The 144,179-nt window shown below is 42.0% G+C and overlaps 1 protein-coding gene and 1 long non-coding RNA gene across 2 annotated transcripts; both read left to right on the forward strand.

Annotated features, from left to right (window-relative positions):
• Positions 1-2,216: 2,216 nt before the first annotated feature.
• On the forward strand, positions 2,217-106,902 carry LOC149444318 (uncharacterized). Its single transcript, XM_089654673.1, is given in 18 exon segments — positions 2,217-2,403; positions 8,187-8,294; positions 27,028-27,161; positions 34,036-34,079; positions 35,949-36,077; positions 48,763-48,815; positions 48,910-49,007; positions 50,391-50,484; positions 55,691-55,719; positions 60,616-60,683; positions 61,368-61,420; positions 65,798-65,870; positions 74,735-74,769; positions 79,353-79,403; positions 82,192-83,032; positions 101,117-101,272; positions 102,449-102,571; positions 103,512-106,902. Coding segments are annotated over 18 exon segments (2,991 nt in total). The 5' UTR covers positions 2,217-2,295; the 3' UTR covers positions 104,306-106,902.
• LOC149444319 (uncharacterized) lies at positions 86,416-90,127 on the forward strand. The gene is made up of 3 exons (XR_016306532.1): positions 86,416-86,504; positions 89,941-89,990; positions 90,082-90,127. It is a non-coding gene; the product is annotated as an uncharacterized LOC149444319 (long non-coding RNA).
• Positions 106,903-144,179: the final 37,277 nt, after the last annotated feature.

The following is a 144,179-nucleotide window of genomic DNA, read 5'->3' on the forward strand; positions in this document are numbered from 1 at the left end:
GCATGACTCCAAAGCACTAAGCGTGGCTCCTCTCTGATCTCTCTTCTTTCTGCTATCTGCATGAATCACTTCTGACAGTTTTGCCCAACACAACAGCACACAGCAGGTGACTTATAGACTTAGCTCTGTGTATTTTTCTATGGGCCAGTTAAACTGGGTATACATGCATTGAAATTGGGCCAGTTAAGCAGGAATTGGTCGAATTTCAGTCCTTGTGTAGCTCTCTCTGTTCAGCGGAAGACTGGCTGGTGGGATATGGTCCTGCTGGAAAACCAGGATACAATCAGCACATGCAGCTAATGGCTACAGTGCTGATATGTGTATTCTTATGGGGAGAGTCTCCACTGTCAGAATACAATAGCACATCGAGGGAGATTCCTGCATCAATATTGTAAAGGATTTGTTTCATGTCTTTTTATCACCTGAGGCCAGTCACTTCACTGGGTATAGCACCACCTGCCTGGAGTTTGCATGTTCTCCCTGTGCCTGTGTGGGTTTCCTCCAGGTTCTCCGGTTTCCTCCCACACTCCAAAAAGGCATACTGGTAGATTAACTGGATCCTGTCTAACTTGGTCCTAGTATGTGTATGTATTAAATAAGTTAGGGACCTTCGATTGTACACCCCATGAGGGTTAGGGACTGATGTGCATGTACAATATATATGTAAAGCGCTGTGTAAATTGATGGCGCTATATAAGTACCTGAAATAAATAAATAAATATGTAGGGGTATACAACCACCTTGATGGGTGGCCCTGTCAGCCCCCTCCTGCCCAATATCATTCAAATGAAACATCAAAGCCAGGTGGAGAATTGTTGGCCGAACAGCAGCTGCATCCAGTCAAATAAATACAGCCACTATTTGGCTCAGCCCAGCAAAGGGGATTCGTTAGATTTATTAATCACTGTACAGCCAGCTTATTGCTAGAATGGGCTATTGGAGGCAGCATGTGGTCTGTTTTATATGCAGAGCTACTTTTCATCTGTACATACCACCAAACGGGAGTTTCATGACTCCTGGAGCTGCAGATATGCAGTATTGACGTAGTTGCCTGCAGGTGTAACCATAGCTCATAGTGGTACTCATAGACATCCATCATACTCAGAAATGTCAGATGCTGAACATTCCAGCAGAAGGTGTATCTCTGAAAAAGCGCGAAGATTTGATTTACTGGCAGTTGGAAGGTAAGCGTTGTTATTTTTTAAATCTTTTTCACTTGGCGCTGTCTGTTCTAACCTTGCTGACCCCGACAATGGTGGAAAAGTGCCATTGTGGTAAATGCAGTCCTAACTGGAAAAGCCATTTTGGCTGGAGTTTTACATTAAGGTCTCTTGCAAACAGGCGTCTGAGCCAGAGCAACATACATTTCAGTGTTTTTTCCTTGCCTGGAAGGCCCAGGTGCTGTGTACAGCCGCCCATAGACATGAATGGCTGTGCGTGGCTCTACTGTGGTTAACGTGAGTATAATGTATGGGAGTATGCAAAAATGTGAACATTTTCTATTTATTGTCTATGCCCATATGCTATACTTGTGGGAGTGCTGGTGTACACCCAAGTACAGCTGCACATAGCTATTCTTGACTGTGGATTCTGCAAGGATTCAACCTATGTCTGTAGCCCCGTCCTCGTTATTTTCACCCTCAGGCCTGGGAGAAATAAAGCTCCGACACCGACGTGTGCAAGCTAAATCTCTGAAAGTTTAATGCATGACAAGAACGTTTATACAGAACTCAGTAGGCATTGCTTAATCTCAGGATGACCAATGAAACATTCCATTCTTATCAATATAGTTACGTGAAGAACAAAGACTGCGCATAGTTGAGGGATACCATATAAGATGGTTCTGTTTACAGAAATGAAACTAGTCTAAGGAAACGAGAGAGGAGTTACAAAATCGAAATTAACTGTTCACATGTCTAGAAATGAAGGCATTATACAAAATGGATGCCAGTTAATAAGACATATTTCCTTACAGATGCTGGGCTGTATGCAGCATTTGGGCTTTCCAGGCGTGGGAAATCTGCTAAAATCCACATTGCATGGGCTCAGGAGACCTAAAGTAAATCCTAAATGAATGACATTTAGTTTGCGAACATATGGCATATCATAATGAATTGTCATGTTTTTTATGTTTTTATAAAATACTTTTTGTGGTTTTCACCGTTTTTTCATCCTTTGTTGCATTGCAGTGCTGCTGATCTCCTGCCTGTCCTACAGCCAGTGTTGCGTTCAGTTAGGTAATAGACACTGAAAGTGTCTGAAGGAGTTTTTTTTCCTTCCTAGCTCTGAGGCTCAATGGCTGACGTACCAGAAGAGGTCTGTGCCTTCTGTAAGGAGGGTGAAGAAGCTGGGAGCCTGCGGAATACTTCTAATAAAAACATCCTAGCCCATATCAATTGTCTGGTTGGTAAATCTTTCCCGTGTCAGTTTATATTGTATGTGATTGATCCTTCTGTGATTCTGTGTTCGTAGCTGATAACAGGCTCTGCCTTCCAAGTACAGTACTAGATTCTGAAGATCTGTCCCTGGAAGGAATTGTCTCTGATTTTCAGTACTGCTGGCTGTACCGATACCCTTCCTTTGTGTGTTAGATTCAGCACTGATTGTATTTTGGATTACTGCTATACACTTTATCATTTTTTTTCTGAGCCCAAAGCTGGCTATACACTATACTTGCCAACCATCCTGAATTTGCTGGGACAGTTATGATTTTTAGCTATTTGTCCCTCACTCCACTCTTCACCCCCCTTTTCCATCCTCTTCACTGCCCTGTCCCTCTATTCACCCATCTTCTCTCTCTTCACTGCCATGTCCCCCACTTCATCCCCCTTTCTCCCTCTTCACCCTCTGTACCACTTATGCTACAATCAAGCCTTTAATATTGTTTAATAAAGCTATTTTTTATATTTGTATGATAGGTTGTTGGTATGGTACCTCAAATGTCCCAGTAGTTTTTCTGATTAGGGTTTTGTATTTTTTTGGGTGGTTAAACTCCATGCTGCTGACAGTAGGAGTCGGAGCAAGCGGGGAGTTACACACACAACATGCAGCTCACCTCTCTCCTGTCACAGCACTGCAGGCTGTTTACACAGTAGAGGGCAGGTAGATGAGCCAAGGTGGAAGGATCAGCTGCCCGGCTACATACAGTACCTCTACCAACGATTACTGCAAATGTGAAGATGAGAACTTTTTAATTCAGAAGAATGGTACATGGGGCAGAGCCACATCAGACTAGTGAAGGATCCTGACAATATTTTCGGGACCCACCCAGCTGCCTGATGGATGACTGGCTCCACCATTCAGCACACAGTTGAAAGAACACCCCTCTCCTGCTTGGCATCCCAGTAAGCTTCGGAGAACCAGAGCAGAGAGTGGTGACTGACAGTCACCGCTGTCCACACAGAGTAGACCAAGAATTGAGCAATCAGTGGTCAAGTTATTGCTCAGTTCTTAGGCTTAGGGCAGCTGCATCTCAACACTGATGCTACAACATAGAAGCAAGTATGGAGGGTTTTTTTTTCATATCCCTTATTTCTCTAAAATGTGCTATAAAACTTATGAGTGTAGAGGTGTGAACAGTATAAATCAGTTTAAAGCCTAACTAAAGCCCAAACTTTTTTAACTTCATGGTTAAGCCTAGGTTCACACTTCTTCTGCGGTGCTGCATATCGCATGTGATTCGCACAGGAACTGCACCACATTCCTGTGCAAATCACATGCGAATTCTGTGTGGTGCGATTTGAGCCATATATTGTGTTCTGAAGACAGTCAGGAATGGCAGGCTGCAGAAATCAAAGTGCTCTGGCATATGTGCCACTTGCAAAGGCCTATCCTGAAAAGTGTGCTTGAACTTGAATGACAATAAATGTTTGCAACAAAAGTAATGTTAGGTAGGTCAGGTACCCTCTCACCCAGTCCTCGTGCATACCTACCAACAGTCCCTGATTGGGTGGGACTTTCTCGCATTTTCACCTTTGTTCCGTGGTCCTGGTGTACAGGGGCTTTGTCCCGTATTATGCTATCTATCCTTTATATGCTAATTTCCAGCCGGGCAGGACTTGCAGCAGTGTGAACATCTGGCACAGCCAGGGATTGGAGGGCAAGCCAATGAGAGAGAGTGTGCAGCTGTCAACTCCAACCTGGATATCGGGGATGGGCGGGGCCGATATGCTTTTCAGGGGCTCCACCCCCTTTGTCAAGCAAGCACTGCATAGACAAACAGCCAGCACCTATACATTGCTGGCCAGGGATGACGGTGACAAGGGGCAGGACCAATTGGAATTGCTGCATGTGCACCTGCAGCAATGTATAATAAACCTGAATTATACACCACTGTGGGTGCACATGCAGTCGTTCCAATTGGTCCTTCACCTTGCCACCTATTTCCCGGTTGGCACTGTATAAATGCCGGCTTTGTCCCTATGAACGGGTTGTTTTTAAAAGGGAGTGGAGTCCCTGAAACGCATATCAGCCGTGCCCATCCCCAACATCACAGGTTGATGTCACTTGACAGCTGCACTCTCTCTCAATGCAGCTGTACCTCCGCCGGCTTGTTTGCTAATCCCTGGCTGTGCTAGATGTTCACACTGCTGCAGGTCCTGCTCGGCTGCACTCATTTGTCATCCATCTGACGCCGGCATTCTTGCCTCGGCTCCTGTATGCTGTTATTTAATATTTTAGAACATAGCTGTATGTTTAATTGAAGTCTTTGCAGTTTAACTAAATTCTGAACCTTACACTGTATGTAAGACATCCCTGAATCCTGCACTCTGTATGAAATGCACTCCTGAACCTTCCACTCTGTATGAAACACATCCCTGAATCCTGCACTCTGTACGTAACACATCCCTGAATCCTGCACTCTGTACGTAACGCATCCCTGAATCCTGCACTCTGTACGTAACACATCCCTGAATCCTGCACTCTGTACGTAACACATCCCTGAATCCTACACTCTGTACGTAACGCATCCCTGAATCCTGCACTCTGTACGTAACACATCCCTGAATCCTACACTCTGTACGTAACGCATCCCTGAACCCTGCACTCTGTACGTAGCGCATCCCTGAATCCTGCACTCTGTACATAACACATCCCTGAATCCTGCACTCCGTACATAACACATCCCTGAATCCTGCACTCTGTACGTAACGCATTCCTGAATCCTGCACTCTGTACGTAACACATCCCTGAATCCTGCACTCTGTATGTAACACATCCCTGAATCCTGCACTCTGTACGTAACACATCCCTGAATCCTACACTCTGTACATAACACATCCCTGAATCCTGCACTCTGTACATAACACATCCCTGAATCCTGCACTCTGTACGTAACACATCCCTGAATCCTGCACTCTGTACGTAACACATCCCTGAATCCTACACTCTGTACGTAACGCATCCCTGAATCCTGCACTCTGTACGTAACACATCCCTGAATCCTACACTCTGTACGTAACGCATCCCTGAACCCTGCACTCTGTACGTAGCGCATCCCTGAATCCTGCACTCCGTACATAACACATCCCTGAATCCTGCACTCTGTACGTAACGCATTCCTGAATCCTGCACTCTGTACGTAACACATCCCTGAATCCTGCACTCTGTATGTAACACATCCCTGAATCCTGCACTCTGTACGTAACACATCCCTGAATCCTACACTCTGTACATAACACATCCCTGAATCCTGCACTCTGTACATAACACATCCCTGAATCCTGCACTCTGTACGTAACACATCCCTGAATCCTGCACTCTGTACGTAACACATCCCTGAATCCTACACTCTGTACGTAACGCATCCCTGAATCCTGCACTCTGTACGTAACACATCCCTGAATCCTACACTCTGTACGTAACGCATCCCTGAATCCTGCACTCTGTACGTAACACATCCCTGAATCCTGCACTCTGTATGTAACACATCCCTGAATCCTGCACTCTGTACGTAACACATCCCTGAATCCTACACTCTGTACATAACACATCCCTGAATCCTGCACTCTGTACGTAACGCATTCCTGAATCCTGCACTCTGTACGTAACACATCCCTGAATCCTGCACTCTGTATGTAACACATCCCTGAATCCTGCACTCTGTACGTAACACATCCCTGAATCCTACACTCTGTACATAACACATCCCTGAATCCTGCACTCTGTACATAACACATCCCTGAATCCTGCACTCTGTACTCTGTACGTAACGCATCCCTGAATCCTGCACTCTGTATGTAACACATCCCTGAATCCTGCACTCTGTACGTAACACATCCCTGAATCCTACACTCTGTACGTAACGCATCCCTGAATCCTGCTCTCCGTACATAACACATCCCTGAATCCTGCACTCTATACGTAACACATCCCTGAATCCTACACTCTGTACGTAACGCATCCCTGAAACCTGCACTCTGTACGTAACACATCCCTGAATCCTGAACTCCGTACATAACACATCCCTGAATCCTGCACTCTGTATGTAACGCATCCCTGAATCCTGCACTCTGTACGTAACGCATCCCTGAATCCTGCACTCTGTACGTAACGCATCCCTGAATCCTGCACTCCGTACGTAGCGCATCCCTGAATCCTGCACTCCGTACATAACACATCCCTGAATCCTGCACTCTGTATGTAACGCATTCCTGAATCCTGCACTCTGTATGTAACGCATTCCTGAATCCTGCACTCTGTACGTAGCGCATCCCTGAATCCTGCACTCTGTACGTAATGCATCCCTGAATCCTGCACTCTGTACGTAACACATCCCTGAATCCTGCACTCTGTACGTAACACATCCCTGAATCCTACACTCTGTACGTAACGCATCCCTGAACCCTGCACTCTGTACGTAACACATCCCTGAATCCTGCACTCCGTACATAACACATCCCTGAATCCTGCACTCTATACGTAACACATCCCTGAATCCTACACTCTGTACGTAACGCATCCCTGAACCCTGCACTCTGTACGTAACACATCCCTGAATCCTGCACTCCGTACATAACACATCCCTGAATCCTGCACTCTGTATGTAACGCATTCCTGAATCCTGCACTCTGTACGTAGCGCATCCCTGAATCCTGCACTCTGTACGTAATGCATCCCTGAATCCTGCACTCTGTACGTAACACATTCCTGAATCCTACACTCTGTACGTAGCGCATCCCTGAACTCTGTACTCTGTACGTAACGCATTCCTGAATCCTTCCACACTTTGTGTAATGTACTCTTCCACAGTTTGTGCAAAACTGTTTGTAATGGAAGCTTTTTAAATGATTGTTCTGGGGTTTGTGTCAGTGAGACTCTTGCTTGTGGCACAGCAATCAAAGAATATTTTATAGGTACAAGAAAGCCCAGGTTTTGTTTAACCACGCCTCTTGAGTCCTTCCCACTGTTAAGCATTTGCCACACCCATTTTTGCCACAGCGTGCTATGCACGCCGCAGGTCACTTCCTTCCTCAAGTCTCTCATTCTGAAGGTCAAAGTTGGAAGGTATGCTTGTCTAATGTAGGGTGAAGCAATGAGTATCCAGCTGGGGCACCCCCTTGTTCTTTGCAGATTTAGCTGTGATGATGACGACTTATGCAATCCTGCTGCAAACAGATCGTCACCAGTCTGCCCCTCACAGTATAACTAGCTTCTCGGTGTCAGTTGTGGCTTCTCGGCCTAACCTTGTTCGGTCCAGGCCCACGCGGGTCCACACAGCTCTTGCACACACCTCCTTACACCAGCCAAGTCTTTCTACACCCCTCCCCCACTGGGTCCAGGGGCTTTTGCTTTTATTTGTTTCTGCCCCATGATGATGGCTCATGGGCTATGTCATCTAATTACAGTTTAACTGTAAAGAATGTTCTGCTTTCAGTATACCATTCCCAATAGTCTGCACTCCTGGATTGGGACCATGATGAGCTGAAATGCTAACTGCTGCCATCTAGTGGTGAAATATAAATCTGCATTACAGTAACAATGCATGGTGTTACATCTAAAAGTTGTGGAACTAAAACCTTGAGAAGGGAGGGAGTGAGCATTCAATGAAAAGTTCATTCTGTCTAAAATGAACATTGTATGGTATGGATGCTTTTGTTCTTAAATGAAGAATACAGTGAAATTTTTTGTCAATTGATTGGTTTTACTTTATTTATTTACTATTCAATTTATTTTATTTATTTCAGCTTTTCTCACCAAGAGTGATTACAGAACCCCAGCAAGACTCACAAAATAGTACAGTTGAATTTAATCTTCTTTCTGTGAAAAAGGAGATAAAAAGAGGAAGAAAACTGGTAGGTGATATATAAACCTATATATCGTATATACTGTATGTAGTTTAGAGGGATTACCTAGCAGTTGCTATTGCCCATTTTCAAAGACAAGTGGGGCAGCATTGTGGCTTAGTAGTTAACCCTTCTGCCTTGCATCAGTAGACTCTTTGGTTTAAATCCCAGCCATTCTGCTACCTGCATGGAGTTTGCATGTTCTCCCTGTGCTTTAGTGAGTTTCCACACTTCAACGTCATACTGGTAGGTTAATCCTGTAAGCTCATTGATAGCAAGGACTGATGTGGATTTCCAATACATGTAATATGGTGCATAATGTGTTGAAACTATATAAATACCTGTAAAGACAAAATACCTTTAATGCAGACATTGTTCACACAACTCCCCTACTGCCTCAGCAGCAATATTTCCTATAGCAGTCATTCATTTATTGCTTATAAATATAGCTTTTTAGCTGTACAGCCTTCTTACGTTTGCTGTAGCCTGCAAGCTTAGACCGCATGCGTGGGGATAGAGATGAGAATCAGATGTACAATATAATAGCAGTACCTGTCTGCATTTTGTAACAGGCACCTGCAGCCTGATACCCCAGCATGACCTAGTCCATGAGGTTGAAAATATTACATTACTGCTTCTGAAAGGAATTTCTTCCTTTCTAATTTGAGAAGGCTTCCATTGCTATCTACTTCTGAAAATGCTAGCTGCTTGCTAATCTAGTGGGTTGTGACTCTAGCTGCGGCTGTGAAATTATTGAAGGTAGGCAGCTAGTATTCATAGGGCTCTTTCACACAGACGTTGAAAATTGGCAGTTGGGTCACATTTTAATCAGTTCCTGACCAGGGGCAGACTGACAACTTATGGGGGCCCCGGGCAATAGGGAATCATGGGGCCCCTGTGTCCTTGACCACACTCAAAAAAGCCTATAAAAAGGTACCAGGGGCATTTCATGGGGCCCCCTACTGACCCTGGGCCCTCGGGCAGTGCCCAAGTGCTCGAATGGTCAGTCCGCCCCTGTTCCTGACCACCTATCAACATCACTGAAAACTGTTAAAATAGGGAGTGGATGGAGGTGCACAGTGCAGCATTAGCATTCCCGGGCGTTGATGCTTTACCACTGCCTTCATTTAATTCTATTGAAACACACCACAAATGCACTGTGAATGCACTGTAATTGTCTATGTGGCATTTAAGGTGTGGTGCCAAAGTGTCAAAAGTGATCATTTCCATTTTAGCTTTGTTTTATCATGGAATTCAGCTTTAATATGACTGAATGTAGCAAAGTGTTAATTTTGATGTCAAATTTCAATTTAGCTTTAGTCATAGTCTTTTGAATAAAATGCCATTTTAGTCATATAAATTGTTTTAGTTGTATTATAGTCGACTAAAATCTCCAGTACATTTTAGTCCACTAAAATCTTACATTTTAGTTGATTATTATTTAATGGATTTAGTAAAATTGTAATGCGTTATTTAAGCATTTCTCTAAAATTTCCAAACTCATTATATACTCCTGGAGTAAAAATCTAATAACATGGTATTATTTATGGTATTAAGGTTTGAACATGCATTACAGACACAGATTTAGGCTGCAAGTTGGGATGGGGAAGTAAATGGGAGTGAGGGAGTGCACAGGGCAGAGAATTAGTCGGTCTGGAGAGGCTGTTATTTTACACACTGCTACCTTGCTGGGAGGGGAAACACTCACCATGTCACATCCAGACAGGCACAAATCCAACAGAGGAGTTCCTCTTTTGTGGTTTGCAGGGCATTGTTCCAAAGCACTCAGGCAACAAACAGACAGAGGGAGCCTGCGTCTTTCAGCCAGTACTGCTTACCAATAGAGTCAGGGGGCTGGGGCTTTAACAGACAGGCAGAGCTCCAAGGAAAGCATAAGTTCAGGTAGGTAAATGACCCTCCCTCAAATTTTTGTTCCGTTTTTGTTTGTTGACGTGAATTGGAATTGATTTTTCTCATAGTTTTCGTAAATTGATGAAAATTTGAATTGAATTTCATTCGGTTTTCATCACCGAAAACATACACCTGACAAAAATTTTGATGAAAATATTTTCGTCAATGAAATTAACACTAATGTTACATAAGCAAAGCAGAAAATACAGGTTTTTTTTAATACTTTGGGACAGAATTTGTAATCCGCCTTGATGATTGTGGACTGTTAAGAGGAGTCACAAGACTTTGTTGTCCTAGTTGGCTACAGTACACTACAATTCTGTGCATAGAGCATGCCAGGGCTTAGAGTATGTAGAATAAAAACATTTTTATTGTAAAAATCAAGTACCCCAAAAAGTTATGAGAACAATGGGGGAGAAATAATAAAAAGTATCTGAGACAAACATTGTCTCATTGTTGTCTTAACTGGAGCACATCCAATCAGCTTTCAAATGTATTTTATAAGTGTGGAAAAAATTCCCTGGGAGCCATGACTCATGGGATTGCTGTGTATTTAAAGAGTCCCCTCTCTGCCTCCAGACCCCATGCAGAACTGATAGGGTCGGGTCCTGGTACAGGAGAGCCAACACTACCTCCTATCAGTGACCCTGCTTACCAGTGGTGGCTGCATTTTTTTTTTTTTTGCACATACAGAAAAATTCCTGTTGATCCATCTAGAGATCTAGCATCCTTGTAATATCCTGTTTAGAGATGAGCGAATCGAAGTAGGCGAAGTGGAATTCGAGTCGAATATTGGAAAATTTTCGATTCGCGCCGAATCCGAAAAATAGCCTACTTCGGACGCGCGAATCTAAATTTTTCCTAAAATGGCGGCGGACATGTGCGGCGACGGAGCGGGGATGTCTGGGAAGGCGCGCAGACAAGGCGCGCTGACCCATAATGCATTCCTTAATGACATGTGATCGCATTAGCCAATCAGCAGCCAGCCAGCCAGCACTGTGTAATGGTCGAGCTATAAATAGCGGCCATTTTAGAATTCTTCATTTGCCTCCAGTCATTCAAGAGAGGCAGACCGCTCTGTATTAGGGACAGAGTTAGGGCCACAGAAACGTTACTTGGGGACAGAGAAACGTTACTTAGGGACAGAGAAACATTACTCAGGGACACAGAATTGTTAATGAGGGCCACAGAATCGTTACTTAGGGCCAAAGAAATGCTAGTTAGGGCCACAGAATTGTTACTCAGGGACAGACAGAATTGTTACTGAGTGCCAGAGAATTGTTACTTAGGGCCACAGAAACGTTAGTTAGGGCCACAGAATTGTTACTCAGGGACAGACACAGAATTGTTACTGAGGGCCACAGAACTGTTACTTAGGGCCACAGAAACGTTATTAGGGCCACAGAATTGTTACTCAGGGATAGACAGAATTGTTACTGAGTGCCAGAGAACTGTTAATTAGGGCCACAGAAACGTTATTAGGGCCACAGAATTGTTACTCAGGGACATACAGAATTGTTACTGAGTGCCAGAGAATTGTTACTTAGGGCCACAGAAACGTTAGTTAGGGCCACAGAATTGTTACTCAGGGACAGACACAGAATTGTTACTGAGGGACACAGAACTGTTACTTAGGGCCACAGAAACGTTATTAGGGCCACAGAATTGTTACTCAGGGACAGACAGAATTGTTACTGAGTGCCAGAGAATTGTTACTTAGGGCCACAGAAACGTTAGTTAGGGCCACAGAATTGTTACTCAGGGTCAGACACAGAACTGTTACTTAGGGCCACAGAACTGTTACTTAGGGCCACAGAAACGTTACTTAGGGCCACAGAATTGTTACTCAGGGACAGACACAGAATTGTTACTGAGGGCCACAGAACTGTTACTTAGGGCCACAGAAACGTTAGTTAGGGCCACAGAATTGTTACTCAGGGTCAGACACAGAACTGTTACTTAGGGCCACAGAACTGTTACTTAGGGCCACAGAAACGTTACTTAGGGCCACAGAATTGTTACTCAGGGACAGACACAGAATTGTTACTGAGGGCCACAGAACTGTTACTTAGGGCCACAGAAACGTTATTAGGGCCACAGAATTGTTACTCAGGGACAGACAGAATTGTTACTGAGTGCCAGAGAATTGTTACTTAGGGCCACAGAAACGTTAGTTAGGGCCACAGAATTGTTACTCAGGGACAGACACAGAATTGTTACTGAGGGCCACAGAACTGTTACTTAGGGCCACAGAAACGTTATTAGGGCCACAGAATTGTTACTCAGGGACAGACAGAATTGTTACTGAGTGCCAGAGAATTGTTACTTAGGGCCACAGAAACGTTAGTTAGGGCCACAGAATTGTTACTCAGGGACAGACACAGAATTGTTACTGAGGGCCACAGAACTGTTAGGGCCACAGAAACGTTATTAGGGCCACAGAATTGTTACTCAGGGACAGACAGAATTGTTACTGAGTGCCAGAGAATTGTTACTTAGGGCCACAGAAACGTTAGTTAGGGCCACAGAATTGTTACTCAGGGACAGACACAGAATTGTTACTGAGGGCCACAGAACTGTTACTTAGGGCCACAGAAACGTTAGTTAGGGCCACAGAATTGTTACTCAGGGACAGACACAGAATTGTTACTGAGGGCCACAGAACTGTTACTTAGGGCCACAGAAACGTTACTTAGGGCCACAGAATTGTTACTCAGGGACAGACACAGAATTGTTACTGAGGGCCACATAATTGTTACTTAGGGCCACAGAAACGTTACTCAGGGACACAGAATTGTTACTGAGGGCCACAGAACTGTTACTTAGGGCCACAGAAACGTTAGTTAGGGCCACAGAATTGTTACTCAGGGACAGACAGAATTGTTACTGAGTGCCAGAGAATTGTTACTTAGGGCCACAGAAACGTTAGTTACGGCCACAGAATTGTTACTCAGGGACAGACACAGAATTTTTACTGAGGGCCACAGAACTGTTACTTAGGGCCACAGAAACGTTAGTTAGGGCCACAGAATTGTTACTCAGGGACAGACAGAATTGTTACTGAGTGCCAGAGAATTGTTACTTAGGGCCACAGAAACGTTAGTTAGGGCCACAGAATTGTTACTCAGGGACAGACACAGAATTGTTACTGAGGGCCACAGAACTGTTACTTAGGGCCACAGAAACGTTACTTAGGGCCACAGAATTGTTACTCAGGGACAGACACAGAATTGTTACTGAGGGCCACATAATTGTTACTTAGGGCCACAGAAACGTTACTCAGGGACACAGAATTGTTACTGAGGGCCACAGAACTGTTACTTAGGGCCACAGAAACGTTAGTTAGGGCCACAGAATTGTTACTCAGGGACAGACAGAATTGTTACTGAGTGCCAGAGAATTGTTACTTAGGGCCACAGAAACGTTAGTTACGGCCACAGAATTGTTACTCAGGGACAGACACAGAATTTTTACTGAGGGCCACAGAACTGTTACTTAGGGCCACAGAAACGTTAGTTAGGGCCACAGAATTGTTACTCAGGGACAGACACAGAATTGTTACTGAGGGCCACAGAATTGTTACTTAGGGCCACAGAAACGTTACTCAGGGACACAGAATTGTTACTGAGGGCCACAGAACCGTTACTTAGGGCCACAGAATTGTTACTCAGGGACAGACACAGAATTGTTACTCAGGGACACAGAATTGTTACTGAGGGCCACAGAACCGTTACTTAGGGCCACAGAAATGTTACTCAGGGACACAGAATTGTTACTGAGGGCCACAGAACCGTTACTTAGGGCCACAGAATTGTTACTCAGGGACAGACACAGAATTCTTACTCAGGGACACAGAATTGTTACTGAGGGCCACAGAACCGTTACTTAGGGCCACAGAAACGTTACTCAGGGACACAGAATTGTTACTGAGGGCCACATAACCGTTACTTAGGGCCACATAATTGTTACTCAGGGACAGACACAGAATTGTTACTGAGGGACACAGAATTGTTACTGAGGGCCACAACCGTTACTTAGGGCCACAGAATTGTTACTCAGGGACACAGAATTGTTACTGAGGGCCACAGAACCGTTACTTAGGGCCACAGAACCGTTACTTAGGGCCACAGAATTGTTACTCAGGGACACAGAATTGTTACTGAGGGCCACAGAACTGTTACTTGGACAGACACAGAATTGTTACTGAGGGACACAGAATTGTTACTGAGGGCCACAGAACCGTTACTTAGGGCCACAGAATTGTTACTCAGGGACACAGAATTGTTACTGAGGGCCACAGAACCGTTACTTAGGGCCACAGAATTGTTACTCAGGGACAGACACAGAATTGTTACTGAGGGACACAGAATTGTTACTGAGGACCACAGAACCGTTACTTAGGGCCACATAAACGTTAATCAGGGACACAGAATTGTTACTGAGGGCCACAGAACCGTTACTTAGGGCCACAGAATTGTTACTCACGGACAGACACAGAATTGTTTCTTGAGGGACACAGAATTGTTACTGAGGGCCACAGAACCGTTACTTAGGGCCACAGAAACATTAATCAGGGACACAGAATTGTTACTGAGGGCCACAGAACCGTTACTTAGGGCCACAGAATTGTTACTCAGGGACACAGAATTGTTACTGAGGGCCACAGAACCGTTACTTAGGGCCACAGAATTGTTACTCAGGGACACAGAACTGTTACTGAGGGCCACAGAACTGTTACTTAGGGCCACAGAATTGTTACTCGGACAGACACAGAATTGTTACTCAGGGACACAGAATTGTTACTGAGGGCCACAGAACCGTTACTTAGTGCCACAGAAACGTTAATCAGGGACACAGAATTGTTACTGAGGGCCACAGAACCGTTACTTAGGGCCACAGAATTGTTACTCACGGACAGACACAGAATTGTTTCTTGAGGGACACAGAATTGTTACTGAGGGCCACAGAACCGTTACTTAGGGCCACAGAAACATTAATCAGGGACACAGAATTGTTACTGAGGGCCACAGAACCGTTACTTAGGGCCACAGAATTGTTACTCAGGGACACAGAATTGTTACTGAGGGCCACAGAACCGTTACTTAGGGCCACAGAATTGTTACTCAGGGACACAGAATTGTTACTGAGGGCCACAGAACTGTTACTTAGGGCCACAGAATTGTTACTCGGACAGACACAGAATTGTTACTCAGGGACACAGAATTGTTACTGAGGGCCACAGAACCGTTACTTAGTGCCACAGAAACGTTAATCAGGGACACAGAATTGTTACTGAGGGCCACAGAACCGTTACTTAGGGCCACATAAACGTTAATCAGGGACACAGAATTGTTACTGAGGGCCACAGAACCGTTACTTAGGGCCACAGAATTGTTACTCAGGGACAGACACAGAATTGTTACTGAGGGACACAGAATTGTTACTGAGGGCCACAGAACCGTTACTTAGGGCCACAGAAACGTTAATCAGGGACACAGAATTGTTACTGAGGGCCACAGAACCGTTACTTAGGGCCACAGAATTGTTACTCACGGACAGACACAGAATTGTTTCTTGAGGGACACAGAATTGTTACTGAGGGCCACAGAACCGTTACTTAGGGCCACAGAAACGTCAATCAGGGACACAGAATTGTTACTGAGGGCCACAGAACCGTTACTTAGGGCCACAGAATTGTTACTCAGGGACACAGAATTGTTACTGAGGGCCACAGAACTGTTACTTAGGGCCACAGAATTGTTACTCGGACAGACACAGAATTGTTACTCAGGGACACAGAATTGTTACTGAGGGCCACAGAACCGTTACTTAGTGCCACAGAAACGTTAATCAGGGACACAGAATTGTTACTGAGGGCCACAGAACCGTTACTTATGGCCACATAAACGTTAATCAGGGACACAGAATTGTTACTGAGGGCCACAGAACCGTTACTTAGGGCCACAGAATTGTTACTCGGACAGACACAGAATTGTTACTCAGGGACACAGAATTGTTACTGAGGGCCACAGAACCGTTACTTAGTGCCACAGAAACGTTAATCAGGGACACAGAATTGTTACTGAGGGCCACAGAACCGTTACTTAGGGCCACATAAACGTTAATCAGGGACACAGAATTGTTACTGAGGGCCACAGAACCGTTACTTAGGGCCACAGAATTGTTACTCAGGGACACAGAATTGTTACTGAGGGCCACAGAACTGTTACTTAGGGCCACAGAATTGTTACTCGGACAGACACAGAATTGTTACTCAGGGACACAGAATTGTTACTGAGGGACACAGAATTGTTACTGAGGGCCACAGAACCGTTACTTAGTGCCACAGAAACGTTAATCAGGGACACAGAATTGTTACTGAGGGCCACAGAACCGTTACTTAGGGCCACATAAACGTTAATCAGGGACACAGAATTGTTACTGAGGGCCACAGAACTGTTACTTAGGGCCACATAAACGTTAATCAGGGACACAGAATTGTTACTGAGGGCCACAGAACCGTTACTTAGGGCCACAGAATTGTTACTCACGGACAGACACAGAATTGTTTCTTGAGGGACACAGAATTTTTACTGAGGGCCACAGAACCGTTACTTAGGGCCACAGAAACGTTAATCAGGGACACAGAATTGTTACTGAGGGCCACAGAACCGTTACTTAGGGCCACGTAAACGTTAATCAGGGACAGACACAGAATTGTTACTGAGGGACACAGAATTGTTACTGAGGGCCACAGAACCGTTACTTAGGGCCACATAAACGTTAATCAGGGGGACACAGAATTGTTACTGAGGGCCACAGAAACGTTACTTAGGGCCACATAATTGTTACTCAGGGACAGACACAGAATTGTTACTGAGGGACACAGAATTGTTACTGAGGGACACAGAACCGTTACTTAGGGCCACAGAATTGTTACTCAGGGACAGACACAGAATTGTTACTCAGGGACACAGAATTGTTACTCAGGGACACAGAATCGTTGAATTAAAGAGTATGTCAGACAACATGCAGAGGAGTGGCAGAGGAGGCAATGTTTTAGGAGCGAGCAGACGTGGCAGCAGAGGAAGGGGTCGAGGCAGCACTATTCGCAGCCAGAGGCCAGTGCTCCTGGTGTCATCCAGCGGTCGTGTCTCCACCGACAACCCTGCCGTCATCGATTGGTTGGCTCGGTCGTCTTCCTCTTCCCAGGTCACCTCTGACACCTACAGCCAACGGTCGGTGGGTACGTCAGACACAACCGTTAGTTGGCATGGCCCGGGACCAAGCCCACTGAAATCACGTGTCCTCTACCTGCCCCTGTCCTTTGGTGTTCCCTCACCAAGCGAAGTATCGCATGCTGTGGGCTCAGCCCCACTGTACAGTGAGGAAGAGCTAACAGAGGGCGGTCAGGAACGGGGGGAGACATCCGCCTTTTCAGCAGCCAGGCGAAGAAGTAGTGGCGAGGAGAGTGGCTCGGTAGCCGGTCTAGAGACAGGTCTGTCTCCTGACCCAGACGCAGCCGAGGGGGCTAGTAGTGAGGCGGAGACCCTACTTGATGATGAGGAGGTTGATCGCACTTGGCAGCCTCGTCGTCATCAGGCAATTTCTTCCGCATCATCAGGAGAAGAGGGTGGCAGCTTGGCAGCGAGCGAAACAGTCGGTGGGTTGCCCAGGAGACAGCAGCAGGGTCGCAGCAGTGTCAGTGGAGCCAAACGGCCACGGAGTAGAGCACCAGCTCCACTGCAGCCTACCACCACGGCCAGTAGTGGTGCCGGTGTGCACGGAGGAAGCAGCAGTCAGCCAGTGAGGAGTATCGGGGGCAAAGTTTCCTACTCGGCGGTGTGGCAATTTTTCGTCAAGCCGCCCGAGGAAGTAAACGTAGCCGTATGTCGACTATGTGGCCAGAAAGTCAAGCGTGGCCAGGGGGCCCATGTTGGGACTACAGCGTTGCGGCAGCATATGCAGCGTCGCCATTTGGTGGCCTGGGAAAACCGTGATAAAGATACGGCGGTTCTGCCCGCCCCAGCCCCCGCTCCATCACACGCTCCGTTACTTGCTCCGTCACCCGACGTCAATCGCCCTCCATCAGCCAGTCAAGGCTCCAACACCTCTGCTGAGGGGAGTTGTCGCTCGTTGGCATCTTCCGCTCGTTCAGATGCTCCTTCTCCTGCTACTCCTCTTCACGGATTCCGTCAGCAGTCTTTCTTGGAATCCGTTTCCAAGAGACAACAGTTTGCGAGCACGCACCCGACGGTGCAAAAGCTGAACGTCCTCCTGTCCAAGTTGCTGGTGCTGCAGTCCCTCCCTTTCCAAGTGGTGGACTCAGCACCTTTCCGAGAAATGATGGCTTGTGCCGCGCTGCGGTGGAGAGTGCCAAGCCGTCATTTCTTCGCCAAAAAGGCAGTGCCAGCCCTGCATTCACATGTAGAAGAGATGGTGGGCCAGTCTTTGAGCATGTCGGTCTCTGCCAAAGTGCACGGCAGCGCCGACGTGTGGAGCTGTAACTACGGTCAGGGACAGTACATGTCATTTACGGCCCACTGGGTGAACGTGGTGCCGTCACAGCCGCACCAGCAACTTGGACAGGTCACGCCGCTTTTGCCTCCACGTTTGCACGTCCTTGGTCCACAAAAGATGTCCGCCTCTACCACCTCTTCTTCCGCCGTGTCCTCAGCCGCCACCCCCGTGCCAAGTCCCATTACCCGACCGGCATATCACATGTGCAGGGCGCAACGGTGTCACGCTGTTCTGCACCTGGTATGCCTTGGCGAACGTAGTCACACAGGGGAGGAACTTCTCAGTGTAATGAACAGAGAAATCGACAGATGGCTGTCTCCGCGCAAACTGAAAATCGGAACCATGTTGACCGACAACGGAAAGAACATGGTGTCTGCTCTGCGTCAAGGAAGGTTGTGCCATGCGCCATGCATGGCTCACGTGTTCAATCTGGTTGTCAAGCGGTTCCTAAAATCCACCATCCCACTGCAAGACATCCTTAAAATGTCACGTAAACTTTGCATGCATTTCAGCCATTCCTACACCGCAAAGCACACCCTCATTGAGCTGCAGCGGCAGAACGGAATTCCACATCATCGCCTGATCTGCGACGTTGCAACAAGGTGGAATTCAACCCTACACATGTTAGACCGCCTTTACGAGCAGCGAAAGGCCATCACCGATTTCCTGATGTTACAAGTGGATAAAGGTACTCCCCTGTGTAACTTCGATGTCAGCCATTGGCAGCTCATGCGTGACACCTGCCGCTTGCTCAGGCCCTTTGAGGAGGCCACGCTATTCGTGAGTCGGCAGGACTATGGGATGAACGACGTCATTCCTCTGTTGCACGTCCTTGAACAAATGCTGTTAACAATGGCTGGTCAGGGTGCGGTAGACGTGGCGCACAGATCTCAACGCCACATGACCCCTGTGGGGGCAGGACAGGAAGAAGAGGAGGAGGTAGAGGAGGACATTTGTGCTCAGGAATTATTGAGTGAAATGGGTGGTTTTTCCACTCAGCGGACAGGAGTGGAGGAGCAGGAGCATCTGGTAGAGGAGGAGGAGGAGGAGACAGAGGACCCAGACGCACCGTGGCAGTATGCTGTGGAGATGGAGGCAGGGAGTCCCTCGCATTCCTTGGCACAAATGGCCCATAGCATGCTCGGTTGCTTGCGTAGCGACAGCCGAATAATAACCATCAGACAAAGGGATGACTTTTGGCTGTCCACCTTGTTGGACCCTCGCTACCGTTCCAAAATGGTGGCCTTTTTCACACCTGCTGAGAGGGAGGCCAAAATAACGTACTATAAAAACCACCTATGTAGTCAGTTGGTCTCTGCCTTTGTGCGCCAACGTCCATCCTCAGACACTGTGGGCCCTGTGCGCTCGCGTTCCGCTGCCATGGCAGCAGGGGAGGGGTGGGGTGGTAGGAGCAGTGGCAGCTCCACCAGCAGCGGCTGCCTCAGTCTGCAGTCGATGATGAGTAGCTTTCTTCACCAGCGCAGTGAGGAAACTACTAACCAGCCGCAGCAGCAGCAGCAGCAGCATCAGGTGGACCTGGAGCAGGACCTCAAACAACAGGCTTGGGCCTACTTGGACAGCACCCTGCCAACCGAGGTAGACAATCCCCTTGACTACTGGGCAACGAAACTTGACCTTTGGCCCCAACTAGCTGAATTTGCCCTTGAAAGGCTGTCATGCCCGGCCAGTAGCGTGGCATCGGAGCGCGTGTTTAGTGCGGCAGGAGGTATTGTAACTCCGCGGAGGACATGACTGTCCACCCAAAGTGTGGAGAGACTCACGTTTGTGAAAATGAATCAGGCGTGGATTAGTCTGGATTTCAAACCACCAGTTCCTGACACAACTGACTAAATCCGCCATGAATCATGCCTCAAACATGTGCCACTTTCAGGTCTCCTCACACACTGCTGGTGTGTTCCATTTTTTGTCATAGGGTGCTGGCAGATTACGGGCCTCCCATAGCTGCTGCCAGGCCCCTAATCTGCCATGGGCCCCTATACCGCCTCCTCATGCTGCTGCCAAGTCCAGAGTCTCTCATGGGTCCCTGTACGGCCTCCCATTGCTGCTGTCTCCATCGCCACACTCTGCCATGTGCCACTTTCAGGTCTCCTCACACTGCTGGTGTGTTGAATTTTTTGACATAGGGTGCTGGCAGATTACGGGCCTCATATAGCTGCTGCCAGGCCCCTAATCTGCCATAGGCCCCTATATACCACCTCCTCATGCTGCTGCCAGGTCCAGAGTCTCTCATGGGTCCCTGTACGGCCTCCCATTGCTGCTGTCTCCATCGCCACACTCTGCCATGTGCCACTTTCAGGTCTCCTCACACACTGCTGGTGTGTTGAATTTTTTGACATAGGGTGCTGACAGATTACGGGCCTCCTATAGCTGCTGCCAGGCCCCTAATCTGCCATAGGCCCCTATATACCGCCTCCTCATGCTGCTGCCAGGTCCAGAGTCTCTCATGGGTCCCTGTACGGCCTCCCATTGCTGCTGTCTCCATCGCCACACTCTGCCATGTGCCACTTTCAGGTCTCCTCACACACTGCTGGTGTGTTGAATTTTTTGACATAGGGTGCTGGCAGATTACGGGCCTCCCATAGCTGCTGCCAGGCCCCTAATCTGCCATGGGCCCCTATATACCGCCTCCTCATGCTGCTGCCAAGTCCAGAGTCTCTCATGGGTCCCTGTACGGCCTCCCATTGCTGCTGTCTCCATCGCCACACTCTGCCATGTGCCACTTTCAGGTCTCCTCACACACTGCTGGTGTGTTGAATTTTTTGACATAGGGTGCTGGCAGATTACGGGCCTCCCATAGCTGCTGCCAGGCCCCTAATCTGCCATGGGCCCCTATACCGCCTCCTCATGCTGCTGCCAGGTCCACAGTCTCTCATGCCATGTGCCACTTTCAGGTCTCCTCACACTGCTGGTGTGTTGAATTTTTTGACATAGGGTGCTGGCAGATTACGGGCCTCCCATAGCTGCTGCCAGGCCCCTAATCTGCCATGGGCCCCTATATACCGCCTCCTCATGCTGCTGCCAAGTCCAGAGTCTCTCATGGGTCCCTGTACGGCCTCCCATTGCTGCTGTCTCCATCGCCACACTCTGCCATGTGCCACTTTCAGGTCTCCTCACACACTGCTGGTGTGTTGAATTTTTTGACATAGGGTGCTGGCAGATTACGGGCCTCCCATAGCTGCTGCCAGGCCCCTAATCTGCCATGGGCCCCTATATACCGCCTCCTCATGCTGCTGCCAGGTCCAGAGTCTCTCATGGGTCCCTGTACGGCCTCCCATTGCTGCTGTCTCCATCGCCACACTCTGCCATGTGCCACTTTCAGGTCTCCTCACACTGCTGGTGTGTTGAATTTTTTGACATAGGGTGCTGGCAGATTACGGGCCTCCCATAGCTGCTGCCAGGCCCCTAATCTGCCATGGGCCCCTATATACCGCCTCCTCATGCTGCTGCCAAGTCCAGAGTCTCTCATGGGTCCCTGTACGGCCTCCCATTGCTGCTGTCTCCATCGCCACACTCTGCCATGTGCCACTTTCAGGTCTCCTCACACACTGCTGGTGTGTTGAATTTTTTGACATAGGGTGCTGGCAGATTACGGGCCTCCTATAGCTGCTGCCAGGCCCCTAATCTGCCATAGGCCCCTATATACCGCCTCCTCATGCTGCTGCCAGGTCCAGAGTCTCTCATGGGTCCCTGTACGGCCTCCCATTGCTGCTGTCTCCATCGCCACACTCTGCCATGTGCCACTTTCAGGTCTCCTCACACACTGCTGGTGTGTTGAATTTTTTGACATAGGGTGCTGGCAGATTACGGGCCTCCTATAGCTGCTGCCAGGCCCCTAATCTGCCATAGGCCCCTATATACCGCCTCCTCATGCTGCTGCCAGGTCCACAGTCTCTCATGGGTCCCTGTACGGCCTCCCATTGCTGCTGTCTCCATCGCCACACTCTGCCATGTGCCACTTTCAGGTCTCCTCGCACACTGCTGGTGTGTTGAATTTTTTGACATAGGGTGCTGGCAGATTACGGGCCTCCTATAGCTGCTGCCAGGCCCCTAATCTGCCATAGGCCCCTATATACCGCCTCCTCATGCTGCTGCCAGGTCCACAGTCTCTCATGGGTCCCTGTACGGCCTCCCATTGCTGCTGTCTCCATCGCCACACTCTGCCATGTGCCACTTTCAGGTCTCCTCACACACTGCTGGTGTGTTGAATTTTTTGACATAGGGTGCTGGCAGATTACGGGCCTCCTATAGCTGCTGCCAGGCCCCTAATCTGCCATGGGCCCCTATACCGCCTCCTCATGCTGCTGCCAGGTCCAGGCGAACGTAGTCACACAGGGGAGGAACTTCTCAGTGTAATGAACAGAGAAATCGACAGATGGCTGTCTCCGCGCAAACTGAAAATCGGAACCATGTTGACCGACAACGGAAAGAACATGGTGTCTGCTCTGCGTCAAGTAAGGTTGTGCCATGCGCCATGCATGGCTCACGTGTTCAATCTGGTTGTCAAGCAGTTCATAAAATCCACCATCCCACTGCAAGACATCCTTAAAATGTCACGTAAACTTTGCATGCATTTCAGCCATTCCTACACCGCAAAGTACACCCTCCTTGAGCTGCAGCGGCAGAACGGAATTGCACAGCATCGCCTGATCTGCGACGTTGCAACAAGGTGGAATTCAACCCTACACATGTTAGACCGCCTTTACGAACAGCGAAAGGCCATCACCGATTTCCTGATGTTACAAGCGGATAAAGGTACTCCCCTGTGTAACTTCGATGTCAGCCATTGGCAGCTCATGCGTGACACCTGCCGCTTGCTCAGGCCCTTTGAGGAGGCCACGCTATTCGTGAGTCGGCAGGACTATGGGATGAACGACGTCATTCCTCTGTTGCACGTCCTGGAACAAATGCTGTTAACAATGGCTGGTCAGGGTGCGGTAGACGTGGCGCACAGATCTCAACGCCACATGACCCCTGTGGGGGCAGGACAGGAAGAAGAGGAGGAGGTAGAGGAGGACATTTGTGCTCAGGAATTATTGAGTGAAATGGGTGGTTTTTCCACTCAGCGGACAGGAATGGAGGAGCAGGAGCATCTGGTAGAGGAGGAGGAGGAGGAGACAGAGGACCCAGACGCACCGTGGCAGTATGCTGTGGAGATGGAGGCAGGGAGTCCCTCGCATTCCTTGGCACAAATGGCCCATAGCATGCTCGGTTGCTTGCGTAGCGACAGTCGAATAATAACCATCAGACAGAGTGATGACTTTTGGCTGTCCACCTTGTTGGACCCTCGCTACCGTTCCAAAGTGGTGGCCTTTTTCACACCTGCTGAGAGGGAGGCCAAAATAACGTACTATAAAAACCACCTATGTAGTCAGTTGGTCTCTGCCTTTGTGCGCCAACGTCCATCCTCAGACACTGTGGGCCCTGTGCGCTCGCGTTCCGCTGCCATGGCAGCAGGGGAGGGGTGGGGTGGTAGGAGCAGTGGCAGCTCCACCAGCAGCGGCTGCCTCAGTCTGCAGTCGATGATGAGTAGCTTTCTTCACCAGCGCAGTGAGGAAACTACTAACCAGCCGCAGCAGCAGCAGCAGCAGCAGCATCAGGTGGACCTGGAGCAGGACCTCAAACAACAGGCTTGGGCCTACTTGGACAGCACCCTGCCAACCGAGGTAGACAATCCCCTTGACTACTGGGCAACGAAACTTGACCTTTGGCCCCAACTAGCTGAATTTGCCCTTGAAAGGCTGTCATGCCCGGCCAGTAGCGTGGCATCGGAGCGCGTGTTTAGTCCGGCAGGAGGTATTGCAACTCCGCGGAGGACACGACTGTCCACCCAAAGTGTGGAGAGACTCACGGTTGTGAAAATGAATCAGGCGTGGATTAGTCTGGATTTCAAACCACTAGTTCCTGACACAACTGACTAAATCCGCCATGAATCATGCCCCAAACATGTGCCACTTTCAGGTCTCCTCACACTGCTGGTGTGTTCCATTTTTTTGTCATAGGGTGCTGGCAGATTACGGGCCTCCCATAGCTGCTGCCAGGCCCCTAATCTGCCATGGGCCCCTATATACCGCCTCCTCATGCTGCTGCCAAGTCCAGAGTCTCTCATGGGTCCCTGTACGGCCTCCCATTGCTGCTGTCTCCATCGCCACACTCTGCCATGTGCCACTTTCAGGTCTCCTCACACTGCTGGTGTGTTCAATTTTTTGACATAGGGTGCTGGCAGATTACGGGCCTCCCATAGCTGCTGCCAGGCCCCTAATCTGCCATGGGCCCCTATACCGCCTCCTCATGCTGCTGGCAAGTCCAGAGTCTTTCATGGGTCCCTGTACGGCCTCCCATTGCTGCTGTCTCCATCGCCACACTCTGCCATGTGCCACTTTCAGGTCTCCTCACACTGCTGGTGTGTTGAATTTTTTGACATAGGGTGCTGGCAGATTACGGGCCTCCCATAGCTGCTGCCAGGCCCCTAATCTGCCATGGGCCCCTATACCGCCTCCTCATGCTGCTGCCAGGTCCAGAGTCTCTCATGGGTCCCTGTACGGCCTCCCATTGCTGCTGTCTCCATCGCCACACTCTGCCATGTGCCACTTTCAGGTCTCCTCACACACTGCTGGTGTGTTCCATTTTTTGTCATAGGGTGCTGGCAGATTACGGGCCTCCCATTGCTGCTGCCAGGCCTGTAATCTGCCATGGGCCCCGGTACCGCCTGGTCACGCTGCTGCTGGGTCCACAGTGTGACATGGGTCCCTGTACCGCCTCCCATTGCTCCCACTCTGCCATGTGCCACTTTCAGGTCTCCTCACACTCCTGCTGGTTTCCATTTTGTCATAGGTTGCTGTATGGCCTCCCATTGCTGCTGCCTCCACCGCCACACTGTGGCTCCAAACACTGGTTTTGGCCCCGTGACTGGCCAAATGAGTGAAGTGTGCGGTGATTCTAAGATCGACGGCACTCATCTGCATGTCATACTGACTGACAGTATTATTTCTCTTCCCCAGCAGACTCCAAGGGCATTTAAATTAAAGGTACAGTGTTCTGCACTAATATTAAGTCTCTCTGAAGCCTAGAAACACCCTTTTTTAAGTTAAATTCACAGCGAATATATTCGACTCGAATCGAATATTTTCCACGAATTCGCCGAATCAGTCGAATCGAATTTTTGAATACTTCGCTCATCTCTAATCCTGTTCAATAAACTGAAACCACAAACAAATGTTATCTGACTTCCAAGCTATCTTATGTGAACACCTCCCAGCTAGGACAAAAAGATGTCTGAGGTCCAAATCAGGAATATAGCCTAGGGTGGCCATGCTGCTTATCCGTGGATACAGTGCAGTGGATGAGCGTTGTAGTACAGGAAGTATGTTATTGGCAGGATAACCGCAGGAAAATAAACAAAACAACAAATCCTGAAAAATTCAGCCACTGCATCTAGACGCAATATATCATTTTTTTTTTTTGGGGGGGGGGGTTAAAGCTGTTCTTTACCCTAGAAACAAGAAAATTAAAACAAATACTGTAGCTGCTGACTTTTAATAAAAGGACAGTTACCTGTCCAAAGATCCAGTGCCATCCTCACCAGAGCCGCTTCATTACTGGTCTTCGGGTTCCCGGAGCTGGCATGTTAACTGTGGGCAGCTGGCTGTGAGTGCTGGCGACCTGTGACATGTTCCGAGAGGGGGGAGGAGAACTGCAGATGGATCCGCTGCAGCGGTCCGAGCGGAAGTAGGAGCAGGTTTCTGTCAAAACCAGGCACCCCCTCCCTGCCTCCCAAAGAAAAACTGACCTTAAGTGGTGTAGGTGGGGGGAGGGCAGAAGACGGAAAAGCGGAGCTTCCACTTTTGGGTGAAGTTCTGCTTTAAATACACTTTATCATAGATGATTATACCCATACTAATGTTAATTACCAGGAGATGTCTGAACCATTCTATTGTGCCCCCCAAAAATTAATTAACTTTGGGATCCCATACCCACCACCTTTCAGATTTTGACTTTCTCCACTGGAGCAAACAGTTTTTAAACTGTTACCCATTGGTTAGCAGCATCTGAAGCACTTTTTTCCTGATGTGCAAGTGAATGTGTCAGAACTGTTCCTTTGATCATTTTCGGATACTCAGTCTACCTCTTCTAATATAAAATATGAAAAGAAAATTGAAGTGATACTTCTTTAAATTTATGTCCTAATATTAATTTGGTGTGTTTTGCATATTTCTGAGTAACAATATATATATATATATATATATATATATATATAAATATATATATATATATATGTGTGTTCCATTTGCAGAAGTGTTCTTACTGTAACAAAATGGGAGCTACTGTTGGCTGTAATGTCAAAATGTGCTGGAGAACATACCATTACCTCTGTGTGACAAAAGCCAAAGGTATAAGGATAAGAGATGTGGATGAAGAACAATATATGTAAGTTCCATTTATATTGAAATAATATTATTTAAAAAAAATTTAAACTGTCTGATGTGGGTGTCTTTTGTTAAGAATGATCAAGGTTATCAAAGGGCAAAACCCCGCCACTGGGAAATCTGTCAGCTATTTAAAAATGTTAAAAAGGTCATGTACCACAAGGTGTCTGCTATTACCTTTGATCCGCACTGGTCTGATTTAGTTTCACTTTGTTACTTGGGATATAATTTTCCTGACTTCTGAGCTAACCCGCATCCCTAAGGCAGAACTGAACTCAAACAGTGAAGATTTCCTATGTTATAAGAAAACTAGAAATGTCAGTTGTGCCCTGAACTATACACCTTTTGTCTGTAATTCTTCCTGAAAATAACAGTGTACTGGTTTAGGGGGTGCCTAGGCACTCATGTGCCTACAGCCTGATAGCCATATAGCTACAGTGTGAGACCTTAGACACTGTTGCCTCTGACTGCCAATCTCAGGAGATTTATAGTGAAATTTGATGATGTCACTACTGTACTGCTTGCTGCTGTTCTTGCTGGAGGCTCTGACATGAGGAAGCAAAAGCTGCACCTCTGCCAATATTGCTGCCTCCACACAGACACCGTTCACAAAAAAGAATAAGTTACTAATGGTGCACAATCAGCTGCAGGAAGAACAGAGACAATGCTGGAGACTAATCCAATTCCCTTTGCCTGCCTTATTGTGGGCACAGCTTCCCTAGTTCAGTTCCACCTTGATTGACCTTAAGTGTTTGAAAATGATGGTAGTTGGTTACAGGTTCACGAATACATCAAAGAAGTCAGGCTTCTGACAACTATGAAACTAAATCAAAGGCACTCTAAGGAAGATATTCTTGGATCACACTATTCTGACATTGGGACTGCTTTATATTGGAATTGAGGCACTTCCACAGGATTAGGTGAGAAGACAGAAAAATAGAATTATGTGTTTGAGCTAGAATAGTGTTAGGCTTTATATAGGGGTGAGGTCAAAATACAAAATCTGATTTTCATGGGTTACCCGAGTACAAAACACACCTAGGTATTCCTTTGATTGCTAGCAGCAACATACTGAAATACAGGCCCCCCCCAGAGAATTCAATTGTGGATGTTCAGTTCTTGTAAACCAACCTTTGTGTGTCACCTATACCTAAATGTCATATATTGCAACTTCTCAGTGTAATCTTGACCGTCTGTGTCACAGGAGATGAAGGGATTGTTGATACATTATGGAATGTGACTACTTTTGTATAACTTGAAAATGCTTTACATTGGGTGCCCCATGAAAACCTTTTGGCTAGTTTTACTTTTGTGAGATGCCAGGAAATATGAAGAGAAAAGTGCATTCCTTGCAGTGGTGTTGTTAATTTTTAATGGCACCCAGGTGCACTTTGCTAATGCGAGTGCTAAATCATGTGCCAAAATGCATGGTAACAAATTTACAAGCAATGTTTGTGCAGCGCAATAAAAAAGGTGTTTACACTACTTTGGTACAACTTTTGTGCATAGGGCAGACCATTAAAATGAACAGGATCACACTTGCATAGGTGTGATTGGAGCCTTAGAGATTCTCCACTTCTATATATGGACCTGATCTTAGAAAAAGTCTGCTTTTTCCGGTTGAAAATCTGTCACATACTGATAGACGTTGACACTTCACACGGTACTTTGCTTCTATTACTTAGTCTGATGAACTATAAATGAATATAAATTGAATGGTCAGGTGACCAGGAACCATAGGCACCCAATCCTAAAAAATTATTCACAGAAAATAGCATGTATTAGGGATTTTTAACAGTGCCAACACATAATACCAACAACAATATAGTTTTCACAATGACTTCAGTGCAATTAACAAACTCCCAGCTCTAACATGTTCTTGCTGCCGACACTATATGTGTTCCCACATATGTAAACAGTAAATACTCTATAAATAATTGCACAGGCACTTTATTATGAAGATTGCACATATGGGATAAATTGCATTTTTTATGTTGCGCAGCACTTTATAGAGTATTTACATAATGCCAACAAGCAGGGCGGACTGACAACTCATGGGGCCCCCGGACAATAGGGGATCATGGGGGCCCCTGTGTCCTTGCCCACACTCAAACCACACCCAAAAAAGCCTATGAAAGATACCAGGGGCATCTCATGGGGCCCCCTACTGACCTCGGGCCCTCGGGCAGTGCCCGAGTTCCCGATTGGTCAGTCCGCCCCTGCCGACAAGTAAAGTAAAAAATAAAAATTTTATTGTGTAACAGGATAAAAACACACAACAAATTTGGTATTGTTAAAAACATAATTTGAATGCGATTGAAATCAATGCGACTTTATGCATTATTGCAGCTGCTTCTGCTCAACATGTTTCACCATAATTTAGAATCTTCAGGAGTCGTATGAGCTCTGCACATGATGTCACTATCAAATAAAATATATATCAATGAGTACAATCTAAGACATACCAACAAAATGCCAGACAATACCAAAAAAAACCCATAAAATAATTTTTCAAGAGGTTCCCACCAGAGAGACTTAAAGCGGAGCTCCATCCAAAAGGACAAGTTCCGCTTTAAGCCTTTGTCCTCTGCTCCCTATTAAGGATTGGCATCTTTGGGGAGCGGGTACTCGAATTTGACAGGTGCCTGCTCCCACTTCCACTGCAATCGCTTAGGCTATGGGAAACAGAAGTTGTCCTCCCCCCTCCCTCCCCGTAGTCTTCTGGGGCACGTGACTGGTCATTCACAAAGCGCAGCGCTTCTCTTGCATGCACATTGGGCACCCTGCTGTGAAGCCTCAAGCTGTCACAGCCGGGTGCCCACACTGAACATGCTGGCACCAGAGAGAGAAGACAGCCGGTGAAACCAGCGGTGGTGAGGACACCACTGGACCGAGGGACATGTGAGTAGCTGTATTTTAAAAGTCAGCTGCTACAGTTTTTGTAGCTGCTGACTTTTATTTTTATTTTTTTTTTCAGGTGGAACTCCGCTGTAAGAGACTTCAAAGAGCTTAGGAAACGTCTATGGAAAACATAGGGTTTGCCATAGAAGTTCTCTAAGCTCTTTAAAGTCTCTTAAGTCTCTCTGATGGGAACCTCTTGAATCTTTTAGTATGGCACCCCACAAGGAACTCATTGATGTTACTATTTATTATTGTTTATGGTGTTTAATTATGTTTCTAAAATTCTTCTGTGTTTTTTTTTTTTTTTTTGGGGGGGGGGGATTTTTTTGCATTTTGATGGTACGCATTTGTTATATTATATTCATTGATTTATTTATTTATTTATTTATTTTTTTACACCAGCGTTTAGTGACACTTTAATTTTTACCATTCCTCAAAACTAGTATGGCACATGATATTATGTGTAAATCTTCTTTTTTTTTGTAAAGGGCTGCATTTTTTTGACAATAGGGAGACTTAAAAATGTGGGAAGGGGTGGGACAAAGATTAAAAACAAATTACAAATGCTTTCAGCTGCCACTATTTCTGGATCTATTGATCACACCAACCCCTACTTTTGCATTTTTAGGCATATAGAGTTTGAATGCCCAAATTTTGCTTGAATTTGTTCCAGACAGTAAGATGCAGTAGTGTTCCCTCACCCTTAGTTGGCCAAGTTTTCTCTGAATATTGTCAGGCATGGGGTGTATTTTTGTATATATACAGGTGAAACTCAAAAAATTAGAATATCGTGCAAAAGTTCATTTATTTCAGTAATGCAACTTAAAAGGTCAAACTAATATATGAGATAGACTCATTACATGCAAAGCAAGATAGTTCAAGCCGTGATTTGTCATAATTGTGATGATTATGGCTTACAGCTCATGAAAACCCCAAATCCACAATCTCAGAAAATTAGAATATTGTGAAAAGGTGCAATATTCTAGGCTCAAAGTGTCCCACTCTAATAGCTAATTAAGACATAACACCTGCAAAGGGTTCCTGAGCCTTTAAATGGTCTCTCAGTCTGGTTCAGTAGGAATCACAATCAAGGGAAAGACCGCTGACCTGACAGTTGTGCAGAAAACCATCATTGACACCCTCCATAAGGAGGGAAAGCCTCAAAAGGTAATGGCAAAAGAAGTTGGATGTTCCCAAAGTGCTGTATCAAAGCACATTAATAGAAAGTTATGTGGAAGGGAAAAGTGTGGAAGAAAAAGGTGCACAAGCAGCAGGGATAACTGCAGCCTGGACAGGATTGTCAGGAAAAGGCCATTCAAAAGTGTTGGGGACTTTCACAAGGAGTGGACTGAGGCTGGAGTCAGTGCATCAAGAGCCACCACACACAGACGGATCCTGGGCTTCAAATGTCGTATTCCTCTTGTCAAGACACTCCTGAACAACAAACAACATCAGAAGCGTCTTACCTGGGCTAAAGAAAAACAGACCTGGTCTGTTGCTCAGTGGTTCAGAGTTCTCTTTTCTGATGAGAGCAACTTTTGCATCTCATTTGGAAACCAAGGACCCAGAGTATGGAGGAAGAATGGAGAGGCACACACTGCAAGATGCTTGTAGTCCAGTGTGAAGTTTCCACAGTCTGTGTTGATTTGGGGAGCCATGTCATCTGCTGGTGTTGGTCCACTGTGCGTCATTAAGTCCAGGGTCAATGCAGCCGTCTCCCAGGAGATTTTGGAGCACTTCATGCTTCCTTCTGCATACGAGCTTTATGGGGATGCTGACTTCATTTTCCAGCAGGACCTGGCACCTGCCCACACTGCCAAAAGCACCAAAACCTGGTTCAACGACCGTGGGATTACTGTGCTTGATTGGCCAGCAAACTCACCTGACCTGAACCCCATAGAGAATCTATGGGGCATTGCCAAGAGAAAGATGAGAGACATGAGACCGAACAATGCAGAAGAGCTGAAGGCCACTATTGAAGCATCCTGGTCTTCCATAACACCTCAGCAGTGCCACAGGCTGATAGCTTCCATGCCATGCCGCATTGAGGCAGTAATTGCTGCAAAAGGGGCCCAAACCAAGTACTGAGTACATATGCATGCTTATACTTTTCAGAGGTCCGATATTGTTCTATGTACAATCCTTGTTTTATTGATTGCATGTAATATTCTAATTTTATGAGATTGTGGATTTGGGGTTTTCATGAGCTGTAAGCCATAATCATCACAATTATGACAAATCACGGCTTGAACTATATTGCTTTGCATGTAATGAGTCTATCTCATATATTAGTTTCACCTTTTAAGTTGCATTACTGAAATAAATGAACGTTTGCATGATATTCTAATTTTTCGAGTTTCACCTGTATCTTAGTTGTTGTCAAACATGTCATACTTACTTGCTCAATGGTTTTGCACAGAGCAGCCCCGATCCTCCTCTTCTTGGGTCCCCCGCTGGCACTCCTGGCCCTTCCCTTCTGCTGAGCACCCCCTAAGCAAGCAGCTTGCTATGGGGGCACGCAAGCAGGCTCATTCTCGGGGCTACTGCAAACAGAAGGTTTTTACCTTCATGCATAGAATGCATGAAGGTAAAAAACCTGGAGCCTTTACAACCACTTTATTACAACCCTCTCCTGGTGAGATCATGGGAAATACTGAGTTGTCCAGATCTCACAGGAACACTCTCCAAAATTGCATTTGACGGGCTTCTCAGCATTCTGCTGGATTTCGATATTTATTAACTTCTTTCCCTATAAGTTTTTTTTTAATTTTTTGCAGAATTTTGCCATGCCTGTTAGCTTCTTTTTTTTGCCATTCATGTCTCATTGGAGATATTTCCCTTCACTACTATCCCATAGCCAAACCAGGAAATCATTGACAATCCCCTCCAAATTGAGGGAATCTCTGATTGTCACCAAGGTCAGCAGAACTAGAAATCCCCACTGGAAGATTTCTCCTCCTTTACCATAGCTCCCAAATTCCCTAATCTGGCTGCCCCCTATTTAGAACAAAGCCCCTCTGTCCCTCTTTCCTTCTCATTTATCCCTAAATATGTCTGATGTACAGTATAAATGCATTATTTATCTCTCATAGTGGGTTTTACAGTGTTAAACATTTCATCCAATTTCTAAATTGTTGCAAAAGTAAGTATAAAGAAATAGTAGTGGTAAAAAAAGCAATTGTGGGTTTAACTCCTTCAGCTCTTTGGGTGTTCGTAGTAGAAGCTATAAGCTTGTGTTATTTATATTCAGTAGGCTCCTGGATGTAAAGTATAAGTGACCTGGGCTGCTGTATAGTTGCCTAATTAATTTTATATTGTGACCACCCATGGAGATTTTTGGGTACCATAGTGTGTGTGTTTGCTCTAAAATTCATTTTATTATACTGTATTTTTTTCATAGAGTATGCATAACGAGTGTGCAAATATCATGCAACAAAAAAAATTGCACTTACTATCTTTTTATTATACATATCCTCTGCTTTCAGAAAATATATAATGATCTGGGTGTTTTAAGTAATTTTATGACCAAATACAGATTTTTACATTTGTGCAAAAAATTGCCCAAGTGGTTATCAATAATTTTTTTGTGTATTAATTCTCCATTTAATAGGGGTGTGGCAGAGGTGTGTTCTTTTTGTTATTAGGTGTCCTTCTTTCTGGGGACAACCAAGAATTTGGAATTTATTTCACTCTTGGTGTAAACATATCAAAAAGAGAGGGTGAAAAACACCTGACCGTTGTTCTAACCCCTCTCCACTCTATCCAAAACAAATAAAAAAGTTTTTCCTTTAGTTATTCTTTAATAAAGAGACCTTGCTTTAAGTGCATTAACTTTTCAAAAGCTTCACATGGATGGATATTGTCCAAGCTCTTAATGTATTCTCATATTTGTTCTGCTCCATGTTTACATTATACTAAAGTGACATTTATATAAATAATTTGTTATTCAAATGCTTTTTTTTTTCTCTTTACAGTGCCTACTGTTTTGAACATTCAGAAAAAGATCAAGATGCAAGTAGTAAGTGATATTAAAGGCTAATGTTTTATTCTTTTTTTTAAAAAAAACAAACATGGCATACTTTCCTGCTCTCTGCAGTGGTTTTGCACAGAGCAGCCCTGATCCCTCTCTTCTCGGGTCCCCCACCGGCACTCCTGGCCCCTCCCTCCTGTTTGATACCCCCACAGAAAGCAAGTTGCTATGGGGGCACCCGCTGCTCCGTGTGTCCATTCCATGCCCCCTCTCTCTTCTTATTGGCTCACTGGCTGTGATTGACAGCAGCAGGAGCCAATGTGAGTCAGTGAGGAGAGGGAGTCCCGGGATTGCCAAGACTCCAGTGCACATCGCTGGATCGAGAGGGGGCTTAGGTGAGTATTGGGGGGGGGGGGGTGAGTTGGTGAGGAGGCTGCTGCACAGATGATTTTTACCTTCATGCATTGAAAGCATGAAGGTAAAAAAACTTTGAGCCTTTACAATTACTTTACGTTTCTGCTTCAGAAAGCATACATGGGGTATCAGTGCACCTGTAAATGTCTGTGATCTGAGCTGTCATTGGAGAGCTCAAATCATGGGCACAATGTACAGAGCCAATCAGAGTGACTCTATACTTTGTGATGACTGTGAACCACAGTCATCACAAGTGTGAATACTGCCACTGTTTACAGACTCAAAATAAAGGAAGGGGAGAGATACATGATTGTAAACAGAGCAAGAAGGAAGTTTGCTTGTCAAGAAGAGGACCACACTGAATATCAGTGCAGTTGGTTTTCAGATGCCAGCATATATTCCAGCTACAGCTACTTTTGTGCGCTGGCAATAGTTTTTAATGGTTTCTTTGCCATGCCTGCAGCCTGCTCACTGGACAATGCTCATCTCGTTCCTCTTGTCAGCATGTCTGCTGCCAGCACATATCCATGCAAAGGTGCTATTATCTTCCAGGCTTTCAAATAGCTGGCTTCTCTTTTAGGTTGAAGAAACTGCTGTACATGTGCAGTGCACCATGGAGGTTACCGGTTCACCAGATATAAGTACAAAAGGGTAGTTATAGTATGAGAAGGCAAGGGGGAGCAATTAAGAGGGATAATTGTAAAAATATTCTTATCCTTTAGGGTTATCTGAAAAGCTGACATGTGAACCTGATTGGCAAAGGAGCCTTAGTGCCTGGTCATACTGGTGCGATTTCATGTGCGATTTGCAAATTGAAATCACACCTGAAATTACATCTAATGAATGTGAATGTCAGTGTCTTAACGTGTGCGATTTGCTGCAACGCGATTTCTAAAGTAGTTCTTGCATTACTTTTTCTGCAGTTTTGTTGCGATTTCACATACATAGAATGTAATGGAAATCACACTGCAAACTGCAAGAAATCGCATGATTTTAAATCGCACAGGTTTGACCGCTGTCTTAAACTCCAGACTTTCAACCTAACACAGTGCAGCACTCTACAGGCAAAGGTGTCCTGGGTATAGTTATAGCAACAACACCTACAAAAAGATATATACCTGTACACACAAATATATATTTTTTTTCTATTTTATCTAAGAATAATATGATGTTAAAAAGTTAAATGTGATCTAATGGGATCCATACTTTCTGAAAGTTATATGCATTTCAGGAATAAGGATGTGTTTATAAATTGTACACTTTATTAGCAATGATCCTGCAAGATATAGGAAAACAATGATCACCTATTTATTAATATTATTGATCAGTGTCTGGCTAGGTAATCACAGTCTAGAGACTCTGGTTCTCAATGTGCTGGGTGTAAAGATTTAATAGAACTCTGATTTCATGTAAATTTATTAAAACTATTGCAATTCATTTTTCATTATGGCAGACTGTGCATTCTGAACAACAAAACTGTATATTGTGTATTTTTACTTTCAGACTGTCAGTTGGATAATGGCACTAAGACATCCAGAACATCCATAACATCACCCAGTTTAAACAAATCACATAACAACAAAACACCGGTAAAGAAAATGAAAAGTTGGTTACATTTTGTCACCTCATTGTGCTCAGAGAAACTATTTTAAACAATAAGGCCTCATTTACAAGGGCGGCAAGGGGGCAGTAGAAGCCGACAATTGAGCTGTAGTTTTACCAACCACCCACCAAAAAGATATCAGACAGCCAAAGGTTGTCTTATACATGCGACGGCCATTATGCCTGTTTTGTGGCAAATCTAAGTCTAAATTTAAGTTTGACAGGTGACTCTGTGGGATAGATTTACAAAAACTGGTACACTCAGAGTCTGGTACAGCTATGCATGGCAGCCAATCAGCTTCTAACTCCAGCTTGTTCAATTAAGCTTTGGCAATAAAACCTGAAAGCTGATTGGTTTCTATGAAGAAGAGATCCAGATTTTGCACTCTCCAGCTTTAGTAAATAAACCCCTGTCTGTCAAAAAGCAAATGGGATTGTACTGCAACCACAAGCCAAATGTTGGCTGAAGATTGTGTAACAGTATTTTAATACAAAATCAGCAGCTGAACAAAAAAAAAACTGGCAGTAGAATCGCCTCCTGAATGTCTAGAAGCCGCTGCTCTACCAACCTCTAAAAAGTGATTGTCCACTGATCATATTTCAGAGGGGCAGCAGAGATACAGTATATTGTGTTTAATCATATAGGAGACTGTAGACTGATTGTAGGAAATGGTAACAAACTGTGGGCATGCTAAAAATGTGGATGGAGGCTGTAACCTCAAGCAGTCTCATGCAACATTTCCCCAGTCACACTACCCCCTTTCTTCAGCAATGATGCAGGAAAGAGTCAAAAAAGCTGGGGAAATGTTACATGAGACTTCTGGGGATCATAGCCATTATAGCCCTTTTACTTGTAAATGCTTCCTTGTGCTCCCTACAACCATAATACAATTTACTGTTCACACAGCAGATCAGTTATAAAAAAAATAAAAGTGAATGAGCTGCATTCCTACATATAGTGGGACCATGGAGAATGAACGTAGCCACCCTCTAACAGGAAGTCAGATCACAGCAATAATAAAAAGTACTTTTTGTGTTGAGAATACATGCTGCAACAGAATTCTTTTTTAAACCAGAGTTTACTGTCACTTGGAATGAATGTGGTTATATTCAGATTAGGCTGGATAGGTTTGTGTCCAAGGTTCCCAGATTTTTTTTAATACATTTTATTTGGCTCTTTACATCCTGGATATACATTCTACTCCACTCTGGTTTTTCCAGGGTTTGCTTGGCTGCTTAAAAGAGGAAGATTGCCAATTTCTGTTGGATAAAGGAACACTTTTATACATTTTAAAAAGTTAAAAAAGTTGAAATAAAATTAACTAAAATCATGTTTTGTTTAAAGCCTTTTGTTCAGGAAAGTACTAAGTTAATTGTAGACTTTCGTGTGCTACAAAGTGTTATTGATGGTTACCAAGTTGCCTTTCTTCAAGAAATGTTGTGAAAGCTTGGTAGAACATCTTCTCATGTGAATTATGTGCCTTCAGACTCATTTTCTGTGCATGATCAGGCTTCGACTTACTGCTGCTTTATGCAAGTCACAGAGTAATAATGTATGCACTGGCAACCACTGGCCTACAGGAGGTGCTGCAGTCTGGTCCCCATTAGACAGGCATACCTGAGTGTATCGGGGGGCTTATCCTGTCAATGTCCTTTCTAGCTTCCTGTCAGATTGAGTTACAGTGATATAGTGGACTTTGCATAAAAAATTAATGGTTTATCCTATGTTATAAAAAATGTTATAAGGAATGTAAATATATTTTAAGCATTATTTAAAAAAATTTTTCCAAGGCAAAACGAAAAAATGAAATTGAACACAGTTCTGCAAGGTAAGCGTTTAATGTACGTGTCTGGGTGGGAAGGGTACAGGGGAGAGAACACCAATAGCAGCCAAGATCCAAAAAAATTGACATAAGGTAAGCCCTGTCCATTGCACAGCAAACCAAGACCCTTTCATACTGCAGCAATCAAGATGAATTCTTTTTCTGTGGAGCTTTCCTAAATGTAATTTGTAGAGGGTTTGTGCTGAGAAAACAATACTCTACATTTCCTGTTTGTCAGCTAACTGCGCACTGGAGCTCGCTGCTAGCTGTCAGACTATGTTGTGTCTGACAACTCTCTTCTGTACTTAAAGTCAGTAACCAATCAATGTGGTTCTTTGTCATGTGCTCACTATGACAGTTGTGATATGGTGATCACATGCAGGGGCCACAACATCAGAAGATAGTGAAGAATGTGCCAGTTCTGTTAGAAATTCCTCTCTATGTTGACTAACAACTAACACTGACTGAGGGACAATGGAGGAAACAGGGAGGGTCTAGCTAGGAATAAACTAACTAGCAGTAAACAGGAGGGGGGGGGGCAGAGGGAGAAACCAACCCAAATAAGTAGACAAGTTGTAATGACCCTAAACTGCCATTAGATGTCAGCATACCTCAAAACAAAAGCAAGCTGACAAGGCTGAATATAGCAACAAAAAATACATAAAGCTGGCAAAGAACAGTGCCTTTTGTTTAGAGCCCCATTTACACTGTTTGGTTGCAGTAATATGCATGTTTGTGCCTCACACATTACATGTGTCAGTGATGTTCCATTAGTAGCCTTAAAGCAGTATCTAAGCGCCACAAACTGAAAATGCTATTTAATTGATTTTTAATCATTTTTATTTTGTTGAGAAATTCACCCCTTGGCATTTTTTAGCTGCGGTCATCTTGATTAAGGGCAGATGATTCATGTAGTATTTATTTCCTGGAATCCATCTTCTCTTAGCTCAAGCATGCAAGCAAAGTGTGCGCTTAGCTGTGAAAGTATCTCCTCCAGATTAAAAAAAATATGCTCATAAAGACTCCTTGTCACATCTATGGTAGTGAGCTCTGGAAAAACCACAGCTTAGGGTACCCCAGGGCATGGAATCTAAGCCCCAGCCTGCTTGTTCACCAGGGCCCTTGATGGTGGGGATGGACTTGCAGCAGGCTAGGATCAGGTCGCGGCCCCTGAGTGCACCCAGCTGAGGTAGAGGAGACCGCTAGCGGGAGCAGGGTGCAATGGGAGAAGGCACAGGGAATCCAATGGGCAAGCCAAGGTCAGGACAGGCAGAAAACTAGGAATGAAGCCGGGGTCGGTACACAGATAGGATACACAGCGGAAACACACAGGAGCGCCAACAACACGAAGTTGCTCAGGCAATGTGGCCCAGTCTGAGCACATCTTAAATAGACAGGCAGACAAGGAGGCGGGACAGGAAATGATGGAAGGGAAGGACATAAAACCCAGGGAATAGCAGACGACGCCCACAGGTGAGCACAGACAAACACACGTGAAGAAATCAAGAGCAGCAAGGAGGTAAGAGTAAACACACAAGAGGCTGCAAGCTAACTTGTGACACTCCTGGGATGTATGACAACATTTTGGCCTTGGCCAGAAACCAGGAATCAAATGATGAAAAAAAAAGCCCAAAAGTTTAAAACAGGTAAATATATTTATTAATGCTAGCAACATAAGGATTAAAAATAGTTAATAGTACAAGCGCCAGGACACCAAGGTGTGAATTGTCCCAAATGGTGTAATTGTAAGATACGATTACAGTATTAAAAATGGATGTATGTGTGTGTTTTTTTTATAGACTGTTCACCACTCTTATTATAGACTGTTCACCACTCTTGGGATTGTATTGCAACTACTTCATTTTAGTGTGTATGTATATACAGGTGAAACTCGAAAAAATTAGAATACCGTGCAAAAGTTCATTTATTTCAGTAATGCAACTTAAAAGGTGAAACTAATATATGAGATAGACTCATTACATGCCAAGCAAGATAGTTCAAGCCGTGATTTGTAATAATTGTGATGATTATGGCTTACAGCTCATGAAAACCCCAAATCCACAATCTCAGAAAATTAGAATATTACATGCAATCAATAAAACAAGGATTGTACATAGAACAATATCGGACCTCTGAAAAGTATAAGCAGGCATATGTACTCAGTACTTGGTTTGGGCCCCTTTTGCAGCAATTACTGCCTCAATGCGGCGTGGCATGGAAGCTATCAGCCTGTGGCACTGCTGAGGTGTTATGGAAGACCAGGATGCTTCAATAGCGGCCTTCAGCTCTTCTGCATTGTTCAGTCTCATGTCTCTCATCTTTCTCTTGGCAATGCCCCATAGATTCTCTATGGGGCTCAGGTCAGGTGAGTTTGCTGGCCAATCAAGCACAGTAATCCCACGGTCATTGAACCAGGTTTTGGTGCTTTTGGCAGTGTGGGCAGGTGCCTAGTCCTGCTGGAAAATGAAGTCAGCATCCCCATAAAGCTTGTCTGCGGAAGGAAGCATGAAGTGCTCCAAAATCTCCTGGTAGACGGCTGCATTGACCTTGGACTTAATGAAGCACAGTGGACCAATACCAGCAGATGACATGGCTCCCCAAATCAACACACTGTGGAAACTTCACACTGGACTTCAAGCATCTTGCAGTGTGTGCCTCTCCATTCTTCCTCCATATTCTGGGTCCTTGGTTTACAAATGAGATGCAAAAGTTGCTCTCATCAAAAAAGAGGACTTTGGACCACTGAGCAACAGACCAGGTCTGTTTTTCTTTAGCCCAGGTAAGACGCTTCTGATGTTGTTTGTTGTTCAGGAGCGGCTTGACAAGAGGAATACGACATTTGAAGCCCATGTCCAGGATCCGTCTGTGTGTAGTGGTTCTTGATGCACTGACTCCAGCCTCAGTCCACTCCTTGTGAAAGTCCCCAACACTTTTGAATGGCTTTTACTGACAATCCTCTCCAGGCTGCGGTCATCCCTGCTGCTTGTGCACTTTTTTCTTCCACACTTTTCCCTGCCACATAACTTTCTATTAATGTGCTTTGATACAGCACTTTGGGAACGTCCAACTTCTTTTTCAATTACCTTTTGATGCTTTCCTTCCTTATGGAGGGTGTCAGCGATGGTTTTCTGCACAACTGTCAGGTCAGCAGTCTTTCCCATGATTGTGATTCCTACTGAACCAAACTGAGAGACCATTTAAAGGCTCAGGAACCCTTTGCAGGTGTTATGGCTTAATTAGCTATTAGAGTGGGACACTTTGAGCCGAGAATATTGCACCTTTTCACAATATTCTAATTTTCTGAGATTGTGGATTTGGGGTTTTCATGAGCTGTAAGCCATAATCATCACAATTATGACAAATCACGGCTTGAACTGTCTTGCTTTGCATGTAATGAGTCTATCTCATATATTAGTTTGACCTTTTAAGTTGCATTACTGAAATAAATTAACTTTTTCACGATATTCTAATTTTTCGAGTTTCACCTGTATATCTCATTTGTCAGCCGATAGTAAAAAACAAAGAGGGATATTTATTTGTATTGCAGTATTGGCAGTAAATTTGGTCTATGCATGTAGGCTTCAGTGATCTTTTTCACCCCCCCCCATATCTCCTTTTTATATTATAGAGATGAGGAGAGGAGTGTTTGCTGTAGTCCAGCAGGACAGACAGGGAGCAAGGCTGAACAAGCTAATTGGGATTTAAGTTCAGCAGAGGCAACCTTGTAAACTCGTTACAGGAAGTTAGAATTTTATTGGATTATACTGTACTTGGAGCCAAAACACACACACACACACACACACACTGATTTTTGAGGATTATTAGCTCAGTGGTAATAGCAATTTTAGTGAGTTCCTGCCAGCTTGAGCTTCATTTCAGGGCTTGTCGGCTCAATCTTATTAAGAATTCTTACACGAAAGTAAAAGTTCAACAGAAAACTTGCCCATGCAGGGGTTGTTTCCACCATCAAAACGAGTAACAAATAATGCCAAGCCATCTGGCTCCCCCTCCAGCAGTGCTGCTGCTATTTACACTGGTCCTTCAGACCAACTAACCCAGCTCTCTTGCCTCTCTGGCCTCTTCTGGCACATTCAGCCTGTAGTTACAGCAACCAGTTCCTGGCTACTCAATAGGGGATATCCTGGCACCCCGGGCTTTCTCACTCCTCCAAGACCTCCAGATTCTTTCAGTCTCCTTGGCTTCCCTAGTTGTCCTGGCTTTCCAGGTCTCCTGGATATGCTTAGCCATTTTGACCCTCTCAGTCCTGTGGGTAAGGAATCTCTTCTCCAGTATAGTGTCATTTCTTGAATGGAGCACATCTCATTAACTGGAGCCCTCACCTGTCTCTTTGAGAGGTGTACGCCTTATTCATGGATGGAGCACACACCTGTCTCCTTAAGGAAGACCTGCACTATGGCCAGGCATTGCTTATAACGAGTGTGCACACCTGCCCCCTCATACAGCCTGCAAGTCTGCAATAAGACCTGGACACAGAATTGAAGGCTTCGTCCCACCCAAGACTCTTTGAAGTCTTCAGACTCTGAACCCTGATCCAGGATTACAAAGCCCAGAGAAAAATTAAAACTCAGTCTACTCCACTAGGAAACAACACTCCGAAGCCCCTCAAGTTGTATCCTTGAGAACCCTGTCTATCTCCTGCCTATACTCACATAGCGGCAGGGCCTATTACTGTGTGTGTATATATATATATATATATATATATATATATATATATACAGTGCCTTGAAAAAGTATTCATACCCCAGAAACAAGAGATAAGGGCCTTAATTTGGACATGGGATTCCTCAATCATTATCCGACATTTTTATGACTATTAGCTGTAGCTTGACTCCCTCTGTGTGAGTGTAGTATCCCCCCCCCCTCCCCCCTCACTTTGACTGCATCTTATCTCTAGCCTCCTTTTTTTTTTTTTTTTTCTTTCATCTCTTCTAACATTCTGCTAACTTTGTGAGTAGTACTGCTTAGACCTTGAAGAAGGAGACATTCCCCGAAAACTTGTCCTCAAAATTGTATGTTAGTGCAAATAAAAAAAGTATCACGGACAGTACTCAATTGTTTCTGTCGTACCCCTAGAAATTTCCCACATTTTGTCATGTTACAATCAAAAATGTAAATGTATTTTATTGGGATTTTATGTGATAGATCAACACAAAGTGGCACATAATTGTGAAGTGGAAGGAAAATGATAAATGGTTTTCGAAATTATTTACAAATGAATATCTGAAAAGTGTGGTGTGCATTTGTATTCAGCCCTCCTGAGTAAATACTCTGTAGAACCACCTTTCGCTGCAAATACAGTTGCAGGTCTTTTTGAGTATGTCTCTACCAGCTCTAGAAAGTGACATTTGTGCCCATTCTTCCTTGAAAAATAGCTCAAGCTCTGTCAGATTGGATGAAGAGCGTCTGTGAACATCAATTTTAAAGTCCTGCCACAGATTCTCAATTGGATTTAGGTCTATACTTTGACTGGTCCATTCTAACACATGAATATGCTTTGATTTAAACCATTCCATTGTAGCTCTGGCTGTATGTTTAGGGTTGTTGTCCTGCTGGAAGGTGAACCTCCACCCCAGTCTCAAGTCTTTTGCAGACTCAGATTTTCTTCTAAGATTTTCCTGTATTTGGCTCCACCCATATTCCCATCAACTCTGGCCAGCTTCCCTGTCCCTTCTGAAGAAAAGCATCCCCACAACATGATGCTGTCACCACGTTTCATGGTGGGAATGGTGCGTTCAGGGTGATGTGCAGTTTCAGTTTTCCGCCCACATAGCATTTTGCTTTTAGGCCAGGACGTTCAATTTTGATCTCATCTGACCAGAGCACCTTCTTCCACATGTGTGCTCTGTCCCCCATATGGCTTCTTGCAAACTGCAAAAAGGACTTATGGCTTTCTTTCAAGAATGGCATTCTTCTTGCCACTCTTCCATAAGGCCAGATTCGTGGAGTGCATGACTAATAGTTGTCCTGTGGACAGATTCTCCCACCTGAGCTGTGGATCTCTGCAGCTCCTCCAGAGTTTCCCTGGGCCTCTTGGCTGCTTCTCTGATTAATTCTCTCCTTTCCTGGCCTGTCAGTTTAGCTGGACGAACATGTTTTGGTAGATTTGCAGTTGTGCCATGGATTGAACAGTACTCTGTGAGATGTTCAACGCTTGGGATTTTGTTTTATAACCTAACCCTGTTTTTAAACATCTCCACAACTTTATCCCTGACCTGTCTGGTTTGTTCCTTGGCCTTCATGATGCTGTTTGTTCACTAATGTTCTCTAACCTCTGAGGGCTTCACAGAACAGCTGTATTTATACTGAGATTAAATTACACAAAGGTGTGCTCTATTTACTAATTAGGTGACTTCTGAAGGCAATTGGTAACACTAGATTTTAGTTAGGGGTATCAGCGTAAAAGGGACTGAATACAAATGCATACCACACTTTTCAGATATTTATTTGTAAAAAATTTTGAAAACCATTTTGCATTTTTTTTCCACTTCATAACTATGTGCCACTTTTGTGTTGGTCTATCATATAAAATCCCAATAAAACACATTTACGTTTTTGGTTGTAATATGGCAAAATGTGGAAAATTTTCAAGGGGTATGAATAAGAATACTTTTTAACGGCAATATATTTTTTATAATTTTTTAATAATGTTCATGTTCTTTATTACAGAAAGAAATTGAGATTAGTAGGAAAACCTAATCCAGGTGAGGCATTAGATTAAAACTTTTCCCAGACAATTAAAAATTGTTATTGCAATAATCATTATGAAGCTTACAATAAAGGTATCATTAATCTTCTGATGGATTTGTGCTCAGCTACTCAAAGCAATGTACTCATAAAGGGAAAATAAAGTTAATTTGCAGCTATACTGCATTCCATTCAGTTAAAAGAGAAGTATGGGAATCTTTTAAAATAATACTTACCTAAGTGGATGCAGCATCGATCCAATGCTGCATTTGTCCCCTGCTGGCTCTAAGGCTGAGAACTGAGCGATCAGACACTGCTGATCACTCAGTTCTCCCCATTGCTTTGAGCAAAGAAACACCACTGTCTGCTCTGCCCCCCACCACACGATGTCGGCTGAAAATGGGTCACAGAAGTGCAGAATGAACTGCAATCTTGTGATCTACAGAACTACAGCCAAACAAGCTTTGACTCTCATTCACCTTTAAAGACACACAGAGAGCAGCCACATACCACCTCTGTTGGGTTTTAATTTGTGTAACTTCCAGAAGAGATGGGAAATCTCTCTAATGGAGACATAGCCTACTCTAAAACACTTTTTCAGTGAAATCGGAAAATATTAGCACCTCTATCAGGTTATTATTTCTGTGTCTTTCTGCCCCAGTGATAACCACTTATTTCTTGTCCTGCTGTTAAGAAACAGGAAGTGATGTAACAGCAATGAAAATTGACTCAAGTATTTATTCTTTCCAAATCCATCCACAATGAAAAAAAATTTTGGCTTGAGTTTGGCCTTTAAAGCCAAATTTCCACCCTGTATAAATATATAACTCCATGTCAACTTCACAAATTTTAAACCACTTGAAATCCTGAAGGATTTTTTTGCTATTCAGCATAATTTAACTGGCAATTGCTCAGTCATGCAATACTGTACCCAATTAAAATGTATATCTTTCAACACAAATAGAACTTTATTTTGGTGGTATTTGATCACCACTGTTTTTTTTTATATAAATGGAAAAAGATTGAAAATTTTGAAAAAAACAATATTTTCTACTTTCTGTTATAAAACATATCCAATAAAAAACAAATCTAAAAATAAAATTTCTTCATAAATTTAGGCCAAAGTGTATCCTGCTACGTCTTTGGTAAAAAAAAAAAAGTGTATACTTATTGGCTTGTGTGAAAGTTCTACTGTCTGCAAACTAAGGTGTGTGTGTGTGTATATACAGTGGGGCAAAAAAGTATTTAGTCAGCCACCAATTGTGCAAGTTCTCCCACTTAAAAAGATGAGAGAGGCCTGTAATTGGCATCATAGGTAGACCTCAACTATGAGAGACAAAATGAGAAAAAAAATCCAGACAATCACATTGGCTGATTTGGAAAGAATTTATTTGCAAATTATGGTGGAAAATAAGTATTTGGTCACCTACAAACAAGCAAGATTTCTGGCTCTCACAGACCTGTACCTTCTTCTTTAAGAGGCTCCTCTGTCCTGCACTCATTACCTGTATCAATGGCACCTGTTTGAACTTGTTATCAATATAAAAGACACCTGTCCACAACCTCAAACAGTCACACTCCAAACTCCACTATGGTGAAGACTAAAGAGCTGTCGAAGGACACCAGAAACAAAATTGTAGACCTGCACCAGGCTGGGAAGACTGAATCTGCAATAGGCAAGCAGGTTGGTGTGAACAAATCAACTGTGGGACCAATAATTAGAAAATGGAAGACATACAAGACCACTGATAATCTCCCTCGATCTGGGGCTCCACGCAAGATCTCACCCCGTGGGGTCAAAATGATCACAAGAACGGTGAGAAAAAATCCCAGGACCACATGGGGGGACCTAGTGAATGACCTGCAGAGAGCTGGGACCAACGTAACAAAGGTTACCATCAGTAACACACTACGCCGCCAGGGACTCAGATCCTGCAGTGCCAGACGTGTCCCCCTGCTTAAGCCAGTATATGTCCGGGCCCGTCTGAAGTTTGCTAGAGAGCATTGGGAAGGTCCAGAAGAGTATTGGGAGAATGTCATATGATCAGATGAAACCAAAATAGAACTGTTTGGTAGAAACAACTTGTCGGGTTTGGAGGAGAGAGAATGCTGAGTTGCATCCAAAGAACACCATACCTACTGTGAAGCATGGGGGTGGCAACATCATGCTTTGGGGCTGTTTCTCCGCAAAGGGACCAGGACGACTGATCCATGTACAGTACAGAATGAATGGGGCCATGTATCGTGAGATTTTGAGTGCAAACCTCCTTCCATCAGCAAGGGCATTGAAGATGAAACGTGGCTGGGTCTTCCAACATGACAATGATCCCAAACATACCGCCCGGGCAACGAAGGAGTGGCTACGTAAGAAGCATTTCAAGGTCCTGGAGTGGCCTAGCCAGTCTCCAGATCTCAACCCCATAGAAAACCTTTGGAAGGAGTTGAAAGTCCGTGTTGCCCAGCGATAGCACCAAAACATCTCTGCTCTAGAGGAGATCTGCATGGAGGAATGGGCCAACATACCAGCATCAGTGTGTGCCAACCTTGTGAAGACTTACAGTAAACGTTTGACCTCTGTCATTGCCAACAAAGGATATATAACAAAGTATTGAGATGAACTTTTCATATTGACCAAATACTTATTTTCCACCATAATTTGCAAATAAATTCTTTCCAAATCAGCCAATGTGATTGTCTGGATTTTTTTTCTCATTTTGTCTCTCATAGTTGAGGTCTACCTATGATGCCAATTACAGGCCTCTCTCATCTTTTTAAGTGGGAGAACTTGCACAATTGGTGGCTGACTAAATACTTTTTTGCCCCACTGTGTATATATATATATATATATATATATACACAGTATATATATACATACACACACAGTGGCAGACAATCCGGTGCAACCAGACGCAGGCTGGGAGGGACACTAACTGACACTAATGTCACTAGTGACACTAATACAGTGATCATAGGTAATATTGTAAACTGTATTAATGACACTAGCTGGGAAGGGGTTTACAAAGGGCAATGAAGGGGATAACTGTGTGCCTGACAAGTGTAATGTGTGCTGCTTTTAATTAGAGAAGAAGAAACAGTCAGTTCCCTATTCTGTGTACACAGAGTTCTGTGCGTTTGAAAACACAGAATTTTGTGCTGTGATTGGACACAGCTGATAAGCAGGTTGCAGCTGAAATAATGGGCTGAAACCTGCTGACAAACTTGTGCTGTGTCCAATAAAAGCATATGCCAGCAGAGGGCGCACGTATGTGTGCCCAAAAACCCAGATGCAGACGTCACGTACATGTACATTGCCGTGCCTGCAGCTGCTTGCAATAATTAGCTGTGAGCAGGCGGCAAGAGGTTAAATATTTTTGCAAACTTGAGAGAAGATTCCTACATACTTTTGTTCTGTAATTACTGCTTCAACAGCTGACATTTTCAAAAAAAGCTGAGGTCTTATTCACAAGTGTGGGTGAGGGGGCAGTAAAAACAGGTGGATGAGCTGCCCCCTTTAATGCCCCCTTCCAGACTGCCAAAGTGTACCTTAACACGAGCAGCTAGTACACATCCCTACTGCCAGTTGTGGTGTGGTGAAATTTATACAACCTGTCGGTTTCAGCAGGTAACAATGCCACCAAGTGCAATCCGTTCAAATGAATGGGACCTCTTTGCAACTGAGTGTAATGCAGATGGTTATGTTGTGGTGCAACGGGGTGTCACTGGTTAAAACGGGCTTTCAGCAGGCAACACATCACCTCCTATCATTTCATGTTGCATCCCTGGGCAAACTGACAGGAGATTGAGCCCTTTCCTTCTATATCAAAAACAAGAAAATGTTATGCCTATATATTGATTCATTACAAGGTGATGGCAAATCAGAGTTGTGTAAAACTCCAGAAATAAAACAGGCTAAAATTTGGAAATGTAGTGTTTTTTTATTTACAAAAAATGGAGAAAAGAGTATAGAAATATAACTTGACTTGCCTATATTGTTGTGAATAACAGATGAGGCGGAAGGCCTGATTGGTCATCAAGGACTTCAGCACCAGTAGTGTCGCCAACTGCTTTATAAATAGATCTGTTAATTCACTAGAACACTTTACTATACTGTGGTTTCCCCCTCACTCCAGACTCTTTAAGAATACTTAAAGCAGAACTCCAGTTAAAATGTTTATTTTCCCATGCAGTGGGGCTGTGCCCGCAGTGTTGGTTTAACTGCTTGTTTGTCCAGGGGCTCAAGGTAAAGCTACAGTTACACTGTTTTCTGATCTTCCGGAAAGCCGCGCTCCCCTGCGTCCTGTGGTGGACTGATCCTGCCGTCCTCGCGTCCGCAGCTGGTCTGTGCGCGTGATGACGTCAGGAACAACCTGTTCACTACTGCTAGCATGTGGGGGCAGAGCGGCAGGGACCAGTCTTGCACTCCACAGATTAGGTAAGTAAATCTCCACTTTCCGAACCCCTAGACATAAACGAGCATTTAACCCATTGTGACGGGAGTGACTTTTGGGGGTGGGGGGACCTCTGTATCATCTCCCCAAATCATTATGTTTAACCCACCCTGTGCCTGTTTAAGGGGTACAGGGTGTGTATGTGAATGCTTGAGTCTTGTGTATAGCCACATGGCTGTCTATTGTCTGTTTGCCATGTGCTACCCCCCATTGTGCTGTGTCTTCCTGTCCAGCCAACTATTATGGGATGTACTGTTTGTGTATTGGTGTGGGGGTTGGTCAATGTCCTTTACCATGTGTTTCATCCCATTGTTCTGTGTCTTGGTGGGATGGGGAGGGGTGATGATGTGTTTCCCCGCCCTCTGTATATATCCTGTGTTTTGTGTTAAAATAAAAAGAGTTGTTGGCTTTCTGTTTTAAGAGCTGGGTGCGGTCTTTTTCCTGAGGGATTTTAAGGGTGTGGTCCGTGGATGGTGTTCGGACAGGGGAAGCTGCGGTTCAACGGAATATACCCAAGTGCGGTCGGGTACCGGTTCCGTTACACCCATGCAGTATGGACACAGCCCCACTGCATGGGAAATTAACATTTTTGCCTGAAGCTTTTCTTTAAATTCAGTTATTCTGAAAATGTATTTTTTTATATTTGTTTTGTTATAATGATATGCTCAAAAGCTGTATCAAATAGATAACCATACATCTCTCAAGTAAAGTGAGTGCATAGTCATACATCATCCATTGCTGTATTTATTGACAAGAGTAATTTATTAATACCTTATTTAGTATCTTATGTAAGTCTAGAAGCCCATTTATTATATTTTTTGAAAGAACAAGGCTAGCTGTTAAATTTCATGTCATAATTCAAGAAGAGCATAATGCTTTTTAATACAATACCATTGTAAATGATTTACAGATCCAGAATTATCTGGATGGATCACCCACAAACAACCTTAACAGTCATCAAGGTTACAGTGAAGATCAAGGGGGCTCTGCTTACAACTTTCATTCATCAAGGCTGTGCACTGCATACTAGCACATTATAACAGACTTACCTGCAAACGGAGCCCTCCAGCACAGCTCTGTAATTGATCTCCTGGTGCTTCCATCTTCCCTGGTAGGCCTTTCAGGTTTCAGATCTCTTGCCGGTCTTCGCCACAGCACACAGAGTGGGCCATAAATTTGATCTGAGCTGCGCATGAGTGGCTCAGATCACATTACCCACTGACATGCAAGGGGGTAATTTATGACAGAAGAGACCACTAGGGTCTCTTCTGTTATAAAAACCAATCCTGTCAGTGGATTTTAAATACCAAGACTTTACTAACACTTTAAGGGTGTTGTGATTTACCATTTTCTCCTGCGTTCACAAGATGCAATAAAATATTTAATTTCATTATAGAATGTGAAGAAAGTGTAACCAAAGTTGATACGTCTGTTATCACAACACCACCTAGAGTATTTCAAGTAAGTAAATTACCAATACTGATTTGATAGAGGTATTTCATGAAGCCTATAGGACCAATTCACACCTCTATTTTTAATGCAAATCATTAGACAGCTTAATCAGTTCTTGGCTGGCTATCTGGTAAGTGTGCTGGGTAATGCATTTAGTTTTGTTTCCAGTTCACATTTTTGCATTACAGTAATGCAGCTCAGTGTGTTGCAGTGTTCACTTTGAATAGTGGGCAATGCGCCCATACAGCAGCATACCACAACATGCATACTATGCCTTACATTGCAGTGTACTGCATTAAAATAAGTATTAGGTATGATTGTGGGGCCATTGGTGTGCATTTTTAATCCTTCAATAATGACCTGGGTAATTCAAACTAAGCATACAGGGAACATAAATTGCCTTCAGTGTCAAAACAACCAGTAAATCTAAGAAATAGGCTAGTACCATTACATAGAAATCTTAGCCTGTTTTGTAAAAAGTCATGACTTTTTCATCCTCAGCCCAGCTTCTTCAGGACACCAGTCTTTGGCCATCTTGATTGGCTGGTTTTAGATGATGTCACTTCTGCACATGTGCAGTCTTCATTCCATCCCATAACACAAGCACTGTGTAAACTAAAGGACTGTGCATGTATAGCTCATTGTACATTCTACAGAAGACTGTGAGCAAACAGGTAGGGTTTTTTCATTTATTGCAATAAAGAGCCTGCCTGCTCAGTTTTTTTTTTTTTTAAGACTTTAGTTCTGCTTTAACTATTCAGCAAAGGGTTAAGCACAACAGGCAGCTTGTGCCTGCTTTGTTCAGCTGGCTCCTGGCTGTAAAGTGAAAGTTATCTGCAGCTGTATAGCCACCAATCACTTTTATAGTGCAGGCAGCAGGGTCTCCCAGGCTTTCCTGCTTTTAGCCCAAGACCACATCAGTGGGCTTCAGTATGGCAGGTGAGAGCAGACCAAAGAACATCTGGTGTTCAATCTCTTCTGGCCAGAATGAAATCAGAAGCAACAATAATTTTGTCAATTCCAGTTTCTGAGTTGTCATTCTCTGGCTGATATAATCGGGAAAGCATTTAAGGAGCAGAAATCTACACTGGAGGGCAGGGGAGACAATGGGGTCTTTTAAAGCCCCATTATCTCCTGAAAGAGTACCTGTCACCTGCTATCACATTGGGGTTTGTTATCCCCTTGTGCCAATGATTCAGAACAATTTAATAATCCCAATGGGAAAGTATTATAATACAGTTATATTCAATGGAGACAACACAAAATTACAATAACGAATAGAAATGACACAATGACAACAATAAAATGACCAATAACAGCAATATTACCATATGAAACTAAATAATACCATTTGCTAATAAACCATACTATCCTATTAAAATACTACAGAGAATAAACAACACAAATTGAACAATAACAGAAAATCAAACTACCAAAATTAAAATATTACAAAACTTTCTCTTGCATTGCCGAAAAATCTTAGTTAACCTAATACCAACATAATATAAAAACTACATAAAAATCTGGATCATAGACCAGATTAAATCCTCACATCCAGCACTCACAGAGAAGAATTTTACACTCACCCGGCCACTTTATTAGGTACACTTTGCTAGTGCCAAAACAAATATCCCCCACACCATTACACCAACACCACCAGCCTGAACCATTGATACAAGGTAGGATGGATCCATGCTTTCATGTTGTTTTTTGCCAAATTCTGACCCTACCATCTGAATGTCGCAGTAACCAGTCTTCCCATTGACCTCTGATATCAACAAGGCATTTTCTTCCACATAACTGCTGCTCACTGGATATTTTCTCTTTTGCGGACCATTTTTTGTAAACTCTAGATATGGTCGTGTGTGAAAATCCCAGTAGATCAGCAGTTTTTGAAATACTTAGAGCAGCCTGTCTGGCACCAACAACCATGCCACGTTCAAAGTCACTTAAATCCCCTTTCTTGCCCATTTTGACGCTCGGTGTGAACTTTCTTCCCCAGCAGGCCACTGTATACTGGAGAGCCCTCGCCACTACAGACTCATAAAACATCTTCTGCATCATTCGGCAGATGTTAAAAGACCTCATTCTCAAAAAATAGAGGCAGCTCTGGCCCTTACTATAGAGCACTTCTGTGATCTTGCTCCAGTCCAGCATATGTGCACCCCCAGATACTTGTAATTTTCAACTACAACCACATCCATTCCTCGGATGGAGAAACCGGTCTCCGGTGCCTTCCTTCTGAAATACACAACCAGCTTTGTCACAGTTAGGTACAGATGATTATCCTCACACCATGTGGAAAAGTTCTCCACCACAGTCCTATAGCCCTAGACCACAAACTGTATGGCTGCTAGCTTCTTGCACAGGAGATCCAGCCTGTTAGTATTAAAAGCAGTGGAGAAGTATAAAAACATAACCCTCACAGTGCTCGCCAGCTTATCAAGGTGTGCATACATGTGATTTAGCATGAAAATCATAGCATCCTCAACTCTGTCCCAGCTGGTAAACAAACCACAAAGGATCTAAATATTTACTAACCATGGGCTGTACCTGATGAAACAAGTCTCTTCAAAGTCTTCATGATGTGGAAGGTCAAGGTCTGGAATCATTTGAGCTGTAAGGACATGGTATCTTCAGCACAGGAACAAGGCAAGGCTTATTCCACAACATAGGGACTTTTCATAGACTCAGGCTAAAGAACTGTTGAAGAACACCCCGACCTGGTCTGCACATGCCCTGAGCACCCTAGGACTAACGCCATCAGGGCCTGCTGATTTTCCTGCCTTAAGTCTTCTGACTCTCTACTCACCTGTTCAGCTTTAAAAGACATACAGTGGGGATCGAACGTTTGGGCACCCCAGCTAAAAATTTGTATTAATGTGCATAAAGAAGCCAAGGAAAGATGGAAAAATCTCCAAAAGGCATCAAATTACAGATTAGACATTCTTATAATATGTCAACAAAATTTAGATTTTATTTCCATCATTTACATTTTTAAAATAACAGAAAACAAAAAAATGGCGTCTGCAAACGTTTGGGCACCCTGCAGAATTTATAGCATGCACTGCCCCCTTTGCAAAGCTGAGACCTGCCAGTGTCATGGATTGTTCTCAATCATCGTCTGGGAAGACCAGGTGATGTCAGTCTCAAAGGTTTTAAATGCCCAGACTCATCTGACCTTGCCCCAACAATCAGCACCATGGGTTCTTCTAAGCAGTTGTCTAGAAAACTGAAACTGAAAATAGCTGACGCTCACAAAGCTGGAGAAGGCTATAAGAAGATAGCAAAGCGTTTTCAGATGTCAATATCCTCTGTTCGGAATGTAATTAAGAAATGGCAGTCATCAGGAACAGTGGAAGTTAAAGCAAGATCTGGAAGACCAAGAAAAATATCGGACAGAACAGCTCGCAGGATTGTGAGAAAAACAATTCAAAACCCACGTTTGACTGCACGATCCCTCCAGAAAGATCTGGCAGACACTGGAGTTGTGGTACACTATTCCACTATAAAGAGATACTTGTACAAATATGGTCTTCATGAAGAGTCATCAGAAGAAAACCTCTTCTACGTCCTCACCACAAAAATCATTGTTTGAACTTTGCAAATGAACATATAGACAAGCCTGATGCATTTTGGAAACAAGTTCTGTGGACCGATGAGGTTAAAATTGAACTTTTTGGCCAGAATGAGCAAAGGTACGTTTGGAGAAGAAGGGGCACAGAATTTAATGAAAAGAACCTCTGTCCAACTGTTAAGCATGGGGTTGGATCAATCATGCTTTGGGGTTGTGTTGCAGCCAGTGGCACAGGGAACATCTCACGAGTAGAAGGAAAAATGGATTCAATAAAATTTCAGCAAATTTTGGATGGTAACTTGATGCCATCTGTGAAAAAGCTGAAGTTAAAGAGAGGATGGCTTCTACAAATGGATAATGATTGAATAATGAACACACCTCGAAATCCACGGGGGGTTACATCAAGAGGCGTAAACTGAAGGTTTTGCCATGGCTTTCACAATCTCCTGACCTCAACATAATTGAAAATCTATGGATAGACCTTAAAAGAGCAGTGCGTGACAGACAGCCCAGAAATCTCAAAGAACTGGAAGACTTTTGTAAGGAAGAATGGGCAAAGATACCTCAAACAAGAATTGAAAGACTCTTGGCTGGCTACAAAAAGCATTTACAAGTTGTGATACTTGCCAAAGGGGGCAGTACAAGATATTAACTCTGCAGGGTGCCCAAACTTTTGCAGATGCCATTTTTTTGTTTTCTGTTATTTTGAAAGTGTAAATGATGGAAATAAAATCTAACTTTTGTTGACATATTATAAGAATGTCTAATCTGTAATTTGATGCCTTTTGGAGATTTTTCCATCTTTCCTTGGCTTCTTTATGCACATTAATACAAATTTTTAGCTGGGGTGCCCAAACTTTCGATCCCCACTGTAGATGTAATTTCCTGAGGCAAATAAAATAAATGAATAAATAAGCAAAAAAACAATATTTAATGTATTGAAAAAAATAACTGTAACTCACTGCCCTGCATACACCTGCAAATGCAATTGTGTGCCCGTGTATCTAAAACCGGGGTCACGCCACACATGTGAGGTATCATTGGGACAGCCTGTGCGAGAGCAATAATAGTGGCAGAGCTCACAGTTAACTCTAAACTGATAAGCTGTAAAGGCTTTTAACGTTTTCACTATCCCTCTAACATAAACACAAGAGCTATTGCTTTTCTTGAGTGGCCTGGCCACTCTCATGAAGGAAGAATGGGAACATTGTACGGGTGTTCTATTACTGTGAGGCTAAGCTTTGTCATGTAAAATACTGTAGAACTGCACTGTTTGTAAACAAAACGTGTCCATAACAGAATCCATTTAGAATTCTTTATAGTCTGCAGCCCCTTTATGTTAAATATATTTTATTTTTTATTTATTTTTGGAGTGGAGTGTTTCAAAATATACAAAACAATATCATACTATAGCAAAATAGTTGTAGCCCTTTTCAACAATTACATTATACAGTGTCCCAGCGTGTGGCAAATCTGAGTAGGTCTCCATTATAAAATAAAAAAAAAATAGCTCTGAGTAGATCTGCATTGTACACACATTATTGTCAATCAGAATGCTCTCTATTCAACAGAAAAAAATGAAATGGCTGTAGTAGCATTTGAAAAAACTACATTACAGTTATATATTTACATTTTCAGGAAAGTCTGACATCACCTGCTCGTGAACGGTAAGATTTGTGGGTTTCTTTTATTAAGTTAAAAAATTATTCATTTTTTTCTTTTTAGCCAAATAAATATGAAACATTGCATATTAATGTTTCATATCAGCCAAATTCAGCAGCTAGCTGGTGGAGTTATAGAGTCTGCTGACTCTACACATGATGTATAGTGCCTTGAAAAAGTATTCATACCCCTTGAAACTTTCCACATTTTGTCATGTTACAACCAAAAACATAAATGTATTTTATTGGGATTTTATGTGATAGACCAACACAAAATGGCACATAATTGTGAAGTGGAAGGAAAATGAGAAATGGTTTTTAACATCTTTTACAAATAAATATCTGAAAAGTGTGGTGTGTATTTGTATTCAGCCCCCCTGAGTCAATACTTTGTAGAACCACAATTCGGTACAATTGCAGCTGCAAGTCTTTTTGGGGATGTCTCTACCAGCTTTGCACATCTAGAGAGGGTCATGTTTGCTCATTCTTCTTTGCAAAATAGCTCAAGCTCTGTCAGATTGGATAGAGAACATCTGTGAACAGCAATTTTCAAGTCTTGCCACAGATTCTTAATTGGATTTAGGTCTATACTTTGACTGGGCCATTCTAATACATGAATATGATTTGATCTAAACCATTCCATTATAGCTGTATGTTTAGGGTTGTTGTCCTGCTGGAAGGTATACCTCTGCCCCATCTCAAGTCTTTTGCAGACTCAGGTTTTCTTATAAAATTGCCCTGTATTTGGCTCCATCCATCATCCCATCAACTCTGAGCAGCTTCCCTGTCCCTTCTGAAGAAAGGCATCCCCACAACATGATGCTGCCACCATTATGTTTCACGGTGGGGTGATGGGTGATGTGCAGTGTTAGTTTTTCACCACACATAGCATTTTGCTATTAGGCCAAAAAGTAAAATTTTGGTCTCATCTGACCAGAGCACCTTCTTCCACATGTTTGCTGTGTCCCCCCCCCCCCCCCATGGCTTCTCACAAACTGCAAACAGGACTTTTTATGGCTTTCTTTCAACAATAGCTTTCTTCTTGACACTCTTCCATAAAGGCCAGATTTGTGGAGTGCATGACTAATAGTTGTCCTGTGGACAGATTCTCCCACCTGAGCTGTGGATCTCTGCAGCTCCTCCAGAGTTACCATGGGCCTGCTTCTCTGATTAATGCTCCCCTTGCTTGGCCTGTCAGTTTAGGTGGACGACCATGTCTTGATAGGTTTGCAGTTGTGCCATACTCTTTCCATTTTCAGATGATGGACTGAACAGTGAGACAGTGAGAGAACATTGAGATGTTCAAAGCTTGGGATATTTTTTTATAACCTAACCCTGCTTTAAACCTCTCCCAACTTTATCTCTGACCTGTCTGGGTTCCTTGGCCTTCATGATAATGTTTGTTCACTAATGTTCTCTAACAAACCTCTGAGGGCTTCACAGAACAACTATATTTGTACTGAGATAAAATTACACACAGGTGTACTCTGTTTACTAATTAGGTGACTTCTGAAGGCAATTGCTTCCACTAGATTTTAGTTAGGGGTATCAGAGTAAAGGGGGCTGAACACAAATGCATTTTTGTTTTAATTTTTAAAACCATTTATCATTTACTTTTCACTTCACAATTATGTGCCACTTTGTGTTGGTCTATCACATAAAATCCCAATAACATAAATTTACATTTTTGGTTGTAACATGACAAAATGTGGAAAATGTCAAGGAGTATGAATACTTTTTCAAGGCACTGTATGGGTGATGGAGTTGCTCCTCTGTACACTGCATCGTCATTCCATGAATGTGTAGCAAAAATTGACAGCAGAAATAGAAACAAATGTTCTTCTTTTTAATTTATAAACATTTAAAAAAATATAAACAAAGAGGTTGCAGTGTCACATAATACATAGGGTTGCATGTGATGTGCAAGCCTATTGATGCTACAGCATGGTTATAAATAATATTTGTAATAATAATTGTACAGTACAGAACACAGGATCTCTAGTCATAGGAAGCAGCCTTCAGGTGATTGGACACTGGCAAAAAAGCTGCATGGACATCCTGATTATAACACCTCCCACTCGCAGCTTTTTTGCTAGTGTCCTTAGGTAATGGAAGTTCTTTCTCCTGACTGAAGTTATTCCCCTTTTTTGACTGGGGTTTTGTTCTGCAGGATTCTTATTTCAAGTTGTAGCTACTCCATAGTCCCTTGACTTTCATGTGCAAATTTCAGGACCAGTTAACACCTCAGCTAAGCCTAGGGGAACTGTAACCGAATCCTACCTGGAAGAAGATGCTCAGCCTGTATTATCCCTTCAGGCACTTGTTCATGTGTCAGCACTTATCTTGCCACAACATGCATTGCTTTTAGTTAGCTGCAGGGTGCTGTACAGGTCCAGAGCCAAGGACCATCACTGGGTGGAGCCCTGTCTCTGAAGACTCCTTTTGGGGTTTGCCCATTCAGGTGGCCAAAGCAGAATGGAGGTTTGTCCAGTTAATCCCGCTCCACTACTGAAGAGCTCTGCTACAGTAAATGGGGCTCAACCCTTTTAAAACTTGCCCCCAGTGTGCTGACTCTGATCCCCATGGACCTTGTGAAGTGCATGCTGCAACACTTTTATTCAAATTTGACACCATTATGGGCCTCTATCTGTTGCAAATCTGTTGCATTGGGGCTGCTAGTGCAACTGTGTGGCTATGGACTCCTGGGTATACTGTGCATGCATACACCATTTTGGCATGTGTGCATAAAGTGCACCGCTAAGGAGTTGTATTGAATTCAACATATAATAAAACAACGAATACGTGTATAAAAATTAGTGCAAAAAAAGAATATCAACATATAAACAAAGTGTAATGACAAATTAATATAGTCCATACCAGGGGCGGACTGACCATTTGGAAACTTGGGCACTGCCCGAGGGCCCGGGGTCAGTAAGGGGCCCCATGAGATGCCCCTGGTACCTTTTTCATAGGCTTTTTTGGGTTTGGGCAAGGACACAGGGGCCCCATGATCCCCTATTGCCCGGGGGCCCCATGAGTTGTCAGTCCCACCCTGGTCCATACAGTGTAAAACTGTGTATCAGTGACACTACAAGACACAACAGAGAAGTATCCATTTCCACACAGTGCTTGGGGGTCCAGTGAATACTCCACCACCACTATGCACTCACCAGAATGCTACTGGCATAATGGCAATAATCGATGATCAATCAAATTCACTATCCAGAATCCTTAGGACAAAGGACTTCCTTAGACATGCAGGCAGGAGGGTGTGCTTAGTTGAGAAAACCCCTCTTCCCCTCCTGAAGACTCCCGGCATGTATGGCATCATTTGCCTGGGCATGGAAACTTGGAAGTAATTTAATAGGAGTCTGTGGTGCAGGCTTTCACTCAGCATGTCCCAGTCTGGTGGAGGAACCCTTCAAGAGTTTCTTGCACAGCAAAACACCACACAGTTTTATATCTTATTGAGTTTTGAAACTCAAAGTACAGCCAGGGACTCAAAGCAAAGCAGTTTGAAAACTTGATCTCCCTGAAGTCTCTATAGGTCATTTGCCAGAATCCAGTCACCTGCAGGTAGCTTCATATAACACAAAGGATCCAGTATCCTGTACTGTACTCCAAGAAAAGGGTTTTAAAAGTAACTGAAAAATCCTGTTTTACAGTATGTATGTTTACTGTGTGGTCCGCTAACTGCTTAAAGTGAAATTCCCTTAAATAAAGGTGATGCTTTCATTTTCAATTTCCTAAATATTGTTTCTTATGATTTTAATATGTACTTTTTGATCCTGCTAGTTGAGTCGGCAAGGCCACAGTCCCACTTCTGAAATTGCAGCATTGTCAGCCCTTGGAGCTGTGGTTACCCATTAAGCACAGTGGTGATGTCATCACATCACTGCTTCCCCCATAACATGGGCATTGTTGGCCAAGTCATAGCCCCATGGGCTTACAGAATTTCTGCTCCTCTATGCCACAGAGAGGTGATCTGGGAGCATCATTAGATCCTGCCCACTGCCTCAAAGAAAAGAACAGCTTGGGAGCTAGTTAGCTGTTAGTCATTTGACCTAGAATAATAAAAGAAAATAAAGAAATTAGAATGGCTTTTATGAAGTTATCATAGTTTACTGAAGAGTGCTAATAATAAACATTTCTGCTATTTTCCTTGTCAAAGACTTGCCTTAACCTTAAGGTCCAATTAACACATATGGCATCTAATAGATGATTTTTTTTTTGTTCAGCCACTGGATTGAATGAAAAAATATACTTGAATCCCCCCTTAACACATTTGAGGTGGATAGGGGAATCCTCCTGCTGTGCGTTTGTATTCTGACAGCGAGGAGACTTCCCAGTTGTCACAATTCACTGATCGTCACTCCCGGCTATAGTGTCAAAAATCTGACAGGGCAGTTGTACAGAAGTCTTTCAACTGCTGTGGAACCACACCCTGTCCATACATGGATCAAAGTTCAGCTGCTCCCTGCTGAACCGGCCAAATTTCGATTCATGTATGACTGGCTTATCACAAGAATGGCTGACATCACTTGCCTGATTAAAGTGTCATGCGTGGTTTTGAAACATTGCACTTGTTCCTTTGTGATGTAATAATTCTTCAGTAAAAGCTTTGGATGCAAATTGGTGATCTGTGGTGTGCTGGCAATAATGTGCACTTATCTTAGATGTCTCCAGCTGGCAGTTATTTGTAAGCCATTCCAGGAATGATTGCGTTGGGAATATTGACAATATCTTGTATCACAAGAATTTTACGTTTCAAAAGAATTTTACATTTTAGAACAGTAATTATATATGTATTCTAACTGCATGTTTAGCGATTTGCCTGAAAGTTTATTGTAAGCAAAAACATTGCCCTACCCTCATGGTCATCCTTATTTCTGTTAACTACAGTATATCAAGCAGCAGCACAGATTCCAGCAGTTCTTGGACCCCAGAAATATTACGCTCCGTCTCTCTCAGTAAGTACGGTATATTTTGTGTTTTTGTGGAAGACATAGATTTTGTGCTTTGCTAGTTATTAGAAGTTCCCATGGTAATAAACAATTTGCATTTACCATAAAGGAAATTTGTAGGGGCTATTTTACCTTGCTGGTGTTATGAATATTTGTGATATAGTGCACAGATCTTGTTGTTCTTGGGGGATTATAGCACAAAACAATCTCTTAGAAACTATAAAGACCGCATTGTCCAACCATGGCAGCATTACACAGACCTATGGAAGTAAGCTAAATATAATTCTTTCAATTGTGTGCATTTATAGAACACAGACATGTTGTGTAGGTTGGTGTACATCAGTCCTAGCCTTCCAAAGAGTTTATATTGTGATGCATCATCCACAGTTATACAGATACATATATAAATACTAGTACAGATTTAGGATATACCAATGTCATAGTAGTGTGGTACTGGTTGCAAATTAAAAGTTGATGATTTTGCTGCTTTGTCTAATTACATTTGCCACAAAGGTGGAGTTTCATAGTAGTTGCTTTTGGCCCATAAGTATAGTAGACATATAAGCGGGCAAAATATAAGAAGGTTAAACTTCAGTTTTAACGTTTTTTCTGAATAATTAACTGCTTTAACTGGTGTCTGTTCATGCCTGCTCGGAGTTCAGTTCTTTAAATAAAAATACGTTTTTATAGGTGGTTTTCCAGAAAAAAATAAGAAGCACAAACAGAATGGAAATAATCCAGAGGTATGAGCTTTTGCGTATTGCACTCTTTTAACCTTTTATATTTCTTATTAAATTTAGGCCAAAATGTAATCTGCTACAGTTGTGTTCAAAATAATAGCAGTGTGTTGAAAAAAGTGAATAAAGCTCAAAATCCTTCTAATAGCTTTTATTTCCATACACACAAATGCATTGGGAACACGACACATTCTATTCCAAATCAAAACATGAAGAAAAATATATCAAATTTGTGTTGTTCCTCTAAAAAAAAAATTGAAGAAAAGTGAATATTAGACTGTTCAAAAAAATAGCAGTGTTTGTATTCTTCTTTACAAACTCAAACATTCACTATATAAACTGAAAAATGTTTGAAGATTTTTCTTTCCTTTGAATCACTTAATGAATATTTAGTTGTATAAGCACTGTTTCTGAGAACTGCTATACATCTGTGTTGCATGGAGTCAACCAACATCTGGCACCTGTGAACAGGTATTCCAGCCCAGGATGATTGGACTACATTCCACAGTTCTTCTCTATTTCTTGGTTTTGCCTCAGAAACTGCATTTTTGATGTCACCCCGCAAGTTTTCTATTGGATTAAGATCCGGGGATTGGGCTGGCCACTCCATAACGTCAATCTTGTTGGTCTGGAACCAAGATGTTGCACATTTACTGGTGTGTTTGGGGTCGTTGTCTTGTTGGAACACCCATTTCAAGGGCATTTCTTCTTCAGCATAAGGCAGCATGACCTCTTCAAGTATTCTGATGTATTCAAACTGATCCATGATCCCTGGTATGCGATAAATAGGCCCAACACCGTAGTATGAGAAACATCCCCATATCATGATGCTTGCGCAACCATGCTTCACTGTCTTCACAGTGTACTGTGGCTTGAATTCAGTGTTTGGGGGTCGTCTGACAAACTGTCTCCGGCCACTAGACCCAAAAAGAACAATCTTACTTTCATCAGTCCACAAAATGTTGCGCCATTTCTCTTTAGGCCAGTCAATGTGCTCTTTGACAAATTGTAACCTCTTCAGCATATGTCTTTTTTCAACAGTGGGACTTTGCGGGGGCTTCTTTCAGATAGCTTGGCTTCACATAGGCGTCTTCTAATTGTGACAGTACTCACAGGTAACTTTAGACCTTCTTTGATCTTCCTGGAGCTGATTGTTGGCTGAGACTTGCCATTTTGACTTTTCTTCTATCCATTTGAATGGTAGTTTTTTGCTTTCTTCCACGTCTTTCAGGTTTTGGTTGCCATTTTAAAGCATTTGCGATCATTTTAGCTGAGCAGCCTATCATTTTCTGCACTTCTTTATATGTTTTCCCCTCTAAAATCAACTTTTTAATCAAGGTACGCTGTTCTTCTGAACAATGTCTGGAACGACCCATTTTCCTCAGAATTTCAGAGAGAAATGCACTGTAACCAGCATGTACAACATTTGCTGCCTTCCTTCCTTAAATAAGGGCAATAATTGCCACCTGTTTTTCAAAGAATTAGTGATTCAATTACACAGAATCAGCATTATGCATGTCATGACTGTTGAGTCTGTTGGATTTCTATTACTCTACTACACCTGCTAGTAAATTATTTGCCATGTAGAAATATCATTTCTACCAAAAACAGTGACTGATCAGGTTAGTGATGTCTGACTGCTATTAATTTGAACACAACTGTACAAGTCTTTGGTTTAAAAAAAAAAAAAAAAAAAGTCTCCATAAGTGTTTATTGATTGGCTTGTGTCAAAGCTATAGCATGTACAAAAAATACTGTATACTGAATAAATATATATATATATATATTTTTTTAATGATTTATACTAGTAATGGCAGTGATCAGCGACTTATAGTGGGACTGTAATGGTTTGGCAGGCATTCTGATACTGACAGTGACATCACCAGTGACACTAATGCAGTGATCAGTGATAATTGTATACACTGTCACTGTACTATTGACACTGGCTGGGAAGGGGTTAACATCTAGGGGCAAGCAAAGGGTTAACTGTGTGCCTAACAATGTGTGTTGTGTGTAATATGTGCTGCTTTTACTAAGATGTGGATGTTTTTTCTACCTCTGTACTGTGATTCACTAAGCTAATTAGTGGGTCCTGGCCATAAATCATTGGCCGGGACTTGCTGACCGACTTGTGCTGTACCGAATGACAGCACAGATGGGGCAGCGGACGCTCACACATGCCCCCTACCCAGAAACGCTGGATTACATATATGTACATGATCCAGCACAGAGCGGCCAACACCACCAGTAAATATACAGTGGGCGGTCTACAACTGATTGATCCTTATGCTGCTAGCATTAGTAAATGGAGGGGGGGTTTTCTCAGCTAAGCGCATCCTCCTGCCTGCACGCCTAAGCTAAGGGCAGATGGATTCCAGAAAATAAATGCTACTTGAATCACCTGCTCTTATGCAACATGGCCATGGTGCGTCTCTCATGTCTCCATCTTGCACTCACTTGGAGCAGCTCAGGAGATCAGATCTGAGAGAGACATTGAGAAAAATGCTGTCACTTGTAAACACATGCCGGACTTCTGTGTTTACAAGTAATAGTGGTGAGCAGAGTGCCTGAGCCAGAGGTGCTGGAGCTGAGTTCCACTAGTCCCATCTGAAAAAAAAAGCCCTGCTCATTATAACCAAGGATTTGTAGTCTGTAGAGCAGGCCGTGAAACCACTTGCCAAATGCGCTATAGCCGAATGACGGCTACAGCGCGGTTGTCCATTTCTGGGAGGGCGTCATATGACGTCTTCCCAGAACACACCCTCCTGTGTGCCCCCAGCTGTGTCTCACGGACACAGCTGATCACGTGATGTGGTAAAAGGCCAATCACAGCGGCCTTTTACCACGTGATCAGCTGTGTCCAATGACTCAGCAGATCACTGGGTAAATGCAGTTGCCGGTTATCGGCTGCACTTTCCTCACGCTGTCACAGAGTGAGGAAAGTACTGCCGATAACCAGCAATTGTAAGAAAACAGATCGGACCTGATAATCCGTGCCCTGACGAGCAGTGCCAGTCACCTGTGCCACCTACCTGTGCCCATCAGTGCCACCCACAAGTGCCAAGCAATGCCACCCACCTGTGCCCATCAGTGCCTAGCAGTGCCACCCACCTGTGCCCAACAGTTCCTAGCAGTGCCACCCACGTGTGCCCAGCACTGCCACCCACCAGTGTCCAGCAGTGTTCCCCCATCAATGCCACCAGTCAGTACCACCCATCAGTGCCGCCTCTGACTGCCCATCCTTGTTGCATATCAGTGCAGCACCATCAGTGCTGCCTATCAGTGCCCATCTGTGCTGCCTATCCATGCCACCTATCAGTGCCCATCAGTGCTGCCTACCAGTCCCATCAGTGGTGCTTATCAGTGCAGCCTCATCAATGCACATCAGTGAAGGAGAAAAATGACCTGTTTGGAAAATTTTATAATAGAAGCAAAGAAAAACTTTTTTTTTTATCTTTGTTTGTTTATAGCTCAAAATACCACCAAAAGAAAGCTATATTTGTGTGAAAAAAAATTATAAAAATGTCATATGGGTACAATGTTGCACGACTGCGCAATTGTCATTCAAAGTGCGACAGCGCTGAAAGCTGGAAATTGGCCTGGGCAGGATAAGTGCTGGTAGGCAAGTGGTTAAGGTACAAGAGAGCTCTGTCTGCACTTCTTTCAGCCCTAAGGCTCCTTTCAAATGGAACATAGTCTGCTTCAATCAGCAGGGGATCATTGAGCAGATCCTTTCCTGAATCAGAGCAGGACAGGACTGATATCAATCTTGTGACATCCATGCCCATTCAGTTTCCTTGTGGTGAACACAGGAGGACTCATGACAGTTCTGTGAGCAACTCCACTGTCCATTTACTGTCCATCAGGCTACCTCCTATCTGTTATGTTTAGGTCCACTAAAACAGAAAATGACGCAGTCCATTTTTGGTTTTTGCCAGACCTGGACAGACCCAGAAGTAGCTGGGTGTAAATGGGCACAAGTCTGTTTACATTCACCCGTCCATAGGACTGCATGGAGCTTAGGATCAGGTCTGCCTGAAAAGCTGAGAGGTGGACTTGATTGGGATGCCCGGGTGAAAGGGCCCTAGCTCATTCAGCCCACTGCTTGAATTTATCACAAAACTTTACAAACCATAGAACTTACAGAATAGTGGATACAAATGTATTGTAACCTACAGCTCCGGGTTTACAAAAATATTTTCGACTCACTCTGTTCAATATAGTATGGTATACAGACCGTTCCCGAAAAATGTTACTGCACAGGCCAGTTAAAAAAAGGAATGGGCTCAATGGTCAGGCATGAAGTGTGTCTTTTTAAAACTTAACTGTAAATAATATTCTGATCTAATATTCTAAATAATATATCTTTCTTTGTAATGACAGCTGGAAACTGCTCTGTTCACTATGCCACCTGAGGAAAGGAAAGCCTATTCTCAATTGTACGATGAAGTTGGGGGTAAGCTCAGAAATCATGATATCATTGATTGTTTATACTAAAATCTTTAAAAAGAAGAGTAAAAAGCAATGCACAAACATTATATAGTCTGCAAACTGAGTCATTATTAAAAAAAAGTCCACAAAAGTAATTCACATTTTTAAGGTGCAAGTGAACTATTCACTTGTAAATAATATCAAACCCAAAACATGTACCACCACCATATGGACCACAACTCACCATAGACACATGACCTGGAAAAGACCACCCACTATTTTTCCACCACAATCCCAAATCTTTCCTTTTGAAGGTTAGTGTATAACCTCACGGTTTCTTTCCAGCAGTATCATTCACAACTCGGTAGAGAGAAAAAACTTCTCATAGTGCAGACATGTTTGTTAAAATCAACATACAAGATTAACATGAATCCAATCTCATACTCCAAAAAGCAAACTGCATTTAGGCTCTGGCATACAATAAATCATCGTCCCACACTCATTTTCCTGATTAGTCTCCAACCCAGAGTTCTTGATGTGCTTCAAAGCATTTCCAAACTCTAACTGCAAAAAACAAGGAATAGAGGGCGCACCAGTCTAGTGCATTACCTCAGCGATAATTTTATTTATGTAGAAAAGCAGATGTATACACACATGCAACATCAGAATAATTGCACATCAATTCATAGTGTACTTAAACAGCCCGATCCCCTAGTGCGACAAGACTATCCAAAAGCATGACACGTTTTGAAGGGAGAACCCCTCTTCCTCAGAGCCAATTTGGGATACAGCACAACAGACACACATATAAAGACCGAAAGGATCACATGATAACAATGTCAACTACTCCCCACTGTGGGTGTGTGACTTGCAGATGTAAATAAATAAATACATTGATCAACCACAGAATGTGTAAACTTAATATTACACATTAATAAATGAATAAATAAATATAAAAATAAGAATACTCATTATGTCACTAATCCATACCAAATGTAGGTAACAAATTAATGAATTATATGACACCATAAATAAGATATACTGTCTAAATATATGCAAACAAATGTGTATATGCATGGTGACACTGCCACTGAATTGGGGTGAAAAAATGTGTCTAAAATGGAGGATAATGCGGTGGAATGCATGTCAATTGTAAACAGGAAGTTCGTCGCGACTGTGCATTCCAGTGCTTTGCTAGCACTTGAAGGTAAATTTTGACGACTCTCATATGCAGCAGAGTGGCAGTACTAGTGCCGCTCTATCTTTTGGTGAACTGGTGAGCACCAGCGGCCTAGTACATCCTGGTCTTTCACATACCAGCACTGCAGTATCACTTGGTGACGTGGCGAGTCCCATGAATGCAGTACAAGCTGGTGCAGTGGTGAGCACAAGTATTGTCCCGCAACCACCAAGAATTCGCACACAGGCCCATAGAGCTCCTAGTATCCTTCCGGATGTGCTTGCAAATCCTGATTGGCAGCCCACAAATTCTGCAGCACCCCTTCTTCCCCCATTCACTGCCCAACTCGGAATTCAGGTGGAAATAGCAAATTTAACTACTCCCCTTGATTTTTTGGAGCTGTTTTTCACGGAAGATCAGTATGCATTGATTGTGGATCAAAGCATGTATATGCACAACAATTTATCGTCACCAACCCAAATTCAAACCTGGCCAGTCCATTCGCATGGAAACCCATTACGGTTTCCGAATTAAAATTTTTCGGGGGGCCTAACCCTCAACATGGGCATTACTAAAACAAAATTAATTGTGGTTTTATTGGTTCACAGACCCGATTCATCATATGCCCGTGTTCTCTGCTGCCATGGCCAGGCATAGATATGAGAGTATAATGTGTTTTATGCATTTCAACGACAACACACTCTGTCCTCGGGGTGACCCTGAATTTGACTGGCTCCACAAAATTTGGCCCTTCATAAATCACTTTAACCAAAAATGTGCAGATGTCTATACTCCCCAGCAAAACATCTGCGTTGATGAGTCCCTCATTAATTTTTTTGGCCACCTTACATTCAAACAATTTCTCCCCAGCAAGCGTTCCAGATATGGGGTCAAGATGGGGAGCAGTGGCAAGATAGTTTGGGACTTAGTGTCATCCTTTTTCCATATGGGGTACCACTTATACCACGTAGATAATTTTTATTTAAGCATGCCACTATTTAGACATTTGTACAATCTTGGACATGGCGCATGTGGCACTGTGCGACCTAATCGCCACGGTTTCCCCCAAGGGCATGTAAATACCTGTCTTAGAAAAGGGGGAAAAAGCCTGCTTGAGAAATGAACAATTGCTCGCAGTGAAGTGAAGGACAAACGGGATGTTTTTGTCCTGTCTTCCATTCATGCAGACACGACCATCCAAATTCAAAGCTTGACAGACCATTCCCATGGAAACCCATTACGGTTTCCAAAGCAGACTGGCTCCACAAAATTTGGCCTCTCGTAAATCACCTTAACTAAAAATGTGCAGATGTCTATACTCCCCAGCAAAAAATCTGTATTGATGAGTCCCGCATTAATTTTTCTGGCCGCCTTGCATTCAAACAATTTCTCCCCAGCAGGCATGCCAGATATGGGGTCAAGATGTATAAGACCTGTGAGAGGGCAACAGGCTATACATATAAGTTTCGGATTTACGAGGGGAAAAGATAGGGTGGAGCCCCCTAGATGCCCAGACTACATGGGGAGCAGTGGCAAGATAGTTTTGGACTTTGTGTCATCCTTTTTTCATATGGGGTACCTTATACATGGACAATTTTTATTCAAGTGTGCCACTATTTAGACATTTGTACAATCTTGGAATTGGCGCATATGGCACCGTGCGACCTAATATGTGCCCACCATTAGAAGTGGGTGGATGCAGGGCGGTATGTTCTAATCGTGGGCATACCACACACTTTTTCTGGCAGAGATTTCTTCTCTTTTTTTTCCATTCAGGCCACAGGCTGCATAAAAAAAAAGAACATAGCATATATACTCAACAAGGACCAGCGACGTACTGGTACATCACTGGACTTTGACTAGATTATGCCTACATCAGCTTTCATGTAAAAGCAATCCTAGTGGCAAATTAGTTGCAGGATTGCTTTTACAAGCAACGGATGAGGATGCCCCCCCTCCCTGCTGCCTTTCACGGCCTTCTCGGGCAGTCCCGTGCCATTGGGGGAACCTGAGAATGCAGCCGGTGTTTCTGCCAGATGACCATAGAGCTGATTGGAGACCAGAATGATGCCAATAATCTCTATAGTCTAAGAAATCAGAAGCTATGAGCATTTAGTCACTTCAGTTTCGCACAATATAAATAGCGCCATTTGTAAATTGGGAAAGCATCTGATCACACCGATCTTGGTTTGATTGGATAGTGTAAGGGCAGAGGAGATATCTAGAGTCTGATAGACCCCAGATTTCTCAAAAAAGAATATATGACAATGCCCATTGAAGTTACAGGGGATATTTGTATTCTCTGTGATAGCATTAAAAGTGATAAAAAAAAAAAAAATTAAAACAGCGGTTGCACCATGCATGTAAGGTATCGCCGTGAACGTCAGATCAAGGGCAGTAATTCTAGCACTAGACCTCCTCTGTAAATCTAAAATGGTAGCTTGTAAAGGCTTTTAAAGCGTTGCCTATGGATATTAAAAATGTATGTAGTTTGTCGCCATTGCACGGGGCACGCGCAGTTTTAAAGCATGTCATGTTTGGTATCTATTTACTTGGCATACCATCATCTTTTATATTATACCAAATAACTGGCCAATATATTGTGGTTTTGTGCATTAAAAATAAAAAAAGTGTATTTTTTAAAAAAAATTTGCATTTGAAAAATCGCTATGCGAGTACTATGTGACATAAAAAATTGCAGCACCCACCATTTTATTTATTAGGGTGTCTGCTTTAAAATATATAATGTTTGGGGGTTCAAAGTAATTTCCTAGCAAAAAATACAGAAAAAGTGTCAGAGAAGGCTTGGTCTTCAGATGGTTAGATGAGTGAATGATGTCTGGCATAAATTTCTAATGCTGGGCATAAAATGCCCCACCTCCCAAAACGACCCCTTTTTGGACTCCCCAAACTATTTGCTGAGAGGCATGTTGAGTCAATAGAAGACTTTATTTTTTTACCACAAGTTTTTCGAAAATGACAAAAAAAAAATTATTATTTTTATTTTTTAACAAAGTTGTCACTTAAATCATTTTTTGCTCACAAATGCCATGGGTATATGTAGAATTACTCCCCAAAATACATTCTGCTACTTTTCCCAAGTGGGTACCACATGTGGGATACTTTTTTGTAGTCTAGCCAAGTACAGGACCCCAAAATCCAATAAGCACCTTCAGGCTTTTAAAGGGCTTTATTTCTTCATTACACTTCCTGACTACCTATCACAGTTTCGGAGGCCCTGATATGCCAGGATAGCACGAACCCCCCCCCCCAAATGACCCCTTTTTAGAAAGTAGACACCCCAAGGAATTTGATAAGAACCATGGTGAGTATTTTTCAGATCTCCTTTGTTGCCAAAAGTTTTTGGAAAATGAAGAAAAATAACAAAAAGATATGTTTTCTTTTCTTTTTTTATATTTCAAAACCTTGTGAGAAAAAAATTAGATCTGCAAAATATTCACCATGCCTCTTTTTAAATTCCTTGGGGTGTCTACTTTCCAAAAAGGAGTCATTGGAGGGGGGGGGGGGGGGTTGGCTAGCCTGGTATTTCGGGGCCTCCGAAACTGTGATAGGTAGTGAGGAAGTGAAATGAGGAAGTTACGTAAGCACTTTCAGGCTTTCAAAGTGGTCATTGTAGGTGGCAAGGCTCCCAAAAAGTCTACTATGTGGTATCCCCATACTCAGTAGAAGTAGCAGAATGTATTTTGGGGTGTAATTCCACATATACCCATGGCTTGTGTGAGAAATATATAATTTAAATGTCAATTTTGTGTAAAGAAAAATGTTTTGGTCATTTTTCAAAAACGTGTGGGAAACAAAATAAATCATCCATGGACTCAATATGCCTCTCAGCAAATATCTTAGGGTGTCAACTTTCTGAAAAGAGGTCATTTGGGGGTGTTTGTACTGTCCTGGTATTTTAGCACCTCAAGAAATGTAATGGGCAGTCAGAAAGTGAAATCTGTGTAAATTGCAGTATCTATACCATAGTTTGTAGACACTATAACTTTCACACAAAGCAATCAATATACACTTATTAGGATTTTTTTAACCAAAAACATGTAGCAGAATACATTTTGGCCTAAATTTATGACTAACTTTGAGTTTACTATATATTTTTTATAGCCGAACGTAAAAAATATAATTTTTCTTCAAAATTTTCGGTCTTTTTTTGTTTATAGCGTGAAAAATAAAAAGCACACAGGTGATCAAATACCACCAAAAGAAAGCTCTATTTGTGTGAAAAAAGTACGTAATTTTGTTTGGGTACAGCATTGCATGACCACGCAGTTATCAGTTGAAATAGTGCAGTGTCGAATAGCAAAAAGAGGCCTGGTCATTAAGGGGGGTAAATCCAATAGAGGGCAATTGGTTAAAGTGCTACTCAGCTACCACTATATTATGTTTCCCTCTTACCTATAGTGCTGCATTCTCTACAAAATACATACTCACCTCCACAGAAAATCCAGCATTCACACGCTATGATTCACTGTTCAGGTGACATACATTGGGTTTAGCACCACCATCTTGGTCCTCTTCAGCTGGCTGTCTCTTGCGGGTACAGGCAGCCAGCTACCAATGATACACCGGGCTTGCCCTCTGGCTTAAGCCAGAATGGCGGCAGTGGGCAGGGTCGAAGAAATAAAAAAATAGGTAAACACAGAAAAAAAACCCCTCAATTCTCAACATAGGATTTATGTTCTGCTTTAAACACTGGAACAATATATGAGCTATCCTTATTTTATTTTTTTTATTAAGGAATACGATTAGAGATCTATATCAGTTGATGTATATCCTCAACAGAACACTTGTAAGAACCTCTCATGTACATAATGCCGCACTCAAATGTGCATACCTAAATATACCGCACACTTATATCTAGGCTATTACTCACAGTTATGGTCATCATTTAGGACTTGGACCCCAATGCACCAAATTCTAATTGATGATTTCTGACCTTTTACAATGAAAACATTGTTTCCTAAGCTCTGCCTGGCTATAAATATCAACCTAATTCTGCCCTTAACAATAAAGGGGCAGAGAAGGATGCGCTGCTAAACTGTGCTGAAACACCTTGTGCCATTTGAAAATTGTAAACATCATTTTAAAACTATAAAGCCAAAATCAGTTGAACACAAGGGCACAACGTTTCTCTAGTTGTAAATTGGTTGAAGGCCTGTGACCCCTCCCCAATGTCCAGGTCATATTGGACCGTTTCTCGACTATATCTGGCCTTCGCATCAATTTGTCTTAAACCACGGCATTGAATATTACGCTCCCTGCTGACCTGGTTGAACGGTTGCAGACTCAATTTTCCTACCGTTGGGCGTCCAATTCTCTGGCTTATCTTGGCGTTACACTTACTTCCTCCTACTCTGCCTTATTTTCAGCCAATTATTACCCCTTACTTCCCTGCTTCATTCTTGGCAGTTTCCTTCTTTATCATGGATTGGCTGGATACATGCTGTTAAGATGACTATTCTACCGAAGATCTTATTCTTTTTCCGTACTCTCCCTATTCTTGTCCCTGTGTCTTTTCTTCGTGTACTACAGAGCCGGATTCTCAGTTTTATTTGGGCTCGTAAAAGTCCCAGAGTGCCTAGAGCCACTCTGTATGCCCATAGACTACAGGAAGGTTTGGGAGTTCCACACGTTTCTAGATACTATTTGGCAGCTCAGATTTCCCAGTTGTCTATGCTTTATGCCACGACTGATATTCCATTGTGGGTACTCTTGGAATTACCCAACTGTTTTCCGCTTTCCTTAACTACATTGCTTTGGCTCCCACCTAAGTTGCGCCCTCCGGATTTGAGCCCTATTATGCTTCACAGTTTGAGAATCTGGGATTCTGTTAAATATTCGGGGAATTTGATTTTTGTCATTCCTACCCCTTTTGCCGATCACTCATAATCCTTTATTTTCACCAGGCCTAGAACATCCCTCTTCTTTCTCTTGGTGGACCTCCCATGGCTTTGTTATTGTACACGATTTTCTGAGCACTCGTACGCTTCCATCTTGGGAGTCTCTTCGAGAATCCAGGGGGGTCCCGCCACAGGAATATTATTGGTATTTGCAATTGCGCCACTGGGTCCTGTCCCTCTGTCGTACCTCTACATATCCTTACCGCAAAACGCCCTTTGAGCATGCTTGTCAGCATTCCCCAGGGTCCCCTGGCCTTATTTCTGTAATATATGCCTCCCTTAACAGTAGGTATTCCTTATCGTCCCTCTCTTATGTTTCTCAGTGGGAGCGAGATCTGGGTGTTTTGATTGCAGTGGAGGATTGGCGTAAGGCCTGGGGGATGGTGGCGAAATGTTCATTTAATACAGTCACTCTTGAGGCAGCCTACAAAGTTCTACTACGGTGGTACTGGGTCCCGGCTCGGACTGCTCACTTTAATCCGACTGGCAGAGATAGGTGTTTCCGGAACTGTGGTCTACATGGGGATGTCTTGCACATTTGGTGGTCGTGCCCGCGACTGATTGGCTTCTGGTCTAGGGTTTTCGGTTTGCTTCAAGCGCTATTTCATATTACGGTCCGTATGGATGTAAGGGTGGCCCTCCTGAATTGCCCAATTTCGGGTCTGTCTAGGTCTCAACAGAAATTGACATCCTACCTATTCATTTTGGCTAAACATACTATAGCTCAAGCTTGGAGAACCCCTTCGGTAGTCTTTCAAGGGGAGAGGACTCAGATGAATGCTATGTTGTTCAATGAGCAGATGTCTAGCATTCTTCATGATTCTCATCCAAGATTCCTTAACGTTTGGGAACCTTGGATACGCTATTCCTTACCATCCCTGCCTCTTACTAGTTATGGCCTCCTATAGTTGCAGCTGGTGCTAGCCCCGGATCCATGATCCCTTTAGTTTCCCTTCTTTCATGTTTTCTTTCTGATTCCCTTTTGTTTTATTTTCTTTCTCTTTTCTTCTAACTTCTATTCTTTTCTCTTTTTTCCAATATTATGTTGGATTACTGCTGCTATTTGGCTTGGCTGTTTGCCGTCTCTTCTTGATGTCATCGGACTTTTTGTTATTTGACTAATACACGTCAGCAGGATGACCCTGTTTATACGTTATTGTTCTGCTCTGCCCCTGCGAGGGTGTATTTTGAGCTTGCTATATTCTTAAAAATCAAAACTTTCCTAATAAAAACATTGAAACAGAAAGCCTGTGACCCATGGTGCCATATTACCAAGAATATTGGAAAATCCAAATTGGATTCTTCTACTCTTTACTTTGCCAGACTATTGCCAAGATCAATGATATTCTGTAACAAACGTATTATTCTTACTGATAATGTCATGAAGTGAGGGGGCAGGTTCTGCCGTAGGCAGTAAAATCTGCAAAAACATATTAGGCTATACTTCCACCTACATCTTTCTTCTCTTCAATGAGCGGTTTATTATTCATAGTATAGGCCCATGGTGGACAAACAGAAAAGGGATCTTCATACAGCCTTTCCTTCTATGGTAAATGTAGGCTCTATGACAGAGGCAGCACAGATCACAGTATACCTTATTGTGCAGAATGATACAGGTTCATGGTGACTGTACAGCGTCTGTAGCTAGAGGAGATAGCCAACTGTATAATTGAGCAATATAAATCCTATGTAAAATACTAGGCTTGTGTAGTGGGACTTAGAGCCCGAAATTAACTTATGTTTCTCTAAGAATTGTGCAAAGAAAATCTTATTGGTATCTCATTTCAGGTTCATTGGACAACTCCACATATAATGACTGTGACGTAAGTCCTCTGTTTATTTTTATAGATGGGGTTTACTTTCTGAAACAATAAAGACAATTTTTGTTTTAGTTTGGTGTTTGCTGCATCATTGGTATGGTTTCCCTTAGGCAACTTGAGATCCGATTAGTGAGACCCCAAGTCGCATGACATGTGAAATCCCATGTCAATCAGTGAGAGCTGTCTTAATTAACACTACTGAAGTCGCTTCAACTTTAGAAAAGGTTCCTGTACTACTTTAAGGTGACTCCTATCCAACTTGTGCTATAAGCTTTAATGGAAGTTTCAGATCCTCATATATATTGATGTGATTTGGATTCGACATTACAGGAAGATTACCCAGGCAAAGTCACATAGCATGAAAGTTGCGCATTCAAGTCGTACTCAAGTCACATTAAGTTGCCGGGAAGCACCAAATCACCAGGAAGTCCTTGCCTGGCAAAGTTGTACCGTAAGTCACGCGATTTTCAGGTTCCAGTAGCGTGAACCGAGCCTTAAAATGCACCATCAATATGGACTAGTGGTAATACATTCAAAACACATCTTCAAAGCATTGCCCATATCATGTAACCCATGTGTATCATTGGTATATTCCCTGCATGATGCTCAGTTCATAAAGTTTTAAAGGAAGAGTTCAGGAATTTTAAAAAATCCCCAGCAGCTCCCCTCCCTAGCCCTTACTTACACCTACGGCCTCCTGCATTGTATACAATTAATCTAGTAACATCACATAGACTTGAATGACACATTACACCTGCACTTACATGTACATCCTATTACAGTAGCATGGGTTGCCATGGCACAGAACCAAGTTTGCCCTGGATCAGTGTCATGAGATCCCATGGTATGGACAAGGCTTCCGCCTGCACCATAACAACCAATAATGCTCTAGGGCAGGATGCACCTTTGTTACTGTTTGTTGAGGCCTGCCCACACCATGACAATGCATGACACTGATCCAGGGCAGGTGGCATACAGGGCCACTCCCAGCATTCAGGAGAGGATGAAAGCCCATCCTCCTACAGGGGATAATTGTGTAATGGGGGGGGGGGGGGATCTGTGAATATGGGACTATGTGATGATGAGGAGACTTTGATGGTGGTGACCTCTGATATATGGGAGGATCCTGATATGAAGGGGGCCTCTGATGTGAAGGAAGATGGGAAGGGGGGACCTTTGATATATTAAGGGACCTCCAATGTGAAGGGTGGCTCCTTATGTGACTTCACCAAGGTGGTTGTGTGCATCATCCCAGGCTCAGATCTCCCATTGATAAGTAACATTTACATTTTTTACATCTTAGGGATGTCTCAAGATATTGCATACTTTTAAATGATGCCACAACAGAAAGAAAGGTTGATGCTGGTGTATTGTTGGGGAGGGTGGGGGATTGTGGGTTCTTTTTTTCTAAATCCTGAGTTTGTTCTGTAACTTAGGGATAAGGATCATTTTTTAGCCATGTGCTTGTAAGTTTCAATACCATTGGACTCAGCTGACTATTAATGACATTTTTTAAAATAAAAAAAGATCTTTTAGCTTTGTGAATTGATTCACATGGTTTTTTTTACTAAAGCTGGAGAGTGCAAAATCAGGCACCTTTCTGCATAGAAACCAGTCGGCTTCCATGCTTTATTGCCAAAGCTTAAAGGATAAGTTCACCTTTTGGACAAAAATAATAAATGCACATTTTTTTGCAGGTACAAAAATGTGCATTTATTATTTTTGTCCAAAGGAGCATGGAAAGCATTGCACCAGTGATCAGTAGATTGCTGATGCCATACAGGTCTCCTGCACACCTGTCAGAATATGTGCTTGCCGTACAGGGATGTATGACCAAGCAGATATTCTGACAGGAGGGTTCAATGAGCTACCACTGTGCTCCACAGTACCGTGATAGTTCATTGAAAAAATACAAGCTCACAGCCGCTAAGGCTGTCTGGACTTGTAGTTCATTCATTCACAGAAGGATGTGAATGAATGCCGTGGAAGTATGGGCGGAGCCCTGCACGGCCACGCTGTTTTTAAATCTGACAGATAATATGAAGAAACCCTGTATTATCTGTAAGAGAGAGGGGGCGGAGTACGCAGCTGCAGCTATGGGATCATGTTACACCCTAAAAACGAGTGGAACATGTAACATGTTCCCAAAGGTGAACTTATCCTTTAATTGAACACTCTGAGGTTAGAAGCTGATTTCTATGCAGAAGTAAGCCTGATTTTGCACTCTCCAGCTTTAGTAAATAAAACCCCAAAGTGTCCATGAGTCCTGTGCCATGGATGTACCCTGTGTTAAATGTTTATTTTTAAAACTATATGAATAGAGAAAAAATATATATAACATAAGTATTGTATAAAAATGTGTAAACTTTAAATGGAATTGACCAAAAACCAATATTAGCTATACTTTAAGAACCTTCACAAGCAAAATCAAAGTAGGTAAAAATATACTATTCACAATGTTTATAGTTTAATTACCGAGCCTTAATATATCAGCTTATTTAGAAGGTTAGCATTTTTAATTAATATTACATTTCTGCATGCATTTATATGAATGTATATAGGTCCAACATATAATACACTATTTTACAGAATCACATTAGTTTCTACCTCAGAGTAAAATATAATCTAACATACAGTTGTGTTCAAAATAATAGCAGTCAGACATCACTAACCTGATCAATCACTGTTTTTGGTAGAAATGATATTTCTACATGGCAAATAATTTAGTAGCAGGTGCAGTAGAGTAATAGAAATCCAACAGACCCAACAGTCATGACATGCATGCTGCTGATTCTGTGTAATTGAATCACTAATTGAAAGGGGCATGTTCAAAATAATAGCAGTGTGGAGTTCTATTAGTGAGGTCATTCATTCTTTGAAAAACAGGTGGAAATTATTGCCCTTATTTAAGGAAGGAAGGCAGCAAATGTTGTACATGCTGGTTACAGTGCATTTCTCTCTGAAATTCTGAGGAAAATGGGTCGTTACAGACATTGTTCAGAAGAACAGCGTACCTTGATTAAAAAGTTGATTGGAGAGGGGAAAACATATAAAGACATGCAGAAAATGATAGGCTGCTCAGCTAAAATGATCGCAAATGCTTTAAAATGGCAACCAAAACCTGAAAGACGTGGAAGAAAGCAAAAAACTACCATTCGAATGGATAGAGGAATAGCCAAAATGGCAAGGACTCAGCCAACAATCAGCTCCAGGAAGATCAAAGAAGGTGTAAAGTTACCTGTGAGTACTGTTACAATTAGACGCCTATGTGAAGCCAAGCTATCTGCAAGAAGCCCCCGCAAAGTCCCACTGTTAAAAAAAAGACGTGCTGAAGAGGTTACAATTTGCCAAAGAGCAAATTGACTGGCCTAAAGAGAAATGGCGCAACATTTTGTGGACTGATGAAAGTAAGATTGTTCTTTTTGGGTCTAGTGGCCGGAGACAGTTTGTCAGACGACCCCCAAACACTGAATTCAAGCCACAGTACACTGTGAAGACAGTGAAGCATGGTTGCGCAAGCATCATGATATGGGGATGTTTCTCATACTACGGTGTTGGGCCTATTTATCGCATACCAGGGATCATGGATCAGTTTGAATACATCAGAATACTTGAAGAGGTCATGCTGCCTTATGCTGAAGAGGAAATGCCCTTGAAATGGGTGTTCCAACAAGAGAACGACCCCAAATACACCAGTAAACGTGCAACATCTTGGTTCCAGACCAACAAGATTGATGTTATGGCGTGGCCAGCCCAATCCCCGGATCTTAATCCAATAGAAAACTTGTGGGTGACATCAAAAATGCAGTTTCTGAGGCAAAACCAAGAAATAGAGAAGAACTGTGGAATGTAGTCCAATCATCCTGGGCTGGAATACCTGTTCACAGATGCCAGAAGTTGGGTGACTCCATGCAACACAGATGTACAGCAGTTCTCAGAAACAGTGCTTATACAACTAAATATTCATTAAGTGATTCAAAGGAAAGCAAAATCTCTAAACATTTTTCAGTTTATATAGTGAATGTTTGAGTTTGTAAAGAAGAATACAAACACTGCTTTTTTTTTGAACAGTCTAATATTCGCTTTTCTTCAATTTTTTTAGAGGAACACAAACTTGATATATTTTTCTTCATGGTTTGATTTAGGATAGAATGTATAGTGTTCCCAATGCATTTGTGTGTATGGAAATAAAAGCTATTAGAAGGATTTTGAGCTTTATTCACTTTTTTCAACACACTGCTATTATTTTGAACACAACTGTACATGTCACAATGACACACACACAAACCCTTTTTCTCTGTAAGTCAGTATTATCGGGTCATGTGACCAGATGAGGGGTGCTTTGTAGTCAAGGAACAGTTTTTCCATCATCCTCTATGCAATTCATCATCATGATGTGCTCAATCCAGCATGTCAATGATTTTATTAATTTTTTTTATTTGTAGGTGGTGTATATAAGTTCAGCTTTTTTACAATTAGAAATTGACTAACATACACACTCCGATTTAATGTTTTTTTTAATGAATCAGTCTAAAAATTGTGTTATAACATAATGTATGATTATTTTTTGTAATATTTATGTTCAGGATGAACAAAAGGAAGATGCTTTCAGTTACCCCATGGAAGACATTCCAAAGGTATATACTATAACACACTAGCCAAATAATTGGTTGTCTTGTCATCATCTTTAAAGTGATTTCTAAAAATAATCCTATAGAAGGTTGCCTATTGGGTAGTGGGCATAAAAGTATTGTATCATTGTCAGTGGGATTATTTAGAGGACTCAAGGGTGGAACTAAGCCAAGGACACACACTCAGAGAATTACACAGGAACACGCAGTGTATGATTCTTGGTGTCAATCAACCCTAAATCCCCATTTAAAATTACAGATTGCTCTGCCCATTTTTTTGGCACTGACATGAGCATTGGATGCTACCTTTGCCTTCTATTTTTTGCAATGCTCATCGAAAGCTGACCTCACACTATACAATTTGATTGTATATTCTCTCTACAGTCTCCTTTAGATTTACCAAAATTATGTAACTTGTGAAAAAAGCCAAACAATACATATTCAATACATACCAAATCAGGCAGGACCTTGCACTACAAAGTTGATGGTAGATCTAAGGATAGGTTCAACCTATGCAGTTTGCATTTGATCTGTTTCTGTAGTGCGTTTTTGCACATGTGTTTTTTACACGTTTTTGATGCTTTTTTTTTTCTTTTGTTGCTGGGCAGATTAAAACGCAGAATGCATAAAAATTGCATCAAAAAAGCCTTAAAAAATGCACTACCTCTTCTGCAGCTTCTCCATTGAAGTCTATACAACCAAAAACACAATGTTTTGCGTTTAAAAAACAGTTCCTGACCCTTTCCAAAAACCACTCAGGGTGAAAAAACAGATGTGAACCTGTCCCATAAGAAATCATGTTCAATGGACTGCTGTGCGTTTCCGCAAAATGCAGCAGAAAACGCATAGGTGTGAACCTAGGCTAACGGAGATTGCACAATACAATTGTATAGTTTGTGATCAGCCTTCATTTCCAAGGAAACATTTTTTTTCATAATGGAAAAGGAACAATGTTTCTTCAGTACACTGGGAGATCTTTGCTCAGGGTTTGTCTCCTTTTATCTTTTGCAGAATTTATTAAAAGTGTGTATTGTATAATTAGTGCTAGTGATGCTCTGATGGACCCTATAGAAAACTTTGTACTGCCTTCACAAAAGATGAGATGACTGTTTACACCTACCTGCAAATACCTTACAGTTATTAGTCATTAGTAGGACAAGCCAAATACTGTATTTCTTGGATGGTCATTTTTGCTAAAAATCCTAAAAAATTATTGGGGAATCTAGATATGTTTAAGCATGCTGTGTGTGCTCACGTGCAATAAGGGCCATGTAATCAGGCTCAAAGCTTCCAGCTTTTTGGGTTGGTTCACACCAATGCCTTTTTGTAGTGCTTTTTGTGGAAATTCACTACAGTCCATTTAACATGGTTTCCTATAGGATACATTCACATCAATGCTTTTTTGAGCCACTGCATTTTTGGAAAGCGTCAGGGACTTTAAGGAAAATTTTGCATTTTTGGTTCAATAGACTTCAATGGAGATGCTGCAGAAAACGCATGTAGTGCGTTTTATGACACGTTTTTCACATGTTTTTGATGCATTTTACGTTTTTGTAATCTGCCCAGCAACAAAAAAAAAAAAATTAAAAACCACTAAACACGTTAAAAATGTGCAAGCAAAAAAAGCAAAACACACTGCAAAAAAGCACTGCAAAACGGACAAAACACAAACTGCATTGGTGTGAACCAAGTCTTAATAAGAATGCAATTGCAAATTTAACAAAGAGGAGTGGAATTTGGTTGGTGAGGGTGATTGAAAGAAAAATGAAAAGATGAAATGTACGTGTTTACAATACAGTACACTATAAAGAATAGAAAAAAACATAATATAACTGCTGGCAAATCACAAAATGCAGTTATAAATTTGTAAGTCAAAGTTTTCTATTCTACGATTTCTATTTCTGGGGAAATTACATTCAATATATTTATGGTCCTGTAACCTCCTTCCAGCAATGTTTTGTTTCTGTGAGTTACAAGCAGTGTAGTAGTAATTACATGTAATGTAATTTCTCCAAACAGCCCCAGATCACCCCAATAATTTAACTGTAAACTGCTGGTAAAATTACTACTTTAGCCATAGCTCCCAGCCATCCCTGATTTTTAGGGACTGTCTCTCTTTTGTAATTCCCTCTGTCCCTATTTGCTCCTCATTTGACCCTGGCTTTGGTCTGATGTATATACCTGTATACACACTATTTATCAAAACATGTTACAGTGCTAAATGTTTTATCAAATATTAAATTGTTGCATTTGCAAATTTCAAAAGCTGGCCTTCAGGAATAGTAGTGGTAAAAAAGCACTTCAACCAATATTTTTTTCTCTATTAATTATAAAATTAATGACATACATATAAGCTTGTAAGATGTGTTTTGTCTGTGGGTTATAACCCATAGAGCCATTTAAAGGGGAGACCGAGGATTATCAGCAACATTCAGCAGAGGGAGGAATACCTGGCCTGACCTGATCCAAATCCTTAGGGGTCATCAGTGGATCCAGTAGAGAGACTTGTCTCTAAATGCGCAGTTACACTGTGCATCTGGTGAGTGCACAACCTTTACTCTTCTCACCATCACCGTGTTGAAGAAGCACTCTAAAGGAGAGGGATTGTCACTAAGACTATTAATTTTGCCCCGCATGTCACTTTGCTTGTGACAAAATGTTTGTGATCACATAAGTCACTTGATTTATATTCACCATATCAGTATCTTGGACGTTTTGTATATTAATATCTGTGATATAGCGCCGCATCTTTTATACTCTGTGGGTTATAACCTACATTTACATTATTTTACAGGTTCAACATACTGGTACATATGCAAGATCAGATGGAAGTAATCTTAAGATTGCTACATTAGAGCCTTCAGTGACAACACATGCTCCAGGCCAGTCTGCCAGCTCCACTCATGTACATGATGCCACAAGTGTTTCATCGGATAAACAACAGCTTATGAAGTCTCCAAATATTAACTATGTATCTAGTGAGCAGCATACCAAAGATACAAAAAATAATGATCTAGTTTTGGCAGGTTTAGGAAAAAAAGTGAAGAAACATGCAGCACATTTTTCTAGCCATACTCCCAACAAAAAGTTAGGCTCTGCTAATACTGACATACTGTCAGATAAGGAGCCTAAGGGCTCTCCAAATCTTAGCAAGACAACAAATGATCAACCTATGAATCCTCAATTTACTAGCAAGCCACCAGAGGACCAGTGTAAGCAATCCTCAGGTGTTAGTAAGACATCAGCTGAACAGCCCACAAGAGCCATTACCACAAAAGCTTTGGTGCATGCTGTAAACTCTCATGATTCTGATGTTCCTGTAGACCAAGAAGCCACAGTCCTCAATAAGCAAAGCCAATCTGTAGCTCCTCTGTCGGACATTAGTACTGGAACTGAATTGTTGATTGGGCAGCCTTCATACTCTTCCTTTGTCAATAGTAAATGCAAAGAAATGGCAGAGAGCTCCCCTAGAGCAAAGGCTGCATTCCTTGTAAAACACATACCACATACTTCCAGGGAGGAAACCTCACCAACGTCCCATGGTGTCAGAAATGGAAAAGCATCAGAGATGCAGAATGAAACTTTTCATCCCAGTCCACAGCAAATAAAAGTATTTTCAGAACAGCTGACACAAGGTACTGTATGTTGTGTGTTCTCTCTTGTGTAATAATCTACAACTTAAGGCTTAGGTCTGGAGAAAATATTAAAAACATTCAGCACATCTCTATAATGCATGCACATTTCCTGATGATTTGTCTCCATAAAAAAAATGTGTATTGAAATATACCCATTGATCTGCCAGGAATCCAATGTGCTCCTAATTTACTGTAGTAAGCTGACAACGCAATGCATCTGCTGAACTGAAATACCAACAGTGTTATCAGCCCTTCTCAGAATTTTTGTACCTGAACAACCTCCCCTCTGCTCATTGCCATAACTTATGATGGAGGTGTTTTGTAGTAGACAGGGAAAAACTGACAACCCTGCTTGGAATTTCAATGCATCAGATGTAGAGTGAACATGGACATTAAGCGCTTACATGGTTTCTGGCAGATTAAAAGTTTTTTTGTGTACTTGTAGCATTTAAAAAAAAATAAATAAAGGGTAAATGTGCGTTTATTGCAGTGATGTATTTAATATTTGTTTTTTTTTTGCCTTGACATATGCTTTAAAGTAGAACTAAACATAAAACTTTTTTTTTTTTTTTTTTTTTTAATTCTCAGTAAAGCGAGGGTTATAACACTTATCTTTTGAGGAGATTTCCCTTCACTTCCTGTCCCATAGCCAAAACAAGAAGTGAGAGGAAAACCTTCCAAATGTGACAGAATCTCTGGTTGTCATCAGGGTTACCAGAACTAGTGTCCCAATTGACAGATTATTCCTCTATTTGTTTTCTAATGACAATCCAAAATTTGGGATTTTCTTTCACTTTCTGTGATAATTGTAAACAGGGAAAAATTGGAAGGGTGGATCTCCTGAACAGGGACACAAAACAGCAATAATACCTGACAGGGGTTCCAATCACTTTCCAGTCTATCAAAAACTGAAAATATAGTTTTGCCTTTAGATATACTTTAAGTATGCTATGGACTGGAGATAGAGGATGGACGATTACTTATGATCAAGCTGCTGAAATATAACTTGCATGCTCAGGGAGCATATTGACATACAAGCTTGCATCCGATAAAGGTTAAAACCTGATAAATAGTCTGTTTAATGCTTTATAACTATTGGAATTTTGTGCTGCACACTTCCCTCTATTTTATTGTTGCTATGTTTGCTTTCTTGCATGCATTTGCTATGTATGTTGCTTATCTTAGTGTTTGCATCTTCATTTTATTTTAGGAGTTCTTCGTAAAAAATTTGAACACGTTACTCTGCGGGTATGTGTCATATTACTGAGGTGTAACTAATTTTGGCTATATTTAAAGTGGATAATAAATGCATGAATCAAGTGTTTCCTAAACTTTGTAAAGCTCCATAAAAACCCTTGAGTGTCGCCGTAATATAAAAAAAGTATAATTTTCCCAACTTGTTCTGCCAGCATCTATTTAGGTTGTGTCTTCTCCTAATGTCCAGTGGAACACATACAGGCTTATACAAACTGTTACACCATGCCCCCCGTGCTACCTGTAACTGATACTATTTATAAGTGCAGCAGTCTTCAAGGAATCATTCATATCTTAGCCATCTGTTGCAGTGAGTTAATGTGTGTTAATTGCACATTACTGTGAGTTGTGTTAAGATAACCCATTCATTGTGAATGTGCTGCCAACATGCCACAATAGATCTAAAAGCACTTTAAAGCCTAACTTCAGTCATCCTTTAGCTTTAGAGTTGGGAAGAGTTGAAATATTTTTCATATTTTATATTTAGTGTATAGGCATGCTGAAACCATCTGCCTTCAAGGAGAATGTATCATGTTGGTGAGCCAGCTAGTGTGCCTAGGGTAGGGAAGGGGTAATGCTATCTCTGGCTCATAGGCTTTTTGCAAGGCTCTGCCTTCCTACCTGTATCATATAAAAAGGGGGTAGGCTCGGCCCTGGCAAGTCCTGCCACATGGGAAGCAGCAAGTGGCACATAGATGACTAATGGACTTTCTCCTTTCAAAGATATGCCTGGGCAGCCACTAAACAGGCAGTTAGGGTTAGGATGTTCTGGACTGCATTTCTGCATTTTATTATGTTACTCTGCAAGACTTTCAGCAAAGCTTATTAACTATGTTGAGCCTGGTCTGAAGTCATTAAAGGAGTTCATAAGCGTCATATGATAGATATGCTAAACCACTGTGGTCTGGTAAAGCCCTAGAAGGGTATGAAGTACATCATGCTCCAGTGTCAAGCAAGCATGCCAAGGAAGAACAAGACCATTGCTAAGGGTAACTAAGTATACATTCATGATACAAGGCAACCAGTTGAGGTGTGGTACCTTGGTAAGATGGTGTGTGCTCCGGCACCAGAGAGCACCCCACCTTACCAAGGTACCACGCCTCAACTAGTCTCTGCTTTGTCTTCCTCCCTAACAGTCCATCTGCTATAGCAACTGGGAGCAGACCAGCAACACAGAAGTCCTCAGCCTGACTGTCCGGTATGGAAGGGAAACAGTTAACATAGGACATGCATGAGATCTGCGCTATGTGTCTGATGGGGTCTCATTCTGTTACTGAGGGTGAGGTAACAAATGTAGGCTGGATAGTGGAGGTAGCGCGGTTCAGCCCGCTACTCCAAATGGAACATAAGCAAGTCACTGTGTGTAGAGCTATGGGACAACACCTAATATAGAAACTTAGCTTCATTACTACATACAGTGGCAGCTCATCTCTAAGTTGGGAGACTGCCTTTATGTTAGGCTGTGCACATGACCACAGTTCCTGCCTGGTTCCAAGCATTGGTGAGGTCGCCCTGGGCCCAAGAACAGTCATGAGGAACACTTACCACCCACAGTCCTGAGAGGAAAGCAAGACCTTTGGTGACATGCCCACTAGCCAAACACTGCACCTACAGTAAGCGCAGGAGGTTGTGCTATTGCTATTGTTTGAACACTCACCAACACCAGCCTACAAGTGTGTCTCATAGACACATAAAAAAAAGGGGGAACAGATGCCACCAGGGTAGGAGAGGACAGTTAAGGCAGCAATAAAATATTTTCAGAAGTTCCAAGCCATTTCCACTCTACTTAAAAAAAAAAAAATTAATTTCCTTTTCTGACACGAAGTGAGGAAAAATCTCCCAAACAGGGACACCACCAGCATGGCTGGAGCTTAATTCAAAACTATAGTGCCTTGGACCTGTCACACCAAATTAAGCCTTTCTTAGAAAATGACATGCCTATTTAGCTCTGGTGCAGCTCAATATCAGATAGTAAACATTGAGTGCATACACTCTGATTTGTAAGTTTAATATTATTCATAAATGCATCACTTCTAATAATTTGAACAAATATAATGGAATAAGCGGTAATTGAGCAAATAGCTATTCAAAATCATCATGAAAATATGGTATATCAAGTGCAAGTGTTGCAGTTTTAGTGTGAGTCTTTATTTTATATAGCTTTCAAGCCCTGGAAAATCTGCGATGACATCACCAAGCAAATTACAAAGCAAAAAGGGTAGGTAAAGAAAAGTGAAATAAATTTCTCAAAGTTTTCTTCACCTTAAATTGAATCTGGAATATGTATCACCAGATAGGATTTACCCCAATGAATTTCAAATTACATTAAATTATGGTTTCAGTGATGGAGTGCATGGGACAGGCCTATAACAGAAGTAGAGGCAATTGTTATGACCAGTACTATGAGTAATGGGCGCCAAGAGCAAACGCAGGGAGGAAAATAATCCTCCTTCATCCCATTCCATCGTTGCTTCATTGTTCCCCTTGTTCCACTGATATGGTGCTCTCATCCAGACCACCAGTCATCAATAGATTTAATGAGACTCTTACCACCCCCAGACACTGTGAGATGTTTCATTAGGTTTTGAACTCTTTTGTGCCACCTGGTGCTCCTAGCGCTCCCTCCTCTTGCCCAGATGCAGATGATAGTGCAGTAATGTTTGTTTCTGCAAAGGTGGAACTGCAAAGGTGATAAAGCCAACTAGCCACACCAGGGCCGTCTTTAAGGAGGCACAAAAGGGGCAGCTGCCCTGGGCCCAGTCATTGTTGTGGGGCCCAAGGCAGCTGTCCCATACTTGCCAAATATACTTGTTTATTTTCCCTTTGTCCCTGGATGTCTTTGTCACAAACTGTGTCCAATACCTCAGTGTGAAGTGCTGTCACTTGTGCTGCTCAGCTCTGTCCTATTGCCATGTGCAGATGACACAAGTGTGCAGACTGTGTCAGCATTCACATGTAAATAACCGGCATTCATATGTAAATAGCGATGACAGTGTGGCATTCATATGTGTATTGTGCCTCCCAGTGGTTCCAGCCACCAATACCTCTGCTGGTGGTCTGTGCAAATTTTCCCTTACATTGGTGTCCAGTGTAGAAATGTATTGGTTGTTGGTGTAAAATCCGCCATTACATTGGTGGCCAGCGTAAATTTCCCTTTACATTGGTGGTCAGTGCAGAATTGCCCTTACACTGGTAGTCAGTGTAAATCCCCCTTACATTGGTCATCAGTTTTAATCCTCCCTAACATTGGTGGTCGGTGTGGAAATGTCACCTTCCATCCCCATCCAGCACTGCCATTGATCCCATCCACCCCAAGCACTGCCATCCCCCATCAGCACTGTCACTCATCCCATCCCCTCAGCACTGCCACTTATCCCATCCTCCCCACCACTGCACTGATACCACAACCCTACCACTGCCACTGATCCCATCAACCGTTCCCCCATCACTGTCACTGATCACACCCTCCCGCCCAGCAATGCCATTGATCACAGGAGTCCTAGGAGTTTTCTGTCTATTGGTGGGCCCCCTAACCTTCTCAGTCCATGGTGTGCAGGAAGTAAGATGATGTGCTGTAACCTTCAGCAACCAATCAGTGAGACGTAATTAATTTCTGTAACCTCTTGCAATCAATCAGTGAGTGTTAAGGATATGCAGTAACATGTAGCAACCAATGGGTGAGCAGTAATGATGTGCAGTAACCTCTAACAATCAAACAATAAGTGGTAATAATGTGCAGAAACCTCTAGTAACCAACCAGTGACCAGTAATGATGTGCAGTAACCTCTAGCAGCCAGTCAGTGAGCAGTAAGGATGTGCAGAATCCTCTAGCAACCAGTGAGCAGTAATGATGTGCAGTAACCTCTCGCAACCAACCAGCAAGCAGAAATCATGTGCTGTAATCTCTAGCAACTAATCAATGAGCTGTATTGTGTGCTGTGACTTCTAGCAACCAATCAGTGGGCGGTAATGATATGCTGTAACCTTCGGCAATCAACTGCAATTGCTGCCTGATCTGCGTCAGTAAATTGATTTTGAGGTTAGCTGTAGCTGCTATTTATTGGATGTGTCGGAGTAGGTGGAAAGCAAAATTTCATGGGGGGGGGGGGTAGCGGTGAAGTAAATGTTTGCCCAGGGTCCAATCAATATTAAAGATGGCCCTGAACCACACTGTCAGATACTTGCTAAAAGCTAATGCACATCCTTGTAGTTTACACCTTCTGGAAAAGATGGTTGAATCGAACAGTTAGCTGAGACAGTATGAAAAAATGGTCCTAAATTGGTTAAAATAGTTGAAGTGTTGCCTCTACCAATTTACTTGCTGGGCTTTTGGCATTTGTTTCCATACCACCATCACCTTTTGGCGTTATGGGAGGATGGAGGACTAAGACTATCTGGACCATACCCAGCCACCCTTCCTTCTTCCTGACATCCAGGCGTTCAGAGTTTTGATTTTTCCAGGTCCCAAAAATATACACTTTTCTTTAACCCATGAAAATTTTCAAACAGTGCAACATAACTAATCATGCCTCACAAACAATAGCATGTCTTAACAGACCTTAAGAACAGGATTTATAACCGTGTATTGATAACTACTCTACTAATCAGTATAAATAGTCACATTGGTTGAAAAAAGTTTATTTTAAAGGGGCATATGATTTTAAAGAGAGGTATGGCCAAAGCTCCAGTGAGCCCACTCAGTCAGCTCTATAGCTGTGCAGCAAATCAGCTGATCAGCAAAGCTAATTTTCTCTGCTGATTGTTGAGATCTGGCTCTGACTCAGCAAGGGACATGTTAGACTTCGACATAGAGACCACTGCTTCCAAACAAAAAGCAAGGGTCCCAATCTGCAGCATGCTGACCGGGGACAAGATTTTCTACTCAGGCTGGGGCTGCTTTTTTAAAGAATGAAAACTGTAAGACTCTGGACACTGTTTATTTTGTTTCACTTAGTATGTATTTAATTGATTTAAACTAGAAGTTTAATTGGGCTTTAGAAATGTTTCAGAAGAAGCAAAGATGAGATACTGCAAGTGCAGTAGTCCCTAGTGTTATATTCAGATATATGAAAGATTAATTTGGATTGGTTGCTAAGGGCACTGTACTTTGTATTTAGCCTTACAAAATAGTAGGAAGGAGCTCACTGAATGTCATTGTGTTCTCTCCTTCCACAATCTGTTACCAGAATAATTCAACTATTGTAATTACCACCCTACCCGTAATCTTCGCTCCTCACAAGACCTTTTACTTTCTAGCTCCCTGGTCTCCACCTCCCACGCCCGACTTCAGGACTTCTCCAGGACTTCCCCCATCCTCTGGAACTCACTACCCCAATCCATCAGACTGTCACCTACCCTCCTCACCCTGAAATCCCATCTCTTCAGGGAAGCCTACCCTGCCCTCACCTAACAGCCAATCTCCTCCACTCCTCCCACCTCTCCATCCCCCACAGCCACTTCCTCCTGTACCACTATCCCCTCCCTCCTAGATTGTAAGCTCGAAAGAGCAGGGCCCTCGAACCCCTTGTGTATTGTTTTGTTACTGTATTGTCTCATGTACTGTCCCCCACTATAATGTACAGCGCTGAGCAAACCTTTTAGCGCTATATAAATACTGTATAATAGTAATAACTATTGTTATTTTACATATACAGATGACCTGGCCTCTGAAAAATCTCCAGAACACAGTATCGTTTCCCAGCAAGTAAGACAATTGTTTTTCTGTATTGTCATTTATCTCAAGACTAATCTACACCAACTTATCAGGTGTACTAATCTTACTCTCTTTGTAACAGACTCTGAATTATTTGAGTAATGTGGATGGAAACCTAGAAAGCTCAGGTATGGTTTATTTTTCTGTACAAAATTCACTTTTTCTGGACTTTCATTTTCTTGATCATAGGACTCCTGTACGTTAGATGCCAATAGATGTAATAAGCCTTACGTTAAAAAACAAAAAAAGATATAAAAGAAAAACAGCGGTATTACCAATAACAAATAGCAATTATTTTGCCTCCAATAGAAGAAAAACATGTTCAGTATATTTTTTGATAGCAATTGCCTAAAAGCCCAGTTTTCAGTTACATACATTAAAGTGGTTCTAAAGCTAAAAAAAACCTTTTAGGACCTTCCCTATAAACACTTACCTGACTCCTGGATTCAGTCTTCTCTCTTCCTTCCCTGGAGTCAGTGGCTCCTGCTGCTGTCAATCAAATCCTGTGATTAGGGAGGGAGTCCAAGCCACACTGTCTGTGTCAATAGACACATAGTCTGGCTTGGGATTAAGCCCACGCATCTACCCCCATAGCACGTGACTTGCAATGTTGGCAGACACAAAAGAGGAGGAGCTGAGTGCCAGGGGGAGCCAGAAGAAGAGGCTCGGGGCCACTCTGTGCATTACAATTGCACAGAGCAGGTAAGTATAACATGTTTGTTATTTTAATAAAAAAACAGACTCTAGAACCACTACAACCCATGGGTAGCTTTACCTGTACAATTCTTTTACACCTACTTTATTCTGAGATGTGGATTCTACCTGAATCAATTTTTGGTCATATGGCCACCTGACTCTGCTTTTTTCCTGTATTAAAGCATAAATAGTTGATGAAACAATCTCTAATGGATCAGCAGGTCAGCAAAATTTTTCCTACAAGATTTGCTTGAAATTGCTGTCATTAGGGGGAGCTCATGTTTTGTCTTTCTCCATTGTTGGTGCATCAAAAGTTTTGAGTTCACTTGTCTTCCTAAGATCCACCCCTGATGTTTGTTCTGTCACAGGGGTGAATATCTCTAGGTCACCAGAAGAAGTACTGTTTCAAAAAGATGGACAGTGAATTTCCTAAACTCCTGAAAAGATTAGTGCCATATGTAATCCTAGCTTCTAGAATCAAGATCATAAGGAGTTGGAAACAGTCTGTTGTATCTATTGACTATGTCAAACACAAATGAAATTGGATTATGATGATAAACTCACATGTACAGTATACTTAAAGTATTACTAAAGTCTGACATTTTTTTAAAATTAAAATAACAAACATGTTATACTCATCTGATCTGTGCAGTGGTTTTGCACAGAGTGGCCCAGATCCACCTCTTCTCGGGTCCCCAGCTGGCAATCTTTGCTCCTTTTCCTTCTGTGTCCCCATAGGGGCACACGCTGTGTTCTTGCTCCTGACCTATGTCTCTACGGAGCCGTGCTAAATAAAAACACATGTAGCACCCTCCTAGTTTAGCTAGGGGGAGCTAGTGTTCAATTGATAGAGGGGAGGGCTGAGTAGCAGTCTGGGTGTAATAGCCAGAAGGTCACATTATAGTCTGGAGCTGAGAGACTCTGCAGGCCAGCCTGCTCAGTTGCAGGAGAGTTCAGGTGGAACATAGTGAGGAAAATGTGAGGCTGAAGGCAGGAGGCTGTGAGGAGGCCCAGTGGGATGGGGCCTACCTGCAGGCCTGGAGCTGGAAAGGAGGAAAGCTCAGAGCTCACCGACCCCTGACATAGGACCACTTGTATGGCAGGGAAGGAGCGGTTCAGCTGATAGGCCTGGTAGCAGCCACCAACCCACCAGCGGTACAGGAGAGGATCTGAGTGAGTACACCTGTACCCCTGAGTGGATAAGGGAAGGAACACTCTGGTGGGAAACCAGATTAGCCACCTATCAGTGACTGTTTATCTCCTAAAGTGACAGGAACCAAATCCCCTGTTCAAGGATGCCTCCAGATTGCTGGGTGAAGGAGGAGAAGTTCATCCAGGGTCTGGGGTGGTACTTTAAGGAGACGCTGGCAAGCTCTCCAAACAAAGACTGTGTTGCAGTGAAGGCTTGTTAATAGTTCCAAGAAGTTTTCCTCAGTTCATCAGTGCCCTTGGACATCCTGTACACCCCTACCCCTATCCCAGCTCAAATCCCCTGAATAAAACAACAAAACCAAAGCTCAAGGACTAATTTCTGACTCTTGATGCAAGCCTTTGTGAAGATGTGTGATGCTTCGCTGTGCAGCACTATAGGGAACCCAAATCTTCTAGCGACTCCTGAAGGGGTAGTGCTACACACACAACAGGACTTAGCCCAGCCTCCCCACTTCCTCTTCACTACATTTGATTGACAGCAGCAAGAGCCAATGGCTCCTGCTGCTGTTCCAGTCCTTGTGTGAAGAGGAAGAAAGGGGAGAAGAGATGCAGCCATGCACAGTACTGATCTCTTCTCCCCTCAAATAGACAAATAGAAATGCATTAAGGTAAAAAGGTTTTGGGTTTAGTATCACTTTATCACTATAACACCTAAATCAAATTTGAGAAAACGTGGGACCCATGGATACAATATATCAGTGAACCTATGAGGCCTTATGGATACCAATCCTCCCCTCCATCATCTATACTTATTCATCTCTTCCAATCATTCCCTCAACTTTTTCTCCCTTTCTGTTCTTCTCTACAGTGAAGTACTTACAATTATCAAAATAGGTTGTGTCTGTATCAAAACAATTATCTATAACCACTGCTGAAATGTACAATGCTGAAGGAATTGTGAAAATTTACCTGCACATACACTATATCCCAGTACAAGGGTGTTGGAGAGCTACAGTGAACATTTTTATTACTTGTGGGGCAAGTGTAACAAAAGTGTAACAAAAGTAATGCAAACGTTCACTCACATAGGTCATTCAAATTTCACATGTTGGTTGATTACTTCCTCTGTGGTAAACCTTCTTTATTTGCAGGTAAATAATGGATTCCAAGCAACATGCCATCATTGAGTTCTTGAGGAAGTAAGGGGGCAAGTTGCCCAACATCCACAGAAGGCCTTCTGTGGATGTCAGACAGTCTGCACCTTCCTTCATCAAGAACTCAATAATTATTATTATTATACAGGATTTACCGTTAGGTCCATATATATTTGGACACAGGCACAATTTGTTTTTTTCTGGTATATACCAAAACATATTCAAACTATAGTTATATAATGGATATGGGCTGAAATTGCACACTCTCAGGTTTAATTTGAGGGTATGTACATCCATCCAAATTGGAGGAAGGGTTTAGGAATTACAGCTCTTAAGAGTAGCCATCCCCCCTTTTTCAAGGGACCAAAAGTAATTGGACAAATGAATATAATCGTAAATAAAATGTTCATTTTTAATATTTTGTTGAGAATCCTTTACTGGCAATGACTGCCTGAAGTCTGGAACCCAAGGACATTACCACAGACTGGGTTTCCTCCTTTCTGATGCTTTGCCAGGCTCTAACTGCAGCTGTCTTCAATTGTTGTTTGTTTGTGGGTCTTTCTGCCTTTAGTTTTGCCTTCAGCAAGTGAAATGCATGCTCAATTGGGTTGAGATCAGGTGATTGACTCGGCCATTGCAGAATATTCCACTTCTTTTCCTTCAAAAGCTCCTGGGTTGCTTTTGCACTGTGTCTTGTATCATTGTCCATCTGTACTGTGAAGAGCCGTCCAATCAACTTTGCTGCATTTGGCTGAATCTGGGCTGACAGTATATCTCTAAACACTGCAGAATTCATCAGGCTGCTTCTGTCTTCTGTCGCATCATTAATAAACACCAATGACCCAGTGCCACTGGAGGCCATGCATGCCCATGCCATCACACTACCTCCACCATGTTTTACAGATGACATTGTGTGCTTTGGATCATGAGCTGTTCCAAGACTTCTCCACACATTTTTCTTCCCGTCATTCTGGTACAGATTAGCCTCCCTATCGGTCTGATTATGTCAGTATTTCTGTGCTCAAAGCGGTACTTTTTTTTGCATGGAAATATGTATTTTTTTTATTGTAGGCCTGTAATTTTTAGGAATAACTCACTGAAATCTGTCCGAACAAGAGTCTAGTAAACATCCCGGGTATTATAAAATTTGAAACACAAAATCATAAATTATAATTTAATAAATAATCATAAAAAATAATAATATAATGCTAATAAATTTAATTCAATAATATAATCAAACAAAAAACACTGAAATTTGAAATATAGCGTCAAGTTCGCATATCACTGAGCAAAGTTGCAAAATCATTTTCAGTGTCTGACTAATTTCCCCATGAATCATCACTCAATTCTTCAAGTAGTTCTAATTTACTATCCCTGTTCTCTAGCTGGTCTAAAACCGCTTTTGACCTAAAGGGACGCTTTTTGGATACCATGAACATTTCTCAGTTTCAAGGCAGAAAGAACGGTAAAAATGCAGGCAGGGCACAGGACAAAGCACTCGGGACAAAATGTATGTGAAATGGTTTGATACAGTAATGTTTTACTATGTGATTTTAGTGTATTTAGTGAATGTCACTTTTTCACATTTTTAAATTTCCCGCCATTCCGTCCCCGTACGTCCTGACGTCGCAGGGAACGGTACCCGGAGGACATTGCCGGGGACGCTGCAGGGGGGACATCGCGGGAGCAAAGGACAAGGTAAGTGCAGAAGAGATCCCGGAGCAGCGCTGCAAGGTATTCCCGAGTGTAGCTCGGGGTTACCGCTTTTGGTGCTGAAACTTTACCCCCAGCTACACCCGGGAATACCTCCAGGGAGGTTAATCTTAGTTTCATCCGTCCAAAGAATGCATTTCCAGAACTGGTCTGGCTTTTTAGTTTTTTGGCAAAGTTTAATCTGGCTTTTCTATTCTTCAGGCTTATGAATGGTTTGCACCTTGTGGTGAATCCTTTGTATTTGCTCTCATGAAGTCTTCTCTTGATTGTAGACTTTGACATAGATACGCCCACCTCCTGGAGAGTATCCTTCACTTGTCTGGATGTTGTGACTGGGTTTTTCTTTACCATAGAGAGGATCCTGCAATCATCCACCACTGTTGTCTTCCATGGACATCCATTCCTTTTTATGTTGCTGAGCTTCCCAGTGCATTCTTCTTTCCTCAGAATGTACCACACTGTTGATTTGGCCACTTTTAATGTTGCTATCTCTCTGATGGATTTTTTTCTTTTTTTAAGCCTTACAATGGCCTGTTTCACTTGCATGGACAGCTGCTTTGAACGCATGATGTAGGTTCACAGCAATAGATTGAAAATGCCACACTTAGAATCAACTCCAGGCCTATTACCTGCCTAATTGATGAAGAAATAATGGAGTAGCCCACACCTGGTCATGAAACAGCTTTTGATTCAATTGTCCAATTATTTTTGGTCCCATGAAAAAGGGGGGATGGCTACTCTTAAGAGCTATAATTCCTAAATTAAATACCCTCAAATTAAACCTGAGAGTGTGCACTTTCAGCCCATACCCATTATATAACTATAGCTTGAATATGTTTTGGTCAATACCTGAAAAAATTTAAAATTGTGTCTGTGTCCAAATATACAGTTGCAAGAAAAAGTATGTGAACCCCTTGGGATTACGTGGAGTTTTGCATGAATTGGGCATAAAATGTGCTCTGAACGTCATCTAAGTCACAACAATAGAAGAACACGGTCTGCTGAACATAATACTACACAAACATTAGATGTTGCCATGGTTTAATTGCACATAACATGTAAACATTCACAGTGCAAGGAGGAAAAAGTATGTGAGGCCCTAGCTTAATGACGTCTCTCAGAGCTAATTGGAGCCAGGAGTGAGCCAACCTTGACTCCAATCAGTGTGATGATATTGGATGTGTTGCTGACAGCTGTCCTGCCCTTAAAAAACACACACCTGTTTTGGGTTTACTGGTTTCAAGAAGCACTGTCTGATGTGAACCATGCCTTGCAGAAAAGAGCTCTCAGAAGACCTACGATCAAGAATTGTTGACTTGCATGAAGCTGGAAAGGGTTACAAAAGTATCTCCAAAAGCCTTGATGTTCATGTGTCCACAGTAAGACAGACTGTCTACAAATGGAGAAAGTTTAGCACTGTAGCTACTCTCCCTAGGTGTGGTCGTCCTGTAAAAATGACTGCAAGAGCACAGCGCAGAATGCTGCATGAGGTAAAGAAGAATCCCAGAGTGTCAGCTAAAGACCTACAGAGATCTCTGGCACATGCTAACATTTTTGTTGACACATCTACAATAAGGAAAACATTAAACAAGAATGGAGTACATGGGAGGACACCACGGAGGAAGCCATTGCTGTCCAAAAAGAATATTGCAGCATGTTTGAAGTTTGCAAAAGAGCACCTGGATGTTCCACAGCACTACTGGCAAACTATACTGTGGACAGATGAAACCAAGATTGAGTTGTTTGGGAAGAACACACAACACTGTGTGGAGAAAAAAATTCACAGCACACCAACATCAAAACCTCATCCCCACTGTAAAACATGGCGGAGGGAGCATCATGGTTTAGGGCTGCTTTGCTGCCTCAGGGCCTGGACAGATTGTTATTGATGGGAAAATGAATTCCAGAGTTTATCAAGACATTTTGCAGGAAAACGTACGACCATCTGTCCGCCAACTGAAGCTCCGCAGAGGATGGGTGATGCAACAGGACAATGACCCAAAGCATACAAGTAATTCAACAAAACAATGGCTGCAACAGCACAGAATATGCCTTCTGGAGTGGCCCAGTCAGAGTCCTGACCTCAAACCGATTGAAATGCTGTGGCATGACCTTAAGAGAGCGATTCACACCAGACATCCCAAGAATATTGCTACACTAAAACAGTTTTGTGAAGAGGAGTGGTCCAAAATGACTCCAGATCGTTGTGCAGGTCTGATCTGCAACTACAGGAAACGTTTGGTTGAGGTTATTGCTGCCAAAGGAGGGTCAACCAGTTATTAAGTCCAAAGGTTCACATACTTTTTCCTCCCTGCACTGTGAATGTTTACATGTTATGTGCAATTAAACCATGGCAACATCTAATGTTTGTGTAGTATTATGTTCAGCAGACTGTGTTCTTCTATTTTTGTGACTTAGATGATGTTCAGAGCACATTTTATGCCCAATTCATGCAAAACTCCACGTAATCCCAAGGGGTTCACATACTTTTTCTTGCAATTGTATATGGAACTAAAGGAGCTGTTTAACCTGTCAAAGGATTTGTATTTTCCCCCATCCAGTTCTGCAATTTACACAATTCTGCCACACAGCACAAGCCTGTCTGGAAGTTGTTGAACCTGTACTTTGTCTTCTGCAGTTTCACCTTTTAGGTCTCCACCTCACCCTCACCCTGCGACAGGACAGAAAAAGGAGAAACCTCAACTGATGAGCTTATTTTTCAGCCTTTTATGAAGCTATTCCTCACTTCCCAGCTCACTGACTGTGAAAACATTAAAGCCTATCTCTGGGCACAACAAAAATACATTTGCAGTGGGGCCCTCCCACACTGCAAGAGTTAAATGCTCATTAAGTCCATGGGATTGTAAAAGAGGCTGTATTACTTACCTTTTTCCTCGTTCCAGCAGTGTGACCTGTCCCCCACAACGCCTCTCTATGCTGATCTTGGAGCTGGTCGCATGCTTGCCCCACCTCGAACAATGCAAAGTTAACAGCCCTGCATTGTACATGGTGATGCAGAGGGACATCCACAGTCCAAGTAATGCAGCCTCTTCTTGTAACCCCTAGACTTAAAAAGCACTTAATCCTTGCAGTGCGGGGGAGTCCACTACAATGGTCATTTTTTTTCTTTGTGCACAGAGTACAAATGAACTACTTAGCCTTTTTTGGGTCTGAATAACTCCTGTTGACCCATTACTTAATTTAGCCTTTCTCCAAACAAGTTAATGTTTTACTGATTTAATGAATGGAACAGAATGTAAAAATGCATATAGTATATATTTTTATACAGTATATTCTGTAGAAATGTATTCTGTATATATAACTGTAGCACTACCCCCTTAGGAGTCGCTAGAAGATCTGGGTCCCCCTATAGTCCTGCAAAGCCAGGCATCACACATCTTTACAAAAGCTTGAATCCAGAATCAGAAATCAGTCCTTGAGCTTTGGTTTTGTTATTTTTATTCAAGGGATTTGAACTGAGATAGGGTTTGGGGTGTACACGATGCCCAAGGGCACTGATGAACTGAGGATAACTTTCTGGAACTATTTACAAGCCTTCTCTGCAGCACAGTCTCTGTTCACCCAGCAATCTAGAAGTAACCCTGAACAAAGTAGTGCAGCAAAATTCAAGCACAAGCTCTAGACCGGTACATGAATTTGGCTCATTATTTACCACTTTTAGAATGCATGAGAGGAACTTTTGCAAAATCTGTCTGCACAAGTCTTTATGAATTCCAGAGATTGTTCCTCCTGAAATAAGGAGAGCCAAAATGACTAGCTACAGGTTTTCTCCCCTGCACAATCAATTGATTTCTGCACAGCAGTGCTCAGACTGGAAAAGACAGGGGTCGGAATAGAGGCTTTTTTTTAATTAGAAAGCTAGTTTAGGATAAAAATAAACAATAATTAGCAAATATACTGGTGTGCATTGTACTAATTAATAGGCTTATATAACATAGCCTTTTATACTTGAGAATAACATATGATAACGCCTTGACCCCTGGAAAGTTTTAGCCCCTTCACGACCAGACCATTTTTTGCTCTTCAATACTGTTCTACATCAACTGGCAACTGCGCTGATTAACTTTTTAGAATTTTTTATTCACACAATTAGAGCTTTCTTTTGGTGGTACTTGATCAAAAAAATCTAATTTCTTCATAAATTGAGGCCAAAATGTATTCTGCTACATGTCTTTGGTAAAAAAAATACCAGGCAGGCATTTTTCCTGCAGTGCATCCATTTTCCACTAGGGGACAGTGTGTGTGTATTGATACTAAAGGGCCTGTGGGGCATCCATTCTGTGTCTTTTCCTAAGCATGTACATAGCTGCTGTAGCTGGAAAGGCACTATAATTTGGTCATCTATCTGGTTCTCCTGTATGCTAGGCTGGCTGACAAGCGCGGGGCACACGCCACCTCTGTGGGTGTGTATGTTGCATGTGAAGTTGTGGCTATAAGTGGCATTGGCCATATTGCTTATGTACAAGGCAGGTGCAGGTTGGAAGGAGCCTCTGGAAAGCTGCAGGCTGCTGCAGGAAGAAAAAAGTGGGCTATTGTCCTGGGGCACTTGAGCACCTTGTTGTGGGGGTTACTGGCAACCAGACCCTTTGAGGGACCCCGTATGGAGCTGCACTCGCGGTGCTTTGCTGCATGTGAGTGTGCTAAGTGCATTGCTTGCAGACCTGCATAACTGCATGGCTGCACAACTGTATGATTGCATAACTGTATACCTACATAATTGCAGACTTGCATGATTGCATACCCGAATAATTTCATAACTGCATACCTGCATAATTGCGTAACTGCATACCTGCATTGCTGCATGATTGCATGCCTATATAGTTACATACCTGCATTATTGCATATTTTTACATACCTACATAAATGCTAACTTTTCTTAATTGCATACCTGCATTATTACATACTTGCATGATTGCATACCTGTGCACCTGCACAATTGCATACATGTATAATTGCATATTTTCATAACTGCATACCTATATAATTATGTACCTGCATAACTGTATAATTGCATACTTGTATAACTACATTCCGGCATAATTGCATAACTAAACAATTGTATGCCTACATGACTGAGTAAAAGAATATCTTCCAGAACGCGGAGTGGGGGGCACAAGTGCATCGCCATCAGATCGAGTGGACTCTAGTTGTTGTCCCGCTGTGTTTTCATCTCCCAATAGACCAGAAGTGTCAGGTGTATTAGAACCACTGTGTCTATGGCATTGTAGCTACATCGGCCTCAGTGTATGTCACTAAGGATGACTTGGCTGCATCATTGTCAGGCAGGTATTGGCATTGCAAATGCCTGGAAGGGTGTGTTAAGCAGTTGATAAAAAAAGAACCTGTGGCATGTGGAAGAAGCTAGTGGGGAATTTTCACAAATGTGATAAAAAAAAGCATGAGCAAGAGCAAATGAATGCTGAAACTCCTGTGCTGGACGATGAGCTCCACAATGTCAGTAACCCCACATGGAGTACTTTTTGAGAATGCAAGCCTTGCTGCCCTCAACGGACCAGGGAAATCCAAAGAAGCTGTGTGCAAAGAAACAGAGGGCGTACGGGCCTAGTGCATTATCTTCTAAAAATGAGATTTATTGAATAAAAAGTAGTATACTCACAAAAGAATAAAATAAAAAAAAAAAATCACACATCACAAAAAAGACAGCATGGTCCAATCTCCCTAGATGGTGGCTGATGGGGGACTGTAGGCCTCCAAATGGATGATGTGTTTCGAGGCAGAACCTCTTCCTCAGAGCCTGTGATGTGCCTTTGATTTTATTCTTTTGTGAGTATACTACTTTTTTTTCAATAAATCTCATTTTTAGAAGGTAATGCACTAGGCCTGTGTGCCCTCTGTTTCTTTGCACACAAATTTTCAGAAATACCTCAGACCATGTGAGTCGAGTTAGATGCCCTGAAAGACCCTATCCAACAGATTCTGTGCTGGGCTCTGGTGTCAGTTCACAGGCACAGGGTTCTATGGTTAAAAAGCTGGTCTACTGAGCTGCTCTGTAAAAAGTTGTTGGCGAGCTTTTCTTTTCTTGAAGATCGCCTTTTGGTGAAGATTGGACAAATACAGTACATTGAAAGATCTTCAGGAAGAGCGTTCCCTTATTTTGCCATTTAAAAGAAAAAAGGCAAGTGCCTAGCTTATAAATTAATGGTTGTTTCAGTAGCTGGTACCTCATCATCCAAGCAGTCTTTTCGGTGCCCACAGGCATTCGTACCTAGAGGGAAAACACAGGGCCAGGGTACTGGCCACGGCTTCATTTCAAGGCCTATGAGAAATCAGATCCTGGAAACTAAGGTTCACTTCAATATGCATGAGGCTGCTGGGAAAGATGGTGTTCAAGGCCATTACCTATGTTCTGTTTCACTCCAGGCCATTACAAAGGAATATCCTGTCCTTATGAATGGCAAGATTTAGTGTCAGGATTGCAGTATGTCCCTAGCTCCCTGCGTGTTATGGATATTAGACTGGTGGATGGTTCCACAGACCCTGTGGAGGAGGAAGCCTTTCCTTCTAGTAGCCTGATAGGTAGGTGTTACCAATGCCAGTCTAAAGGGCTGGTGAGCCATTTTTTGGATCTCCTTCAGTACAGGGGTCTTGGTCTCCTCAAGTAAAGCGTTGGCACACCAACATTCTGGAGGTTCGGACTGTACAGTTTGCACTGGATCACTGGACAGACCAGTTGTGGGGTCTTCAAGTAAGAGATTAGTCCGACAGTGGCATAAATAAGTCAATAAGGGCAGCACATGGAGACTGCCCACTTTTCACAGGTGTTCACTACAATCTGTCAGCATTGAGGGAACTTGGGATATGGATATTCTGGCATCCAGATTCAATGACAAGGTGGACAGGATTGTCTCCCTTGACACCCTGGGACCAGTTCTTCCTGGTTTATCTTTTTTTCCCCGTTCATCTCCTTCTGTGTCTGTTGCACAGTTTCTGGGAGTCAAAAACGCCAGTTATCTTGGTGGCCTCAGCCTGACCCAGGAGAGTTTCTGACACCGACAAAGTGAACTTGGCAGTGGATTGCCCTTAAGCGCTTCCAGTCTGGCTAGACCTTCTGTCTCAGGGACTAACCTTCCACCCTGCTTTACATTCGCTCATTTGTTATATGGCTATGGAAGCCCAGGTGCTGAAAGATTGGGGTATCTCTGGCTGGTTATTTCTATTATGCAGAATGCCAGGAAACCAGAGGATTTATTAAAGGACTTGAAAGTCTTAAGTGTCCTCGTCTGAAACCAGAAAGTGGCACCCCTGAAAGTACATGAGTATTGTTCTATCACCAAACAGGAGTAGAGATGAATTTGGCTTTGAGGCCAGATATTGACTCTGTTTTTTTGCCAGAAGCCGATTGCTTTTCATTCTTAGATTTGTACCCTTGTTTATAGAGTGAACCGTATGGTTCCGCCTGTTAGGTCATCCTGGTGTCCTTGGGATTTGAGTTTGTTCCAAAGTTGGTTCTGAAAAACAGCCAGAACCAAATTTGTGATACTCCATTTAGTCTTATCGACTGGTGGTTTTTTGGTTGCACTTTTTTCAGTGGAAGGGGTGTCAGAGCTGGCAGCTCTTTTGTTTTAGGAGTCATTTTTGATCTTTCACCAGGATAGGGTGGTGTTATAGCCTCATCCATCTTCTCTTTGCTGAAAGTGGTTTCAAGTTTTGAATCAGGTCATTATTGTACTCTCCTTTTTTCCTACTCCACAGTCATCAGGAGAGAAAGCTTTTCACACTTTGAATGTGGCTTGGGCTATCAGAGTTTATTTAAGGTTATCTGCAGAGATCAGTCAGTTGGACTCATGATTGTTATGCTAGAAGGCCGCAGGAAAGGTCAGGCTGCATCTAAGCAACTAAAGTTGCAGTGGTTCCGTTAGTCCTTCACTCAAGCTTCTAGCTTAAAGAGGAAGGCTCCACCTTTTTTTTATTGGGCAAGAGTGCACTCTACTAGAAGTGTGGGAGCATCTAGGACTATTCGTCATCAAGCGTCAGTGGCTCAGGGCTGCAAGGCCGCAGTGTGGTCATCGGCTACGTACATTCAGGAATTAACAGGTGGATGTGGGAGCTGCAGAGGATACTGATTTTGGCCGCAGCATGTTGTGGGCGAAAGAGTAGATTCCTTTGGATTGATAGGGTTTTTTGTCTGTGTCTCTCACCCCTCAAGTGCATTGCTTTGGAACATCCCAGATAATGATTATAGCCTGCTCTGTGTCCCGTTCTGTATGATAAAATTTTTTTTTTTTTTTCTTCTTACTTACTTGTAAAATCCATTTCTTGGAGTACATCATGGAACACAAAGGACCCTCCCCTTTTTTGGGGAATTCATTGCTTGCTACAAAACTGAGGAACTTCCTGTATGGAAAGGGTTAAATAGGGGAGGACTTCCTGTTTGATTGGGCAGCCAGTGTCCATTCACCTATAGGTGGTGCATAACCCAGATAGTCATGATCTAGCCTGCTCTGTCCTGTGATGTACTCCAAGAAATTGATTTTACAGTCAAGTAGAAAAAAATTCAATTATTTACTGTGAGCAGTCGGTAGGTGGTTAATAATATAATTTATCCATTTAAAAGAAAAATATTTCTAGAAACACATGCAAAAACTCACATGCATACATACATTAAAAAATTACTGAAAATTACAGTTTTTCTAAACTGTAAAGGGCAGAATTACTGAGGTACGTAGCCGTGGTTGGCAAAGGTTGTAGTGGTTGTACTGTGCATCCAAAATCTAATAAAAACAACAGTTTACATTATAGTGTATTTATTTCACAGACGACCAGGCAAAGATGAATTTCAAGACTATAAAAAAAGAGACATACAATGAAAGCGATTCAGAATATGCTGCTGTAAAAGACCAAGATGAAATCACCAAACATGAATATCCTGATGGGATGGAATTTGAATCACCTGAACCATTCCAAACGAGCAACAAAGTAGGCCAATGCACCACAAATGAAGACCATATTAAAATGGAAGATGAATGGTCCAAAACATCTTCATTGTCAGTAAAAAGCAATGAAAAGGAAAGCTCTATAAATGTAGACCACAATCGAATGCAAGGTGAATTGTGTAAATCCTCTTTAGAGAGCACCAGGAAAGAGGAAAGCTCTAGAGGTAAACAGCATGATGATATACATAGTGAATTGTGTGAATCATCTTCAGAGGGGAGCAGAAAAGAGCAAAGCTCCGAAGGTGAAGACATAGATAAAATAGAAACAGAATCCCCTGCAGCATCTCTTTTTTCACATTCAGCAAGCAAAAAAAGTGATCTGATTCTTCCTGAGAACACTTCTTGGAGAAATGGAACTTCAGAAGAAACAAATATGTTGGTTCTGAATTAGGAAACCATTAATGGAGATGTAGGTTTTGCCACAAACCTAATTCAGTTTCTGAGGAAAGTTCCAGAAGATAAAAAGTTGTACACTCAAATATCCATTCTAAACGTTTTAGCATTGGTTTTGGGTCAGAAGCCAATGTCTACATCAAATCCTGATTGTGTACCCCAACAATATGCAAATCCATCTTCTCCCGGACTTAGTGGACAAACTGTTCCTCCTAAGCCATAGCCATAGGTGACAAATGTATGAGGCTCACACCAATAAATGGCTGCCACAGATCTAGAACATTATATACTTTCACAGAATTGTCTTAACCTCCTCCTTCCCATATAATCTACCTGTTCAGTCTCTGATAGAAATGGTTCTACAGGGATGATGCCTACAGCTACAGGCATCATCCCTGTATTTTTTTTTTTTTTCAGCCGTGATTTCCTTGTATGTAAAAGCCATTCTTGCGGCTTTCCCATGCGATCAGGAAGCCTGGCACTGAAGCAGGCAGTTGCACCAGCTTACTATAGAGGTTTTCAGAGACCAGATCTTCTCCAGTCTTTTCTTTCCAAGCGATTACTAGTTTGTATAAGCATCTGATAAGACCGATCTTGGTTTGATCTGATGCTATTTAAGGCAGAGGAGACCCCAGATGTCTCAGTAAAGAGGACCTGTCACTGCTGTTTACATTTCTTGTGACAGCGATAAAAGTGATTAAAAAAAGGGACAGTGTAAAAAATAAATAAAATTATATAAACTGTTTTTTTAAAGTGCCCCCATCCTCTCGTGTTTGTGCACAAAGGGGAAGGCACATGTTGGTCCCACACATACGTATATGGAAATCGCACCACACATGTGTCAAACGTCAAGTGAGAGCAATTATTCTAACCGAGACCTCCTGTATAACTCCAAACTGGTAACCTGTAAACTCATTTAAGCGTCACCTATAAAAATCTTTAGGTACCATAGTTTGCCGTGTTCCACAGGTGTACGCAGTTTTAAAGCGTGGCATGTTGGGTATCTATTTACTCGGTGTAACATCATCTTCTATACTTTAACGAATTTTAGTGTACAAAAACACAATATATTACCCAGATTTTTGGTAGTGTATTATTTCCCCAAAATTTGCACTTAAGAAAACTGCCATGTGACATAAAAAAATTGCAACACTCCATTTTATTCTTTTATTCTGCTTAAAAAACATATATAATGTTTTGGGGTTCTATGTAATTTCTAGCCACAAAATGATGATTTTTACATAGGAGACAAGCGTCAGAATAGACTTGGGAAGCGGGTGGTGAAAGATGGTAAAAGATGATATGTTATATGAACAGATTGTTATCATGTATTTTGTGCTTCTATAGTATTTGTGTATGTTTTCATCTGTTCTGTATTCCTGACCATAAAAGAAAAATCCAGTTCTGAGGCAAAATAGATGTTTCGTGCACAAAAAAGCACATTATGTTCACTAGGACCAAGAAACTTAATGAATATGCACTGGGTAAAAGCTTCCATGAAATCCATTTACATATAATGATACTCTATTACAGGGGTCTCCTAACTTTCTAAACAAAGGGTCGTATTATTGTCCTTCAAACTCTACGGGGTCGGACTGTAGCTGGTGGGAGAAAAGTGTGTCCTGGCGTCAGTGGGAGTAAACAATACCCCATTATTGGTATCAGTGGGAGGAACAGCGCCCCATCGTTGGTATCATTGGGAGGAATAGTGTCTCATCGTTGGTATCAGTATGAGGAATAGTGTCCCATCGTTGGTGTCAGTGGGAGGAATACTGCTCCATCGTTGGTGTCAGTGGGAAGAATAGTGTCCCATCATTGGTGTCCGTGGGAAGAAAAGTGTCCCATCATTGGTGTCAGTGGGAAAAATAATGCCCCACCATTGATGTCAGTGGTAGGAATAGTGCCCTATCTTTGGTATCGATGGTAGGATTAGTGTCCCTTCAATGGTGTCAGTGAGGGAACTAGTGCCCCATTGTCAGTGTCATTGTCAGGAACTATGCCCCAGTGTTGCTAACAGTGGGGGGAATAATGACCCAAGGGCTGGATAAAAAGGCTGCATCCGGCACCTGGGCCACAGTTTGGAGACCACTTCTCTATTAGGTCAATTAAATAAATGAGAGCGCAAATTACAATAACTTCTCTATTGCTCAATTGTATCTGTGTAACTTGAACTAACTTAAATCTGGTTCATTGCTAAAGGTTACTGTTTGCACTGTTTTAGCAGTTTAGTTGCGCCAAAGGTTTTTAGTTGCTTAGTAGCATGGTATGAACATCTTACTAACACTTGGCTTTACATATATTGATTGCAACATATTATAAAAGGAGACTGGAGAATGTTCTGTTTCTAACATGGACCTTTTTTTTTTGCACTCTGTGATAGTATGGCAGGTGTACCTTTTCTTCAAAAGCCTGCATAAACAATATTGTATCTGAATTTCATGCAAGCTTTTACATGCAGCTCTGTTGTATTGTAGTGCACTATGATCAGCAAATGGTAAGTGCAGCAGGGACATACATTTAGGTCTGTACAAACGACAATGAGCATTACATCTTTTTATCAATGAGGATGATTGGATTGGTGTCATAGGACAAAAAAAGATTTTGCACAGGTAACTTTATTTCTGTCAAAGGTCCTAGGAAAAAATAATCTATTTTATAGTATAGTTTCTAGTATTTTTTTACTGCCTTGTGCAACTATATTTTATAATATGTTATATTTGTAAGGGCTGTAAACATTTTGATTTTATTAAACTGTTAGATGGTGTACACTGATGTGTAAAAACAATATGTAAAAGAAAATAAAAATCCAAATAAATAAAATATTTTGACTGACTTTGAAGTTTTATTATAAATTAAAAACCATTGGGAATATTGTATTTCTCTTTATAGGAGGCCACCGAGCTAGGGCTTTCAATGCTGACCTCCTTCCGTAAATGTAGTTTTTGATTTTTATCCAGACTTGATTACTTTTTGAGTCACTGACCTAGAAAATGTGTACCAATCAATAAAGTAAAACATCCTTGTAGTGCCCTCTAGCTAAATAGGAGTTTTGTCTGTGAGTCTTGCTAGAAACCTGGGATGAAACAGCCCAGGAATGAGGCAGTGAGGTTACCTCAGGTCACGCTGGGAGGCTCTACAGGTCAGGGCTTCTGGAGCCCTCCCACCCTTCTAGAAACTTTCTAGAAGAGAAGGGGAGGAAGCCTGGATTTGCATGTTTGAGGGAACCTGGACAATCCCCAAGCAGGAGGCCTGGCATGATGGCTAGGACAGCCCCTAAATATGGGAGAGCCTGAACAGCAGGGGAGTTGGGTGGAAGATGGAGTGAACAAAGGTGCTGGTGTATGGAGCCTGGGCAGGGGCCCCGGCAGAGCAGGACCTACCTACAGGCTGAAGCTCAATAGAAGAATCTCCACTGTCCCACAATCTACTATTTAGGACAGCCTGACAGCAGGGAAGGTGCCAGCCCAGCATACGGCCTGAAAGCAGCTGCAACTCATTAAGCTACAGGAAAAGAACAGTGTGCGCACTTCTACATCCCCTGGGCCAAAGAAGGGAGGGCGGTCAGGTGCAATACCCAACTAGTTTTCACTGGGACTACTTCACTGTAGATCTTGGAATTCCTTGCTCAGAGACACTGTCAAGAGAGTGGGGTGGATGAGGAGATTTTCACCTGGGGTCTGAAGAAGTTCACTAAAGTGCTCCTTACTAGACTGGTTGCTGATTTTTTCTGACCATTTTTGCGGAGATGTTCGTCCACAAAGATGTACAGTTCCTTGGGCATCCCCTATACCCCTAGACTCCAAGTTGTTCACCCCTAATAACAAAAAAAAAAAGCTCAAGGACTGCTTTACTGACTTTTGGTGAGAGTGTTGGAAATGGGTGATGCCTGGCTGGGTAGAGGGGACCCAAAAATTCAGCGGCCCTCAAGAGGGCATATAGATGGAAATGTCATGATGACCAGCTCTGACACATTTTATTCCACTAAGTAGCTTAAATGTTAATTAGGTTAAGGAAGGGGTGTTTTTATTGGCAGAGGAATCATCTTTAATATGGTACAAAAGTAAGAACACCCCCAACCTTGACTCTATGTTTGAGTCCTGAGTAGAGTGAAATGTTTAACAGCAAGTGCAGTGTGGTGTTTGCTTCCATCCCTATACAACAAAGCTGATTGAAATGCATGATTCACATGGTTAGTGTGGCTGTGAGAGTTTTGACCTTTAAATGCATATTTATTCGGGGATAATGACTCAAAGGCTGGCCATACACGGATAGTTTTTTTTCATTCAGACATGTTTCCCCATCCCCCCTGGCTGAGAAATATTTCTCCCTGTGGACCACCCCTGGCTAACAGACATCTGTTCCCATGGACCCCTCACAGCTGACAGACATTCCTCCACTTTAAATTTTACCAGCATTTGACATAGATCAACCAATCAAATGCTGCTTTTATTGTACCAAAAACTACTGTTTTTATAGCACCAGAAACTCCAAAGGCACCAAAAGCACATGTAGGAAAACAGGACGCTAAACACTTCCTGTATTATGTGATGATCCCCGTTACTTCTGGTCACAGCGCTGTCATTGCATAATGAGAATGGCGGCACATATACACGTCCTGACCCCTACCACCAACAACAAGCAGCCCAGGATTCACTGAACCCTGAATGAGGGGCACACATAGCTTAAAGTGCCTTTTACCCCCCATGATGGTAAAAAGGCCAATGTAAATGCCCAGCCCTGATCATGGCCAGTCCCCAAGTACTGGGTGTGTACTCTAAACAGCGCCACCCAGGGAAGACCACCAACAGAGTTTCTGGCACCATAAACACGGTAAACACCCAAGGGTTTCAGCTTCCCATGGTTTCCAATACCATGTTGATGACACACAAATCTATGTCTCTACCCCTCAGCGCACCCCATCAATTTCCTCACGTATCACTGATTTACTAACAGACATACCACCTGGATGTCACTCCACTTCCTAAAACTCAATCTATCCAAAACTGAGCTGATAATATTTTCCCCGTGTGCCTATTCCTTGATTTCTCTGCCAAGATAAATGACACAACTATCAACCTGTCCCCACATGCCAGGGTGCTAGGGGTAACCCTGGATTCTAAACTATCTTTTCAGGCCCGCATCCAATCCCTGTCCAAATCATGCCACCTCAACCTCCACAACATCGCCAGAATACGCCCCAATGACACCACAAAGCTTCTAATTCACTCCCTGATTATCTCGCGCCTTGATTACTGCAAGTCCCTCCTCACTGGCTTACCTTTACACAGGCTATCCCCCCTTCAGTTCCTTATGAATGCTGCTGCCAGACTCATCCACCTTACCAACCATTCAATGTCTAGTACCCCTCTCTGCCAATCCCTCCACTGGCTTCCACTCGCCCAACGAATAAAATTCAAAATACTAACAACAACTTACAAAGCCATCCACAACTGTGCCTCCAGCTACATCACCAACCTGACCTCAAAATATCAACCAAACCTCTCTCTTCTGTCCTTCCAAGACCTTCTGCTCTCTACTTCCTGTGTCACCTCCTTCCATGCTTGCCTCCAGGACTTCTCCCGAGCTTCTCCCATCCTATGAAACTCCCTACCCCAATTTGTCTGACTATCTCCTAAACTATCCACCTTTAGACAATCCCTGAAAACCCTTCTCTTTAACTGCCTCCCGCCCACCATATAAGAAAATGACTGATGGGCAGCAGTTCTCTTGTTCTGGGAGGACGTCATATGATGTCCTCCCACCCTAACTGCACATGCACGCCCCCTCTGGGGGTGTGCGGCGCAGCGATCGATGGTGCGTTGTCCCTGAAACACAGCTGATCACCGATCAGAGTAAAGAGCTGATGACATCGGCTCTGTCATGTGATCAGCTGTGTCCAATCACAGCTGATCGCTTGTAAACAAGGAAACACTGGTTATCGGCAGTCCTCTCCTCGCGCTGATAGCGCGTAAGGAAAGGAGAGCCGGTAAGCGGCATTCCTTAGAGGGGATATCTGCACTGATGATCAGTGCCCTGATGATCAGTGTAGCCCCATCAGTGCCACCTGTCAGTGCCCAACAATGCCACATATCAGTGCCCATCAGAGCTGCTTTTAAGTGCCACCTACTATATCAGTGCCATATATGAGTGCTGCCTTTCAGTGCCCACCAGTGATGCCTGTCAATGCCCACAAGTGAAGCCTGCCAATGCCCAACAGTGCCACCTAGCAGTACCCATCACTGCAGCCTCATTAGCGCACATCAGTGAAGGAAATTTTTCCAAAATTTTATAACAGAAAGTTTTCAGTCTTTTTTAGTTTGTTTAGCAAAAAAAATAAAAAAAACTGTGATAATTAAATACCACCAAATGAAAGCTCTGTCTCAAAAAAGGATAAAAAATTTTGTTTAAGTACAGTGTTGCATGACCACGCAATTGTCATTCAAAGTGCAACAACACTGAAAGCTGAAAATTGGCCTGGGCAGGAAGGGGGTGAAAGTGCCCAGTAGGCAAGTGGTTAAAGAAGCCTATCTTGCTTCTAACTAATAAACTGCATTTTTACTTCCTCCATCAGCCCATCCCCCACAGCTATTAACTTTTGTATCACTCAACCCTCCCTCCTAAATTGCAAGCTCTAATGGGCAGGGCCCTCTGATTCTTCTTGTACCAAATTGTATTGTAATTGTACTGTCTACCTTAATTTTGTATAGCTCTGCACAAACTGTTAGCACTATATAAATCCTGAATAATAATAATTTGATTGGCTGGTCTTTGTCACATGTTGGTTCTCCCCTATAGCCTTATACTTAACCCCGAAGGTAATCAGCACCTCTGTTGTTGTTTGGGACTAGAGCTGAGCTGCGTCACTACATAGAGACATGCATAACGTTGATCGTTATTTAAAATCCTTGGCTTTAGCTTCATTTTTTAAATTTTTTTTTTACTTTTCTGGAGAATAAACACTGATACTATCTACAGTATATAATATATATTTTTGTTAGCAAGCTCCATGTGAGTACGGACCATTGGCAAACCCTGTGTCATTTTCCTATTTTGGGACCTGTAATAAACTATTTCATCATAAAAGAATTGAGACAATGGTTTTTTAACCGCTTGATAAGATACATAAATGAAACCCTGCTACATATGATTATTCTTGATAGTACTATGTTTGACAATATATTTAATTACATTTATTTTACAGCACATTATTGTGGGGAAGTTTTGACGGTTTTTGTGTCTTCTCTCCTCGTATGGGACTTGTGACAGCTTCTGGATTATTTGCTTTTAACATGGGCTGACAAAATAGGTAACTTTGTCTACACATCCTTCCTGTGGCCTTAGATTAAATCAGAATTTAATTGTATCTGAGCAGCACAAACTGATAATGCTATTTAATTTGTGTTTCATATTTAAAGCAAAAGTCACCATCCCCCATGTCTTCATGTTTTATTTTGTTGAGAAATCTTTCAAAAACATCTCCGTAGTATTTCTAGCTTCGGCCATCTTGATTAAGGGCAAATAAACCATGTAGCATTTATTTCCTGGAATCCATCTGCCTTTATCTCAGGCAAGCAGATGGAAGGGTGTGCTTAGCTGAAAAATCCCTCCTCCAGATGAAAGAAAAAAATGCCTATGATGACTCTTGGGATGTATGACATAATTTTCAATCATTTCATTTTCATTCAAGTTAAGAAATGTAGAAAAAAATTTTTGAAAAAAAAAGTGTAAAACAAGTAAATAATAGTATGCCTTCCTATCTGTTTACTAAGGCTAGCGCTACAAGGGTTACAAATATTTAATGTTGCTTGAGAGAGTAAAATTCTGCTTTAAGTAGAGCTTTAAGTATTTGTACAAGCAGAGGGGATAAGACCTATTGGGCATTAGTAATAGCTGATCAAGCTGAAATTTGAATGTTAACAGTGTTGTACATTGAACTTCTCTCTACTTACTAGAGAAAATACAGATTGGAAACCTTTGAAGAACCCAGATGATCAAAGCCTTTTTAATGTACAGTAAAGGAAGCAAAAGCTTCCCATATTTTAGAACATGATTCTAAAATCATGTTCTACAAATCTGCCTTCCTCACCTACACCTCCTCCCTCCACGCCGCCAAACCAGCCTACTTCGTAACCCTCATCAACACCCTCTCTACCTGTCCTCGCCGGATCTTCTCCACTTTCATCTCCCTACTCTCCCCCTCCCCCCCCACCTCCACCCAGTACCTCACTCACCGCCCACGAGATTGCCAATCACTTCCAAAATAAGATCGATGCAATCCGTAAGGACATTGCCAATGCTCAATCTACCTCCCCACCTAGCCTCCCTCCCACCATAACCCCAACTCCCCCCTCCTCTGACCTCGCAACTGCCCTGCCCCCCACCACACTTAACACCCCACACACTATAACCTCCCCAACACTCCGCTCCTTCAGCCTTGCTACCACTGAGGAGGTCACTAAGGTCTTCTCAGAAGCCCGCCTCACCACTTGTCCCCTTGACTCTGTCCCCACACAACTCCTCCGGTCACCCTCCTCCTCCATCCTACACTCCCTCACCCACATCTTCAATCTCTCCCTCTCTACTGGCACATTCCCCTCCCCCCTAAAGCACGTGCACATCACCCCCATACTCAAAAAACCCTCCCTGGACCCCACCGACCTGAACAACCTTAGACCCATCTCCCTGCTGCCATTTACATCCAAGCTCCTTGAGCGCTTAGTCTACAATCGCCTAAGCGCCCACCTCACTGACAACAACATCCTCGATCCACTATAGTCTGGCTTCCGTCCCCTACACTCCACCAAAACCGCCCTACTCAAAATCACTAATGACCTGCTAACCGCCAAAGCTAATGGCCACTACTCAGTCCTCCTACTCTTCGACCTTTCCTTGGCCTTCGACACAGTTGACCACCCCCTCCTCCTTAATAAACTACACTCCCTTGGCATCAGAGACTCCACTCTCTCCTGGCTCTCCTCCTATCTATCCCAACGCTCCTTCAGCATTCCCTATAATGCTACCACCTACCCCAATCTCCCCCTCTCTGTTGGGGTCCCCCAAGGCTCTGTCCTCAGGCCCCTTCTCTTCTCCAGCTACACCTCCTCCCTTGGCAAACTGATACACTCTCACGGCTTCAACTATCACCTCTACGCCGATGACACGCAAATTTACCTTTCCACCCCTCACCTCACCCCTTCAGTCTCCGCCCGTATCGCCCACCTACTGAACGACATATCAGACTGGATGTTGCTCCATTTCCTCAAATTGAACCTTTCCAAAACTGAGCTCTTAATTTTCCCCCCAGTCCACGCCCCCCCCACCCTCTCCATCACGACCAACAACGCCACCATCAGTCCCACCCCGCAAGCCAAAATCCTAGGTGTCACTCTAGACTCAAATCTATCCTTCCAACCCCATGTCCAATCGTTAGCAAACTCATGCAGGCTCCACCTCTGCAACATCTCCAAAATACATGCGTTTCTAACCCCAGACACTACTAAACAACTCATGTTCTGTCTCCATTATAATGTACAGCGCTGAGCAAACCTTTTGGCGCTATATAAATACTGTATAATAATGATTTGTTAGCAAACATTTTCCTTGTGTAAAGCACTATCAATATGTATGACTGTGGAAATCCTTTCTGATTTAAACTGTACACCTGAACCCCCAAGCTGCTAATTTTAATCTAGATACTCCTGAGCTTGAGAGCCCTTGTGAAAGAGATTTTCCCTCAATGGAGGTACCCAGGATCTGCAATTGTTAGGATCCTAAGAAGCAGGAACCAGGGTGATAAAGCATAAAAGGAATGATATGCAAATTAATTAAATACTTGTGAGCCACTAGAAGTTTTCTTACTGGTGAAGCAATTAATTCCGTGTTTAAAAATGAATAATATTAACTAATGAATAAAGTAAACCACTAATAAATCAATTAACGTACTTAATTAGATATTTAGATCGCCAGGTACTTTTTACACCCTCTCCAGGTGTATGGATGCTAAATTCATATATCTATATTGTACCGCGCTCCAAACACTCTAAATAAATAATAAATAAATATTGTGTATCACCGATAAATCAATAATAATCTATAACCATAATGCTTGAATCCATAATTGCATAATACTTAAATCCATGATTGAAGTGAATCAAAAAATACTATTAATATTTATAAATCAGTGCATAAAAAACTGCGTGCATAAAAAACTAATGAAGACTGAAAAAAGAAGAATGAAAAAATAAAATAAAAATATAAAAAATGAAAAATATAAAAAATATAAAAAATAAAATGCAATAAACTGGAAGAAAATATATATAGGTGAATAATAATTCAGTTCATACGAATTTGAGATGGTGATGTGGTTCAATCTAATCTGCGTAGTAAGTCAATGTTCATAACATGAACCTCTCTCTCCTTCCTCCTCTCCTTTCTCCTCAGTACAGCTTTTCTCAATAAGGACTTTCTCCTCTAGCTGCTTGGCTTATTCCTCCATAACCGATACATACAGAGAGAAGGGAAAAAGAGACATAGTGTCTTATCCTGGGTAACAAAATGTTTAATGAGCTTCTGATCTCCCACTCACATGGTATCAGCAAAAGTAGCGCTTTGTGTAAATAAATCAAATCCTCTTGCAAACAGCCCTGCAGGTGTGTGTGTGTTCACTCGCTATACTCGCCGTTCCTCTGTGGATGCGTGATGACGTCACCGCCCCTCCCCTACGCGTTATGCTACAGGGACTCGTAGCTTCCTCTGGGGGATGTAGTTTCACATGTCATCCTGCACCGAGGTTATATATATCCTACCGACGCCATTTTTGCTGTGATTTAAGCGTTCTTGGTGCCCCCTCCATATTATAGGAGTCCAAATTGTACCTTAATGTTAACAATAATATATATATACATAGTGCGCCTCTTCATCCTCCGGCTGCATATCGAATGCTTCCACACACACCTTTCACAATTAGGATTACAATTTCCTACTTATACATCGCCATAAAAATAATAATAATCATTGCTAATTTAACCACAATTTACATACTAAATCTCCATATTAAACATTTAAATTCATTTATATACATTTTTAATAAAAATAACCATAAAATAAATATATCAATAACTAATTTATTAAAAATATGCTAAAAATTAAAATAAAAATAAAAAAATATAAAAATATATAAAAAAATATATATATATAAAAATAAAGAATGAAAAATATATAGAAAAATATATATAAAAAATTTATAAAAATAATAATAAAATAATAAAATAATAAAAATTAAAAATAAAAATAAAAATAAAAAATAAGAATAAAAATAAAAAATATGACTAAAAATAAAAATAAAAATACAAATACAAATACAAATTAAAAATAAAAATAAACCTATTACTTCAATATTTAAATATACAACAATTCAAAAATTACGTGTTGTATTATAAGTACTAAAAGCATCAACCTTGCCTTAAAATTATGTTTATATACTATTCTTTAATTAACGTCTTTATCATTAATGCATCTATATTACCCCCATAATATTTTACTCTATATATATATATTTAAATTATACCATGGCCAGAAAACAGAAGGACTAGAATTTTGGGGAATAGAAAAACATAAGGCACACTGGAGAGGGGATAATCTTATCAGAGAAATTAGCAAGAAAGAATCCCAGTGGATTTATCAAATGAATTCTTTGCATCCGTTGGGATTAAATAAGGAATTTGATTTAGCTTGTTTCCTGAGTGATCATAAGTATTAAGGAGCATAAGAATACATTTCTTATATAGAGTAAAATATTATGGGGGTAATATAGATGCATTAATGATAAAGACGTTAATTAAAGAATAGTATATAAACATAATTTTAAGGCAAGGTTGATGCTTTTAGTACTTATAATACAACACGTAATTTTTGAATTGTTGTATATTTAAATATTGAAGTAATAGGTTTATTTTTATTTTTAATTTTTATTTTTATTTGTATTTTTTATTTTTATTTTTATTTGTATTTTTATTTTTATATTTATTTTTATTTTTAGTCATATTTTTTATTTTTATTCTTATTTTTTATTTTTATTTTTATATTTATTTTTATTTTTAGTCATATTTTTTATTTTTATTCTTATTTTTTATTTTTATTTTTATTATTTTTTAATTTTATTTTTATTTTTATTATTTTATTATTTTATTATTATTTTTATAAATTTTTTATATATATTTTTCTATATATTTTTCATTCTTTATTTTTATATATATATATTTTTTTATATTTTTTTATATTTTTTTATTTTTATTTTTATTTTAATTTTTAGCATATTTTTAATAAATTAGTTATTGATATATTTATTTTATGGTTATTTTTATTAAAAATGTATATAAATGAATTTAAATGTTTAATATGGAGATTTAGTATGTAAATTGTGGTTAAATTAGCAATGATTATTATTATTTTTATGGCGATGTATAAGTAGGAAATTGTAATCCTAATTGTGAAAGGTGTGTGTGGAAGCATTCGATATGCAGCCGGAGGATGAAGAGGCGCACTATGTATATATATATTATTGTTAACATTAAGGTACAATTTGGACTCCTATAATATGGAGGGGGCACCAAGAATGCTTAAATCACAGCAAAAATGGCGTCGGTAGGATATATATAACCTCGGTGCAGGATGACATGTGAAACTACATCCCCCAGAGGAAGCTACGAGTCCCTGTAGCGTAACGCGTAGGGGAGGGGCGGTGACGTCATCACGCATCCACAGAGGAACGGCGAGTATAGCGAGTGAACACACACACACCTGCAGGGCTGTTTGCAAGAGGATTTGATTTATTTACACAAAGCGCTACTTTTGCTGATACCATGTGAGTGGGAGATCAGAAGCTCATTAAACATTTTGTTACCCAGGATAAGACACTATGTCTCTTTTTCCCTTCTCTCTGTATGTATCGGTTATGGAGGAATAAGCCAAGCAGCTAGAGGAGAAAGTCCTTATTGAGAAAAGCTGTACTGAGGAGAAAGGAGAGGAGGAAGGAGAGAGAGGTTCATGTTATGAACATTGACTTACTACGCAGATTAGATTGAACCACATCACCATCTCAAATTCGTATGAACTGAATTATTATTCACCTATATATATTTTCTTCCAGTTTATTGCATTTTATTTTTTATATTTTTTATATTTTTCATTTTTTATATTTTTATTTTATTTTTTCATTCTTCTTTTTTCAGTCTTCATTAGTTTTTTATGCACGCAGTTTTTTATGCACTGATTTATAAATATTAATAGTATTTTTTGATTCACTTCAATCATGGATTTAAGTATTATGCAATTATGGATTCAAGCATTATGGTTATAGATTATTATTGATTTATCGGTGATACACAATATTTATTTATTATTTATTTAGAGTGTTTGGAGCGCGGTACAATATAGATATATGAATTTAGCATCCATACACCTGGAGAGGGTGTAAAAAGTACCTGGCGATCTAAATATCTAATTAAGTACGTTAATTGATTTATTAGTGGTTTACTTTATTCATTAGTTAATATTATTCATTTTTAAACACGGAATTAATTGCTTCACCAGTAAGAAAACTTCTAGTGGCTCACAAGTATTTAATTAATTTGCATTTTAAACTATACATCTCACTTATTTGTTTGTAGACACAATGGAGGTTTTCAATTTTTTAGAAAATAGACACATTGATATAGATAATATTTTTCAAGGAGAGGAGAAAATAGATGTTAATATACATAATTTATTTAGGAAGATAACGCACATTATGGAGAAAAAGTTAAATGTATGGTGGGATATGACCACCTTAGAAAAATATCTGAAAGAAAAAATTATACCAAAAAAATTGAGATGGGACATCCCTATAGCTGATGGATTGCTAGAGGAAGATGATGTGATAGAATGGTTCAACTTTTTTAGTGAGAAGAGTATGGAATTGATATTATTCCTAATAAAAAGAAGGCAGAGGAAAATGCGTAAGTTAGAAAAAATATTAAAGGAATACAGAGAGAAAATAGAAATACACAAAGAACATCCAGATTTTAATAAATACATGACAGAATTAGGAAAAAATGTGAAAAATAAGGATCTGGAGATTCAGAACAGGAAGAAGAAAAAATACCAGAAAGTAACGCAAGAATATAATTTGAAACAAATATATAAATGGCAACAGCCAGATATAACAGAAGGAACAAAATCAACCGATAGTACTCCAGCTAGGAATCATAAAAACAACAAATTGACAACTAAAAAAACTCTTAATTTTGTCAATAATTCATCTAAAGAAGTTCACCAACATACACCTAAAATACCATTGAAAAAGGTACCGACGCAACAACAAGAACAAATGACTTTACCATCAAAAAAACCACCCACATTGCAACAGGCTAGAGAAGAGCCTATTAATAAAAAGAGTTATACACAATACCCCAATAATGAGTATAGGGGCCAAACACCATATTATTATCAAAACAGAGGTCCACCACCATCCCAACCAATAAGAGGAAGACCATACTACAGAAATAGAAATAGAGGTTACAATTATAGAGGACACCAAAATTATTACCATCAAGGCCAGAACCATTACAATCAGGGTAGAAATTATGGCCCAAATTACAGAAATGAATACAGGAATGATAATACATATGGATATACATCAGAATATGTAAATAACAATCAGATGAGAAATACACCACAATCATTCAATGTTCCTTTGTCAAATAGGTATTCTCCATTAGAATCGGAAGAATCATATACGCCTCTACCAAACCCTTTTTTAGAGTTGAATCAACACCCAGCAGAAGTAAATCAAAACATTGCAGAAAGAGGGGAAACAGAGGAGGAAGAAAACATAAACAAAAAAAGGAGAGTGTAAAAGGGGAAGGAATTTTTAATCTGAGCGGAACACCCCTTAAACAAGAAGAAATATACGCACTAGATCAGGGCTTAAAGTTTGCTCCGAATAAAGGATTGAATAAATTTGAAATGTATGTAAGTTTACAAAAATTTATAAGAAAATTAAATATTAAAAAATATTATGCTCAAAACCCGACAGAACATAACCAAGTGGCCAAAACATCAAAATATCAACACAGTGATCTGAAAAATAAATCTGTTTTCAACCCCAAATCCAGTGATAACACATATATAACCACTTTTAAAAAACTAGTAACAGGAGATCTAGAAAAACTGAAAATACAAAAGTATAAGCATAACCATAACCTTGAGAAAGGTATTAAAAGCCTTAAGGAGAGAAAAAACATAGTAATTAGGCCGGCAGACAAGGGGGGTGGTATAGTTATATTATCGAAAACATTCTATGAACAATCTATGGAGGAAATGTTAAAAGATGAAAGCACATATCTGGAGCTTAAGAACAATCCAAATAAAGAGTATAAAAAAGAGTTAATAAAGTTAGTGAATTACGGAAATAAAAAGCACATACTAAATGAGAAAGAGGCAAAATATCTGGTGCCAACAGTATGTAAACTGCCTATAATATACTCAATACCAAAAATCCACAAAAATCCTGTGAATCCCCCAATCAGACCCATAATTAATGGGATAGATTCTTTAACAGCAAGGATGGGAGAATATATAGATCAATATTTGCAGCCATTAGTGGTACAAACGCAGGCATATTTGAAGGATACTAGACATGTTATTAAACTGATGCAAAACCTACCACTCACTGATGATAGTATATTAAGTACAGCGGATGTCACCTCATTGTACACAAATATAGACCATGATGGGGCAATTGAAGCAGCTAAGTGGGCATTGGATAAGTACTCTGATTTGCATAAAAGACAGAAAAAATATCTTATTAAATGTCTAACATTCTGTCTTAAACATAACTTCTTTTGGTATAACAACAAATATTTTTTACAAGTCAAAGGAGTAGCAATGGGGGCACGTTTTGCCCCTAGCATAGCAAATTTATATATGGCACAATGGGAGGAAGACACAATATTTAAAAATCAAAAACAAGAACTCATAGCATACTATCGCTTTATAGATGACATCATTCTAGTATGGAGAGGAGATGATATATCACTTGAGCAATTCTATACAGAACTAAATAAGAATCATAATAACATAACACTTAGCTGGAATAGCAGTGACACAATAATCAATTTTTTAGATATATGGTTAGTCAAAGAAGGATCATCTATCTCTACAAAAAATTATTTTAAAAACACTGATAGAAATTCATATATACCTACCCATAGTTGCCATCATAAGGCATGGATTAAGAACATACCCAGAGGGCAGTTCACAAGACTGAGACGTAATTGTACACATGATATAGATTATCAGGAACAGAGTGACATCCTTGTAAAGAGATTCATTAATAAAGGGTACAAAAAAGAGTATATAGGTGAAGAAAGAGATAGGGTAGGTGCATTGGATAGAAGGAATTTACTAACAAAAAGTCAGGATAATAATAATATGGATAATGCTATGACTATTATAATGCCTTATAATAAGCAATATAAAGATGTGCAAAAAATAATTAAAAAATATTGGGATATATTAAAGCTGGATAAAGATCTGAAAGATAACATTCCGGACAACCCAAGATTCATTTACAAAAAAGCTCCCAACATTAGAGACAAGGTAGTAAAGAACATATTAGATCCCCCCAAACAAAACTCACTCTCATTTTTTCAGGGAATTGGTTTTTATAAATGTGGAAGATGCTATGGTTGTACTAGAACAAAGAATAACCCCAGAAATAGATTGTATTTCACTAATCCAATAAGTGGAAAAATATTTAAGATAAATCAATTTATATCATGTGACACTAAGGGGGTAATATATGCATTAAAATGTCCGTGTAACAAAATCTACATAGGAAGAACAAAACGCATGCTAAAAGAAAGAATAAAGGAGCATGTTAGAAATATTTCAAAAGGATATAAATATCATAATGTATCATTACATTTTAAATTATACCATGGCCAGAAAACAGAAGGACTAGAATTTTGGGGAATAGAAAAACATAAGGCACACTGGAGAGGGGATAATCTTATCAGAGAAATTAGCAAGAAAGAATCCCAGTGGATTTATCAAATGAATTCTTTGCATCCGTTGGGATTAAATAAGGAATTTGATTTAGCTTGTTTCCTGAGTGATCATTGATATTAATAAGTATTAAGGAGCATAAGAATACATTTCTTATATAGAGTAAAATATTATGGGGGTAATATAGATGCATTAATGATAAAGACGTTAATTAAAGAATAGTATATAAACATAATTTTAAGGCAAGGTTGATGCTTTTAGTACTTATAATACAACACGTAATTTTTGAATTGTTGTATATTTAAATATTGAAGTAATAGGTTTATTTTTATTTTTATTTTTAATTTTTATTTTTATTTTTATTTGTATTTTTTATTTTTATTTGTATTTTTATTTTTATATTTATTTTTATTTTTATTTTTAGTCATATTTTTTATTTTTATTTTTATTATTTTATTATTTTATTATTATTTTTATAAATTTTTTATATATATTTTTCTATATATTTTTCATTCTTTATTTTTATATATATATTTTTTTTATATTTTTTTATTTTTATTTTAATTTTTAGCATATTTTTAATAAATTAGTTATTGATATATTTATTTTATGGTTATTTTTATTAAAAATGTATATAAATGAATTTAAATGTTTAATATGGAGATTTAGTATGTAAATTGTGGTTAAATTAGCAATGATTATTATTATTTTTATGGCGATGTATAAGTAGGAAATTGTAATCCTAATTGTGAAAGGTGTGTGTGGAAGCATTCGATATGCAGCCGGAGGATGAAGAGGCGCACTATGTATATTCATATTATTGTTAACATTAAGGTACAATTTGGACTCCTATAATATGGAGGGGGCACCAAGAACGCTTAAATCACAGCAAAAATGGCGTCGGTAGGATATATATAACCTCGGTGCAGGATGACATGTGAAACTACATCCCCCAGAGGAAGCTACGAGTCCCTGTAGCGTAACGCGTAGGGGAGGGGCAGTGACGTCATCACGCATCCACAGAGGAACGGCGAGTATAGCGAGTGAACACACACACACCTGCAGGGCTGTTTGCAAGAGGATTTGATTTATTTACACAAAGCGCTACTTTTGCTGATACCATGTGAGTGGGAGATCAGAAGCTCATTAAACATTTTGTTACCCAGGATAAGACACTATGTCTCTTTTTCCCTTCTCTCTGTATGTATCGGTTATGGAGGAATAAGCCAAGCAGCTAGAGGAGAAAGTCCTTATTGAGAAAAGCTGTACTGAGGAGAAAGGAGAGGAGGAAGGAGAGAGAGGTTCATGTTATGAACATTGACTTACTACGCAGATTAGATTGAACCACATCACCATCTCAAATTCGTATGAACTGAATTATTATTCACCTATATATATTTTCTTCCAGTTTATTGCATTTTATTTTTTATATTTTTTATATTTTTCATTTTTTATATTTTTATTTTATTTTTTCATTCTTCTTTTTTCAGTCTTCATTAGTTTTTTATGCACGCAGTTTTTTATGCACTGATTTATAAATATTAATAGTATTTTTTGATTCACTTCAATCATGGATTTAAGTATTATGCAATTATGGATTCAAGCATTATGGTTATAGATTATTATTGATTTGTTGGTGATACACAATATTTATTTATTATTTATTTAGAGTGTTTGGAGCGCGGTACAATATAGATATATAAAAGGAATGATAGCTATTCTACCTCCTTCTTTTCTTTAATCATCAAGCCCTTCACATCCCATAATCTGGATATATACACTGGAAGGTGGACATTCACATGGGAGGCCATTAGTTACATAGTTGGAATATCCTAGTAGCTGGTGTACTTCATGTTGAGACATCACTATTTCTTTTGGATCTGCAAATTCTTGGCTCAGATGGTTTGCTACTGAGTTCTGGAGACCCTGGATGCAAACTGCAGAGAATTCTTGAACCCAAAATGTTCTGTTTCAAATGCTGTTTTATGCATTGACATGCCTCCATAGACCCAGTCTGTCTGTACAGTATGGCTTATAACCTACAGGCAGCCTAACTCTTCAATAAGACACATGAAAGCAGCTCTCAACTCAAGGATGTTGGGCAATGTTGTGTTGATCTTACTCCATTTGCTCTGCACCAACCTGCCTTGAGAATGTGTTTCCCAGCCCTGGAAACTGGCATTCAATGTAACAGCGATATAGTCTCCAAAGCTGAGAAACCTGCTCCCTGATAACTTGGAAGTCTCCAACCACCAGAAAAGACTTTTACCATCTAGGATATCCAGATCATCTGGTCTAACCTTGTGTGATTCTACTGGTGAAGGAAGTAAATCTCCATATTTTGGGAATAAAAGGGATTGCAGGAGGATACTTTAAAGCCCTGGTTCACACAGATGCATTTTGAAGGACAGTGATTGACATGAAATGAGAAATATAACGTTTTCCTACGGAGGTAGTTCACATATGTGCAGTCCAGCCTCAGTGCGTTTTGAAAAAGGGTCGTGTGTGAATTTGGAGCAGTGCAATCCATTTTCAAGGTCCAAACTGAAAAGTGCATGTGAAATGGTTGTGTTCATTAGGGATGAAACAACTAGTCTTTATAGGCGGAATTCTGGGTAATATATTTTATGGCCTGTATAACTGGGGCTAGGCAAACCTAACAGGTATTTGCTGTGGAAAGATGCCCTCTATCCTACCATGAGCTATCATGAGAGCAATGTGGTGAGGCTCATGCTGTCTCCTTGAAGCAGCTGAGAATTTGTCATCTTTGGTAACGGGAGTGACAAGAGGCTATATGTGGAGAATCCTGTCTGCCGGCTCTTTTCTCTCTCTTCCTTATGACACCTCTACTCTGGGTATAGTAAGGAACAAAATAAAAGAGCGCACAAACCTTGCGCATTACCTTGGTAAACAATTCATGTATTTATTGATAAGTTATACTCACAAGAGTAGCAGTAAAAAAAGGCATATTATTATTATTATTATACAGTATTTATAAAGCGCCAATAGTTCACTCAGCGCTGTACATTACAAAGGGGGACAGAACATGTGACAGAACAATACCAATACAATGCAAAACATGAGGGGATCGAGGGCCCTGCTCTTTTGAGCTTATAATCTAGAAGGGACGGGATAGTGGTACAGGAGGAGATAGCTTTGGGGGATGGAGTGGTAGGAAGAGTGGAGGAGGTCGGTCAAGTTAGCAGGGGGTAGGCTTCCCTGAAGAGATGAGTTTTCAGGGTGCGCCTAAAGGAGAGGAGAGTAGGTGATAATCTGATGGGTTGGGGAAGGGAGTTCCAGAGGATGGGTGACACCCTGGAGAAGTCCTGGAGGCGGGCATGGGAGGAGGAGACCAGGGAACTAGAGAAAAGGAGGTCTTGTGAGGAGCGGAGTGTGCGTGCTGGGTGGTACTTGGATATTAGGTCGGTGATGTAGTTCGGGGCAGTATGGTGGACAGCTTTGTACGTCAATGTTAGGATTTTAAATTTGATCCGTTGCGAAATCGGAAGCCAGTGGAGGGATTGGCAGAGGGGGGTGGCGGAAATGGAGCGGTTGGAAAGGTGAATGAGTCTGGCAGCCGTATTCAGGATCGACTGAAGCGGGGATAGCCAGCGGCGAGGCAGGCCAGTGAGGAGGGAGTTGCAGTAGTTGAGTCGTGATATGATGAGGGAGTGGATGAGCTGTTTAGTGGTTTCTGGGGTTAGGAACGTGCGTATTTTGGTGATGTTGCAGAGGTGGAGTCTGCACGAGCTTGTTAAAGATTGGACTTGGGGCTGGAAGGATAGGTTGGAGTCCAGAATGACACCAAGTACTCTGGCCTGCGGGGCGGGTTTGATGGTGGCGTTGTTGGACATAATGGAGAAGTCAGTGGGGGGTGGTGTCCAAGCTGATGAGGGAGTGGATGAGCTGTTTAGTGGTTTCTGGGGTTAGGAACGTGCGTATTTTGGTGATGTTGCAGAGGTGGAGTCTGCACGAGCTTGTTAAAGATTGGACTTGAGGCTGGAAGGATAGGTTGGAGTCCAGAATGACACCAAGTACTCTGGCCTGCAGGGCGGGTTTGATATTGGCGTTGTTGGATGTGATGGAGAAGTCAATGGGGGTTGGGGTTCGGGCTGGGGGGAAGACAAGAAACTCGGTTTTGGAGAGATTCAGTTTAAGGAAGTGGAGCGACATCCAATCTGATATGTCGCTCAGTAGGTGTGTGATTCGGGCAGAGACCGAGGGGGTGAGATGGGGGGTTGAGAGATAGATTTGTGTGTCGTCGGCATAGAGGTGGTAGTTGAAGCCGTGAGAGTGTATGAGTTGGCCAAGGGAGGAGGTGTAGATGGAGAAGAGAAGGGGCCCAAGGACAGAGCCTTGAGGGACCCCAACAGAGAGGGGGAGTGAGGGGGAGGTGGTAGCATTATAGGTAACGCTGAAAGAGCGTTGTGACAGGTAGGAGGAGAGCCAGGAGAGAGCAGAATCTCTGAGGCCGAGGGAGTGTAGTATTTTGAGGAGGAGGGGTTGGTCAACTGTGTCGAAAGCCACAGAGAGGTCAAGGAGTAGGAGCACTGAATAGTGGCCATTAGCTTTGGCGGTTAGAAGGTCGTTGGAGAGTTTGAGTAAGGCGGTTTCGGTGGAGTGTAGGGGACGGAAGCCAGACTGTAGGGGATCGAGGAGGTTGTTGTCGTTGAGGTGAGAGCATAGGCGGGTGTAGACGAGGCGCTCGAGGAGTTTAGATGTAAATGGGAGCAGGGAGATGGGTCTGAGGTTGTTCGGGTCATTGGGGTCCAGGGAGGGCTTTTTAAGTATGGGGGTGATGTGTGCATGCTTCAGTGGGGAGGGGAAAGTGCCGGAGGAGAGGGAGAGATTAAAGATGTGGGTGAGGGAGCGTAGGATGGAGGGGGCGGGAGGTCGTAGGATTTGTGAGGGGATAGGGTCGAGGGGGCAGGTGGTGAGGCGGGCATCAGAGAGGATCTTGGAGACTTCCTCGATGGTAGTAAGGTCAAAGGTGTGGAGTGTTGGGGGAGCTTCAGTATGAGGAATGTAGGGTGGGGTGGAAGTGGAGGTCAGAGCAGTGGTGGGGCCGTGGGAGAGGGGTGATGAGGGGGTAGCTGAGTGAGGGGGAACGGGGTTGGAGGGAGTTTGAGCAGTGACGAAGTCCCTGCGGGTAATGTCGGGGGGAGGGGGGATGAGGGGGTAGCTGTGTGAGAGGGGACGGGTTGAGAGGGCGTGTGAGTTGCGGCAATGTCCTTGCGAATTGTGTCAATCTTGTTTTTGAAGTGATTGGCAATCTCAAGGGTGGTGAGTGAGGTGCTGGGTGGAGGTGGGGGTGGAGAGAGTAGAGAGTTGATGGTGGAGAAGAGTCGGCGAGGGTTGGAGGAGAGGGTCTTGATGAGGGTCAGGAAGTAGGCTTGTTTGGCTGCGTGGAGGGAGGAGGTGTAGGTGTGGAAGGCAGATTTGTAGCGGGTGAAGGCTTGTTGGGATTTTGTTTTGCGCCATAGTCGCTCCAGGGCACGACTGGCATCCAAAACCAACATAGGGTTAAAGGACACTTGCGAGTTCCATCCGGAAGGGAGATAAACTCTTGGTCAAGCTGACGCGTTTCGAAGGGGGATCCCTTCTTCCTTTTTTTTTTGCGGTTGCAAAACTGATTGAAATACTGAAACACTGACACAGAGTGGCAAAATGCCTCCTATGAATTAAGAACACATAGAAAACACACAACAGTGAGGCTGCCAATTATCATTGGAATACTGAAAACTGATCATTCCTGCAAACCATTTTATGACTTCTTTTGCAGACCTTTAAGCTCTGAGGAAGAAGAGATCCCCCTTCGAATCGCATCAGCTAGACCAAGAGTTTATCTCCCTTCCGGATGGAACTCGCACGTGTCATCTAACCCTGTGTTGGTTTTGGGTGTTATATGCCTTTCTTTTATTGCTACTCTTGTGAGTATAACTTATCAATAAATACATGAGTTGTTTACTGAGGTAATACGCAAGGTTTGTGTGCTCTTTTCTTTTGTTCTCTACTACAGTCAATATTGAGCTTCCCCAGCTTCGTATTAGAGCTGCATAACCTTTGATCAGTGTTGGATGACCAATATCAAGAGGAGGTGGTGGATGTGTGTCGACTTCTACTCTGGGCGCTGGAATACAAAGGATGACAGAAGTCAAGCACTCTTTTAAAACAGTCCATAAGAATGATCACAAAACATTTATGCTCCCACCTTGATCTTGGAGAATCTTTTTGGTTGCACTGGGGTACTATAGACAGAAAAAGGAAACTCAACAAACTGAAGGAGCAAGAAATAACTCAGCTGACATACCTGCCAGAAAACAACTAACAGCATAGAAGGCAAAAGAGAACCTAGAGCAGGCTGTGAATGCAGTAGTGGCCATTCAAACGTTCAGATTTTTTTTTTTGCATGTTCTATTTTTTCATATTGGGAAAGATGAAAAGACATGTACCCATTCAGATGATACCAGATGTTGCGCTGTCCAATAAGTATAGCTGCAAAATGTCAGAATTTAAAGCAGACCTTCCATGCCAAGCAGAAGGTCTTTTTGCAAGCTCCCTCCTCAATAAAAATGACTTTAAAGGCTGGTTCACACTAGTGTGATTTCAGATGTGGCCAGAATTGCATGACAACGGAAATCACATTGTTTTCAATAGTGTTCATTCACATCAATGCGACTCAGCACAGAGCAGTGTTGAAAAAGGTTCCTGTACTACTTTGGTGTGATTCCAGTGTAATGTTGTCCCCCCAGAATATAAAAACAACAAAGTTGCATCCAAGTACCACTACATAATTTCACTGATAGTCAGGTCAAAATGATATGGCATCAATGTGAGCCTAGTCCTAAAAGCCATCTGTAATCAGATTGCCCGGAAAAAAAATTACTTACCTCAGCCCTAGCGTTCGGTGATTCTGGGAGGCATGGGTGGCATCATTGGGCCCTCTTCAGAGCTTGGAGCTCGAGCCCCCACAAGAATGCCCTCCAATCCACTGCAGGAGAGTATTTTCATGAAAAATTGAGCTCTCAGCTATTCCTGGTGGCAGCGGTAAAGCTTATTGACGTCACCTGTGCCTCCTAACTGAAGTGTTGCAGGCTGAGGCTGGGGTAAACACTTTCTTTTTACAATATATTTGTTTACATTTAATTTATAACCACCTGCGTTAAATGTATTGTGGGTGGGCGGCAGCTGCAGGGTAAGTGACGCACCTATACATTGTTTTGCACATACACACTGTTGCGTGCCCCCTTGACTGCTGTGTCCACTGGACACAGCAGATCATGGTGCTCTGTACCCAACCGCTGGGGTATCATGTAATTGCTATGACCATTCATAGCAATTACATGTAAGCAGCACTGTTATGAATGGCTTCCATTCATGGCAGCTGTTTACTGCTCTGATGATGTGATTGGCCCACAGCTATTGCATAGTACCTGGCACACTGTACCATGTGATTAGCTGTACTTGCAATAGTAAGCAAGCTCAAAAAATGCTGCATTAAAAAAATGCTGGTAATAGTGTTTTTTAGTAGATTTTTGGTAGTGCTTAGAAGCTTTTAGGAGAGTTAGTGTTTTATTAGTATTTTTATAGCACATGTAGAGGGGAAAAAAAGGTAGAAAAAAGCTGTTAGGAGCGTTTTAGTAGCGTTTAGGAGCTTTTAGCATTTTTTTTTCTGCTGGAAAAATGCTCAAAAAAAACTCTACAAAAACAATTTTTTTTTTGCTCTTAGATGCTGAAGCTCAAAAAACGCTAATAGCCTAAAGTAGTGTGCATGGGCACATAGGATAACATTGTTTCGCTTCTAGGAGCAGAAATTTTTTTTTAACAGCTTCTAGGAGCTTAAAAAATGCTAGTGTGCATGGAGCCTAACAATGTTCATCACTGTTATAAGCAATAATAAAAAAGAAAAAAAAATCTCTCATCACCACCCCCCATAATAGTCACTATGTTGACACTGAACTAATCTAATGACAGTATGTAAAAAAAAATAAACAATAAAAAGTTATTGAAAGAAAAAAAATGAATTAAACCATATTTAATTTTTTTTTTACATACTGTCACCAGTCTGTATCCCTGATCACTGCCACACCAGTCATATGATGATGCACTGGTGACCGTATGCAAATAAAAAACAAAAAATGTGGAAAAAAAATGTTTTATTTAGTTTCTTAATTTTCCCAAAAAATTGTGACAAAAAATGACAACTTCAAAAAACTCGCCTTGCTTCTTGCTAAATACTTTGGAGTGTCTACTTTCCAAAAAGGGTAATTTGGGGGGTATTTCTACTGTCCTAGCATTTTCGGGCCTCAAGAAATAAGATCAGTACATCAGGATTGATCAATTTTCAAATAAATATACCATGGTTTGTAGACTCTATAACTTCCACACAGACTAAATACGGATTTGGGTTATATTTACTAAACAAATGTAACAGAATCCTTTTGGCCTAAATTTATGAAGAAAGATTATTTATTTGCAAAATTCTATAATAGAACCTAAGAAAAGCGTGTTTTGTTGTTTTTTTTTAATTTTCGGTATTTTTTTCTGTTAATGTAGGAAAAAATTTTAAACCCAGTGGTGATTACTTACCACCAAAAGAAAGCTCTATCTTTGTGAAAATATATGTGATGTTATAAATTTCATTTGGGTACAGTGTTGCATGACTGAGCAATTGCCAATTAACCCCTTGGCGCCAGCACCTCCCAGCCCTTTAAGGGTTTCAGAAGCTGGGATGCGGGGCAGGGTTTACCGTCATGTGACTGCCGTGACACGCCGTCACATGATCAGGAAAGGTCCCGATCGAAAGAGGAGATCAGGACCTTTCCGTGAGTACCGGACATGTGTGCTGGGAGTACACAGGGCGCACACTCTCAGCCTTTTTTTTTTTTTAATAGAATGTAAATGTGCGGTCACTTGGCGTCTAAGCCCAGACGCCGGGAGGCCGCACATTTGCGTTTGGACGGCACCAAGAGGTTAAAATAGGATGGTCATGAATGGGGTAAAACTTCCCGGAGGTCAAGTGGTTAAAGTAATTTGTGTTGGGAGGGCGAGGGGGTAGAAAATGCCAGACCTTCCGTTTGCCATAGAAGCTCCACTTTAAATCCTATGCTGAGGCAGAAATTCAGTAAAGCCGGGCATGCATGGGTCAGTTTTTTTTATCAGCCAGTGACCTGATTGATTAAAATTGAATGGATACAGGAATTCTCCCTGCTGTGTTATTGTATTCTACCACTGGGACTCCTCCTCTGTTAGGCCAATCATTAGGTAGACTTCTCACAAATGGGAACGTCCATAGGTAGTTCGAAATTTGGCTGGTCCCTTCTGAAGAGGGTGCATTTCAATACATCTATGACCAGCCTAAGCCTTTTTGCTTCACAAACCAAAGCAGGAACAACACTATGGGAAGAAAAGAGTCCTGGCCTATAGACGATGCAGGGATCCGAGTGTAAGCAGGCACTTACAGTTGTTTTTGTATAAAATAAAGACTCCCTTTATTTTGAGTCATATGTGTTAATCTGCTATTTCTAAGTGAACTTTGTATGGTATTATGTAAAAGCCATGTGTACTATGTTAGTGAGTTAGCAGGCTGCTCTGGAGTTAGGAAGGGTCTAAGGCTGCAAACTCCCGGCTGTTCCTCTCCTTCTGTGGTGGACTGTAAACACAAGTGGAGGCAGCTTCTTGGGGACTTGGACCTCTCTATGGGAATAAGTAGGAAAAGCTTCTGCAGGATGTGAGCTCTGGCAGGGGTCCCCCCCCTTGAAAGGATACCCACTTGGGGTACTGAAGAGAATTAAGGACTTTGAGGGGGATGGACTGTATATTAATCTCAGGTATGAGAGGGCAGCCTAGGAAGAAGTGACTGTAAAGGAACTGTGAAGATATCCATTACCATTTACCACCAAATGAAAGCCTAATTTGTCCTGGAAAAAAAAAAAAAAATATAATTCACTGGAATGTACAAAGTAGTTGGGATGATATGTACAGTTTTACTAACACATGTCAAATTTGTAAAATTTTATTTAGGCATTAAGATTTGTTTTACCCTTAGACATGAAGGGTTTTAATGTACAAAGTGGAACTGTACGAATGGCTTGCTTCTAAGTTGAGGTGCTGCCTTTGCGAATTTTCACATGATCTGTGTATCGGGCATGAGTGAGAGCATTAGTGAGGGTCCTCCATGAACGCGTTGAGCCCCACGCACACAGACTACAAGAAAATGGTGGCACCACATTTCTGGTTTGCGTTTCAAAGACAGAACGTGATGTGAAATTCCACTCCAGGATATCTTGGCAGCCTACTACACCACAGAGGTTGCTGGTGAAAAAGAAAGAAGAGATGATAAGGCTACACAGGAAAGAAGGCTAAAAAGAAAATGAGAGAAATGTCTGCCCAGCCTAATACAAAAAACAGCGTAATTTTACCAGCCATAAAAACACTCTACCACGTGGGTGGACCCATATGAAGGACTATCTCTATTTAGTAATAAAACCAGCCCCCTCGCCACAGAAAAGGCTAAACCAGTGCGAAATGCGAGCCTGAGAATCCAGATACTGGAGTGTCCAAAATCTTTGCAGAGGACAGAATAAAGGGGACACATGTTGTGATGTAAGGAAGTATTTTACTGCTATGACTGGAGGGCTGTCTAACGGTCAAGAGGGGGAGCCAGACCAATTGTTTCTGAAATGAGAGGAACAAGGGGATCCATATAGGTTTTTTTTTTTTCTAGGATACTGGTTAGGCACAATTAATGTGTTACTAAACCCCGGACCCTGCATTCACTATATCTAGTCTCCCACAGTACATACAACATGGAAATACAATTATGTTAGGAAATGTAAACTGCTAAATATCTTTTCTCATCAGCAGTTAGAGCAGTCTTGTGACTTCTATCAGTTTCCAGCACAGGTTAAAGGTTTCAGAGTTTTCATTTTGCTCTAGGAGGATGACGAACCCCTGTCTAGACAGTGCTAATTGGCCCTGTGCTGATCACATGCACTATGCCAAGAAAAAAAAAAACCTCTCTAGCAATACACACCAAACTGAGCATGTGCAGACTGCCTCCACATGATATGTCTTATCAAGAGATAAGAGGGGGACACTGGAAGAAGGGGAGGATCAGAGAAGTCAGGATCAAACCGCGTTTTTACACAATGAAGAGGATTAACCCCTTAGGTTCCAAAGTGAGTATAACAAGCATGCTTTACTGCATATACAGACTGACTTTACTGTTGTGGGTTTAGCAACACTTAAAATATTTCTAGATGTTCCCTAAAACAGCACATCCTCATATTTTGAGTTTAGGTCCACTTTAAAGCACCTGCCTTGTGTAGAGAACCAGGAGGACTTGAGCAGCATGCTGCCGTAACTGTTGTGCTGAAAATGAAACCCTGCAGATGCGCTCCTCCTAACTTTTGTTCTCTTAAGTGGTTGTAAAGGCAGAGGGTTTTTTTTTTAACTAGACATGTGTATGCCGGAAATTTTAATTTAGTTTTGGATGCATTCATTTATTGAAGAATTTCCTTTCATCATATTTGTTATGATTTGATTCGTTTTTGGAATGTGTTTTGTATACTCATTGGTCCGGATGGATTTAAAAAATCTTGCAGTCTTTCTGAAAGATTGCTATATATTTGGTATATTATCCAATTGGACAGATTAGAATTGGAAGGATTCGATATTTTGAGATGCTAGTCCAACCCAAGAAGAGAAATGGCATGAGCTGATTGGACAATATCGATTACCCAAGAAAAGAAATGGCATGAGCTGATTGGACAATATTGATTGGCGTCATGTGCATCCAAGTTAACAAATGGAATGAAATTCAGATCCATTCGTTATCTGAATTATCGAATTTGGAAATTGAATTCATTTACCCATGGGCCCAAACTACTATCGCATTATGTGACATTAATTTTGTTATAGATTTTTTTCGGATTTGTTTACTTTTGTTTCTATGTCCATTTAGAGATTTGCATACATCCGAATCTCCAAATATGAAAATTTTGTCTGAAAAACAATTTGAAATGCAAAGCACATGTCTATTTTTCATCTTTATGCATTCTGTGTAGCTTCCTCCCCAGCTCACCCTTATACTTGCCTGAGCTCGATCTTGATCCAGTACTGTGCCAGTAGAGTAGAGGCTCTCTCACTTCTCACTGGCTCAGAGATAGCTGCTGTCAATCGCAGCCAGTTAGGATGGAGCTGGGGGGTGGGGCCAAGCCGTGCTCTGTGTGTCTTATGGACAAACATAGCTGGCTCAGGAGTGAGCTTGCAAGAGTGCCCCCACAGCAAGTTGCTTTCTATGAGGGCACTCGGCAGGGGGTAGGAGCTAGGAGTGCCAGTGGGGGAGGGGGATCGGGGCTGCTCTGTGCAAAGGTAAGCAGGTAAGGTGAGCAGGTAAGTATGTTTGTTATAAAAAAAAACAAACGAACAAACGTTTAGAATTACTTTAACCTCTCAAACACAATCCTCTAATCCCTAAATAATTCTATAGGCACAGCATTCACTTTCAAGTTGAAACATCAGCGCTGTAATAACAATGCAAACAGTAGTTATATTTGACAATCCATAAGCTTGGTTGCAAAAAAAAAATCTCCTTTCATGGTGTAAATGTTTCACTTCTTCTTGTCTGCTGTCCAGCTCTTTCAACAGCTCCCTGGATTTCCTGCATGCTTTGCAGCTGTGCTGTTTACTTTCTACTTCTAAGTACTACATATCCCATGGTACCTTGCTGCCTTAAAGCAGTGATTCCTGTACTGACTCCGCCTCCTGGAACTCCTCCTCTCAGCACCTCTGTAGTTCAGAAGGTGGGCTCTGTGAAATGTGTGACACAGCAGTGCCTACAGACAGGACACAGTGCCGTCGGTGATAAGGTAAAAGGCCAATCACAGTGCCCTTTTACCAGTATTAGGCAGCCTTTAATACCAAACAATACAAATACACTCACTTCACCTACTCTTGTGAGTGTATTTTTATTGTGTGATATTAACCACTTGCCCTCCAGAGGATTTACCCCCCTTTTTGACCAGGCCATTTTTTGCGATACGGTGCTACGTTACTTTAACTTTACCACCCAAATGAAATTTATGTACTTTTTTCCCACTAATGGAGCTTTCTTTCGGCGGTATTTGATCGCCTGTGCGTTTTTTATTTATTTCGCTATAAAGAAAAAAAGACCAACAATTTTGAAAAAAAAAAAACATTATTTTTGACTTTGTGCTAAAAATTATATCCAGTAAAAAAAGTAATCATAAATTTAGGCCAAAATGTATTCTGCGACATGTCTTTGCTAAAAAAAAATCCCAATACATGTAAATTAATTGATTTACATGAAAGTTATAGTGTCTACAAATGGCGGCATATATATTGGAATTTTTGTTTTATACTAATAATGGCAGCAATCAGCGACTTATAGCGGGACTGTGGAGGGCATTCTGACACTGGGGGGGAACTGACTAACTGTCATTGACATCCCCAGTGACACTAATACAGTGATCAGTGCTAATAAAAAGCACTGACACTGTACTAATGGCACTGGGCAGGAAAGGGTTAACATCTGGGGCGATCAAAGGGTTAACTGGGTGCTGTGTGTGTTTTACTGTGTAAGCATGCTGCTTTGTATTGCTCTGCTATGCAGAGCAGTACTAAGCAGCGTGCTGGTGCTGACAGGGGAGAGATCTATATTGTTTACATACAGACCTCTCCCCCATCAGTGATGCTCGGCAATCGCCGGGTGTCGGTGGGGAATCTCTGGCCGGGACCTGGTGATCGACAGCTGTAGCCACCAATGGCGGCATTCCAGTTCCATTAAAAAAGTAGAACATGGTGCTTGTTTTCTGCACTGAACTGTACTGGAATGCAGTAAAACGCATCAAAAACGCACTTAAATGCATCAAAAACGCATCAAAAATGCATGAAAAACATGCATGCAGAAACGCACCTGGAACGAATCCTATGCATGAAGGTAAAAAACACCTATGTTTTTCCCCCCACAGCCCCTCCATTATACTCACCTGAGCCTCCTCTCGATCCTGAGATATGCCCGGGAGCCTCTGTTACCCCAGGTCTCTCTCTAATCATTGGCTGAGACAGCAGCAGGAGCCATTGGCTGTCAGTCACAGCCAGTGAGCCAATGAGGAGAGAGTGGAGGCAGGACTGAGTCGTGGCTCTATGTGTCATAGAGCTTTGGAGCATTGGCTTAGGAGTGCCAGCTGGGGGCCCAAGAAGAGGCGGATGGGGGCACAAAGCAGGTAAGTATGACATGTTTGTTATGTAAAAAAACCAAACAAACCTTTACTATCACTGTAATAATTATGCGACCAAAATGAGTGTGTGCTGTAAATTGCCTCCAGCTCTGTTCTTGTTCTTTTTGCTGGAAGCAGCCATTTTGCTGAAGCCCAGAGCCCGGAAAAGCAGTTAATCTTTAGGCAATCGGCCTCAACATTTTTGGCACAGTGCATCTGAGCATGTGCAGAGCAGGGTGAGACAGTGTATCACTGGATTTTAAACTGTATAGGTGCTTATTAAAGTTTTTTCCTTTCAGGATGTTTAAACAATAAGTTCACCTTCACATGTTACCGCAGCAGCACCCCTCCCTCTGACAGATAGTACGGGGAGAAGATTCTACGTACTATCTGTCAGATTTGAAAACCGTGCGGGGCTCCGCCCACGTGGTCGCGTCACTCATTCACAGTGTCCTGTGACAGTGCCTACAAGTCCCGGCAGCCTTAGTGGCTGTCGGCTTGTAGTTTTCAGTGAACTACCATGGTGCTGTGGAGTGCCGTGGTAGTTCATTGAAGCTGTCGGATCTACTGATTTTCTGGTGCAATGCTTTCCAGGCTCCTATAGACAAAAATAATAAATGCACATTTTTGCAGGTAATAAAAATGTGCATTTATTATTTTTGTCTATAGGAGCCTGGAAAGAATTGCACCAGAAAATCAGTAGATCCAACAAAAATAATAAATGCACATTTCTATTACCTGCAAAAATGTGCATTTATTATTTTGGTCCAAAAGGTGTACCTATCCTTTAACGGCAGGCCACTCCATAGGCTTGGAGGCCTGCAGTGCATGCTAGGAAAGATATTAAATATCTGAGCTACTTCCTGGCACACAGTCTTCCCCTCCATAGTCTAGCCTCCAGAGGATGCTGCTGTAACATCAGTTCAGCTCTTAGGCCTTGAGGCCTGAGGGTGTGTAATGCGGCAGGGAATACACGTAGGAGGTCACCTTGAAGATATTGACAGCCATGGTGTGCTACATGAGCCCAGAGGAATCAAAATACAGAGATCCCCATGTGTAGTGACAGACGTCTGAGAAGAAACACAGGACAGTCCCAGTATTGTCTTGCCTTGAACCTCCAGTCTGAGTTACCACATGGACCTCAGATGTCAAGGAGCCATCCTAAAGATCCAGCCAATATAGCCCAGTGGGAGTGGAGACCAGAAAGCTAGAGAGACCAGCAGGAACACCAGAAACTATTTAAGAGGAAACATTCAGGTATCCTGTGCTCCCTTCACCCCCTTCCCATTCTTCCTTTACATGTGCAGTATAACCTTCAAAACCCAAAGCAAAGGGACTGGCACCCATCATCCTAACCAACCCGAGGACAAGAACTTTACTCCGAGAGGAATGTGCCCAGTGGGTCAGGTACATTTGTAATGTAGCTGCTGCGTTGCTAAAAAGTCATGCATGCTTCACAATAGTACAGATGGTATTATTTTATTCACACTTTCTGGCTTCTATCATCATGGATCCGAAGTCAGAATTTCTGTTATATATATAGAAAGTGCACCGCTAAAATAAGTGAATGATATTATAATGAAAATAAAGTGCAAAGTCAATCTGACATATAGCGGAAAAAAAAAAAAGATCGGTCAAGTACAGCATATAAAAATTAAATATAAAAAATGTTCAATCAATCATTCAATAAATGTGAAACAGTAACGTGCAGCATAAAAGTGAGAATATATAAAGTCCATAAAATATCAGTGGAGTAAGAGCTATAAATTGTCCGTAAGGATATAAGTACGGTAACCACGGTGAAATATTGTGAAGTGATCCGACAGGGAATCCACCACCTCTGTGAGATGTACACTCACAAGACAGCATGTAAGCACATCTCATCTGGGTACAGGTAAAAGCAATAAAGCCTCTGCAAGGGATGCTTAGCCAAGGCCAAAAAATACAGATGGACCTTCTTCAAAATGGCCGCCATTCCGACCTTCGGCAACGGCGGCGTAACATCAGCAAGTTCAGCTCCACCCGATGCGTTTCGTGCGCATGTACTACTTGTGGGGGGTGATGAAGATTTTCTTTTCTTTTTTTACAGTGATTGCTTTTACACCCATAAAGGCTGTGAACGAAATCATTTCTCCTTCTCTCTGGCTGTATTCTTGCAGCCATTGAGAAATACTGTGAAAGCTGTGATTGGTCACAGCTTGTCACATGGTACAAGGCTGTTGCGCATAGCCTTGTATCATGTAACCTCTGTGATCATTCACAAATTTCACTAGTAGTAAGCAATGATGTCAGGAAGTGACATCTTGTTTACTGCTGTTCATGTGATCACTGATTGGACAATCAGTGATCACATGATTGGGACCTCACACAGAGGTCCCGTACAGCGATTGGTGTTCCCAGGGAGCGCGCACAGGCAGTGAACGCAGGTGACGTTTGGAAATGTCAACCCTCTTCGGCAGCGCTTCCATCCGGCCGTTTATCTACATGGGCGGGATGGCAAATGGTTAATATTGTACTAGTGGAAGGGACTCGGGTGTGCTAAAACTAATCGATTACCCTGAGGAAGTCACGTGATTTCAGTGACACAACGCGTTGGTACGTGGTGACGCAGCTTCCGGTACGTGGTGACGCACATCCTGCGGGGACACCATCTTAGGACACCCAATATTTCTAACCGATGCAGTACACCCAAGCATGAGGTTTAACTGCAAGTTTGTTGTATTATACAAGTGAGTGGGCATTTTGTTACTTAAAATAAAGGCTTTATTACTCTAACTACTACACTATGGAGGATTTTTTGTCTCTCACCATGGTTTATGTGGGAGAGTATGCTATATAGCAGATGTACATATCGTGAAAGGCCTAGAGTACCGTACTAACTATCAGAGAGGGGATCCACAGGTGGATTACTACTAATACCAGCTATTGCCTGACACGGATCCTGGAGTGATCCTGAAAGCGAAGTGGCCCAGTGGGTCGCTAAAAGGAGGTGAGGGAGCAATTTAGCCACTGAGGATATGTGTGCTGACACAATCACAAGTTTCACAAAGTTTTCACTTTGCATGGAAGGTTGTTTTTGAAACACTATTGATTGGAAGATATATGGACTATTAGAGACTTTATCTGTTACATTTATATTTTTCTACTATTTAAATATATGATTGCAGTTTGGTCACTGTATGATATTTATTTTTCACAAGTCACTTTGTGTGTTATTTCCCCAATTGCAGGGGATTCATGATAAACCTACATTAATTAGGAGGTGTAAAGGGGTTTTTGTTTACACTTAATCATTTGTGTGTCATTGATTGCACTTTATAGAGGCCGTGGAAATGAGCTCATTATGCACTTTTTGAGCACTTTAGTTTATATGTACACCATATAGATCTTTGATCTTATCATAAATCATCGTGTGGTATATTGCAATTGCATAGTTTTTTTATTATATTATTATTGATTTAATGTTCTTTTAGCGCTGCACTAATTTATTATTTGATTACATCACTGTTAAGGTATCGGTTTAGAGTATTGGCTGCTTCAGTATTTAGGTACCACTTCCTTTAAGCACAGGAGGAATTTTCCAGTTGATACTTGAGATATGGTGGTCATCAGGACGCTGGTATGGCGGTGATTAGGAAGCTGGTATGGGGCATGGCAGTGTGGCAGTACTCAGGATGCTGGTATGGGGTATGATGGTAATCAGGGAGCTGGCATGGGGTATGACGGTAATCAGGGCGCTGGTATGGGGGTGATCAATGCCCTGGGGCGGGGTATGACGGTAATCAGGGCGCTGGCATGAGGTATGACTGTAATCAGGGCGCTGGTATGGGGGTGATTAGTGCCCTGGGGCGGGGTATGACACTAATCAGGGCGCTGGTATGGGGGTGATCAAGGCCCTGGTGTGGGGTATGGCGGCGATCAGGGTGTTGGTATAGCATATGGGGTGATATGGCATATGGGCTAACCTGTGCATGATGAGCAAACCCCCCCCCCAAAAAAAAACACCTACAGAAATGTGAATAGGGCTTGACAGCTGAGTGTCTCCGTCCATTCCCTCCTATGTACATATATAAAGGGTGGCCATACACTATACAATCTGATTGTACAATCTCTGTACAATTTCCTTTAGATCTACCAAAACTATAGACTAGAAGGACACACCTATGTATCCATTCAGTCTGTATTCAATCAGTCAGGCCCTTGCACTGCATCAGGGGTGTCCAACCTGCGGCCTCAGAGAGTTTAGCATGCGGTCTGGGCCTGTCTGGAGGGATGCCATGTAAACACAGTGGCTGCGGCAGCCTACATCGACAAGCCAGGCAAATGCATGGAGGGATGCTGTGGAAACATAGTTGATGGGTGCAGGGTGTGTGCTAATGAGGTCAGCTGGTGAACTACTTCCTGTGTATTACTGGTTTTCACATCCTAGTACGATAAAATTCTGGCGCAAAAAGTTTGAGTGGGCATGTATACATAGGCAATAGCACAAATAATCCCTATAAAGTATATAAATATATACGGTATATCTGTGTATAGGTATATAAGTCCTTAGTGTGCTTGAGGGTCATATAGCGACTGCCATCCTGCAGAGTAAGCCAGGTCTGTGCAGTGGAATAGAAAGAGAGGAAGGAGGTGCCACTCAGTGCAGTATTAGGTAGACTTTAATACCACACAATAAAAATACACTCACTTATTGTGTGATATTAACCACTTGCCCTCCAGAGGATTTACCCCCCTTTCTGACCAGGCCATTTTTTGCGATACGGTGCTGCGTTACTTTAACTTTATCCCCCAAATTAAATTTCTGTCCTTTTTTCCCACAAACGGAGCTTTCTTTCGGTGGTATTTGATCGCCTGTGCGTTTTTTATTTTTTGCGCTATAAACAAAAAAAGACCAACAATTTTGAAAAAAAAAACATTATTTTTCACTTTTTACTATAAAATATTTCCAATAAAAAAATGTAATCATATATTTAGGCCAAAATGTATTCTGCGACATGTCTTTGCTAAAAAAAAAAATCCCAATATGTGTAAATTAATTGGTTTACGTGAAAGTTAAAGCGTTTCAAGTATTCTTTCCAAACCTATTCACAGTTCCAAAACCAAATCAGGGCATCTGCCCAATGTTCAACTTAACATCTCAGAACAGATTTCTTTGTATACTAAAATGTAAGATTTAATCACCGAGATCTGTTATTGCTTTTGTCAGATAAAGAGAATTTCTGGCATCAGTAGACATGCCTATATTTACATCTACAAATAGCGGTATATATACTGGAATTTTTTTTTATACCAATAATGGCAGCAATCAGCGATTTATAGCGGGACTGGGGGGGGGACTGACTGACTGTCATTGACATTCCCAGTGACACTAATACAGTGATCAGTGCTAATAAAAACCACTGACACTGTACTAATGACACTGGGCAGGAAGGGGTGAACATCTGGGGCGATCAAAGGGTTAACTGTGTGCTGTGTGTGTTTTACTGTGTAAGCATGCTGCTTTGCATTGCTATGCAGAGCAATACAAAGCAGTGTGCTGGTGCTGACATGGGAGAGATCTGTATTGTTCACATACAGACCCCCCCCCCCGTCAGTGATGCTCAAGTACCTCAAGTAAACGTCATGATCACCGCCATACCCCATGCTAGTGTCCTGATCACCGCCATACCAGCATCCTGATCACCGCCATACCCCATACCAGCATCTGATCACCACCATACCCCATGCCTGCGTCTGATCACCGCCATACCCCATGTCAGCTCCTTGATCACTGCCATACCAGCGCCCTAATTACTGTCATAACCCATACCAGCGGCCTGATCACCGCCATGTCCCATACCAGCGTCCAAATCACCGCCATACCAGCGTCCTGATGACCGCCATACCTCAAGTAAAACGTCCTGATCACCGCCACACCCCATGCCAGCATCCTGATGACCGCCATAGCAGCGTACTGATTACCATCATGTCCCATACCAGCGTCCTAATCACCGCCATACCAGCGTTCTGATCACCGCCATACCTCAAGTAAATGTCCTGATCACGCCATACCCTATGCCAACATCCTGATCACCGCCATACCATCATCCTGATCACCACCATACCCCATGCCAGCATCTGGTCACCGCCATAGCAGCGTCCTGATCACCGCCATACATCATGATAACATCCTGATCGCCATACTTCATGCTAACGTGCTGATCACCACCATACCTCATACCAATGTCCTGATCATTGCCATATATCATATCAGTGTCCGGCATGTTAGTGTCTCAACTGGTACATTATCAAATACATATCCCATAGTTTGCAGATTCTATAACTTTCACACAGATTAAATAATATACACTGTTTTGGGTTATTTTTACCCCCATAATTTAGCAACATATATTTTGGCCTACATTTGTGAAGAAAAATTATTTGCTAAATTTTGTAACAAAAACTAAGCAAAAAGTCTTATATATCTAAAAAAAACAGTGGTGATGAAATACCACCAAAAGGAAGCTTTACCTGTCTCAAAAAATGATAAAAATTTCACATGGGTACAGTGTTGCATGACTGAGTAATTGTTACTCACAGTGTGATAGTGCTGAAAAAAATTGGCCTGGACTGGGAGGGGGTGAAAGTGTCCTCCTTGAAGTGGTTAATGGTAACACAAGCGCATTGTGCATTTGCAGCACATTTTGGAAATGCACAGCAAACCGCTAATTTTTTTGTTCAGAAACACACAGATGTGAATGGATCCTCATTGTTCTTGTGTAAACAAACTAATTTCACTTTCATGCTTCATTCACACCTAACGTAGTGAGACTGTACGTTTTTTGGCTCTCCTGCAGCATGCAATGATTTCAATGGGCTGCCCTACATCCAGCAAAGTAGTTAGTGTGGCGTTTTGCTGTATTTGACACAAAATGTGTTTGTTTCTGCGTTTGGGGTACTATGAACAATTAATGAAAGCAAGACAAATTTATTTTAGGTGAACAAAGGTGGCCATACACTATACAATCTGATTGTACAATCTCTGTACAATGTCCTTTAGATTTATTAAAACTATGGAATATGAGGACCCATCTATCTATCCATTCACTTTGTATCCAATCAGGCAGGCTCTTGCACTGCATCAGGGGTGTCCAACCCATGGCTCCAGAGAGTTTAGCATGCGGCCCAGGCCTGTCTGTAGGGACACTGAGGATGATGTGCAAACATAGCAGCTGTGGCAGCCTACATTGACAAGCCAGGCACATACACGCCTGGAGGGATGACGTGCAAACATAGTTGATGGGTGCAGGGTGTGTGCTAATGAGGTCTTACTGGTTTTTATGTCCTAAGGGCCAGTTCACACCATAGAAGCTCAGTCCAGATGTGTTTCTGCATGTGTGTTTTGATGTATTCTGATGCATTTTCCCCCCTCTTTTTTTTTCTTCCCCTTAAATAAGGACATGTGCTTTCCAGGGCATTTTTGGTATGTTTAGGTGTGTTCCAGTGTATTTTTTGATGCTTTTTATCACGTTCCAGTACAGTTCAGTGCAGAAAATGCAGCACTTTTTTTTTTTCTGGAACTGTTATGAACTGGAACTGACCGCACTGATGTGAACTATGCCATTGGAAATCATATAACCTACTGTCCATGCATTTTTGTTGCAGAGAAAAAACTGCACTGCACTGCATGTGCTGTGGACCAACCCTCAATCTACATACCAGGAAGTCCTGAACTTTTCTATGGAACACACAAGGGGCTAAGGTAAGGCCTTGTTCTAAAAATCAAAGAGAGCTTTTATTTGTCTGCAACACAGGTATATTGATGGTATATTGGTACATAGGGGAGCTGGAATTTAGAGGTTAACTTGGCCTTTAGCCGCTTTCCGACCGCCCTATAGCAGAAATACTGCTACGGGGCGGCACAGGTGCAAAAAAAATCACGTGTATATATACATGTGGTTTTGCATTTACAGGTAGGGGGCGCACGCATCCTACCGGCTCCACCATTTGTGCCTATCAATCACCGGGTCCCAGCCGGTAATTTCTCGCCTGCACCAGGTGATTTCTGAAGATATCCATTGGGGAGAACTGTTTTGTTTACTTACAGTTCTCCTCCCTGTCAGCTCGGGCACACTGCTTTGGATGGCTGTGCACAGCACAGCCATCCAGAGCATTGTGATTACAGTGAAGCACACAGACACCGCCCCCTAGTAAAACACTCTCTGCACACAGTTAACCCTTTGATCGCCCCTCATGTTAACCCCTTCCTGCCCAGTGCCATTAGTACAGTGTCAGTGCTTTTTTAGCACTGATCACTGTATTGGTGTCATTGGGGATGTCAGTGACACCAAGTCAGTTCACATCAGTGTCAGAATGTCCGCCGCAGTCCCGCTATAAGTTGCTGATCGCCGCCATTACTAGTAAAAATAAAAAATCACAATATCGATACCGCCATTGTAAACGCTATAACTTTCACATAAACCAATTAATTTACATGTATTTGGCATAAGTTTATGACGAAATTAGATTTTTTAAAAACATTTACTGTACATGTTTAATAGCAAAAAGTCAAAAATATAGTTTTTTTTCCTCAAAATTGTTGGCCTTTTCTTTTTTTAATGGTGCAAAAAATAAAACATGCACAGGCAATCAAATACCACTGAAAGAAAGCTCAATTTGTGGTAAAATAATGAACGTACATTTCATATGGGTGCAGCGTTGCATGACCGCACAATTGTCAGTTAAAGCACCACAACGCAAAAAATGGCCTGGTCAGGAAGGGGGGTAAACCCTCTCGAGGGCACGTGGTTAATGCTAGAATTGGCT

Source organism: Staurois parvus, unplaced genomic scaffold, assembly GCF_062004578.1.
Source record: "Staurois parvus isolate SC_StPar_1 unplaced genomic scaffold, SC_StPar_1.0 ptg000789l, whole genome shotgun sequence".
Classification (NCBI taxonomy): Eukaryota; Metazoa; Chordata; class Amphibia; order Anura; family Ranidae; genus Staurois; species Staurois parvus.